Here is a 144,179-nt window from a genome sequence, read left to right on the forward strand (position 1 = left end):
AGAGCTTGGTCAGACATGGAAGACGCCAAGGTCATCTACTGCACCCTAGGTCATCACCAGTCATCCTAACTTTTGTCCTGCCACTGGACTTCAATGACTGGAAGAGAGAGCTGATGATTTGTACAACTTTGCCTCACTTGAAATCCAATTCACCCACAAATCAAGACATGATGTCCTCTTCAAAAATGAAGGACAAACAACAACTCTGTAAAGTAAGTAGCTTCGAGATTTTGGATATGAAATGTTCCTCTTCTTTTTTGCAAAGTTGTGTTCTTTCCCAATTAGGTATGCACAAATTTAGATGCTCATCTGATTCAAAGTATTATAGGCTTGGTGAGTCAAGCATGATTATATTTTATGAAGCATCTTGCCTGCCTCTATCGCCTGTAATGTTCAACCATTAGTCAATGAAATTTCATCTCTGCAGAAGAAGGCATATATTATTTATCCTCAACAGTATACAAACTCTTGTTTCAACTTAGTACCCTTGAAAAGTGATGGATTAATGGTCCTAAAACCACTGTTTATTATCTGGAGCAAATTTTAATCTTAGTCTATGAATGAAGCTTCTTCTTGAGAAAGTACTTGGAATTGTATAGACCCCAATTCATTAAGTCTTTCACTAGCAAAATTTTTAAACTAGGATGTTAGATGTGGGCCCATTGTGAGTCATTTGTATGTCTCTTCCCATAGGACTGGCCAATCTAAATGCCTTGACTTAGTAACTTTCTAGTCAATAGCTTTCAAAAAAGAATGTCTTTGAAACTTTAAATCACATTTTAGAGATGAAAACATTTTCTTGTTATTGATCTAGAGTTACTGAGTCTCCTGTGTTGATTAATAAGCACTTACATGGCATTTAATGTTCTTTTCAAGGAACTACTTAGTAATTTTTCTTACAGTTCATCCATACAGCAGCAGTCCACAACTCTAAGTCTAAAAGAAAATGGGGTCAATAATGCAAAAGAAATCTGAATAATAAGCAGGTAATTTTACTTAGTGAAAATATACGTATCTTGTAGCTTTAGTTGTAAGGTTCCAGCTATTGGTGATTACCTGCCCCATGCCTGGTGACCTGTACCCACCCTCCAGTTATGTTGTGTATAGCCCCAAATGTGTATGTAGAATCACAGATTATAAAATTGAAAGGGAACTCAGAGGTCACCTAAAGACCTCATTTTGCAGATGAAAAACTGAAGCCCATGGAGGTTGAGACTTCCCCAAGGTCACGTAAGTAGTAAACATCAGAGGAAGGATTTGAACCTGGATCCTGTGACTCCGAAGCTAGTGCTTGTCCCATGGTGCTATGATGTAATTCTACACACACCCTCTTCTTTTCTTACTATCACCCTATCCCCAAGAACATAAACTCTTTAAAAATTTTGATTGCAACACTGGTTTGTTTGCCAGTTCTTTGAACATGACTCTTCTTTTCCATTCTCCGTGCCTTTATGCTACCTGTCCTCCATACCTAGATTGTTCTGACCTCTTGCCTCTGCTTCTTCATTTCCTTTCTTCAAAAATTCAGCTCAAGTTCTACCTATTCCAGAAGTGCTTTCCTGGTTCCTCTCCTCACTTCTAGCTGCTTCACTCAGAGTGATTCCCAATTATTGTGTGTGCTATCTTCAGGAGGACTAGTACCTCTGGTGTGAGGACTTGCTGAGCCCTTTTCAGTGCTGCTCGTCCACCTTTGGTGTCCACCTTCACCCATCGCCCACCTGTGGTTCCAAGAAGCGGTAGCATGTGCAGCAGCCATACACCAATAAAACCATCTTGGCAGATGGGCTAAACCAGTAGAGGGTAGCCAACCAGCCTCAAACTCATCGGTGAGTTGGGGGTGGGAGTTGTCTACCCCAAGCACAGGATGACATTCCTTGGGTATAATGAGTAGATGAGAACAATTTATTCCAACGGCCTCTAAGACAGCTGAAGCAGGTGCTGTGGAGCACTTAGAGCTTAGTCAGACATTGAACATGCCAATGCCAAGGTCATCCACTGCATTCCAGGCTATCACCAGTCATCTTGACTTTTGTCTTGCTACTGGACTTCAATGACTCTGGAAGAGAGAGTGAAGCTGATGACTTCGTACAACTCTGCCTCATTTTAAATCCAATTCACCCACCAGTCATGACATCTCCTCATAACATCATTGATCCTCTATAAAAATGAAGGATGAAAAATAACATGCATCTAATTGTTTACAGATTGTCTCCCCAGTTGGAAGGTAAGCTTTTTGATGGCAGGAATCATCTTTTCTTTTTTTTAACTTTGTATCCTCAGTGCCTAACACAGAGTAAGTGCTTAATAAATGCTTTTTGGCCTTGACTAATTATTAGCACATCTGAAAATTGAAATTTAATCTTAGTAAGTACCTGCTACATGCAAGACATTTTGCTAGATGCTGAGGAGACAAAAATTTAAAGTGGTTATGCAATAGAGTCTTTAAAAGTTTTGTAGGTTGACCTTTTTTCATTTTGAACAATTTGCAAGGCTACAGAACCTGAAAGTCAAGGCTATATTTATTCCCATTTTTCAGATGAACATTAAGGCATAAATTCTCCAGGTTACAGGGTTGGTACTTCCAGCAGACTTGTGAATTAGGAGCCCTTGGGAATCTTTTCTCTTGGCTGTCTCATATACTAGCATCCGTGTCCTGATTCTACTGTCTATCAAAGTCCATGTTTCAAGGGTCATTTAAAAGGGCAGCTAGGTGGTGCAATAGAGAAAGGACCAGGCCTAGAGTCAGGAAGACTCATCTTTATGAGTTCAAATCGGGCCTCAGACACTTACTAGCTGTGTGACCCTGGGCAAGTCACTTAACCCTGTTTGCCTCAGTTTTCTCATCTGTAAAATGATCTGGAGAAGGAAATGGCAAGTCACTCCAGTATCTTTGCCAAGAAAACCCCAAATGAGGTCACAAAGCGTTGGACACAAGTGAAAAATAGCTGAACAACAACAAAAAGTAATGTTTGTTGTTGGTGAGTCATTTTAGGCATATCAACTCTTTGTGGGCCTTTTCTGGCACGTTTCACCTGACACCAAACATAGAGTACTTTCCACCACACTGCGCTAGTAAATGTGTCCCAAGACACTCCTAATTTTATGTAGTTTTAGACATAGCATTAGTAATCACCCCTTTGTTGGATTTGATGGTCTGGCTTACAACTTTAACATAGATGTGCAGAACTTAATAAACCCAAATATGGAAGGGTGCCCACTTTTAGGGTACACGCCACTTACATTCACAAAGTCTTGTTACTTGTCTTCGTAAGAAAACAGAACCAATCTGTCCCATTTAAATGCAACACTAATCAATCAATGAACAAGTGGTTATTAAGCACTTACTATGTGGTAGGCGGGGGGGGGGGTCATTAAAAGCAAAAAATAGCCCCAGTCTCAAAGAGGTCATATTCTAATCGTGGGAGACAACATACATATAAATAGGTACATATGATATACAGAGCAGATGGAAAGTAAGGGGAAGGCTCCAGCAGCTGTGGGTGGGGGTGGGGAGGGAGAGGTGAAAAACCAAGAAAACCCTCCAGAAGAAGACGGCATTTGAGCTGTCTCAAAGGAAGCCAGGAATTCTAAAAGGCAGAAATAATAATAATAACAATAGCATCAATATAGTGATTTAAGGTTTACAAATCACTTTACATAAGTTATTTCATTTATTCTTCACTACAACCCTGTAAGATACAGTAAGGTAGGTGCTAGTAATTTCCCCATTTTACAGATGAAGAAACTGAGGCTGAGACATTAAGTGACTTGCCCCTGGTCTCACAACTATGTCTGTGATAAGATTCAAGCTCAGGTCTTTCTGACTCCAAATCACCTACTATCCACTATGCTGTCTCCAGCAAGGTGAAATGGAAGAGCAATTGAAGCATGGTATTTGCTAGTGGAAATGGAGATAGGAGGTGGGGTATTGTATGTAAGAAACAGCAAACCAGTATGTCTTAACTGTAGAGACAATTACAGAGGTGAGTAACATGTAAGAATATTTGAAAAGTAGAAAGGAACCAGGTTGTGAAGAGCTTTAAATGCCCAACAAAACAGTTTATATTTGATTCTGCAAGTGGTAGGGAGCCACAGCAGTTTATTGAGAGGAGTGTGTGTGACACTGATCAGTCCTTAGCTTTAGGAAAATAATTTCACATCCATATGACAGACAGATTGCAGTGGGGAGAGATTTGAGGCAGGGACTACTTAAAGAGTGATTACAATAGTCCAGGTAAGAAGTGATGAGGTTTTGGAGAACAATTTGGAACTATGCCCAAAGGGCTACAAAAATGTGCATACCCTTTGACCTAGCAATAGCACTTCTAGGGCTATATCCCAAAGAGATCATACAAATTGGGAAAAGGACCCACATGTATAAAAATATTCATAGCAACTCTTTCTGTGGTGGCAAAGAATTGGAAATTGAGAGGATGCCCATCAATTGGGGAATGGCTGAGCAAGTTGTGGTATATGAATGTAATGGAATACTATTGTGCTATAAGAAATGATGAGCAGGCTGACTTCAGAAAAACCTGGAAAGACTTGTACGGTCTGATGCTGAGTGAAGTGAGCAGAACCAGGAGAATGTTGTATACAATAACAGCCACTCTGTGCGATGACTAATAATGATAAACAACCCTTCTCAGCAATATGAGGATCTAAGACATCTCCAGAGGCCTCATGATGGAAAATGCTATCCATATCCAAATAAAGAACTATGGAAGTTGAATAACTATCATTTTTTTTTCTCTTCTTTTGAGTTTTGTTTCCTCTTTCTAATGGTTCCTCCTATTGGTTTTAAGTTTTACTTACAACTTCACTAATGTGAAAATATGTTTAATAGGAATGTAAATGTATAGCCTATATCAGATTGTGCGCCGTCTTGGAGAGGGTGGTGGGGAGGAAGGGGAAGAAAAATTTTAAACTCAAAAGCGTATGGAAGTGATTGTTGATAAATCAAAATAAATTAATAAAAAATTTTTAAAAAGAAATGATGAGGGTCTGAACTAGAGTAGGAACTGTGAGTGGAAAGAAAAGAAAATAGTTGAGATGTAGAAATTGATGTGACAAGATGTGGCAATTGATTAGGTATATAGATGGAGACTGTGGAGTCAAGGATTACACCAAGGATGTGACCTCGACAGTCATAGGGGTGTTCAAGAGAAGGGTGGGTTTAAGGGAAAGATAATGATGACATTTTGGAACATGTTGAATTTAAGCTGCCTAGAGGATATCCAGGTTGAAATTTCCAATAGGCAGCTAGTGATGTGGGACTGGAGCTCAGGTGAGAGATCAGGGTTAGCTCTATGCCTGTGTTTCTTCTGCTTTTTCCCCCCCTTATAAGTACTACCAGAAATCTGTGCTTACCTCATATCACCTCTCAAACAGGATGTTTCTTCGTTCTAAAGATGAGAGATTTTGTCACTTGCCCTGGGCACATAGATGATTTTATCTAAACCAGGAATAACTACGAGAGAGCCTTTTTAAAAAGTCTATGAGATATATACTATTTTTTTTAACTTTTTTGTGTTTTTTCTTTTGATTTGTGTCTTCTTTCACAACATGACTAATATAGAAATATGTTTTGCATGATTGCACATGTATCAACCTGTATTAAATTGCTTACCATCTCAAGGAGGGGGGAGCAGTTGGATGGAGGGAGAAAATTTGGAACTCGAAATTTTTTTTAAATGAATGTTTTAAAAAATAGTCTTTACATATAATTGGGAAAAATAAAATATTATTTTAAAAATAAAGTCTAGGACTTGGTGAGTTAGATCAGCCTCTTTCCAAACTCATTGCTTATGTTGATCCCTAAAGAAATTCTGATTTAAGATTTCTGTCTAATTTATTTCACTGTTAATGATAATGGCTCACATCTCCATGGCATTTTAAGGTTTTACAAAGCACATTTCTCACAACTCTGAGGGGTAGATAGTATTCTCCCTACTGTATTGATGAAGAAATTGAGACTCAGAAGGTTTGTTGACTTGTCTCTGGTCTAAAGACTAGTAAGTATCAATACCAAAATTTACATCTCTAGGTCCTCAAGTGCGGCCCCTTGACTGAATCCAAACTTCACAGAACAGATCCCCTTTAATAAAAGGATTTGTTCTGTAAAACTTGGACTCAGTCAAAGGCTGCAGGTTCCCCACCCCTGTGTCTAGTCTCACATCTCCAAGTGCAGGCATGTATCCACTAGACCAGATTGCACCCTATTGTGCCCAATGATGTAGTGTATAGAGTGCTGGGCCTGGAGTCAAGAAGACTCATCTTCATGAGTTCAAATCCGGCCTCAGACACTTACTGGCTGTGTGACCCTGGGCAAGTCACTTAACCTGTTTGCCTAAGTCTCCTCATCTATAAAATGGTCTGGAGAAGGAAACAGCAAACCATTCCAGCTTCTTTATCAAGAAAACCCCAAAAGGGGTCACAGAGAGTCAGATGCAACTGAAAAAACTGAATGACAACAACAATAAAGTTGAGTTTCCTAAAAGTCAAGAACGTTTAATCTACTTTGGGGAAATGAGACTATGGCAATAACTAAGCTACTCAGTGTTGTTCTTATCGCTGCTGCTGTTGTTTTTAATGGAACTAATTGATTTGTACCAAGATGCTTCTGTCAGCTACAAGCCTGAAAATTAAAGGTGGGGTAGGGATGAATCCAGATGAATTCAGGAATTTGGTTCAACCTTAAACAGCATGAAAAAAACCCCAATGACCCTTTAGCATCTGGGTGGTGTGTGAGCCCCTAAGGAAATGTCACCTGGGATTCACAAGTACATCTCCAACATCATCAGGGTTAAAGAGAATGAAATGAAGCTGCATTGGTAATACAACATCTAAGCATTTTAGAAGGCAAACACAAAGTAAACTGTCACTTACAACTCCCATATCCCCATCAAATTAATCAAAATGGCACTTTGCACCAAAGTACTATCCTTACCCAATTGAAATGGAAAATCTAGCCCATAGAAGGATTTGGAATTCATAGTAAAATTTGCATTGATTTGCTAAATAACTTTTTGATGTTGATAGCAGTACTCTCGTTTTAAATCATGAACATTCAGAATGAAGAATGAGTTCCTTCTTGTAGCTGTGTGTCTAAAGAATAACTCACCCTTTCCCTTCTCATATCCTAGATGTCTGGTGAATGGATCACTTTTCAAATTTGAGTCTGCATGTTGTCATTTTGCTGGCAATGCCCATACCGACATATGCTCGTGTGTGTGCTAACTTTAAACATGATTCTGTCATTCATCCAATAAACATTCATTAAGCACCTACTGTGTGGCTAGAAGGTAGACACATTGCCACATGTCTCCAGTTAATGGCAAAACAAAAAAAAACCCTACTTTTTTCAATGCAGAAACCATGCAGTTGGTGTTACCTGTAAACTATTCCCTCTTACCAGAGCTGATGGCTCAGAAAAAAGGTAAGAAATCAAACCTAGAAAACTTTGAGAAAGAACCATATTGATTTCTTTAACTACTTTACATATACCTACGAAAAATAGCACAGTCTATATGTGGCAATAGTTCAGGGAAATAGAAAAAAAGGCTCAAAAATAAACTTCTTTTAAATTTGGGGGGCAGAAACTAAGTTTTGTGTTTTCCTCCCATGCTCATTGATGCTAATTCTGTAACTCTATCTAGTTGGCTTTTTTTGGGTACAAAGGTCTAGGGGCTGGGGAGGGAGGGGGTCTTTTGTGTTTTCCAGTGCAAAGTGATTCTGATCAAAAAAGGCCAAGGTTTCAGCTCCAAGTACCTGACATTTCCATCTGAATCTACTTAAAAAAAAAAAGGTTTAGTGTTCAGGAAAAGAACCCCTTTACGCAATCCTGAAACTGATCTTTAGATTTACTTTTCCTTAATCAATAGAAAAAAACGTGATTGCAATTCAACACTTATCTGCCTCTAGCACAAGACAAACTGAATTTTTGGTTTCGTGAGCAAGTCAGAGATTCAGACATCATTTCAGTAATCAGAAATAATTGGCATCAAATAGGGGAGAGCTGACATGAATTCCTGTTTTGCTTAATTTTTTCCTGGTTTACCAAGATTTGGTTTAATATTTCTGACTCAATTCCTCCAGCCTCTACAGAACAGGTTAGTGCCACTTTTTCTGTCTTCTACTCAGAAATGTGACTATGAACATGAATCATGATCGGTATTCTCTAAGCCTGTGCCTCATCTCCCTTTGTTTTGGGTTTGTGTGTGCTCTCTGCTCAAGTCCTAGTACCAGTTCCAGCCAAAGTGACTGTTTAAGATACGCTTGCATTAGGAGCATATGTGTACTTGGTAGCTTTGGGAAACAGACCATAGAACCCTTTCTCATCGATGGGACCCACTGGTTGCCCATGAATATTGGGCTAGACTAGCACTATGAACTGTATGCTATGAAGCATCAAAATCATAGTTTTCCTGCAAGATTGTTTTCAACAGATTCCACTACATATGCATGTACTTAAATTCTTATAGATGTGTATGCATACAACTAAGGCTGGGCATCTGTGCTGGCACCACAATGTAGTACAAACTCCCATAAGCTCAGTATATCCTCACTATAATGTAGAGGAAATTTCTTGGCATTAAATGAATGGGAACAAAAGTGAACACAAACGAGTTTGCTTTCCATTGATTGTCCTTGGATTCATTTAGTGGTATTAGTTCTATTACAATAAAATGTACATTTAGACCAGACTCCACTTTTTATATATCATAAGGCAAGGTCCTGTTTTTCTCTCCATATTCACCTTCCTGCCCCCATTATGCACACACACACACACACACACACACACACACACACACACACTATCTTAATAGAAAAGAAATAGACATAAGTGTGTACTGCCTTTGTACATGAGCAAAAAATTCTAAATTGATTCCATGCTGCAGAGGAATTGAATGATAAACATACAACCTTTCTGACTAGAGAATCCCGTCTCATTTTAATTGTCTTTTAGTCTATCACAATGGAAAACTATTCATTCTAAAACAGTGTTGCTCACAGGGGATCAGCAGAGAGTTTTTATTCTTGGGATTAAAGAAGGATGTGGGTCTCTCTCATCAGGTGCTATTTATTAATAATATATTTGCATTGAAGATTCCTTTTCTGCCTTTCTTGGAGCATTCGTTGATTCTGTAACCTACTTGACAATTTACTCTTAAGACTAGAATGATCTTATTACACTTTCAAATTAGTTTCTTGTCATGGGGGGAAGGGGGAGTTCTAATTCATTAGTAAAGTGTTGAACTTACAGGGACCTACCACCTTTCCTGAAATTTTAACCTGATTCATAATGGTAGATGTGGTTATGTACAGCTTTTACATGGTGGTTTTGATGTGCCTAGGGATTTGCCAGTAAGCGCATCTGGTACTCTATTTACTAGGGCCCGATGGGTATTTTTTTCTTTTTCTTTTTAAAATTCCAGGATGAATTATTCATCATTACTTAGAATTTGGGTCTCTTTCATCTTCACACTTGTACGGCACCAAGGTGAGTACTTCTGACTCTCTTAGCACTCTTGATTTACATACTCTTAGACTCATAATAATGAAGCTCTTGAAGGAGCCATATGTTTAAAAGCAGGTGTATGATCATGTATCCACAGATAAAACATTGGTGTTAATTCTGAAAAGTGTATCATGGTATAACTTCTTGGTATACCCAGCACCCAGCACAGTGCCTGACACATAGTAGGTACTTAATAAATGCTTGTTGATTGGTTGGTTGAAAAATGAGTTAATAATATCTTATTAACTTTTCCACTTTTTTAAAAAAAGTTCCAACATAATATACATTACCAGGCCCGGTTTTCCTAACAGCATGTCATAGAGCACACACTTAAAATAATTCAAATGAAGGTAGTAGGTCCCCCTTCATTGCATGTCTTTGAGCTGTGACTAGATAACAATCCATTGGAGTTGCTATAGAGAGGATTCTGGTTTAGAAAGATATTAGACTAGATGAATGCTTTGGTTTTTTTTTATCTCTGAGATTCAAAACTTTATTTTTCTAAGTATGTACAGAGTAACTGTGTATGTTGTTACAAAGTAATACATAATATTATAGCTATTCAACCTCTCTCATTGGATTTCGAGCATAAGGAACTTGAAGGTTTTCCTTGTAATGACCCAAAGATAATTTTAAAGTACTCTGAGAGTTTCATAAATTCCTGTGTTACAGACCACCAATAGGAAATTCCAGGTAGAAGAGAAAAATCTTGCATCTTAATGATCCTCAGCTCTTCTGTTATAAAAGTGTCCATTAGATGGAAAGTCATATCTGTTTCTCCCTTTTGCTATGTACTCTGTGACATTTCTTTAAATTTTAAGCTGAAATTAGAAAAAAAACTCTACAGAAATTTTAAAATCAATCTTATATCTTTTTTTCTTATTGCTTGTCTATAAAATATGATTATAATAGGTCTGAGTGTTTAAGAAGCCAGGACATCTATGTAACCCTATCAATTTTCCTGTATTGTTTTTGAAACTTCAAACAGCATTGATGTGGTGATAAAAAAAAAAGTTAAATTATATTCAAGTGCAGGGCTTCTCACCACCTTTCTGTACCTTTTTCTTTGAAAACAGAGGCCCTTGGGAAATACAATTTTTACAGTGAAATATTCAGTCTTAATTTCAGGGACCTGATGGTAGCCCAGAGAATTCTCAGGCTGGCTCTTCCATTAACTTCAGTGTCACTGATTTACAATGCTGCAAATTCTGATTTTTTTTTCTTTTCATAACCTGAAGAGAAGACAGAGTTAATTTCACATCTCTGAGGTAGCAATGATTATATTTTAAGCCTGACCCACTTTGAAGCACTAGCCATTCAGCAAGTGCCCAGACCAGGGCTAACTTTTCCTGATGTTCTTGTTGGTATTGTTAATAGATTTGACATTGACTGATTGTCCATATTACATGGAATATTTCCTTGTCCTCATGGCAGAAAGTCCAATTATAAATCATTAGGACCAAAAACTCTCTCCACTTGTGAGGGAAGAATATCAGCAACCTTAAGAGATAAGTATAACTATTGAAAGCAGAGATATAGAAAAGCTCCATGGTCACAGTCTACTATTTTTTTTTCAAGCAGAGGTTAGGGACAGGATTGGGGATAACATCCATCCCCACCCCCACCTCCACCCTCATATAATGCCTGAGCACTTTGTACTGTCTGAGGCACTGATCTCCTACCTGACTATCAAAGTGCTCAGTTTCCATGTTAACTGAGCATGGGAATTTACTTTGGACTTGGTTCCCAAGGAGTTCACCTGAAAGGATAAATATGTGAAATGGTTCTAAAGATTTATTTTGAAGAGTTCCTTTATCATTAGCAGGATTTTCTCATCTATAAAATAGGGGCAACAATGCTGATTGTGCCTACCTCACAGAGTTGTTATGAGGAAAGTGCTTTGTAAGCTGTAAAATATGAAATAAATATCATTTATTATTTATTACACTTTTGGTGGGTGTGCTGGGCACTATTGAGCCCTGTTCTCCAGAAGACTTAGGGAATTACTTCACCTTATCATTTAGCTTCTTAAACACATTTAAAAGAAAATCAGAGAGGGACTCAGTTCTTTTCCAAATGGTAGAAGTTGGGAAATCTTCCCATATTAAAGTGTATTAGTTTCATACCCCTATATTTGAACATTAGACTGAGTCTCCCAAAGTTTATAATGCTGGTTAACTTCCCAGAAATGCCTAGGGTCAGAGAAATGGTGAATATAGCCTATTGCTCTTGCTAGCTCTCCCCGGCTATCACTGAAAGAGATTAGCCAAGTGTCTAGTCAGTTCTAGAATAGGGAAAGCTGGGAGTTTTCCAAGCTGCAGACCATTTGCTTTCTGGCTTTTCTACTAGGCTCTTTTATATGAACTGTTGTTCTTCTCAGCTAGAAGGTTCCCAGAGGAGCCAAGATAGTTCTGGCCAAATGTGACTGAATCTATCAGCTCCATCAGTGTGGAGCCAGGGACCTTTCCCAAGAAGAGGGAAACAGCATAAGAACAGGTTGTCAGCTTCAACAGCATAGCCAGGAAGTGTCTCAAGAATGGTGGCTAGAAGCCCGAAATAGATTTGGGCCCTAAAATGAAAAAGAGTGGGAGAAGATAATTTTTTTTTGTCGGAACTTAAGGGAAACAAGGAGAAAGGCTAAAGCTGGCAGAAGCTAAGGAGGTGACTTCAAAGGAACATATTGTTCAGGTTTGGTGCTGGTAATCCATTAGTATTCCTCCAGGGGAAACAATCTCATTTCCCCTGGTAAACAAGGCCACACCTGGCCAGGATTTAGATGAGAGGCTTCCAAGAGAGATGCCAGATTGTCATAAAAGGTGCCATTATGGTTTCAGTAGGGGTGACTTTTTTGTAATGACTCTCACCTCTTGGCCAGAGAGATGAGCAGAGGCTTGGCCTCCTTTCCAGTGAGCTCTAAAATGAGTGACCAAAACCCTTGACCTCTGCAGGATTCTGTGTCTGCCTGTTGAAAGAGATGGGCAGAAAGCCCTCTTTTCAGATTCATTTTCAATCAGGGTCATTCACATTCCAGGTACTACTATAAACCGTCCACTCCCTTATCACTTCTGCTAGGTTCCAACTGACATTTATTTCTTACTGTGAACTGTTGCCTGATCCTTTTATGAAGGAAGTGGAAGTCCTCTCTCTAAAACACATATGTAATCAAACTTATTCTTAGCTTAGAAGTGTCTCCAGACCTGGAGGTCATTATATCCAGCCCCTAGCTTCCAGTCTACTGGCTCCTAAACTATCCTAGACAGACAATTCAATGCAATTCCGCAAGCATTTGTGCCAGGCACTGTCCTAGGTTCTGGAGAAACAACACCTATCCTTAAAGACATACTCATTACTGGAGGAAAACAACATATATACAGATAAATATGTAGAAAACATATCCAGGGTAAATCCAAAGTAATATTGAGGCTGGAGAAAAGAGAAATGGTTTTCTTATCCTCAAAGATCTCTACAAATATATAATTTCACAATGATCTATCAGTTAACACCTGTATTCCTAAGTCAAGTTGACATCCCAACGTGAAAAGATCCCTTTCATTCTCCATTTCTCAAGACCAGAAGTCAGAGAGAGGTGGGTTACTTTGGCTGGGATGGTTAGGAAAAGCAGCCTGATTTCTGTGGAGTAAATAAGACTTCCTGGAAGAGCCTGACTTTGGCAGATGGGAGAGGGTGTAGTCTGCCAGATGTGCAAAGGGAGCAATCATCTATCTAACTACTTCCTCTTTTGACAGTACAACCTAGGGAGCTAATGTACCCATTTTGGCAGAATGATACCAAGACCCCCAAAGTAGATGACGGAAGCTCATCAGAGATTAAGTTGGCCATCCCAGTTTTCTTCTTTGGAGTTCCTTATCGGACTGTCTATGTAAGTGAAGAAGCATCCCAGCTGTTATACCACTCCTCTTCTTCTCCATCACTGTGACATTAAAAAAAAGTAGTTTAAACATACTCTTCTGATGCTCCAGGACCAGAGGATTTATTAGCAGCCAGATGACAAGTTCTGAGATTTCATGAGCTGATAGGTTTTATGATTAAGAAAGTCAAAGGTATATTTAATGGCTAATGTTCATAGTGGAGGAGTATACAGGGCAATAAATTGCTTTTGTGGGTGATTAAACTCAGAAGGGAAGCAGCAGCCCCAATGCTGTGAGCATTATTTCTGCTACATGACAAGGGGGGAGAGGGGGCGGGGGAAGAGATACACTGAACCACAACAGAAGTAATATCATTTTTCCTATTCTTCTGGGTATAGGAAAATTCTGGGCAGCTGCTGTTCTTGGACTTTCTTCTACTTTGGGGAGACACTGCTGTTGTGGGGTTTGTAACTGTAGAAAAGCAAATCATAGTCAGGGCTACCCTGGTTATGCTTACAGAGAAGCCTAGGGAGCATACCCTCCAAACCTAGATGTTTGCACACTCAAATGGTGCCATTTATTGTCAAGGGACTACTGGACACTTGTTTTCCCAGGTTATTTGCTTGATGTGAATGCTTTTGAGTTAACAGGGTTGCTGCTTGCAGACAAAATGGTGTGATATATGGTGAGGTGAGTACAGGTCAAAGAAATCCTATTTCTGTACTATCTCAGCCCAGTGGTTTTAGCCTTCTTGGCTTTAGGATGAGGGCTATGCAAATCATATTGTACTTTTGCCCGCCTCTTTCCTTACCACCCCTCAGGGAGAGTGGAGTATCTGAAGGAAGGAGAGAAACAACTTAGAATCAAAATATGGTCTCAGCTATCTACCTAGATGTGTGGCTGTGAATAAGTCACTTAAGCTCTGTCTGTCTCCATTTCCTCAACTGTACAATGGGGATAGTAACAGCACCTACCTCCCAGTGTTGTTAGGAGAAATGATATTTGTAAAATGCTTAGCATATTTCCCGGCACTTGGCAGTCACTTAATAAATGCTTGTTTCTTTCCTTCTTAAAAATTATCAAGGATCCCAAAGAGTTTTTGTTTATATGAGTTATTCTACTGATATTTACCCTATTAGAAATTAAAACTGGTAAAATATAGAACACTTATTACTTCATTTAAAAATAACAATAATATACCTAATATATGTTAAATCAATTTTAATGAAAAATAACTATGTTTTCCAAAACAAAAATACCAGAGAGAAGAGTGACAATGTTTTAAATATTTTTGCAAATCTCTTCAATATCTGGCTTAGTAGAAGACAGCTAGATTCTCATATCTACTTCTGTATTCGATCTGTTGCTATTTGTTCTTTTGATTGATGTCTATGAAGAAAAGCCAGCCTCCGAAAGATGTGAAAAAGAGAAGAGTATTTTAGTAGGTAAATAATATCTTAGAAGTATTATGCAAATAGTGTTGACCCCTCAAATCCCCTAAAAGGATCTCAGGCGCTCATAAGTGGTCAAAGGACCACAACTGGAGAACTGCTAGATTAGATGATCTCTAAAGTCTAAATCTGGGATCCTGTGATTTCTGGGCCTCGTTTTCATTGTCTACCAAATAAAGACACTTAACTAGATGACTTCTAGGGTCCATTCCAGCTTCAAATTTATAAATCTTGATATTTCCAAGTACTCAGTGACTTTTTCTCTAAAGAAGTTATGCACATACTTGGCCTTAGTAATCGCTGTTAGAATCTTTCCCATTGCTCATGCCAATATGGTAATGGATAAGAATCATTCAGTCAATCAACATGAACTTATTAAGTGCCTACTATGTGCTAAGCACTGTGTTAGGCACAGAGGTTACAAGGGCAAAGAATTAGCAACAGTCCCTAGTTGCAAGGAGCTCATATAATATTGATTGATTGATAATAAGGGAGTAGGAAGGAAGACAATTCTTTGTATTCTCCCATATGAGGAATCTCCACAAGTTCCTAGAACAGGAAATTTCTCTAAGTAAAATTATACAAGCCACATGGTAACCATAAGGTTTTCCCCCTATAAACATTTATATTAACAAATGCATGTGAAGATTGAGTTGTTTATGGGTGCTATGTAAACTGAATTTACTTATTGTCTTGTGCATTTGCAACAAAGTTTGGTAATATAATAAATTGCCCATTTGCAAATCATGAAGAAATCACTGTAGATAGTCGTTTACATACTGTTCATGGCTCAATGTTGATGTTGTGACTGTAGAAAGGAGTCATCAGATCTCAAGAGCGATTCCAGAATCAGGCACCTGTAGGTTTTACCTTTGCCCTCAGTATGAGTACAGAATTTATTTATTTTTTCATCAATAGGAGATGCCTAAATGGCTCATTTGCAGTGGGTGGTGGCTTATTCTGGGGATGAGGATTTGATGAGGGGGCATATCTGATTTATCTTTGATAGTCCTCTCGTGGCAAAATAAGAATCCAGTCTTACAGAGGGTTTTTTACCTTTTCCTCTCTCATTTTTTCCTTTCTCTTTGCTTCTCTGTTTTTGTCTCTGTTTGTCTCTCTCTTATGCACATACACACAAGCTCAGTGATGTATGACGGGCTTAAACAAAGATGGGAAAGGGAACATAAAAATGAAACTGATTATTAATGAGAAATGAAATTGACTATAAATTGAAAGTGAAATGGAGCCATTGGAATTGCCTGAAAGTAAACAGACGGCCTGACGTGAATGGTGGGAATCAGTGTTTTAGGGTGCCAAGTCTGTGATTTGAAAGCTACCTTGCATTCAATGACTAAGGAGATGTCTATCATAATGAGTGACTGCAATTGTCGGTTTTAGTTCTCTCATAGGAAACTCTTCTTCTGTTTTGTAGGTCAATAATAACGGGGTTGTTTCCTTCAATGTGCTGGTGAGCCAGTTTACTCCAGAGTCCTTTCCTCTGACAGATGGTCGGGCCTTCATCGCCCCATTTTGGGCAGATGTTCACAATGGGATTCGAGGAGAGATCTATTACAGAGAGACCATGGACCCTGTGATTCTGAGAAGAGCTACCAAAGATATAAGGAAATACTTCAAAGACATGGCCACCCTTCTCTGCCATTTGGGTGTTCATTGTGACATGGGAAGAGGTCACATTTTATGGTGGGAGCAGTACCACACCAGTAATAATCCAAATTTTTCTTTTTGTTTTTTCATTCATGTTCTGATAGCCAATTCATGCCTATTTAAACAGCAGTCAAGGAGAGTTTTATTGCTAGAGCACAGAAATTCAGTAAGGAGCTCAGATTACTTGTGTAATAATCATAGTCTTGCTACTCACCCACTTTCTGGAGCAGAGAGGGAAATACCATGCTTAGTCAGTCCAGCTTGCTGCAATATTTAAAAAGATGTGTCATCCCAGACCCAAAATATTATGGAAGTATAAATGAAGTCTTTCAATTGTCTTCTTCTCTTAGAAGATGGTATGCCATTTTGCAGAAGAATAGACTGAGACCCAGAGAACTATCCCAGGTGACGTATTGATTAGTGACCAATCTAGGAACCTCAGTCTCTTCCTTTTATAGCTAAGGTACAAGTGCCTCTTTCTAATTTTAAAACTAACCTTTTTAATTTCTATCTTTCACAAAATCTAATAGGAGGCCGAGAAGAGACTACAGGATATAGAACACAAATAACCTAATTCATTTTCTGTCATGCCTTTTTACTTTTTATTGTGACCAAGGCAGAAATTACTCCTATTTGATGTTAATTTGAGTGGGCAGGTAGAGGGTTTCAAGAATAAGGGCTGAACATCTGCTCCAAAATCCCAAATGAGCAGTTAGATAAAAATTTAAATAAAATAGATTATTTCCAGCATCATCTCAGAGATAATCAACTTTACCTATAAAGAAATGATGAAGCATAGTTTGTCAGGAGGGCCTAATACTTATTTGGTTGTGTTGGAAATGGGCATGTTTGAAGGATTGGAAGAATTGTTAACTTTGCAATAAATCATCTGGCGGGCAAAGGCACTTGAGAACCTGGCCCTTGCTTTCCTAGGAATATTTCCAATTCCTTCCATGTTCCAATTCCCTTAGCACTGCATTCTGTTGGTTGGGGGTGAGGAATGGTAAGCAGTGAGTTCAATACAGGGGTGACAAACTGCCAGGCTTCTAAGTCACACCCACAATACAGTAAGCACACTGCATTTTAGCCCTTTCCATACTGAGAATCAAGAAACACTTTATTGCTAAGAGCAAAAGACACAAGTTTAAGAGTGGGATGCATTGGCTGGAAACAACCTCTAAAGAAGTATACATTTCCCTCTGTCAGGTTATGGATTGCTAATGATTCTGTGGGTGATGTTTTATGCCTTTTATGTCTCATACCTTACAGCGTTAGGCTCCAAGATGCCAGCAATAGATAAATTTTAGTGTCAGTGGCAGAAAAAAAAAAGAAAAAATGCCCATCAAATGCTGACCAGTGTTCTTTAAAAAAAAAAACAACTTCCTTCAGCAATAAAAAAATGGCAATGTAATTTAGATTCTTTCTGTTTTGTGCTTTGGAGTAAATTTCTAGATTGGGAAAGAATTCTTTCTAAAAGGATGAATGAGGTAATATTCTAAGTGCTTTAAGCTCCTTGGAGAAAAAGGCTAGCTAAACCTTCAGTTCTGCAAAAAAAAAGGTTCATCAGGACCAAAAACCTTTAAGCCAATCCCACCCAAATTAACTGATGATCCCTTTCCTTTTCCCACTGAGAGGGTTTTCCTCCTATAGTACTTCTCTGTTTCTTTAAGGAAACAGAACAAAGGCCTTTGCCCAAGACATAAAAGCTCAGAGCTCTGCAGAGAGAGAATCTCATGGAGAAACAATGGTGAAGAGAAGAATTGTCTGAGTTTTCTGAACCTTCTTCTAGGCTTTGGACAAGTGTACGGACTTGTTTCCCCCAGAGTGTAACTGGAATTCTTCTGAAAAATAAAGAGGTTTACACACAACACTCACTAGCTATGTGACTCTGGGCAAGTCACTTAACCCCAATTGCCTCACCTCCCCCCAAAAAATAAAAAAAAAGAAAAGAAAAATAAAGAGAATCATATGAACTTAATCCCCTTCTCTTCCCCAGAGACTGAGGTGGTGTAAGGGGAGAGGAGGATTATGCCTCCTCTGTGTTTGGAAGAGTAAGTTTGTGCATTCTTGTTGAGTTGTTTCAGTCACATCCAACTCATTGTGACCCCATTTGGGGTTCTTTTGTCAAAGATACTGCAGTGGTTTGCCATTTCCTTCTCCAACTCATTTTATAAATGAGGAAACTGAGACAAACGAGGTTAAGTGACTTGCTCAGGGTCACACAGCTAGTAAGTGTCTGAGGTAGGATTTGAACTCAGGTCTTCCTGCCTCTAGGTGCAGTACTCTGTCCACTGCACCACCTAGCTGCCCTAAGTTTGTATATTTCTGATTATCTTTTGAAGCGAACATTCCTTTTGTAAAAGGTCGAGGGTTACAAAAATGAAATTGAATTAAAAAAATAGAGGGACGTAGAGGAGCTAAAACCATAATTTTAAGGAGCAAACTGATAAGAATGCCCCCCCTCCTTCTACTACTCCTCTAGTCAGTGTGGACCTGGCTGTATCTGTTCTTTACCAAGTTTAGAAAAATAAAATTAAATTAAAAGGTTTGTCGATCACCCTCAGGAGCATTGCTGGTAAATTAGCCCAAGCAGGTTGGTTTTGAGCTGTCTCCTGTGATCAGCAATGAATCATTCTTGCAATCTACTTTGGCAAAATATGTTTTAGATTTGGCTTTAAAGAAAGAAATTTGTTTCTTGGTAGGGAATCCCAGCACAAAAGGTGAGAGTGAAGTTTATCTGGTCTTTGTGTGGCCTTGATTGGGAGATACATCTCTTGAGTCTGATACTTACTTTGCCCCACTACTGGACCCTGGTGAAATCTGGAGCCCCTCCTCTGTGTTCTACTTTTCCCATTGTTGAACACGGGCAATGAAGGAAGGCAGAGAGATATCTGGATATCTGTGTGACATTATCAGGAATGCCATCTACTGTAGCAAGAACAGGTGAATAGGTCATTTTGGTGAATAGGTCATCCTCAACAAAGTGAGCTCTTCTTCACTCCACTCACATGGCAATTTCTTCACTCCAAGCCTTTCTGAGTGGCCAAAAATGAAACCGATGGCTTCCATATCTTCTATCTCAATTTGATTCCATGGGAGATGGTTTGGGGTTTCTCAGCCATTATAGCAGAATGCCGAACTGGAAGATATGAATGTTGCTGTGAAAATAACCCCTAGCTTATGAGTAAGGAAAGGGCTAAAAAGATGTAGATGCTCCATCTCCTGTTTTTAGTTAATTATCCTGAAAATCTGGGTCTGGAAAGTAGAGGCGTGAGGAGGGGCTCATTCCTAAGTGTGGACAGAGCTGCAGATTGTGCAGGTCAACCAATTATGAAAATTGTTTGAAAAGAGCAGTGGCATTCCTGCAGCATCCCTTTTCTCAGGAGTTTAAAGCTGAGACAAAGGGTCTACAAAGATGGCCTGTGAGATAAGCTGAAGTCGAGTCCTATGCCCTGCCATCTGGCCACTAGGGAAGAACTTCCAGGAAGTTTCTGCCCCTCCCTCTGCCCCTCTTTCTTCTAATTTAAATGGTTGTTCTGAGGACCAAAGGAGATAAAAGTATGTAAAGTGCTTTCCAAATTTCAAAGGTGTCCGAAAAGTCTTAGTGCCATTTTAAGCTACTAATTTAAGTCATTAAAGCTTAAAAACTCTTAGCTACTGTTGTTGATGTTGTTATTATCTAGGAGATGGGCATGGTCAGGTTAGCTCCCCTTTCGGGGCTGGTCTGAGAAACGTGAGCATAAAGAATTTTGCAAATCTAAAGGGATGCTCAATAATAATAGCAATTTTCCCTTACAAAGTGCTTTTTAAACATCGCTTTCAAAATTCCACTTTAAGGAGGCAAGAAATCTAAAGATTAGCTATGTATTCCTGAAAGGGAAAAGGTAAACCCTGCATTATTACCACTTCAGTCGTGATGAATTTATTTTTAAGAATAATTTTTTTTTCGGTCAAATTGCAGCTTTGGGGAAACAAGGTTCTGTTCATTTAGGCTCCCTGTTGGGCAATTGTTTCTCATACTTTATTCTCATGGTGCCATCTATAGGTAGTCCAACATATCACAAGCTCAGTCCCTGCTTTGGCCTTTCCTGTCTTGCAGAAGTCAGAAATGTAAGAGGGGTACTGAGTCAGCCCCTGGGTAATCCTCAGGCAAATTGCCTTTTAGATAAATAGGGGCTGATCTCTCCTAGTCCCTTTTGGAGAGAGCCAATTCAGAGAAAAGGCAGAGAGAGCCTCCCAAAAAAGAACTATTCAAACAGCTGAGTAGTTAGTGGGATGGAGGACAGAATATAAAAGAGACAGTTCATCAGATCATATATTTAGAGCTGGAAGGGACCCCTTCATTTTGCAGATCAAGAAATGGGCCTAGAAAACTGACGTGACTTGTCCAGAGTCACACAGCTAGTTAGGTCAGAAACAGGATTTGAAACTGGGTCTTCCTGATACCAGGTGAGCACAGTAACCATTTATACTCTATTGTCTCCTGAGTCATGAGTGTACATTCCCTCCTCTAGGTAAATACCTTCCAGGCTGTCCTGATCTCTGATGGCTCATCCACATTTACCCTCTTCAACTATCATGAAATTAACTGGACCACTGGAACAGCAAGTGGAGGTGACCCCCTGACAGGTCTTGGTGGAGTCATGGCCCAGGTGGGTTCCCTTCCTCCATTTGTACCCTCTTAAATCAACATGCATTATCGGGGTTCGCATTGTTCAGATCCTTTTCAGGAATCCTGCAGTCCTCCAGCTGCTAAGTAAAGGAGCCCCTCTTTGCTGATCTCATCTCAGCATGGGAAAAGCAGGTAGCATTGTCCCCCTGCTTTGTGTTTCTTTGACTCTGTTCTTGGGACGGACTGGATAAAGGACCGTTCGGGTCCTGATCCTTCCTGCCTAGAGTGCTGATGATCTGTAAAGGGGCATATCTTAATTACAGATACAGCTTGTCCTGAATGTAGGTATCTGGTATGTTGGCTAAAGTTGTGTGGTCTGCATGCTCATAAAGCATCTCTTGCTTCTATATTCTAGGCAGGATTTAATGGGGGAAACCTCACCAATTTCTTCAGCCTCCCAGGGTCAAGAACTCCTGATATCGTCAACATCCAAGAGACCACAAATGTGAATGTCCCAGGTCGCTGGGCCTTTAAAGTTGATGGGAAGGAAATTGACCCAGCAAATGGTTGCACCTCCAGAGGTAAAAAGACCTTTCCCTTCTCTGGAAAAGTGAGTTTGTTTAGTCTAGAATGACAGCCAGGCTTTTAGGCTGTGGGGGTGGGCTTGTTCCACATGGCTTTGCTCTTCTGACATATCTCAGCTGGGTAAAAGAGATCAAAGTAATTTTAGCATGCACAAGTCATCATGCAGGGAGCTGAAATCCTGTGCTTGCTGCTCTAGGTTGCTAAGTCTTAGCCTGGGCCTCAGCTCTCTACCTTCCCTGCATGGTTCCCCAAGAAGACCAGCGTCCTGAGGGATTTCTTGAACAGACAGATGGAAAGGAGCCCTCCTCGTCCACATCATTTCTATATTTTTGACCATTTATCCTTATTTTTATTTGTTCTTTAAACCTTAATTACTCCTCCTGCTCTGCCCTCTGCTTATTGTGGCTTTGCATCACTAGACAAGTTTGGAATGTTGCCAGGACCTAGTGAAGGTAAATTAGGGCTCCCCAGCACAACTAGAAAGAATCAGTATCACAGTCTTTGGGATTGCTTTCCTCCTAAATCCTCCCAGCAGCATCTTGAACATCCAAGAATTTGGAAAAAATCAAAGCCAGCTTCAGACCTTGCTGAATGAGCCAGAGAACAAACCTCAGTAGGTTTCCTTTAGGCCAGCGTCAAAAGTTTGGAGCCTTCTCTGAACTATGAGGAAACTCTTTGGATGTGCAAAAAAGCCTAAGACTTTCACAGGAGCATTCGTGTTTGTGAGGACCCTGCTCACGCTCGGGAAACAGAAGTTCTCTGTGTCCTGCTTACAGCTAAAAGAGCATTGCTGAAGACATTGGGAGCAACAGGAAACAAGTGGGCCCAGCATCTCCAAGTTGTCTAGTTTTGGGGAAGAACGAAGGCTTCAGGTCCTTTTCCTAGACCAGGCCAATCTCTGGTCTCCCCATAGTCCATGTAGCCCTGGGTGGGGGGCAGTCCTAATTTCTTCTCTCTATCTCTCAGTCATGCCTTCTGTCTCATACACAGAAAAGCCAAACTCAGATGGTCTAAGACAGAGGGGTCAAACATGCAGCCCACAGGCCACAACGCTCCTGAGTGCTGCTTGAACCAAATTAAAATACAATTCCTTTCTAATTTTAATGTGTTGATATATTAATAAAAAACAAAAAAGAAATATATAAAAGTGTGCTTTCCTAAGTCAATGCATGGCCCACAGGAATTTTTCCATAGTTTTACATGGGTTAATGGGCCCATTATTTAATTTGACATAACTGGTCTAAAAGAGGCCCAGGCTATGGTGCCTTGCTTTCCCACCTGCCTCCCTCTAATATCTTACCCTGACTTTTATGTTTCCAGATGGGTTTCTAATAGTTCAGAGAAGGCTCCAAACTTCTGATGTTGGCCTAAAGGAAACCTATTGAGGTTTGTTCTCCTGCATGTTCAGCAAGGTTTAAAGCTAGCTTTGATTCTCTCCAAATTCCTGGTTGATCACGCTGCTGCTGGAAGGATTCCGGCTGAGACCATCTCCTGGCCCTGAGAGAGAAGGGCTCTCTGGTGGCATCCTTTATGGACTCTGTAAACAGCAAGATGTTAAGAATAGCAAATATGTATTTTGGAGGCAGGCCAGAATTAAGCTAGATGGAAAAGAATTTAGTCCCAAAGCTCCCCAGGATTTCAAAGACTCTTGGCTCCATCCAGTGTAGATATCGAATCACTTACCATCCATGGATGGAAGGCACCAATCAATGCCAAGTCATTCTTCCTTTTGTTGACTAAGTGGTGTCAAACTCAGGTAGAAACAGAGGCTGCCAAACTGCACATAAGCATCCCAGGAGGCCACATATTGACCTAGAAAATCACATGTTAACATTATCTATGTTCTACTGTATATTTTTATTTAGCTAGTTAAATATTTCCCAATGACATTTTAATCTGGTTCAGGCAGTACTCCTGAGTGTTTGAAACCTGGAGACTAGGCTAAGTACCTTCTAAGTTGCAGAACCTTACCCAATCATCCTTCCCCACTTTCTCCAAGAGTCACAGAAGCAATGGACAGAAAGTACAAATGCCCTCTGATCTCTAGGCATTAAGACTGAAATGCTATAATGATGGAAACTAGGAGCCTGCAGAGCAATAGAGTTGGATGGACCCCATTAGTGTGCAGAGCCCCACCTCTGACTTCATTCCCCGACTCCTGAATTATGGATTTGAGTTTTATATACAGGACAAATTCAATGTCCCCATACAAATAGCTACACATTCTTTTATGTCACCGGGTGTATATCAGACTAATGGGATTGGGATTGGGTTTGGGCAATAGCAGGGGGAATGCTGCTGCATTGAATCAGCTTATTATGTTATCATTTTACAAATCAAAATATCTGGAAAGCCTACCTTAGGGTCCAGAACTCTGGCCAAACAACGGCAGTTTTCTCTCCTTTATTGGAAACTTGAAAAATCATAGACTTGAAATCATCCCAAGTTGAACCCTTGATAATATATTCAGCATTGGACCAGGGCCAAAAATCGACAGGGAACAGAGAGGCCAGTTTTGAGGTCGATCTTTTATGAGCCACTGGGGATTAGATTAAATCTCTTATCCCATTGTGAGGTCTCTGTACTTAAAAGGTAGGGAACATAATTGCTAATTTGCATTTTTTTCCCTACAGGACAGGTATAGAAAGGAGCTACAGAGGAGTTACAGAGTGCCTGCTGAGGGTATATCTACTCAGCCTATTCCCTTTTCACTATTTCAAAAAAAAATTTAAAGGCTTTTAGAACCTCGACAAACCTTACCTTGAAACTTGAAATTACTCTCCATGGAAAACACTGTTACTTTGTAATGCTGACATTAATAAATTACATTTACCTGTAAGGCTGTAAGCCTTGTAAGCAGGGATTCTCTCATGTCAGTCAGAAGGACCCAGGTCTACCCGGGAATATCTCTTCACTATCTTGGGTCATAGACTCCATGCAAGAAACTTGGGAAGATGAATTTCCAGTCCACTCCCACCCCCACCCCCTACCAATACAATTGACTGATTCCCTACCTGCAGCCACACTAACTTGAAATTATAGAATAAAATTGTATTAAGAGAGGGAACCATAATAAAAATCCTTGATTAAGCTATACTTGGATCCAAAAGTCCACATAAATCCCAAAAGGTCACTTACAATCCTTGGTATGGCGGGTGTCTTAGCAGAAATAGAAGAAATCTTTTCTGAGACTGTGACTTCTCACTAGGATCACAGAATTTGGGAATTTGAAGGGACCTCAGTGACCAGCTAATACAACCTATATACAAGAAGAATTCTCATTATAAGATAATTGACTCTGCTTAAAGACCTCCAACAAGGAGGAACTCACCACTTCTCTAGGGAGCCCTTTCTACCCCAGATGCTCTCATTGTTAAGGAGTTATGGACATGAAGCCTAAATTTTGTCATTTTCACCCATTGGCTCCTCTTGGGCTAAACTAAGTCAATCCAATCCCTCCCACATATGCAGCCCTTCACATACTTGAAGCTAGCTATCCCCTCCCTACCCCCCACCTCCCTAGTCTTCTCTTTTCCAGGCTAAACAAACCCAATTCCTTCAACCAAACATCATATGCTAAGGACTCAAAATGGTTGCATTTGTCTTTTTGCTCCTGACTCCGTTTCTCCCTCTCCTTCACTCTCCTCTCTCCTTTATCCTCCTTCTGTCCTTCACTCCCTTCTCTCTTTCACTCTACTCTCTCTTTCACTCTCCCTCTCCTTCACTCCTCCCTCCTCTGTACCCATCCTCTCCTTCACTTCTCCTTTCCTCTCTCTCTTTTTCTTCATGACTCCATAGCACACAGCTCGATCATTTTGAGGACATACCCTGTGGAATCCTTCTATCCTTCAATGCCTTCTTTCTAATGCAAGATGAGGGCAACAAAACAAGCCCCCCAGTTCTTTTTTCCTTTTTCCCTGATTATTTCTGATCCTAACTCTCTAACCCCTGTGTCCTTTCTCACCTCCCTTCTATTCTGTCTCTCCCTTGTTTCTGGTCTCACCCTTCACTGTGGAGATATATAGAGGTAGACACTCTATTTTTCCAAGATAGAAAAGCAAGAGCATAGGGGACTAGGACTGGCTCAATACCTATTACCTTTATCTTTAAAATGCTTTCATCTCTACTGCAGTAATCCAGGTTATAGTCAATGAAAGTGTACATTAGGGTGGATAAGAAGGTGGCTAGGAAGAGAAGGAGAAATAGGAAAGCACCACTGAGAAAGAGGCAGCATGTTGTTGTGGAAAGAACACTCAATTTGGATCCAGAGGCCCTGGGTTCAAAACTCCACTCTGGCCCTTACTACCTGCATGACTTTAGGCAAGTCATTTCCCTTTTCTCCACTATAAAATGAATAGCTGGTATTGGACATTCCCTAAAAGCTCTTCTAGCTGTAAACCTAATGATGCTCTGATCTTACTTTATCCTCTCAATATTACTTATTCCCTGAGAGATAGGAAAGGGCAAGTCTAGCATTATTAACTTTTCTATAGATAAGGGAAAGTGAGGCCTGGGGCATTCTCAGGCCTTCCTTAGGACAATGCAAATCCATGTCAGAGGTGGGAGCTTACCTCAGGATTCTTGACTTCTAGCCCAACATTCTAAGGACTAGGTCATAGTCCTCAGGTCACATAGTCTCTCATCCATTGAATGAGATCACTTACAGCTATTGGCCATGGTATTTCAAAGGCTTTGGAAGTTGTTTAGGAAGGAAATTCTGTTTATAAACTGAACTTGTACCAAAAATAAGAATGTCAGATATTGGAAAGAAATAGCACATCCCTCATGATAACTGCATTACTGTTTTGCAGAAACCCCCGTGTTCTCCTGCATTTCTTTAGGTTTTATACCAGTGGGTAAAGAGAGAATGAGTACTAGCCTTGGGGGCTGACTAACTCTTGGCCTATGTAAAACTATTGCATAAGAAACTAATGCAGTCCTTGGGGGTTCTATAAAGGGAGGGGGCTCCTAGGCTACAAGAAGAAAACAGTATTTAGAGCATTAATCTAGTGACAAATAGGGAAGTTTTACAACATTTTGACTTCGGCCTAAGGGGTTCTTAATTTTTTTCTGAGTCTTGGAGCACTTGGGCAGATTAATGAAGCCAATGGGCCCTTTTTCAAAAGAATGGGTTTTTTTCTCAGTTTCTCCTTTATTTTTTAATAGCATTTTATTTTTTCCGATTACATGTAAAGAAAGATTTCAATATTCACTTTTACGAGATTTTGAGTTCCAAACTTTCTTCTCCCTCTTTCCCTCCCCTCACCCTTCCCTAAGACGGCAAACAATCTGATATAGGCTATACATGTACAGTCATATTAAACATATTTCTACATCTGTCATGTTGTGAAAGAAGAATCAGAACAAAAGGGAAAAAAACCAAAAGAAAGAAAAAACAACAACAAAAGGTGAAAATAGGATGCTTCAGTCTGTATTCAGACTCCATAGTTCTTTATCTGGATATGGAAAGCATTTTCCATCATGAATCTTTTGGAATTGTCTTAGAACATTGTATTGAGAAGAGCCAAGTCTATTAAATTTGATCATCACGCAATGTTGCTGTTACTGTGTGCGGTGTTCTCTTGGTCCTGCTCATTTCACTCAGCATCAGTTCATGCAAGTTTTTCTAGGTTTTTCAGGAGAATGTTTTTATATATCTAAAATAAACTACATAAGATTACAAAGGAGACCAGTTATTGAAATAAAGATTTCATGTTTCTCATCCAAATCTATAGACCCCTTGAAATCTATCCATGGATACCGTGGGTCCCTGGTGCCACAGGTTAAGAACCCCTGACCTAGAGAATAAACTCAGACCACTAACTCTTAAATCTCATCCTGACTTGCTGTGTTACCTTAAGTAGGTCACTTTATCTGTCTATGTTTCATCTTTCCCCTGCTGATTAGATGGAGACAATGACCCCTCCAGTGACTGCCTCTTGACATATGAAGACAAGACAGGTTTCAGATCATGGATTTTTTTTTTCAGGGCAGTTTCTTCGACGAGGAGAGGTGTTCTGGGATGACATGAACTGTACCATCAAGTGCCGCTGCCTGGACTTTAACAATGAGATTTTCTGCCAGGATGCCTCCTGTAGCCCTTATGAAGTGTGTGAGCCCAAGGGCAAATTCTTCCACTGTAACCCGCTGGAGAGTAGCACTTGTGTGGTGTTTGGGGAGCCTCACTATCATACCTTCGATGGCTTCCTCTTCCACTTCCAAGGATCCTGTGCTTATCTGCTGGCTCGACAATGCTTGCATGTGCCCAGCCTCCCCTTCTTTAGTGTGGAAGCCAAGAATGAACACCGAGGAGGCTCAGCTGTCTCGTGGGTGAAGGAGCTATCCGTGGAGGTTTATGGCCACAAAATTCTCATCCCCAAAGGAAGCTATGGAAGAGTCAAGGTGAGATTCTGCTTTCCTCTGTGGAGTTAAGGAATCTTAGGAGTAGAAGTTATCTCCATAAAGCCATCTCGTCTAGTCTCTGGCCTTTAAGGAAGAGAGAATCTAAACCAGGCCAGAGGATTACATCTAGTCCAGTCATGCATATAGATGTATGTGTGTTTGTAACCTCTTGGGTTTTTTTTAATTTAAAAAAAATTAATTAAGCATTTACTTTCCCCCAATCCACTCAAATTTAAAGGGGAAAAAACACTTTGTAGCAAACTATATATAGCCTAGTAAAATAAATTCCTGCATTGTTCATGTCCAAATGTCCATGTCCATGTCCACAAATCTCATTCCATATCTTGAATCCATCACCTCCCTGTCATGAGGTAGATAGCATGCTTCATTATCAATCCTCTGGAAACATGGCGGCTCATTACATTGATTAGTTCGTAAGTATTTCAAGGTATGTTGTTGTTACTGTATAAATTGTTCTGTTGACTTCATTCTACATGATTTCATATAAGTCTCCCCAGGTTTCCCTTTAGTTATTTCTTACAGCACAATAGTGTTCTATTACATCCATAGAATTTGTTTGGCCATTCCCCAATTGATGGGCACCTCTTCAGTTTACAATTCTTTGCCACTATAAAAAGAATTGCTAAAATATTTTGGTACATATGGGTCCTTTTTCCTCTTAGATACCTTTGGGATATGGGCCTAGTAGAAGTATTGCTGTGTTGAAGAATGTATACAGTTTAGTGACTTTGGGGGCACACATGCAGACTGTGAAAATTATTAGGCTATGAATAGTATATTGGCCCATAAAGTTTGTTTTGGCCCTCTCTGTCCACCGCCCCTTCTACCTCCTCACCACCCCCCATTTCCTTGGTATCAACAACTAACTCCTCTTTTCATTGCACTAAGAGGACACTTATTTCCCCGTATCATACACAGAGCCCCATGATAGACATAGATTCCTGCAAAAACAAAATGAAATGAAAGAAAGAAAGAAGAGAGAGAAAGGAGAGAGGAGCAGAGACAGAAACCAGGACGGGGAAGGAGAAGGAGAGAATTGAAAGGAAAGGGAAAAGAAGTTAAATTTTTCTTACACCTGTTTGATAGTTTCTGGGCTTACGGGTGTATAAAATAGTCAGGAAAATCACAAAGTGCAAATTGTAAATTGGATCCTATCTCCTTTTTCCTGTATAATATAGCTTCAAAGCAGCCTCCTTGAACTGAATGCCTCCTGCTCTTCTACTGAAAACTACTGCCTCATTCTAAGAAAAATCTTCAAAATGATTCATAATTCATGGTTCTCAAGATGCAGCTTTGCAAGCGTGGAGGGGCATGGTAGCGTCTTTACTGAGGCTGGCAATAGCCTTTTGAAACTCGTGCCTAACATCCCTGAATTGGAGTTGCCTACAAGGTTCTACAAAGAATGAGAAAATCTGAATTCTGGAGGGCCTGCTTAGCATATGCAAATTATCCCAGTCGCTATCCAACCTGGTTTTGAGTCAGGGCACCAGCAAAGGAAAGAAGGCTAAGAGCCATTCATAATTAGTGAATTCACAGGGGTACCAATTTTCATAATGTTAATGCAGACCTTGTCACAGCCAGGTATTTATTCCGGCAATAATAACAGAGGCCATGAAAGGTTGATTGCCTGAACTCGGCTCAGACATTAATCCCCAAGCACAGAGGTCATTATGGTGATTACAAACCCAAAATGAAGCCAAAGGAAGGGTTTCCCTCTGTTGTTGGTGATTGGGTTTTTTCTTTCTTTCATGCACTTAACATACATTGTAGTTTTAATTGATATAAAATGTCCAACAACAGGGAGGGCTTGGGAGTGAAGAATTCCCAGTTTCTTCAGCTCCTTGACTCGTTGGGCCCAGGTAGTTTCTCAGTTTCAAAATCAGGGGTTCTAATCAACACACTGATGCAACCGTCACTCTTACTCCTGCCGCTTGGTACATCTGCCCAATCAAAGTCAAGAATTAAGGTACGGAAGTTCTGAGCTCTTCTTCCTTTTGGAGTTTACAGAACTCTTTTTTAGTACTGCACTTTTCTCATCTTTGCAGATAGATACAAAACTTTCAAGCCAGAAAAAGATTCACCCGCCTTTCCAATACTTACCAGTGTGTTGAGAGGGTGATGCATTTCATAGCTGCAGTCTGGAGAAGGAAGCAGAGTTCTTCTAGTTCTATTTTTGATTTTTATGAACATTCTTTTTCTCATAGTCTGTTGTTTTTTTTCTTGGCAGTCCCAGGATTGGGGGTGGGGGTGGACAGGGGACAGGGAAGGGAGAATGTTGCAACCTCATTTCTTTCAGGCCCAGTGTCTGTGCTAATTTTACATGGTTCTGATCCATTATAGGCCATAAGGGGCAAATTCACAATTTTCCACAGAGACCATGATATGTGGATGTGAATGTAAATGTTATGGAAAGAGAAGGTTATAGAAATCCATCCACAGCCTAACAATGGTCCACTTTTTCCTTTGGGCAAGTGTTTCCCATGTATCTAAGTGCACCTGCTCTCTCCGCTGGGGAGAATGACAGGATAGTGGTGCATGGACTCCCCACCTAGGGTGAAACAGGGCCACTACAATGGTGCAGGTGATTGAACTGGGAAGCAGGAAAGGGATGGATATTCTTTCCAGGCAAGTGACTACCAGAGACACTTTCTGCTGCTAGACTTGGAACAGCTGTGGTGATTTGCTTTCTGAAAGCTAGTTCAGTTTTAGCTGCCCTGTCTCCAGTCAAGGGGTTGGGGATAGACTGAGGCTTAGGAAGTCTGGGTTCTGTCTTTGTATATATATATATATTTTTTTTTTTCTCCACTGCACCTGTTCTTAGATACTAAAATAAATACTTCTGGATCAGCTGTGCTAAAAGTAGGGGAGGGAGCAGAGAAAGCCCAACTAACTGAAATCGATAGATGCTCCAAACCTCATTTTAACCCCATGATTTAATCCTTCCCTACAAGACCCTTTGCCAGAGCTGTAGGAAACAGAAAGTCACAGGCAGAAATACAGACTGATCTTTGTTTCACCTCCTCTTTACCCCTGCATAACCCCTGGTGCTAATGAATAAGGCAGTAACTAGAGGGTGTGGAAGAGGAAAAATAGAGGCCACAAAGTGGATTTTCAACTCTTGAGTAAACAGGATCCAGTTGTATTAATAAAGTTGAATTAATTAATTAATTAATTAATTAAGAGAAAAGATGTTGCAGGAAGGATATGATGAGTTGGGAGTTCTTTTGGGGGGCTCCTTATTATCTATTTAAATATCTGTCTATATGTAGAGCAACTAATATTTTTCAGTATATCCACTTATCCATGTTTCATACACAACCCCAGCCCAACTCACTGTGCCTTTAGCTCTATAAGTAAAGGTACTACTGCTTAAGGAAAATGGTAGAGCTTATTATATTTGGCATTTGGGGGAAGAGTTGTTTCTTTTCTTTTTTGTTAAACTTTAAAAGGTTGATGTTCACCATAATATATGTTTACTTCCTAGGACTTAGGCTTTTGTTTGAGATAAGCTGCTCCACACACCACCACTCCCAGCCAACTCCTGCCCCCTTCTCTGTTTGACGGTAGTGATGAGGGCAAATGAATCAACTCCTTGCCTTTTTTTTCTTTCTCCTTCTTTCTGTCATACACCCCTTCTTTCTGCTATGTCTTCCCTGCACACCTCTGTAAAGGCACACATCTAAAGCCATGGTCTGCCCAGAGGTCATTATTAGGAAAACACTTGGATTCAAGCAATGGGAGGGTAGCTCAGGTGGGGCGGGGGGCGGGGATTAGACCTGTGCTTTAGGAAAATTACTTTAATGTCTGGGGGTGGAGGATGGATCACAGTGAGGAGAAACTCGAGACACAGAAACCAGTTAAAAAAAACTATTGCTATAGTCTAGGCAAGAGAGCCTGAACTGGGGTAGCAGATGGGTGAATGGAGAAAAAGGGATCTATGTGATAGATACTGTAAAGGCAGACAAAAATGCAGCAGATACCTTCCCAATCCACTATGAATACATGCTTCCTACCATGTTAGTGATATTTCATGCAGAACACTGCCACTGCTTTTAAGAAACTTGCTGCCTATTTGGGGAGATTAGATTGAGAACCAAGAAAAAAATAAAGACCAATATAAAACAAAATGCAATTAAGTGTTCAATTGTGTGGTGTGAACTGGAAGTGATGTAAGAGGCTGGAAGGTGTTACAAGAGATTGGAAGAGAGAGAAAGAGCAGAGAGAGAGAAGAAGAGAGAGAAGAGAAAGAGGAGAAAGAAGAAAAGAGAGAAAGAGAAGAAAGGGGAGAGAGGGAAGAGGGAGAAAGGTGGAGAGAGAGAGAGAAGAGAGAGAGAAAATGAAGGAGGGGGAAGAAGAAAGAGAAGAGGGAGAGAGAGGGGAGGGAGAAAGAGAGAGTGATAGAGAAATCAGTAAGGACTAAAGTAGTCAGGGAGGATGGTTTGCTAAAGGGTGAAACTCAGACAATTCACTTCACTTCTCTGGCCTCAGCTTCTTCAGCTATGAAATGAGAAGTTTACACTAGATGATCTCTAAGATCCATTCTAAGAATCTGTTCTAAGCTGGCTTGCAAAAGGTATATAGAATTTCATTAGGTGAAGGGGAAAGAACAAAATCTAGGTGAAAAGAAAAATGTGAGAGAAGATTTTTGAATATAGCCCCAAGGTTTGACACAGGTACTCCAAAGCAAACCAGGGGTGTCCTCTAGACTGGGATGAATCCTCAGGCCTACTCCAGTTTAATCATGCAATGCCAAGGATATGCCAGAACAAAAGTAAAGCACCAGAGTTTGAACCTTAGAATATTTTTGGTGGATATCAATCACAAATTAGGTTTCCTTTGCCTCTGTAGTGCATAGGACATTGGACTTGGAGTCAGAAGGACCTGGATTCACATGCTGCCTCAGATACTTACTAGCTATGTAATACAAGTCACTTAATGTCTCTGTGCCCGGTTTCCATAGACTTGATGGCTCAAAGGTTCCTTCCAGCTCTTATGCCCTTTGCTTGCAAACACTTTCACTGACTTCTGTTGACCTGCCTCTAATTGTTTCTGTCCTTCGGCAGGTTAATGACTTGGTGGCTTCTTTGCCTGTCAGCATAGACTTGGGAGCTGTGAAAATCTACCAGAGTGGCATGTCAACTGCTGTTGAAACTGATTTTGGGCTCTTAGTGACGTTTGATGGCCAGCACTATGCATCCATTTCCGTCCCAGGCTCCTACATAAACTCTACCTGTGGGCTCTGTGGGAACTACAACAAAAATCCACTGGATGACTTCCTCCGGCCAGACGGGAAGCCGGCCACATCAGTTCTGGATCTAGGAGAAAGCTGGCGTGTCTATCACCCTGACTGGAAATGTACCTCTGGCTGTGTAGACAACTGTACCCAGTGTGATGCACTCACAGAAGCCCTCTACTTTGGTACTGACTACTGCGGCTTCATCAATAAGTCAGACGGGCCCCTCTGGGAGTGTGGGGCTATTGTGGACCCCACAGTCTTCATCCACAGCTGTGTATATGACCTGTGCAGTGTCCAGGATAATGGCACACTCCTCTGCCAAGCTATCCAGGCCTACGCCCTCGTGTGCCAAGCCCTTGGCATTCCAATCGGGGACTGGCGAATCCAGACCGGCTGCGGTAAGCTGGCATCCCCATCCAAGTGAAAGAATCCCCTTGTATAGGTGGGGAGGTGCAAGGATAGAGTTTCAGAGCCCTTCAAGAACATTTTTGTTGAGGACAAATTGCTCAGGAATGAGGCTGGGATTGAAGTATTCCACATAACAAAGGCCAGATTGTAAGCAGATCCTTCAATCTTTCCCCTTCCCTGGCCTCATAGCCTGAGAACAAGGGAAAGCTTGATGAAATTAAGGAACCTGAAACCTAGAGTAAAGGGAAGGAGCTGCACAGGCTACAGAAAACATTGAGTTTGGGGACCATAGCAATCATGGAGCTTGAATGATAAGGTGGAGTTTTCAGAGAGGAGATAGCTAGCTCCCCTGACTGATTGGTGTGTGACTCTAGAAGAGGCCTAATATGAACAAACATTTGGGAATGGAAGCTAATTCCCCGGTGTAAATCTGAAGTATCTATTCCATCACCTCATATCCCCCCCTACTCATCCAACATTTAGAAAGTTTTTATTTCTTACCTCTATGTTAAAGAGCATTACACCCTGGCCACTATTATAGAGGGCAGAAGATTAGATGAGCCAGTTGGGGAGGGTAAATAAGGCATAGATCTGTACTTTGGTCTCTTAATATTTGAGGATCTGACTCCCCACTTATTTAGCTTAAATAGTGCTTAGTCAACAAAACCGTCAAATAATGTGAGAAAACCCAGATTCTTTCCATAGATATCCTTTAGGAATAGATAGATAGATAAAACATTTATTAAGTGCTTACTATGTGTGAAGGCAAAAGATCACCCAAGACCATGATTCTAAGGATGGAGACCAAGGTTCTGATTCAGTGTTTTGACTTCTCTACATGTTAGATCACAAGAAATGTTAGTTCTTCTCCTTCTCTGCCCAGTAATTACCTAGTCTTTCCTAGAGCTATGCACAATGTCAACAAAAGGTTCTGTCAAAACATTTCCCTTCTCCAGGCTTTGGTTTTCTCCACTAAGCAATAATTACTATTAACCAGGCGTGTTATAATATTAAAAGTCATTTTGAGCTCTCTTAACAGGAGTATCCAGATGAATGTCAAGCTCTGAGATTTTTCTACCTTGTATTATTTTGGGTTCTGGTTTCTAAAAGTGTCTCATTCATTGAGGCTCAGATTTGTGTTAGCTCCTAGAATATCAGTCAAACCAACAAGGGACAATTTGTTTTCCTAGCTCTGTTGCTGGATAGTTTCAGTTCTATCTGGCCCATCTTATGCCTTTCCCAAGACATCAAAGAGCTTAGAGGGGAAGGCTTGCTGGTTTGCCCTAAGCTGGAATCAAACTTAGCTTCTTTTGTCTCCCCTCACCCCGAAATGAGTAAAGTCATGATCAAGTCTCTAATGAAAATTTCCATCCAGTATTTCTCCAATTTGACGAGTTCACCAATTTATTTTGTGAAACATCTATTATGGTTAAGGAAGTGTGCTGGTCTCTTTGGATACAAAGGCAAAAACAAAAAGAGTTCCTGACCTCAAGGAGTTTATGTTCTCCTGGGAGATACTACATGGACACAGAGAAATAAGCAAATGCAAAGAATGTGCAAAATTATACAAAGTAATTTCAAGAGGGACATTGTATTATTGATGAGGAGAGCCTGTGTGTGGGAGGTGGTATCTGACCGCTGCTTCAAAGGGAATTAGAGGTTCAGTTTCAGCAGGGGTAAGGGAAATAATTCACCTCAAATATGGGGGACCACTTGTCCATGGAAGCAAAAGATGGAATAGCATTTACAGGCAACAGTGCACTGACTAGTTTGACTGAAAGAGAGAATGTTTACTTCTCACCATCTACTTTTCCAGATCTTCATTCTTCTCAGTGTAGGGATCTTTAGAGTTTATCTCTAAGATCTAGGCCTTCAAAGGATTCTGTCTATGAGGTCCAACCAAGAATAACCGAAATGTACATTTAGAGGTACCCAAAAATTAAAATCACAGATTCCTAAGTCTACAAAGGCCTTAGAGATACTATCTCACCCTCAGGTAGGATAAGCCCCCAAAAGTACCCCAGATAGAAGGGAATCTTTACTGCTTTTAACATCTCCAACAAAGTAGATTCTTGTCTTCCTTGGCCACCTATCCCAGTGAAGTCCTGCTTCTGTAGTTTAAATCTTCTTCCATCCTGGATAATGGGTCCAGTTCAATTCAATTTTATTAAATGCCTTTTTGCCAGGTACTGTTCTAGCCACTGAGGATAGAGTGGGGGAGGAAATGAAATGGTCCTTGTCTTCAAGGAGATTGCAGTCTACTGGGTAAATTAATTTCCATCCAGAGTTTGATTCAAGTCTTGGTCATTGTGGATAATCTCACTGACTCTTGTCAGAGTTAATTTTAGACCTGGGCTCACCATAACAGTTGTTCACCAAATAGTAAATTGACTTATACAGTTAGTTCTGGTCAAGTTCAGGTAAATGAGCCTATTTTCTGAAGGTGATCGGATCAAACCAAGTTGTTCACAATCTAATCATTTGTTCAGCATTTGGTCTGTAAACAATTGAACTAGTACTTATGAATATGACCTCTGGTTTGTTTTCCCTAGACAAGTAGCATTTGCGTTCTCTTCTCCTCATCGGACCTAAATACTATGTAATAGACATGACTTTTCCTCAGGTCTAACTCTCTCTTCAAATCCTGGCTTTGGAACTGGGTTGTATTCATTTATTAACCTGGTGTCCTTCTCTCCCCCATCAGTGTCGACCGTCCAGTGCCCCAGCTTCAGTCATTACTCTGTGTGTACTAGTAGTTGTCCAGATACATGCTCTGACCTGACTGCCTCGCTTTCCTGCCTCACACCTTGCACAGAGGGCTGTGAGTGTAATGAAGGCTTTGTCCTCAGTACAAGCCAGTGTGTCCCACTGCACAAGTGCGGCTGTGACTTCGATGGCCACTACTATACTATGGGGGAGTTCTTCTGGGCCACCGCCAACTGCACAGTACAGTGTTTGTGCGAGGAAGGCGGGGACGTCTATTGCTTTAATAAGACCTGCCGTGAGGGGGAGGTCTGCTCTGTGGAGGATGGCTATCAAGGCTGCTTCCCCAAGAGGGAGACTGTGTGCCTTGTGAGTCAAAACCAGGTGCTACACACCTTTGATGGGGTTGCATATTCCTTCCCCATGGAGTTCTCCTATACCCTCCTGAAGACATGTCCTGAGAGACCTGATTACTTGGAAATTGACATCAATAAGAAGAAGCCAGATGCAGGTCCAACCTGGTTAAGAGGCATTCGGATCCAGGTAGCTGATCAGGAGATCAAGATTGGAGGGATTGGTGCAACTGAAATCAGGGTAAGACTCTTACCTTGGAGAAAGAGCTTAAATAGGCTTACTATGGTGCCACCCAAAATAGAAGGGCTTGCCAGTCTGTGAAGGTGCAGAGTGGGAAATGGAAAGTGTGCTGGGTTTAGAGTGAGAGAATCTGGGTTTGAATCCTGACTCTTCTATTTACTAGTGGTGTGACTTTAGGCAAATCATAGAACTTGTCTGACCATCAGTTTCCCCATCTGAAAAAAGGAGACAGTGATATTTGCCCTATGCTCTTCACAAGGTTGTGAGAATCATTCAAATGAGATACGTTGCTAGTGCTTTGTAAACTGCAAAGCACTATGCAAATGAAATATATTATGTTATATTATGTTATATTCTGTGATATGATATGATATGATGTTGAGATATGATATGATATGATATGATATGATATATGATATGATATTAATTAGTGACTTCCCACCTCTAAACATGACTGCCTATATAAGTGAGGGGGCTCTGGGGAAAAAATGCCTTTCCCACCTTGCAGCCCCTAGTAGAATGCCATAAGGCTGAGCTTTCTCAAGTGAGGCAGATGAAGGCTGGGCCAACAGTGGACATTGATGGAGAAGGCAGCTACCTATGCCAAGTGATGTGACGGCCACTGAAAGACTCTGTCTGCCTAAAAATATCTTTTCCATCAACCTCTCTTTGTACTACCAGCTCTTTCCTCTCCTCCTACTTGGTCTGAATTCTCACCATTAAAGACAAGCTTTTGGGTGAGCTAAAAGGACCAGGTGAATAACTCTAGAAGAAAACCAATCAATGTGTGGCTTTGGACAAATCACAGAGCCTCCCTGAGCCTCCGTTTCTTTATCCACAAAATGAGAGACTTAGATTCATTGGTCTCCAGGGTTTCTTCTAGTACTAATATTCATAGAATATATAATATTAACAGATGGTTAAATGCCCATATTACCTGGAAGGAAAGGGAGGACCAGGTCACATCCCTTATGTTACCTAATTAGATTATAGATAGTTATTATATTGTAAGAAAGAGAGGGCCTTGAGGGAAGGTAAGTTTTGCTGAACAGTGTCAAAGCCAAGAACTTGGTGAAGGAGAATGAGGTTCCACCCAAGGAAAGTGACACCCTGGAGGGTAGGAGACACCTGAAGTGGTGGGCCAAAGGCATATGTCTGATTTGTAGCTTTTCTTAGGCAGGTCCTTGGTCTAGGGAGATGGATGATTCAATGTCCTGGCAAAATTCCCCTCACACTAGATGAAGTTAGGGAAAGCAGATGAGGGAGGTAAAAAAAAAAAGGCACAGAAAGAAATGTGGGCTTATATATCTGGTCTCCTGAAAATGTCATCTTCTAGGAAAAATGATAGTGTGAAGACTCCTTCACAGAAGACTGGGGTTTCTGTATTAGCTCTACCACTTAATAGTCATGTGACCCATAAGTAAATCATTTAAGCCTCTGAGCCTCTACTTCCTCATCTGTGAAATGGAGATAATTGCACTCCACACCTCCTGAGGTTGTGAGGAGAATGCTTTGTAAAGACTACATAGATGTGAGCTCTTGCTGCTCTCAAATGGAGCATGTCAGAGGAGAAGAAGACCGTGACTTTATTACATAGGCAGCTGGTACATTACTCGGTAAATGTCATCACATCGACAGTGATGCTTTGATTTTTTTTTTCAGTTGAATGGTCAGGAAGTGGAATTACCTTTTTTCCATTCTTCGGGGAAGCTGGAAATTTTTCGGAACAAGAACAGCACCACTGTCGAGTCCAAGGGCATCGTCACCATTCAGTACTCAGATGTGGGCATGCTGCACATTCGGCTGTCCACTATCTACTTCAACTGCACTGGTGGACTGTGTGGTTTCTACAATGGGAATGCCACTGAAGAGCTCTGCTTTCCCAATGGCAAGTGCACAGACAACGTAGCAGTGTTCCTGGAAAGCTGGACGACCTTCGAAGAGATCTGCAATGGGGAGTGTGGGGACCTGCTGAAGGCCTGCAACAATGACTCAGAGCTGCTCAAATTCTACCGGAGCCGCTCCCGGTGTGGCATCATCAATGACCCTTCCAACAGCTCCTTCCTGGAGTGCCATGGGGTTGTGAATGTCACTGCCTACTACCGGACCTGCCTCTTTCGCCTGTGCCAGAGTGGGGGCAACGAATCTGAGCTCTGTGACTCGGTAGCCCGCTACTCAAGTGCTTGTAAGAATGCTGATGTGGAGGTGGGCCCCTGGCGGACATACGACTTCTGCCGTAAGTCTGGGGTGTGGGTGGGAGAAGGTAAGGGGGCCCAGGAGGAAGATGAGGATGACAGAAACCTTGCTGCTCAGTGCTTCCCTGCATAGCTCAGTCGATCTTCAAGGGTAGGTCAACTGCTATGGAGAACAATAATATTAGCTCACATCTAGACAGTATTTCTCAATTTACAAAAGGCCTTTGCTCACATCCTTCTGAGTCATAGATAAAGCAAGCATGGCTATCCCTATTTTGCAAATGAGAAAACTGAGTTCAGAAAAAAATTAAGAATCTTACTGGTCACTTAGCTACTGGGTATCAGAATCAAGACCTAGATAGATAGATGGATAGATAGATAAATCTGTAGCTATACATATACACATATCTATGTCCATATAGTTGTTGTTGATGTCCAGTTGTTTCAATTGCATCTGACTCTATGAGCCCATTTGGAGTTTTCCTGGCAAAGATCCTGGAGTGGTTTGCCATTTCTCTCTCCAGCTCATTTTACAGATGAGGAAACTGAGGCAAACAGGGCTAAGTGACTTGCCCAGGGTCACACAGCTAGGAAGTGTCTGAAGAGAGATTTGAACTCAGGAAGACTCATCTTCCTGGCTCCAGGCTCAGCACTCTACCACTGTACCACTTAGCTGCCATATATGTGTGTAAATACACACACACACACACACACACACACACACACACACACACACACTCAAAAACTTCCCTGCTGTAGTCTCCCTAAGCCACAGTCTCTCATCCCAACCCTTCATTTGATCATCTCACCTGCCAGGGAACAAGACAGAGGAGAGATCCTATTGAGCTGAGAGTGGCAGAGAATGTTTCACCACAGCTGTGGTGTAACAAAGCCCACTGAGGACACGGATAAGAATCTTCATTTTAGCTCAGAAGGTGCCTCCACTCCTGACAAACAAAAACCAAAAAAGAGTCCTAGTTGTCTTACTAGGTGGGGGCCAGCTCAGGGTGCTTCCTACTCTGGAAAGGCTGCACTAGTCCCCAGGGCAAAGAGGACAGTCATTATTAAGAGAGCTGGGATTTTTGGCGGGGTTTTTGGTCCCCTGGCTCCTCTTCTCAGGGACATGGTTGTACCAGTAGTAATCAGAGTAAGTGTTTAGAAGACAAAACCCCAGGTTATCTGCAAGGCTGCAGCGAGGAGCCAGGCCCAGAGGGAATCAAACAGTGGCTGAAGTGCTAATGTCCCTGGGCAGGGCCAAGAGGGCAGCAAGAGAGCACAGCTATCAGGGCTTGGACAGCTCAGAACAGCCACAATTTGGAGCTGTTTTTCTTCTCCAAAGAGGATCTCTAAAAAGAAGAGAGACAAAGACACAGACACAGAGGAAAAGGAGAGAAGTACTTCATCTCTAAAATGTCCACCCAATGTAAATAACACTTTAACCATTTCCCTGTCCCTTATTCTCACTCTGACTGTGGCCCTATGAAGCCAGGAAGGAAACATGGAAGTTGGCTGGAGATGTTTAGAGACTTACAGTAGAAAATAAGAGGTTATAGAATTAGAAGGGAGAATGACCTAAAGTTCTAGGTATGGGAGGGGCCTGGAAGGACAAGTCATTCACCTGCTTCCATACAAATCTACATTCAACCCAAATTTCAAAGATGACGGTACCATTTGGGAAGTGGCATGATATGTATCAGAGATCAGAGGGGCCATTGGACCTGAAGTCAAGAGGCCTGGATTTACATCCCAGTTCTGGTGTCTACTGGCTATACAGCCTTGGGTAAGACACCTAACCTCTGTGAGCTAAATGCCTACTCCATGCAAAGCACTGAGAATTTTTGTTTTTCAGTCATTTTTCAATCATGTCTGACTCTGCATGACCCCATTGGGGTTTTCTTGGCAAAGATACTGGAGTGGTTTGCCATTTCCTTCTCTAGCTCATTTTACAGATGAGGAAAATGAGGTAAACAAGGTTAAGTGACTTGCCCAGGGTCACACAGCTAGTAAGTGTCTGAGGTCAAATTTGAAGTCAGGAGTCTTCTTGACTCCAGGTGCAGCACTCTACTGACGCCACCTAGCTGTCCTCACTAAGAATACAAAGATCTATACAGTTAAGATACAGACTACATTCTCAAGTAATTCATAATCTAAGAGTATCCTATTTATTAGAAAAAATAAATCTCATGCAAAAGAGAGTGTTATAACTACAAGGAAGAGATGAAGACAAATTGCAATGAGATATGTAGGAAGAAAGAGAGGTTGGAGGTGAGAAGAATATCAAGAAAGGTTTTTACAGAGGAAGCAACAGTCAAGTTGGGTCTTGAAAGAAGTCGGGGGCTTCAATAGATGAAGAATGAGTTAAAAGCACATGTGAAGACAGGACAAAGCAGAATAAGAATGGGAACATAGAAGAACATTCTATTTGGCTGGGGCACAAATGCATGAGGTAGAGCAATAGGAATTGAGGCCAGAAAGGTAGGGTAGAGCCAAAATGCAGATGGCCTTGAATTCCACAATCGAGAGTTATGTTTTGTTAGACAACAGGGAGCTACTGAGATTTTGAATAGAGAAGAGACATCATCTGAGCACATGTTATAAAGCGGTGGTATCACTGGATTGGGGAGGACAGAGATTGGACACAAGAAGACTGGTTAGGAGTCTATTACATTAACTTAATCGAGAAAAGGTGAGAGCCTGGACAAGGAGAGGGGAGAGAATGCTGTAGAAGTCCAGAGGAGGTAAAGGGCAGCTAGGTGGCCCAGTGGATAGAGTGCTGGGCCAGGAGTCAGGAAGACCTGAGTTCAAATCTGGCCTGAGACTGTGTGACCCAGGGCAAGTTACTTAACCCTGTTTGCCTCAGTTTCCTCATCTGTAAAATGAGCTGGAGAAGGAAACGGCAAACCACTCTAGTATCTCTGCCAAGAAAACCCCAAATGGAATCATGAAGAGTCAGACATGACTAATCAAACAAAACAATGACAGATGCAGAAGAAAAATTGCTAAGACTTGGCAATTGATTGAATGTAGGGAGTTGAGAGAAAGGGAAAAGTCAAAAACAACTCAATGGTTTTGAGCTTCTGAGATATTTTCTTAGCAATTTCCATAAGAAAGACTCCCTAACCTCCCTTGACCAGAGTTTCCCTTGTCTCACGCCACTGTCCCAAGTTCCCCTCTACTCACCCTCTGGCATTCTCTTTTGTACCATAGCCCCCTTGAATTTAGCTCTCGTATATTCTGTCCACCCCTAGATTTCCAACTTTACTTCATTTTCTGAATCCAGTTGCCTAATCTCCATGTCAGATTGAGTCATTGCATTGTGTTATTTGTCCTTTGCTTGTTAGATTGCTAACTCCTAGTGAATAGGGAATGTTTGTGACCTTGCTTGGTGCTAAGCAGAGGACTACATATTTTTGCATGTTCTGTAAATACTGAACAGTACTTAAAATTCTCCTCTTTCCCTGTGTGTTGTAAGTGCCAAAAATAGCTTATCACCATCTTGCATCAAGGCCTGAAAATTTGTCTGAATATGGACAAAAACAATCACATTGACCGTGGTTTCCTTGGAAGGAAGCTTCAAGCTGAGGCTACCTTGTGAGGTGTCTAATCTAGACCATGTATATGTAGGCAGCCTGGAAAGTACACTAGGATCCAAAGGGTTAATCTCAATCCAGTCCTGGAGAGCATGGATTGAGAATTGGAATGGGCAGCAGCTGCGTATCAGCAACCTAATCGTGTTTGATGATAGACACAACCATTGCCTTTGTGTTTAGATATTTTTAACCAGCGCCGTTGCTGGCAGAGACAGGCTGCCCAATTAAGTAATTTCAAAGAGGCATTTTGGGAGCCAGGGGAAGTTTTATTACCCCACGTCTGTGTGTTCCAGACTTGCAGACGGATTCAGACAACACAATAAGTCATAAACCGAGAGTCATTTAAATAAGTCATGTTATTTGCTATCACCATAAACCTGCAGTTGATGTTATAACATTCATAATTCAGACAAATGTGAACATCCCTCTGTACAGACGTACTTAATCAGCACTGAACTAGCCTTCAACTCAAAAGCCACATGCTATTGGAAGTCGATGGAGGAAAAGCAATGAAGTGGAGATAGTCTGCCAGCCCATAGCAAGGGAGCTGCTTCCAGCTCACGGTACAGAGCTATGGCATTGGGACTTGTGGACAAAACTATTATTGCCATAAAATTTATACCTCTGTAGTGTCCTTCATGTCCTTGAGTTGTAAAACATGTTTAAAAAGAGGCAATAAGTGTAAGAGCTAGGGAAGGCTTCTGAAAGACAGGATCTCATCATCTCTGGAGTAGCAGGGCCAAGTGGAGAGTCTTAGAACGCAGAGGTGCCATGACTTTAAACTCCAGATGTGCTCTTGGGGCAACAAGCACTAAACACACTGAATCAAGCAACTAAAAATCCTGCCCTAAATCCACCAGAGAGGCAAAGGGAATTCATTATTATAGTGACTTAGGGTTGTTGTAGGAAGGCAGCTTGGTAGAATGGTGAACAGAGTGCCAGACTTGGAATCAGGAAGAATTGAGTCTGAAGCTTACCTGAGACACTTCCTAGAAATATGACCCCAGGCAAGTCATTTAACCACTGCCTGCCTCAGCTTCCTGAATGGGGACAATAATAGCATCTCTCTTCTAGGATTGTTGTGAGGCTCAATTGAGGTCATGTTTGGTTTTTTTTGTTTACTTTACAAACCTTGAAGAGTTACATAAATGTTACTATTATTATTATTATTATTATTTATTATTATTATTATGCTGAATTTTTGCACCTTCTAAAATTTGGTGCCCTAGTGAAAAAGTCAGTTTATTCGATCTAAGATGTAACCCTTAGTGACAGAAAGACAGAGAGTGCAACAGATGATAGATGATTGTTTGATTTATATTTTCTATGTCATCTATTGACTGATAGGTGTATAATTGATAGATGATAGATGCATAATAGATAGCTGGATAGATGATAGACAGATAGATAGATAGACAGATAGATAGATAGATAGATAGATAGATAGATAGATAGATAGATAGACAGACAAATGGATGATAGAAAGATCCTATCAGGGTTACTAGGTTACCCTGGGGTGAGTCCCTTAGATTACCAGGACTAGAAAAGTAAAAACCTATTTTTATGAGACGCTGTCCTAGTCTTTGTGCAGTCACTTAGACAAACGGGATTCCTGGCTTGTAGGAGCTTACAGATCAAGACAAAAAACAGAGTTATGGATAAAGAATGTAAAGGGCAAAAGTTAATGACCAGTCATTAAGTATACAGTGAATGCTTGCTTTTTTCTCAGCACTATGCTAGGTACTCTGAGAGAACACCAAAGTATCATAAAAAAGGGACTTTGTACCCACACTGAGATCTTAAAGTTAGAATCTGATTTGGGGAAAAGACAAATACTCACACACACACACACACACACAAATAGAACAAATGATACCAGGAAGTACACAATTAAATACAATAATATAGTTATCATAGGACCATAGATTTAGTGCTGGAAGGGACCTTAAAGTCCATCTAGCCCAACCATCTCATTTTGCAGATGAGCAAACAGAAGCTCAGATGACTCAAATAACTTGCCCAGGGTCACTTAACGACTAAATATCACAGATGGGATATGAACCCTGGGCTTGCTAGCTCTAAGTTGCTTGCCTTCTGTCACTACATCATGCTGCAGCTCAAGGATTCAAAGGCTTTAAGGAAGCAAAGGGATATCTCTGTTGGGGCTGGAATACATAGGAAGTCTTCATGGAAGAGGTCAGTTGAGAAGTGGGCTTTGAAAGGGCAGGGCATCTGGGAGAGCAACTTGACTGAAGGAATGGAAAGAATGAATATGGGAGGTGCAGAGGATGTGAGCATGAATTCAGTAGATCCGAGGATCCGTGTTGGGGAGTAGCGGGAGATTAAAATTGAACCGTAGGGTGGGGCCACAGTCTGGGGGTGGGGAGGAGAGGAATTATAGGAGTTTTAACTTGATGTAATGGGCAATAGGGAGTTACTATAGATTCTTGAGCATGGGAATGATATGATGAAAGAGATGTACAAGATGACAGATGAAAAGATGTTGAAACAAATGTGTGAATGGATCCTAAAAGCACTGGCTGCATATAGAGAGGACTTTAAAAAAGAAAAGAAAACGCACCTAGGAGCATTTCACTCTAAGTCCTTTCCCTGATGATAACCACGTAGGGCTGCTCATTTTGCTATCTAAATCAGGCCTTAAAAAACACATTTCTGATCCCCGTTCTTTTCTTGAGTCTCCCTTCTCGTTGGTTGCTTTCAGCTCTTGACTGTCCCGAGAACAGCCACTTTGAGGAGTGCATGACCTGTACTGAGACCTGCGAGACCCTGGCTATTGGCCCCATCTGTGTGGACAGCTGTGCTGAGGGGTGTCAGTGTGACGAGGGCTATGCCCTGAGGGGCACCCAGTGTGTTCCCCGGAGTGAGTGTGGCTGTAACTTTGAGGGGCACCAGCTCTCCACGAATGAGACCTTCTGGGTAGACCTGGATTGTCAACTCTTCTGCTATTGTAATGGGACGGACAACAGCGTCCACTGCGAGAGCATCCCCTGCAAAGATGACGAATACTGCATGGAGGAGAGTGGCCTCTACTACTGCCAGGCTCGCACAGATGCCTCCTGCATTGTTTCAGGCTATGGCCACTACCTGACCTTTGATGGCTACCCCTTTGACTTCCAGAGCAGCTGCCCACTCATCTTGTGCACCACCATAAGTAGACAGAGCACAGACCTGTTTCCCAAATTCACAGTCACTGCCAAGAATGAAGATCGGGATCCATCGCTGGCCTTGTGGGTCAAACAGGTGGATGTGGCTGTTTTTGGCTATAGTATTGTGATTCACCGGGCCTACAAGCATACGGTGCTGGTAAGTTGGTGGTAAGCTAGACCCCAAAGGAGGAGGCCTGGAAATAGGGGGAGACTCAACAAGCCTGGGAATCATCTTGTCCAATCAACTCATTTTACAAATGACCAAATTGAGGCTTGGGCCTCAGTAGATCAGGAAAAATAAAAGGTGTATATTGGGCACTGATGAGGAAATGAAGTTGTTCATGAATGATGGGCTGTATTATAGGGGTTCTCTAAAACCTGGCAGAAGAATTTAGATTTTATATAGTAAGCAATAGGAGGCCAGTGATGGCCTCATTTTGCTGAATTGAATTGAGAAAAGTTGAGTGACCTGCTCAACATTGTACACTTAGCTGGGGACAAATCTGGAACCCAAGCTTTCTGACTCACTCTATTGCAACATACTATCTATCATTGGTGCTGAGCTCTACTCAGACTTGTATATGTTAAGAATCATTGAATCTCAGAGCTAGAAGGTACCTCAGAGCTCAGCTAGTACAACATGTACTGAACAGAAATATCCCTCCTACAATATCTCTGACAAATGATCAAGTCTAAAAACTTTAAAGAACTCCTATGAAGGGTAATCCATGACTTCCCAAGGCAGCTAACCAACTTGGAAATAGCTCTGGATGTTAGGATATTTTTTCCTTATATTTACATCTGAACACATATCTTTTGCTTCTACCCTCCGGGACCAGAAAGAAATCTAATCCCTTTTCTGCACAGCAGCTTAGCAGATATTTGAAAGCACAGTTGGCCTCCCTGGAAGCCTTCTCATCTCCTGGTTAAATGTCTCATAGCATCACGTTAGCTCAGTTCTAGCCCCACAATCCACGTTCCATTTTATTGTTCCAATCCCCTTGTGCATTCTTCTCCTCATTTCCCCAACCCCCACCCCAGACTGGTAGTCTTTGCCTCCTCAGCCCCCACAGCACCTTGTTCCTTAATTCACTCATTTCACTCCAATTCATGTGGGTTCATTTGATGGGCAAAACTAGTTGTTATTAGTGGCTTAATTCTACAGTATCTCAGGATGTGAAATGCTCATTAATAATAAGTAACATGGTATTAATTATGAAAGTAAAGCTGATCTCTGATGGGAACAGTTTGCTTCTTTTATAGTAGCTTTAGTAACTCTGTGATCTATGAAGGTTATATAAGGAAATCACTCAATATCTCTTTTAAAACCTTATTATTTTTATTTAAATATGTTTTTGGAAAGGTAAAGGAATAAAGGCATAGCCTCTTTAAGATCTAATTTGTAAGCCACAAGGAGGTCTGAAGATAGTAGTAGTGGTAGTAGTGATAGTAACAATGGAGGTGGTGATAGTGGTAGTGGTAGTAGTATGGTTTCGTCCACACCTGTGGTTTCATTGGTGTTGGGAGCAACTTGTGAGTAGATTCCCTCTATCAGTGCAAGTCAGCAACAGTCTATAATTTATAGACTTGGGGAATCTCATAGACCCCAGGGACCCCAGACAATTTGGGTCAGAGGCAGGACTCAGGCCTTCCTGGCTCTCAGGTCAGTGCTCCATCTACCATGCCACACCACTTGTTGAAGCTGATGCTGGCAGCGGCTGACATTTGTATAACAATGTCTCCAAAGTATGCTACATTCATGACGTCAACTGAGAATATTATACTTCTGAGAAGTACACTTGAGAGGTTCTGTGGTATTGTGGCCAGAGAGCTGACTTCAGGGTCAGAAAGACCTCGATTCTCAGCCAGCCTGAGATACCAGCTAGCCCTGAACAAGTCTAGGAAACTTTCTCTGGAAATTTCCTACATCAATAAAATCATAGTTTTAGGGTAAACAAGTACAGATCATGAATTGCATGTTACAGATGAGAAAACTGAGGCAAACAGGCAGCTAGTAACTGCCTGAGACCAGATTTGAACTCAGGAAGATCTGACTCCAGGTCCAGCACTCTATCCACTGTACTACCTAGCTGTACCCCTGAAAAGGCTTTTCTCTCTAAACTGCCCTGAAAATTCCAAATACAAAAGCCAAAGTGTGTGTGTGTGTGTGTGTGTGTGTAACCCATCCCTCTTCTTTCTTAGAAATATTACATATAATTCTTGTTGAATGTATGTTTTGTTTTGTTTTAGGCAATTGGGGTTAAGTGACTTGCCTAGGGTCACACAGCTAGTAAGTATCAAGTGTTAGGTGTGAGGCCACATTTGAACTCAGGTCCTCCTGACTTCAGGGCCAGTGCTCTATCCACTGCTCCATCTAGCTGCCCCTCTTGTTGAATGTATGGAAAGAAGGGAGGAAGGAAGGAAGAAAGAAAAGAAAGAGGGAGGGAGGAAGGGAGGAAGAAGAGGAGGGAGGAAGGAAGAAGGGAGAAAAAAAGAAAGGAAGAAGGAAGGAGAGAGAAAGTAGGAAAGAAAGAGAAGAGAGAGGGCACTCTGATGTGTTTGAGACACCAGAAGGGTTTTTGATGCTAAGAAAATGTTTAGAGAGATTGCATTGGAGATTGCTTTCTGATTTGGCCTCGCAGAAAGTTTGATCTCCAGAGATGCCTCTCTCCCCACGCACATACTTACGATAAATCAAAAATATTTATTAAGGGCCTATTATGCACAAGGCCTTGTGCTAAGCATTGAAGATATAAAGAAAAAAAACTAAAACAAAATAGTCCCCTGCCGTCAGGGAGATTACCTTCTAATGAGGGATAGTCAACATATACATAAATCATGCAAGACACAGAGTAGATTAGAAATAGAGAAGTTTATAAGAAGTATGGATTTGGTAGGGGTGGGGGTGGGGGAAGAATAATGAGTTTTGTTTGTGATACGGTGAGCTTGTTTGTTGTTTGAGATGCCTATAGGACATCCAGTTTAAATAGTCAGTTGGTGATTTAGGACAGGAGATCAGAAGAGTGATTAGAAATGTGCTAGGTATTGTGCTGAGCACTTTATAAATATCATTCATTTGATCCTCACAACCGCCCTGGGAATTAGGTGCTATTATTGTTCCCATTTTACACTCGAGGAAACTGAAGCAAATAGAGATTAAGTGACATGCCCAGGGTCACACAGCTAATAAATGTCTGAGGCCAAATTTGAATTCAGGTCTTCCTGACTCCGGGCCCAGTAGTCTATCCAAGATGCTGTCTAGTTGCCAAGAGAGGTCAAGAGGGATGAAATCTAAGAAAAGACCATTGGACTTGGCAGTTGAGAGATCTGATTACTTTGGAGGAGGAGGATCTGTTGAGTGATGAGGTTAAAAGCCAGATTGTAAGGGACTGAGAAGTGCACAAAACGAAAGAAAATGATTGTAGACAGGTTTTTTTTTAAATTTTATCTTTTTCTGATTAACAATAATTTATTCTTTCTCCCTTCCACTCCTCTTTAATTAAACAACAAAAAAGAAAACCCTCAAAACAATGAGCCTTCAGTGGCCATGTGCAAAAATGTGTATCTCATTCTGCATTTTGAGCCCATCCTGTGACTGGGAGGAAGTGGGTCACCTGCTTTATCTTTGGATCCCTAGAATCATGACTGATCACTGAATGGATCAGAGGTCTAAATTCGTTCAAATATCATAAACAAATTAAGGGAACATGAAAAAATTACCTATCAGATACATGGATAAGGGAAGAGTTCACAACCAAGCAAAAGACAGAGAGAATCATAGGAGATAAATTGGATATTTTTGACCGCATAAAATTAAAGTTTTTGCACAAACAAAACAAAAGTGGCCAGAATTAGGGGGGAAGGATTTTTACAGCAGTTTTCTCTGATAAAAGCCTCACTTCCCAAATGTGTAGGGGACTGAGCCAGATTTTAAAAAAATTAAAGATCCATTCCATAATTGGTAAATGGTCAAAGGATATGAACAGGCAGTTTTCAGAAGAAATCCAAGCTATCAGTAGTCACATAAAAATGCTCTAAGTCACTAATAGTTAGAGAATTGCAAATTAAAACAGCTCTAAGGTACTGCCTCGCAATCATCAGATTGGCTAACATGACAGAAAAGGAAATGACAGTGCTAGAGAGGACATGGAAAAACGGACACTAATGCACTGTTGGTGGAACTGTGAACTGGTCCAAACATTCTCTAGAACAATTTGGAACTATGCCCCAAGAGCTATAAAATTTAACACGGCAATATCACTACTAGGTCTGTAACCCAAAGAGATATAAGAAAAAGGAAAAGGACCCAAGTGTATGAACATATTTGTAGTAGCTCTTTTTCTGGTAGCAAAGATTTGGAAGCTGAGGGGATACCCATCAATTAGGGAATGGCTGAACAAGTTCTTCTAAAGGGGTGGGGCACCTGCAGCCTTGAGGCTATATGTGGCCCTCTAGGTCCTCAAGTGCAGCCCTTTGACTGAATCCAGACTTCACAGAACAAATCCCCTTAATGAAAGCATTTCTTCTATAAAACTTGGACTCAGTCAAAAGGCAGCACCCAAGGACCTAGAAGGTGACATGTAGCCTCAAGGCCACAGGTTCCCCACCCTTGTTCTAGTATATTGTGAAGGGATACTCTACTATTGTGGTATAAGAAATAATGATGGATATGGTTTCAGAAGAACCTGGGGAGACCTAGATAAGCTGATGCAAAGTGAAGTGAACAGAACCAGGAGAACACTGTACACAGTAACAGCAATATGGTTAACGATAATCAAATATGAAAGACCATTTTGATCAATGCAATGATTCATGACAATTCCAAAGGACGCATGATGAGTCCTTCACCTCCAGAGAGAGAACTGATGAACTCTTTAGTGTAGACTGAAGCATATTTTTTTTTTCACTTTCTTTTATTTTCCTTGCTTTTTTGTTTTTGCAACATGGCTAATGTAAAAATATTTTGTACATATCCATATTCCAAATATTCGCATATTTTTCATATGGCTATTTTCTTGCCTTCTCAGTGGGATGAGGATAAGGTTAGAGGGAGGGAGAGAATTTGGAACTGAAAATAAAAAAAAATTTAATTAAAAAAATAAAAAGCTTGGGCACCTCCCCTCAAAAAATAAAGTCATTTAAGGCTGCTGTTCTTTACAAAGTTGTCATTGTGGAAATGGTTTTCCTGGTTTTGCTCACTTCAGCCATCCTCAGTACATAGAGATCTTCCCAGTTTCCTTTGAAACTTGGCTTTTTTCCATAAGAGTTTGGCTGTGAAAAGGAAGAGAGAGACATGAAAGGATTGTAGGGTCAAGTCATGTTTTTTTGGTGTTGGGTTTTGGGGTATTTTTAAGGATAGGGGAGATCTGGTTAAATTTGTAGGCAGCCAGGAAAGAATCAATAGAGAAGGAAAGATTAAATATTAAAGAGGTGGTGGGGAATGATTAGGGGGGGCAGTAAAGGAAGGAGAATTCTACTGGAGGAGAAAAAAGGGATGGAATCAAGGGTACAAATAGGTAAATTGATTTTGGCAAAAAAGGGCCACCTCTTCATCATAGACTGGAGTAAAGGAGAAGAGAATGGAGGGATGATGTCCAAAGTCTTAAGATGTAGAGGGTCCAAATAGCCTGTCCATTAATCGAGTGTTTATTAAACACCCATGACAGCAACAACGCCAGTACAAAGTTGGAAGTAATCCTTACCAGCAAGGAATTGACATTCATGGTCAATGACCTCTGTTTTCTTCATAAAACATGAAGCAAAAGTTGTGGGTAGAGAGGAAGGTGAGAGAGTTACTTTGTAGTGTTTAAGGAGAGAAAGTTTAGGAGATTTGCTGAGAGGATGAAATGGAGCCCCAGGGAGATCAAATCAAATGAATTTGTAGTGGACCCCATCGGTGCTGGGCAGCCTCCTCCTGTGTTCAGCCGTAAGGTTGTTAAGAGTGTGGAAGGGAGCTGGTGCGGATTCTTTCTGTCTGTTTCTCATCCTACCTCGTCCTCCTAGCTCCTATTCTTTTCCCCTTTCGGACTCCTCTATTCCCCACCCCCATAGCCCTCCCTACCTTCCCCTCTATTTTTTACTGAAATGAAGTATGTAGTCAAGGTAGAAGCAGAGATTCATGGGATTTGGGAATGAGTCAAATCAAACAGAATCTGAGTTTCCCAGCGTCAAAGTAGGATCCTGCTCCAAGGCTCCCCATAGAAACAACAAGAAAGATAAAAGCAAACCCCCAAATTGACAAGCTCATTAGCTGCCTGGTTTAATTCAACCCTATTCGGTCCCCAAAGTGTTCCTCTCTTCCTTCCCTGTTTCTCCAGGCTCAACAGCCAACAGAGACTGTAGATTTGGGGAAGATAACAAGGCTGAAAAACTCCCGTGCTATTGGAGAAACTGGCTTTGGGTTTCCATAATAATGTAAGGGGGAACAGGGCCACAAGTTACATACCATTCTCTTGAGACTTCAAGTGTTAAAAGTTTCCTCTCCAGCCTGTTCCCTTACTAAATAACTCTTTTTCTATGCTTAGTAAAGGGTCCGCCTCACCTGGTGTTCATTGTTTTGATTTTTTAGAAAAAACTGTCCTTTGACTTAATTTCCTAATCTGATTCATGGTCAAATAGGAAAATAATTTTATTTATTTGATCATTTTGTTCTGTTTTCTGGATAATTAGATATCTCCTCTGTCCTGGGTTCTCTACTTTTTCAAATAATTTTGTCCAAATTCTTCTAGACTTAGCCTATATTCACTTTCTCTATTGTGCACCTCTTGAAGGTGGTATACTTGTGTGACATCAGGAATGGAGGCAGGGAGAAAGCCTTTACCCTCTTCCATGGTTGCTTGGATTCTGCCGTCTTTTTTTGTGGATGGGGAGGAGGGTGTCTGGCCATACCTTTGTACCCTCTCTGGATTTCCCTTAAAATCTATACTCTCTGACATAATGCTATACCAGGGCTGCTCTGGGAAGGTGTCCCTTATTGTTTCGTACTCTACCCAAAATTTTTTAAAAGTTTTTTTAAACTTATCTGTCCTATATCTCACTGCACCCCCAAGAGCTAAGCTTTCTGTGTCTTCTAAAATAATGAATTAATCTGACCAACAAACTAATCTGTATTACTGTTAGAAGGCTAGAAGAGAGAGGCCCCCTCTGGGGCTTTCCCTCCCTTGGCCTCCCACATGCATTTAAACAGTGATCTTCTTGAAACAGTCTTTATCTTTGTCATCTGACCTAGAAAAGTGACTGCAACGAGTATTTGGTGCCTAGGGGAAGAGAGGGAGGTACCATAGTAGGCTAGTAAAGGAGATATTTTATATCAAGTGGCATCCAGTCATCTACTTCATCTAGATTAGAAGGCTATCTCTGTTCCCAAGCTCTGTGCCTTTGAAAGCTGGGGCCATGTAGCCTAGAAGGCATATGGTGCTTTATAAACTTTGAGGTCCCTAACATTATGCCCACTTTCAAAGATTAGCAGATTGTTCTTCAGAAAATATTTCTTTTTTTTAGTGGGCTGAGTATAATCTTATTCTGAGAAAAATTTAACCTGTTCATTGGGTTCACCTATATGGGGGACACTGGAATGAAGGGTCCAGAGGTATGAAAAATGGACGCAGACAACTAGGATGACCAAAACCCTAATGTGATGTATCAGTAAGAAGCAGCTGAGTTTTGTGATAAAATAACCAGAAAAGCCAGGCAAATACAGACCTGCTGGCAACCCTAGTCCCAACTCCTTATGAGTGTAAATGTTGTCCATTCAGACCAATTGGCAGGATATCTATCATCTGTCCTCCAGCCACGACCCATGTAGCAAGCCTCGGCAGATAGCAAACAGGCATCAGAGTCACAAAATCTGGATTCAGATCCCACTTCTGACACATACTGGCTATGTGGCCCTAGGCAAATTACTTACTCTGTCAGTAGCACGGGGAAATTCTCCAGACTGTAAAGTGCAGAGCAGTTAATGGTCTGCATCGGTATATGGAATTTCTTCAGGGAAGTTCCCAACATCAATGAAATCAAATGTTCAGACCAAACCAAACAAACAAACAACAAAAACAAAACACTAAAAAAAAGACAGAAAGAAAGAAACCAAAACCTAACTTAGTCATTTGGCAAAAGAGTCTTGCAATGAAGTTGCTGTCTTGGATGGAGTCTTGGGCTGAACTATAAATGTTCTCTTTTCCAAAAGGATCTCCAAAGCATTTATCCAATGAACTTCATTACACAGGTGAGGAATTCATGAGTTTCTACTTACCAAAAATAAAACGAAATTAAGGATGGCATTAGACAGCTTCACTTCTTGGGTCTGACTCTAAGCATTCAGGAATCTTTAAATTATATCCCCTCCCACAGTCACCAAGAAACAATTTAAATGTTCAGGGAATGGGTTCTATATAAATCTAAAGAGTCATCATCAATGTATTAACAGTTAATTATCTAAATCTATGCTAAATCATAATAGAGGAGATTAGGACACATCTGAAAATCAGATAGGTTGGAAAATCCAAAAAGAAATACAGGGAATAAAATGAATGAAGGAAAAGGCATTTACAATGGGCAAATCATTATACTGCGTGCTGGGAATGAAAACAGGAAGGTAGAAACAGCCCCTTCTCTGAAGGAGCTCACATTCTGATGGGGGACACAACAGAGGTGGAAGATTTCAGCAGCACATTGGTTGGAAAGACCCCATTGTCCTTAGGGTGCAGTGGCAAAGCAGATGATAACATTTCTTCTTTAATGTCATTTCCACTGATAAAAACGTTATCTGATATTGAGCTCTGTTGGCCACTTTGAGCCAAAGTGACGGAGATTTTGGTGTTAAAAATGTTCTTTTCTGGGACCTCAGTGGCTGTGTCTGCAGCACCTACAGAAGCACCCAGGTTGCTGCCTTAGGATGATGTCTATGGGGACTAGGCTAGAAGCAGGACTGGTGGTCTAAGAGTTGCTATGACTCCTGGGGCCCTTGGGTTTACCTGCCAGTCATTGGCAGTTAGTTAGCAGTTGGTGGTGGTGATGGTGGCAAGGAAGGTGGGCCCCTTCTCCACAATGATTGTTCCCCTCAATGATGGCTACAGAACCAGGGCTGGAAGCAGGGACAGCGATCTGGGGGACCTAGCTATTCCCAAGGCTCTTGGATTCAGGGTTCAGAGTCCTGGGCTCTTTCCACTGGGGTCTGAGGAGAGGTGAGATGGTAGCAAGGTTTTGATTCACCTGGAATATGCCATCTCCTGTTATCTCCCTTAGGATTTAAACTTTTCATTGAAAATTTGCATAAGGCCCTTTAGTAAGTGACCACTAGGATAGAATCTGGGATGTCTTAGGGGAAATTGACTCTCTCTACCTCAACACTCTTCCTTCTTGCAGGTCAATAATGAGCGTCTGTATCTACCCCTGAAGCTGGGTCAAGGGAAAATTAATATCTTTTCCTTTGGCTTCCATGTGGTCATAGAAACTGACTTTGGGCTCAAGGTTGTGTATGACTGGAAAACCTTTCTGTCAGTCACTGTGCCTCGGAGCATGCAGAATGGTACATTTGGCCTGTGTGGCCGCTACAACGGAAATCCTGATGATGACCTGGAGATGCCCATGGGCCTGATGGCCTCAAGTATCAATGAATTTGGGCAGAGCTGGGTAAAGAGGGACACTTTTTGCCAGGTGGGCTGTGGGGACCGCTGCCCCTCTTGTGCCAAGGTAGAAGGCTTCTCCAAAGTCCAGCAGCTCTGCAGCCTGATCCCCAACCAGAATGCAGGCTTTGCCAAGTGCCACAGTAAAGTCAACCCCAGTTTCTTCTACAAGAACTGCCTGTTTGATTCCTGTATTGACGGGGGAGCTGTGCAGACAGCATGCAGCTGGTTGCAGAACTATGCCAGCACCTGCCAAACCCAAGGGATTGCAGTGACCGGCTGGAGGAACTACACTTCCTGCTGTGAGCCCACCCTCTTTCCATTTCCCTCCATTCTTCTCTCTTGTTGGGGCAACATTTTGTGGGGGCAAAAGCTGTCTCTTTAGGACATGAGAGTAAATACCCTGGAGTGAAAGTCTTGGTGCTAACATGGCAGGGGCAGAGGAGAACCATAGGAACACAGGTTCATAATTCTGGGACCTCCTGGGCCTGCTGATACACAAATAATTTGAGGATAAGTTGTGTAACTTGCTTCAGTTTACATGGGCTGACATTATTGTTAAACAGAGTGGTAAGTGCGTAGGCCTGGGAATTAGAAGACTCAGATCAGCTCACATTCACTATGTGGCATCAACAATTCACCCAGCCTTCTTAAGCCTTGGTGTTCTCATATGTAAAATGGGGATAATAACACTTGATTTACCTTCTTCCATCTCAAAGAATCACAGTCATCAGGGGAGTCACTATAGACTCGCAGCTAAGAAAATGTCCTGATTTTCAAAAAAAAAAGAAGGCAGACAATTATAACTATGGACTAGTGATCTTGCCAATTCCTGATAAGATTCCAGAAGGGACGACTGAAAAAGGGACAAAAAGAGAAAAATGTGATCACTACAACTTAATAGAGATTCATCAACAACAAATCATTAGGGTAGTATTTAAGGTGAATATGGTGCCATGTTCATATCTAGATCTAGCTCTATAGAAAAAGACAGCTGTATCTACAGGTAACTATAGCTATAGAGATTTAGATACCCATATCTACACAGATAGATAGATAGCTACATGTAGATCTATCTATCTACAGATATCCGTATATGTGTGCATGTGCGTGTGTGTGTGTGTGTGTGTGTGTGTGTGTGTTTCAGGAAGGTATTTGACAAAGCTTTGATTCACAACTGGCTGATTGATTGGACCCAACAAGTATTGATTAATGCAGAGAAGTTCCTAGTGGAGGAACATAGGCCTTGGATTCTATTTTTCAGTGACTTGGAAAAAACCCATTTGTATATCATTTGTAATTTGCATTTCATAAACCTTGTTAGGAGACTTGGGCAGGCCTGACTCTATTTATGTGATCATGGACAAGCCACTTAAACCTTTATAAATCCCAATTTCTTCATCAATAAATGGGAATGGCATTTATACAACTCACCCACAGGGTTTCTGTGAAGAAAAGTGTTTTGTAAACTTTAAAGCACTATGTAGGATATTATGAAAGTTTTGGTGCTGTTGCAAGCTATTAAAACTTTAAACACTAAAGCTTAACACTACTTAAAAGCTTAAAACTACACTAAAACTTTTGAGACACCCTGTATGAATGAATTATTATTATTGGTGCAGTGGATCAGGGGACCCAACTTGGAATCAGGAAGACTCAGGTAGAAGTCCTGCTTTTGAATCTTTGGCTAAGCCACTTAGCGTCTCAATGCCCCAGCAACCTGTCTAAGATTATGATTTATAGAAAAGTTGCCTATATGTATCAGAAAAGAGTGTTTCCACACCATGAGTTCCATACACTGATGAAATAACAGGTCAGTTCCATCCTCCCTCTCCCCTCCCACACCAAATTATAATTGTTATGAAGGTGTGAGAAGTCATGCTTATTAAATTTGGGATTGTCTTGAAGCTAAAAGGATAGCTAATTACCTTGGAAGACAGAATTAGCTGCCAGAACACTCTTAGCCAGCAGTGATAGTTGGCTAAATCCAGTAAGATGACACTTAAAAGGGATGAATGTAAATTCCTACACTAGCATTCAAAAAACCAACTAAAAAGTATAGGATGTGGGAGATGTAATTAAAAAGCAGTTCATTTAAATAAAAAATCCAAGTGGTTTTAGTAGTTCAGTAAGCTCACAAGCTCTGTATGATAGAAACAGCTTCCAGGGTGAGAGAGAGACTATCCTGCTGGACTCTGCCTTGGGCAAACCACATATAAGTGTTATGTCCTCTTCTGGCTGTCATATTTTAGGAGAGCCGTTGGCAAACTGGAACTTGTTCAGAGAAGTCCCCATGGTGAGGGGATGCAAAACCATGCCACAGGAGGACCCATCAAAGGAATTAGGGATGTTTAGCCAGAAAAAGAGAAGACATGGGTGGGGCAAGACATCTGCCTACAAATACTGGAAAAGCTGTCATGTTAACTTGTTTGCTTGACTCCAGAGGAAGGAAGAAAAGTGGATTGTAAACTTCAAAGTGCTATTGAAAAGCAAGCTGTTAATATAAGGGCTGTCACAAAATGGCCTGGTCTGCTTCAGGAAGCGGCCAGTTCTATGGAATTAGAGGTCTTCAAGCAGAAGAAGCTGGATGATCGATTGGTGAATATATTGTAGTAAGGATTTCTATTCATGTATAAATTGGACTACATGACATGAAATCCTTTAATATTTGGCAATTTTATCATTTTTTAACTCTCAGAGTTAAGGCCTGGGTTCAATGTTAGCCTCTGGCACATCTTATTCTATCTTCCCCTCACCCCTCAAAAGAACACTTTGCAGGATTGTTGGAAATTAAATAATTTACATGAAAGTACTCCGGGAAAAAAAAAACCCTAAACAGTGTAGTATTATTTACCAAAGTAATTTAATTATATCTAATGAGGCAGAATGTAAAGAAAGAAATAGATCCATTGATCTTGTAACTCCCTCAGCACCTAGCATGATGCAAGCATGAGAAATGAACAAATTTATTCTGCTCAATGCATCTCATTGGGCTAGTCCCCATCACCCTATCGCCAACTTCTAGCACCTCACACCAATCAAGACAACGTGGCACCCTCCTTATGACCTCACTGTAGTAGACACCAGACCCTAATATTACAGGTTTTATATCTTATGAAAGTTAGGTAATTGACTTATTTGACAGGAGAAAACTCAGGAAATATGGTGTGTCAGCTTTACGACCCCAACTCTTCTGGTATCATTTTAATAAATAAGTTTTTTTTCCCCCCAATTGGATACTACTTTATTGACTACCAAGTGGGACAACCTCCTAACATATTAAAGGTCATCTACTAATACTCAATGCATACAGGTGAAAGCAAATGATTTAAAAGGATCCCCAAAGGAATGACGGATAGATAGAGAGGGCCTGAAGAAAGAGAGAGAGAGAGAGAGAGAGGTAGAGACACTAATAAAGCATTTTCCTGTCATTAATGAGCTTGGCTACTTATTGAGGTCCTGGTGGCAGATCATCTAAAATTTAGCTAGTGTTAGTGCCTGTCTGGAGTAATTGGGTTTTTCTGATATAATTTTAATTAATTAATTGAACCAACACTTTTGAAGCACCTACTGGGTAGAGGAAAGATTTGGAAGATTAGAAGATTAGATTAGAAGACCCTAGTTCAAATCCCATCTCTCCCATTTGCCCACTGTATGGCCTAGGGAAATTACTTATCTTCTCTGGCCTCAGTTTACTCATTGTAAAAATGAAGGAGTTAGAGTAGATGAGCTCTAAGGTCCCCTCCAGTTCTAACTCTGATCCTGTGTAAAAACTGGTAAAATACTAAAGCAGGGGTTCTTCATCTGTTTTTGTGAAATGGGCCCCTTTCACAGTCTGGGCCCATAGACCCTTTCTCAGAATAATGTTTTATAATGTGTAAAATAAAATCCATAGGATTACAAAAGAAACCAATTATTTATTGAATGTAATTATCAATTTTTAAATAAATTAAATTTACAGACCCTAGGTTAAGAACCAGCAGAAGTGCTAGGTGAAATAGAAGTATGGAAAAGACAGAGGTCCCACCCTTATGGTGTTTATAGTCTATCGGGGGATAAAACATAAGCAAAGAAAATTGTAATACACCATATGACATGGGAGGTGCCAACAGAGAGATGCAAAACACATGTTCTGTAAGGTCCAAAAGGGAAAGTTGTTTCCACCTGGGAGAATGGAGGAAGCCTTTATGAATGAGGTGCCATTTGAGATGGCTTTAAAGAATGGTGAAGAGGGGGGATAGAAAGAATATGCATTCTAAACAGAGTGAACAGTATCAGCAAGGGCATGGAGGGAGGAAAGTACAGGGTTTATGATAGTGACAGTGTAGTCCAATTTAACTGGCTAAGATTTTAAAAGGTAAAGCGCTACCAGATTGCGGAAGAGCTTGAATGCCAGGTGAAGGCTTTTAAATTTTATTTAATCAGCGTCAGAGAACCACTGAAGCTCTGGGGGCAGAGATGTGGGGTGGCTAGGTCTATGCATACATAATGAAGGAGTTTCTATCAATGGTATGAAGGATGGCTTGGTATGCCAAAGAGATCCCAGTAGGTAGCAAAGGAGAAATCAGCTAGGGCAAGTCTGTTTACTTTTCTGAGACTCCATTTCTTCATTTATAAAATGAGAGGTTGAACTAGATGATGTCTGTCCTTGGGTGTTGACAAGGTGGGGGCTGCCTTGGGAGGAAACAGATGGTAGAGATTATGGAGGTGTGATCAATACAACTTAGTAACTGACTCTCCCCTCTCCCAGACTTCTCAACCAAAAGTTTCACATATGAGAGATGAGGTGAATGGTGGCATCAGTGATAGAAATACCAAGACCAAGAGGATGAACGTGTTTCTGGAAAAAGTAAATGGTCCCTGTCTATGGAAATATCCAGTGCATCTACAGACCAATGAGGCTGGCAAAGTGGGCTGGGGAACATAGATATCATCTCCTCTCATTTTATGGATGAGGAAACAGAAGTTTTGAAAACTTAAGGGACTTGCCCTAGCTGGTTTCCCCTATTTTGGGCTCCCCAGATCCAGGAGTGAGGTTCCTCCCCTCTATTTGCACCTTTGTGCAATAAATGAATAGGAGGGAGGTGGAACTCTGTCCATGGGCTAGAACCCCCTGGTGTAAGTCTATGTCCTAGACTCCATGCTTATTCCTACCAAGTCTACGATGCCAATCTTAGACCCTCCCCTTTTCCAGCCCTTTGGTTGCCCTGTTACTGGTCCCCTGCCCCTTCTTCCCTTCTCTATCACCTGGCTGACATCCATAGGTTTTCATAAGTCCTAGAGGTAGAAGGGACTGTAAAGGTCATCTTATTTTACAGATGAGGAAACTGAAGCCCGGGATGATGAAAGAATGTGCCCAAGGTGATACAGATAGTTAAGTGTCAATGGTGCAATTTGAACCCAGGTCTCTACTGACTCCAAAGGAATACGCTTTCCACTATAGTACATTGACTAATCAGAGGCCCTTCAGCCAGCAGCATCTGTTCTAGCTTTGGCTTCTCTCCAAATGTTTAAAGAAAGAGGGAAGTGGAGGAGGTGTGAGGCAAAGGCTCTTACTTGTCCTTTCTATGACCCATGAAAGATTCTGGCCTGATGTGCTCTGTTCCCTCCTTGAACCTCCGTACTAGTGATGTGACCTTGGACCAAAATGTCCTTTCACTTCTCTGAGCCCATTTCCTCATCTGTTAAGTGAGGAAATTGAAGCCACTAGATGATTGCTTAGCTCCCCAAATTGTTCAGGCTCCTTTAGCCCCATCCATTGACCTTTTCCTACTGGGGAGTTATCAAGGTATATATCTGAGCCTTCGTTCTAGCATCCAGGATGCTTCTTGTCACTTCCAGGTTCTTGTCAAATGCAAACCTTATAAAACTCAGGCACCATGTATTGGGTATATCTCAAAGGCACAAACACAAGCTTACTCTGCTTTGGCTAGGATCAACAATGATAGGATAACCCTAGGGCTATCCCTGTGAGGACCTCCAGAGGATTCTTCCCTACCCCTTCCGTTTCTTTTCTTTTCTTTTTTTTTGGCTAGGCAGTGGGGTTAAGTGACTTGCCCAGGGTCACACAGCTAGTAAGTATTATGTGTCTAAGCCGGATTTGAACTCAGGTCCTCCTGAATCCAGGGCCAGTGCTCTATCTACTGTGCCCCCTAGCCCCCTCTTCCCTACCCTTCTGGAGAGCTTTAGTAAACTCAGTTTGGGTATAGACCTGAAGTTAGTAACCAGTACATGTTAGTAATACTAACAATTTGTATTACATTTCGTGTCTTTTCAAAGCACTTTCTCCTATCTAATTTTATTTGATCATCCCAATTACCTTTAGAGATAGGTGGGGCAAGTATTGTTTCCATTTTGCAGCTGAGAAAGCGGAGGCCAAGACAGGCTAACTGAATTGTCCAGGGTCACAAAACTAGTTAGTCAAAGAGTTGGCCCAAGAACCCAGGTCTCCTGTTTCCTAGTTCACTCTTCTTTCCACTATACAGGACTGTTCTTGCTTTAAGAAGAGAGTTAAAATACTAACAGGGCATTCAATATTGTGGGCTCGGGTTACACCAATTACTTAACCAATAAGCATTTATTATGAACCATCATTGTGCCAGGCGCTCTTGGGAAATAGGGAAGGGATGGATAGAGAAGATGAATAGAGTGTGATCCCTGTCTTGAAGGAGCTTGGACCCTACTTGAGGCTCTGAAAAACTTTTAGTTTTGAGTCCAAAAATGGGAACAAAAAGGGCTCTTATTTCCATAGCCCTGGCTTGTGTACAGGTGATCTTCTCCCAGGTAAGAAGGTCTTTCTGTACATAGCTGAGGCTCTGACAAAGCTAGGCTTCAAGGCCCAGCCTAGAGTTAGAGCAGCCAAGTGTGTCATGGATGATTTGAACTCAGTATCAAGATTATAGAGTTAAGTAAATCCTGAATGATTCATCAGTACTGATGGCTGACTCAAAGCTATCATTTAAAGGCAGGATACAGAAAAGAAACTGAGGGAACAGGAAAGAATGCCAAAAAGGAAAGAACTGGCCCAAAGGAAATTGTGAGGTATGGTCAGAGCCAGCCCTATCTCAACACTTATTTCAGGAACAAGAGAAAACCGAGAAAGAATATGTTCTTGTTACTACTACTTCACTAGAACTGACGAAAGCAGATCGTAAGATGGCATACCGTGGCCTTGACTTCCAAAAAACAAGAACAGAAATATTTCCTGAACTTCTTTCTGCTAAGAAGCATTCAACAATCCCTTCTTGACAAATGGTGGGATACAGAGAGAGGTTAAGTAAGAATCCTCCATTACACTTGAGCCTTATTGGTAGCAAGGGAGAAATGCTAGTGTTTTCCAATTATTTCAGCTCTTCTTGTCAATAAGAAAACAATTTATTATCCAATTATCTTTCTCCTCTCTAAAAACCTCTTCAGGTCAGGGGAGAGCAAGCAGAGTCTGCCAATCTAAAGAGGGAGAATTCTCAGAATCACTGACCACCTTTAAGATTGTCATCAGCTTAGGGCAATCAATCCATCAACAAACAGAAATTAAGAGCCTATTGTGTGCTAGGGACTGTACCGAGCATAGCTAGGCTGCTAGGTGGCTCAGTGAATAGAGCTCTGGGCCTAGAATCAGGATAGACCTGAGTTCAAATCTGGCCTCAGATACTCACTAGCTGAGTGACCCTGGGTAAGTCACTTAAATTCTATTTTGCCTTAATCCACTGGAGAAAGAAACGACAAGCCATTCTAGTATTTTTGCCAAGAAAACAAAGTCAGACACAACTGAACAACAATTGTGCTGATACAAAAGTCCATGCTATCAAAAAGCTGAGAGTCTAATGGGATCTATCCAGGAGTGTACTGGTAAATATTTAACAGCTGGATGTAAAAAGAAAAAAAAAGTATGCCCAATACACTTTTAAGTTAATCAGCATTATTTACATTTTCTCTATCACTTTCTTACATATAGACAATAAACAAAATGATAAATCATTACTGCTTTGTAGGATTTGCTGATTCCCAAGGCATAAATTCTCACACAGAAAATAAGCTATATAAGCTGGCTCCAGTACACCCTGGCATAACTTATTTGGTCATAGATTAGGGTGTTTTAGATGTTCAAAGTACAAAGAAAGGTCTACAGTAGTCAAAGGCAGCTTCCTGGAGGAGATGGGGCTTGAGATGTGTCTTAAAAGCAGGAAGCACTTGGATAGAGGAAAAAACTCGAGTAGGAAAATAACAGCTACGTAAATGCTAGATGGGCAGGGGGTAGGACAAGGATTCATTCATGGCAGCGGAGGAGGGTCTGCAGTATAAAGCAGTACAAAACAGAAATGAGTCTCTTCTTCTTAGCTTGTCCATCTTTCAAGGGGGAGGTTAGGAAGGGTGAGGACAGAGGGAAGGAAGGTGAATGAGAAGGAGTACCAGTTACATATTACATGGGAATTGTGTTAGAAAATTTTAACTTTACTCTCTGGAGCCAATCAATAAGTATTCATCAAACATGAATCTTGTGCTCAGAATTGTGCTAGGAGCCACAGTGAATACAGAAGAAGAGTAAGATGGACTTCCTGCCCTTGAGAAGCTTACAGCATAATTGAAGAGACAAGATAAACAGGAAACAACAATGAACACCACAAGCCAGTTTATGATTGAGCACTAAATTATGTGGCAGTAATACTAGCCGATATTTACATAGAGCTTTATTAAAATTTGCTGAGCACTTTACATACATTATCTCATTTGGTAGTAGACAAGGGTGCTTTGGAATTTCAAAGGACAGAGAGAGGTCTGGAGTAGTCATGGAAGGCTTTCTGGAGGAGTTGGGAATTGAGATGTGCCTTAAAACTGGGAAGTATTTGGATAGGGCTCTAACAAGGAGAAAAACCTGAGTGAAGACATGGAAGTGAAAATAAGCCTGGTTATATAGCAAAGAGTGAAGAGACCTTCCTGAATGGAAGAGAGTGTGATTGTTGGTGAGTAATGGGATATAATATGGGATCATCTGGATGAGGGCAGATTACAGAGCACTTTGAAAGCCAGCTCGAGATGGGAATTACATGCATGAAGATGTATCACCAACCCACTTTTCCTTATTTATCCTTTGACTTAAATCCTTGTAGGTCCATGAAGCCTTCTTCTTGGCAGAGAGGGACCCAATTACTTGAAAGACAGGGCAATACTGGCCCCACTTATCCCTGTATGTCTCCCTCAGATAATCCCCAAACAAGTGAGTGATGACATGACTTTCTTTCCTGGTCCACCCTCCCTTGAGCAAGACCACTTTTCTTAAAAATTCTTTCAGCTGTCACCTGCCCTCCAAACAGCCATTACGAGAGTTGTGTGAGTGTCTGTCAGCCCCGATGTGCTGCTATCCGCCTGAAAAGTGACTGTAATCATTACTGCGTGGAGGGCTGTCAATGCGACGCTGGCTACGTCCTGAACGGAAAGAGCTGCATCCTGCCTCACAGCTGTGGTTGTTACTCAGATGGCAAATACTATGAGGTACGGGGGCTGGGCCCTTTGTTTTCCCCTTTCCTTATTCACATTTCATTCCATCTGTAAAGAAGTTGGTCACTATTTGCTAATCTCCTGTACCATATTAGTTTTGCATGGAGGGGGATTTGAAACAGAAAGAGTCAGGACTTCTTGAGGACCAGATTTAGAAGAGATATTTCAGTCTCCATTTTCCTACGGCTCCAGGTGACCCTGCTACCCCATCCTCCTCCACAATCATAGTCTCTGCCTGCCTGGCTTTTCTCTGAATCCTGATTTCCTTTCAACCATGAATCTTCATTCAAAAGCTCCTGACATGGGTATGGATTGCAAATATGGTGGCCATGAATCTGTCGTTTACAGCTCTTTTATCTGTGTATATTTCTAACCTGAAAATATAGAGCCTTAAGGTTGCATAGAGGGATGGGGAGGAGGGTTGTCCTTCCTTTAAATCAGCATAGAGTTCATGTGAACATGAATGGAGACTGGGAATTCTCCTTCTGCCTTGTGTTCTTCCAGTTTGAGTTTCCTTTTTCCTGTGTGGAGAACCCTGGACTTTTGGGTACCATGAAGTTATTGATCCTCTCTTCAAGAATGGAGGGTGAACTACACCAACAGCAATCACACACACACACACACACACACACACATACCTCCAAGCTTCTGATAGCTGTAAATCACCAACAAATACTAGAGATTGTACCAAGAACAAAGTAGTTATTAAACATTTACCAGTATATTAGTGAGGAAAGGGATAATTTTAAAGCATGGTTTCTTCCCCCCCCCCCGCCCCCAGCACTTATAGTCCATTTATGGGAAAGAAAAAATATAATTAAAGTGATAAAATAGCTACCAAACAGCCTTTTACCAAATGCAAAGTGATACATTGGAAGAGGGAGACTTTTTATCTATCTCCTAAAAAGGCTGATGCATGTACATTGTCAGAAGGGTGGGAAAAATAATGTGTTTAATTTTCAAACAACCCTGATGAATAGATCACTGGGCTAGGAATGGAGACGAAAGCCTCCTAAAATCTGCCTAGATGCTACAAGAGCTTTGCTACATAAGATCTCTTATCTTCTCTGTGCTTTGATTTTGTTGTTGTTCAGTCACGTTCAACTCTTTGTGACCCTGTTAGGGGTTTTTTTGGCAAAGATGCAGGAGTGGTTTGCCATTTCCTTCTCCAGTTTATTTTACAGAAGAGAAACTGAGGCAAACAGGGTTAAGTGACTTGCCCGGGGTCACACAACTAGTATGTGTCTAAGGGTGGATTTGAACTCAGGTCTTCCTGATTCTAGGCCCAGCACTCTATCCACTGCACCACCTAGCTGCCCTGTGCTTCAATTTATCCAGCTATAAGGTGTAGATACTTGCCTCTTTCTATCTCACAGAGATATTCTTAATTTCCCCTGTGAGATCCTAAAAATATAATTAGATAATACAGATGAACGTCAATCAGTTAATAAACATTTATTAAGCCTTCCTATGTGCCAGGCACTGTGCTAAATGCCGGGGCCACCAAGAAAGGCAAAGCATGCTCTCTGACATTCTAACGACATGCAAACAACTGTGCACATACATGATTTGTAAATGTAGTATAAGCGGAAGGTAATCTCAGAGGGAAGGCGCCAGCATTAAGGGGGTTTGGGAAAGTGCCTCGAGGTATTAGTAGAAGCATTATATAATTACCATTAAATATTAGATAAGCTGTAAGAAACATGTTAATATAATAGCCAATTTATTTCATTTCATGCTCATTACAACCCAATGAGGTAAGGAGTGACAGTATTATTCTTATTTTGCACATGAGTAAACTAAGGCTCATAAAAGTTAAATGACTTTCCCAAGGTCACAGAATTAGTCATTGGGTATTTCAAACCCAAGTCTAGGACTCCAAATCCTGTGCTTTTCTGCTGTATTTCAGATGCCTCTGTGATGGTATACTGATATTAATATCATCATTGTTTTATCAATCACCACTACAGAAAGTTCATGATTTTCCAGAGCTGCTGACTCTGGAGGGTGGCCAATTCACAGAAACTTTAATAACATAAATAATCCACGTCTACTTTCATAATCCAAACATGTGTGGGAAGTTGCTTACAACCTCATATGTGCTTGTAGGCGCACACACACACACACGCGTGCACACACATACGCACGCAGGCTAAAAACATTTCAGGCCATTAGCTCTTAGTGTAATCTCCTGGCTGTCCTTGTCATGTCTAATTAGGGCAAATAGAGCTATATCAGGGCCAGTCACTTTACTGAGAGGCTAGTTTTATGATCAAGCTCCCCTGCAGGATGAGTTATTTACCCTTGATCCTATCCACCCAAGTGAGGTAATTTTTCTCCTTCCACCAATGTAATGTCTAACTTCTTATCAGAGAGAAGCCAGACCATCCACTCAATTATTCCATAAATCTGATAAGAGAAATGAAGTCGATTTGTGAGGTTGCCAGCGCCCAGAATATTTTATGGCACTGGAGAGAGAGGAGAGGTGGTTCCGGGAACCACTCCCTCTTGGTGGATAAAAAGATCAACATGGAAGGTCTTAAGTTGTGAACAAATTCCCTAAAAGATCTTTTCAGTCAGCTATCTATCTCTGTATTTAAGGAGTTTCAGTGGCCTAGTATCCAGGGCTTTGAGAAGGACACTGGTTTAAGCAGGAACTGTGAAATGGCCAAAGAAGGATATCTTCTTAGCCTTCAGGCATCTCTCCTTGGTGGAACTGCTTTGGGGTCAATTTGATTTAATATTTATTGAGCACCTGCTGAGTTGCACAGAATCACATGAGATGAGATTTTCTACTTACCTATTCTAGGCTAGGCAGAGATAACCACTTTTCAGCAGCCCTCATGAACTCTTAGATCCCATATAAAAGTGCATGTATTGGTTCATTATTGAATTATCAATTTAAATTTCCATATGGGGGTGATTTTGGAAAGGATGGGTGGATTGCTTTGAATTATTCTCCTTAAAGGAGGCGAAAGGTTATTCTTTGGATGAGTGAAGCCCCAAGTTCTCTTTAAGTCCCTAGAGGATAAAAGAGGACGAATCAGTCTTCTTTGAAGGTAGAGGCATTTCGGTTGGACCCAATAATGACATTGCTTTCTTTGGCATCTTTAATAGTAGAGCAGACACCCATCTGTCTGGGACCAATTTAGGTTTAGTCCTGGGGGAAAGACCAGATGTTATCAGAAGCTGTTCTTTGCAAAAGGTCTCAATACAAATGTTTGTCCTGTTCAGTCAGTCGGTTCTTGTGACAATTCTGGATTCAGGTTGGTTGTAATGCTGGATCCATTCCATCTCCCAACTCTCTGCCTTTTTGCTGGCTGTCCCCCATGCTTGGAATGCTCCCTCTCACCAACTCTACTTCCTGGCTTCCCTGAATTCTCTCAGACTCAGCTCAAATCCCACCTTCTGCAGGAGGACTTTCCCAGTCTCTTCCCACCTCCAACAGCCTTCTCCTCACTGCCAATATGCTCCCCTGAGATCACTTCCTGCTTATACTGTGCATATCTTGTATGTACATTACTGTTGTCTCCCCCATTAGAATGTGAGCTCCTTGGAGGCAAGGACTTCATGTTTTTGTTTTTTATTATTAGTATTACTATTATTATTAATGTTAATATTATTAGGTATTCCCAGTGCTTGGCATGGTGCCAGGCACGTGGTGAGCACTTTTTGAAAAAATGCATATTGATTGACTGACAAACAGGGCTACAAAGAAGGCCTGAACCCTTTGCTCAAAAACAAACAAAAAAAAAAGGCAGCTCAACTTCATAGACTTTGCCTCCAATCTGTTTGTAACTCATAATAAATGGCTTCCAAGAAGTCACCTTTTCCTTCCTCGCCCCAGCTCCTCCTCTTCCCCTAATGTTCCAAGTCTCAGCTTTGTTAAAATGGGCTGGCTCAGACTGGCAAAATGAGCAGTGGGGCAGGATTTTGGCTCTCCCAATGCCAGCCAGCTGAAGCCCTGGTTTATCCTTCTCTTCTTCTCCCTTTCAGCCCAAGCAGCTGTTCTGGAATAGCGACTGCACCCGCCGATGCCGCTGTTTCCGGCGCAATCTCATCCAGTGTGATCCTCGGCAGTGCAAGTCAGATGAAGAATGTGCCCTCCGGAACGGAGTCCGGGGCTGCTTTAGTACCAAGACGTCCTACTGCATTGCAGCAGGTGGTGGTGTCTTTCGAACCTTTGATGGCGCCTTCCTCCGCTTTCCTGCCAACTGTGCCTTTGTCCTCTCGACCATCTGCCAGAAATTACCTGATATCTCATTTCAGCTCATCATTAACTTCGACAAGTGGTCCTCCCCCAACCTCACCATCATTTCTCCTGTCTACTTCTACATTAACGAAGAACAGATCCTCATCAGTGACCGAAATACTGTCAAGGTACCATACTCACTGCTAGAGCTTTCATTTGTAAGATCTGCTTTCCCAACGATCATATCTCATAAGAAGACACTTTTTTTTACAGTATACATTATCCGGCATGACTAAGGAATGAAGTATGCTGATTAATCAGATATTTAAATTAACAGGGCATTGCTACATAGAGGGGTGGGTATCAAATCTCTATTTCATTGATGCTGAGAAATGCAGATACGAAGATGCACATTAGCAACTCCTCAGTGACATGTAAGTCTAAGAGAACGGCAAGATCACTAAGAAGATTCACCCATGGTCAAACATACATATATGTATCAAAGGCAGGGCTTGGACTAAATCCTGACCACAAGACCAGCCCTTCTGAGCACCAGTCTCAAATTACTAACTGCTTTGTAGAAATTTTGAACTGTATGTCCCATAGGTATGTCCGACTCAGCATGTACAAAACAGCACTCATGATCTTTCTCCCTAAACTATCCCTCTCTCAAGATTCTCTGTTACTGTCAAAGCCATGGCCGCTTTCCCAATAACACAGGCTCACAACCTTGGTGTCATCCTTGCCTCCACTCTTCCGCTTAGGCCGCCTATCCGATCTGCTGCAGTTGTATTATTTTTTTTATCTTCGCAACATCTCTCATACGTGTTTCCTCTCCACTCATGCAGCCGCTGTCCTCCACTGTGCAGGCCTTCATCTCCTCACTTCTGGTTGGTTTCCCTTCCTCAAGCCTCACTGGCCCACCCCATTCCATCCTCTACTCAGCTGCCAGAATGACTTTCCTGAAGCTTACCTGACCAGGTCACTCCCTCACTCAGTAAACTCTGGTGGCTCCCTATTATCTCTAGGATCAAACATAAAATCTGATTGTCATTCAGAACCCTTCCAGCCTTTTCCTAATCTTACTAGTCTTCTTTGTTCCATCTTCTTAAATTATAATGGACATAGCTGAGTTTATCTCTGGTGTCTCCAAAGCACTTAAGGAACTTCCAGTTAATCCTTATAGCCATCAGTTATCATTGGACTGTGTGTGTATGGAAAGTTCTAGCTTATAGAAGAGTGGATAAATCAATTGGTACAATAGATGTGTTTCTAGCCTGTGAACATTTTTATGAGTCTTCAGAATTAGTATTAGTCTGGCCCATGTGTCTGATTGCCTCCCATTCCTTTTTCTTGTGTCCACCCTGATTGTTCCCCTAAGCAAGAGGGTCCACTCAGAAAAACCATATGTCAAAAACAAAAGCCAAAGCAAAAAAATTAATTAATTTATGTATATATATATATATATATATATATATATATATATGCATGTATATACACTACCAGAGATCTCCATAAAAACCAAATCAAACCAAATGAAATAAGGAACAAACCAGTGTAGATTTCTTAGACCTATTGTTTGAATTCGTTGAAGCCTTAGTTAGGTCTTTAGGCATGTAAACAAATTTCCATCCTCTAGAACAAACTGCTTTGGGACTTTGGACTCCCACCAGGTCTAATTCTCAATTAGCTTCAATTGGATGATCCATTTTGCTGAATTATGCCCAGAAACCTAGAGCTTCCCTCAGTCAAATCTTGATAGTCAAGCTGAGCTGGTGGAGGGAGAAAGCTGAGCACAGAGAAGATGAGAGTGTGTTTGTATGTTCCCGGGTCTACGTTTCAAAGCCAAACATAAATGATTTGGGAATTATAGGTTATTATGCATGGCTGCTTTCCTCTATTGGCACAGATAGTCAGGCGTTGAATGTATCTTGATTTTAAGAATCATCAAATAGCTCACAATCAAACATGAGGCTTTTACACTGTCAGTGTTTTGCAAAAGCTTGATAGGAATAGTCAGAATTTCAGTGTTCATTTTTAATTTTATTGCAAGTTACAGAGCCTTCTGACAGTCCCCTTCCCTCTATTCTCTGATCACTGTCAACATAAACACATTGGTCCGGTGTGCAAGAGCTAGAGAGGGAAACTGATTATCTAAGAGAGCAAAACTGACAATGGTGATTAAATCACACACTGTGTTGAATGGAACACCCCAAGCCAACCAAAAATGAAAAAAAAAATCATAGTTTTTAAAAAATGCTTTTGCTGTTAAGGCTGTAAAGTGTTACTAACAACCCAGGAAAACAATTTATTTTATAAGTACAGTAAAATCTGGTTATGCTGTTTCCCAAGGGCTAAGGAAAGAGAATATTATAAGCAGAAGAATGACGAATGTAGGAAACACTCTGTGGCTCTCTGATCTCTGGGGGGAATTTCAGTTTGAACATTATACACAAGAAAACAATAAACATAGCAATGATACCCAGTTTCGTTTTAGTTGTGTTTGGCTCTCCCTTAATGTAGAGCGGGGATTTCATTTTTAGTAATTGGCTTTTGCTGGTGAAACTAACACAAAATCAAGTTATTCATTGTGTTTTTCCACGCACTTTTCCTCCCTCTGTCTCCGCTACTATTTACCACCCCATTTCCTGCCACCATTAGGTAACCAGAAACAACAGGAACCAAAGGGGTGATCCCCTTCCCCAACCCCTACCCCCAGTTCTCCGTGAGTTTCTTTCTTTCTTTTTCCTCCCCATCTAGGTGAATGGGACCCAGGTGAATGTGCCGTTTATAACAGGATTGGCCACCAAAATTTACAGCAGTGAGGGCTTCCTGGTGATTGACACTAGCCCAGACATCCAGATTTATTATAATGGTTTCAATGTCATCAAGATCAGCATCAGTGAAAGGCTACAGAACAAAGTATGTGGCCTCTGCGGCAACTTCAATGGGGATCTGACTGACGACTATGTGACCCTGCGGGGAAAGCCAGTGGTGAGCAGTGTGGTGTTGGCCCAAAGCTGGAAAACCAATGGTATGCAGAAGAGGTGAGGGCAACCTGGAAGGATCCCACATGCAGACCATGACAGCTTTGTGGAATCCATGGACTTAATCCTGTCATGTGAATAAGGGATGCTTTAACCGAGGCCGTTCAGTGCACTGGGAAGCTCAAAAATAAGGTCTAGAAGTAGGAATATCCCATTCAATCCAACATTCATAAAGGCACCTATGACGTTCCTGACACTGTGCAGTTGGTGCTTCAGTGGATAGAAGCACCACACCTGGAGTCAGCAAGACTTGAGTTCAAAGCCAGCCTCAGATACTTACTAGCTATATGACCCTAGGCAAGTCACTTAACTTCTGTTTGCCTCAGTTTCCTCATCTATTAAATGGGGATAATAATAGCATCTATCTCCCACAGTTGTTTCGAGGGTGAAGTGAGATAATAATTGTAAAGCACTTAGCACAGTCCCTGGTACATAACAAGACTATATAAATGTTACCTATTATAATTATTAGCTAGGCCCTGAAGACACAAAGAAAAAAAATGAAATATACCCTGGCCTCAAGGCACTGATATTACATTGTACTATAACTTCCAAAGCGTATTATTCTCCTACCAAGAGCTGGCCCAGATTGCTCTAGTTTTCTTTGTTTGTTCATTTTAATGAGGCAATAGAGAGCAATAGATAGAACACTGGGTTTTGAGTCAGAAAGACCTGGATTCAGATCCTGCCTCTGACATTTACTAACTATGACCTTCTGCATGGCTCATAGCCTCTCTAAGCTTCAGCTTCCACATCTGCACATAGAAGAAAATATTGCTTGTGACACTTTCCTTAGAGTTGTGAGATCCGACGAGATAATGTGTATAAAATGCCCGGAAAACCTAAAAGTGCTGCATAAATGTCAGTTGTAACGACTGTTGTTTTTGGTGTCCTGGATGTGCAAGGCAGAGGCTCCTGGAATTGCCTGCAGGAGAGAGGAGCTGGCAGGCACCCCAGAAAGGTTTGTTGGATTGAGTTGGTATGTTTGTGCTCTGTAGCACCAGGCCAGAAAAGAAGGCACTTTCAGGAAGGGGGCAATTCTGGCTCTGGCTGCATGAAAAATGAGCAAAAAGTCTCAGTGCAAAAAAGCTTTTCAGTCCTCTGGACAGCCAAAATCACCATCTCCTTTTGTATTTCAATAGCTAAGCTTTCCATTTATTTAGCCTTACAGCTGTATCTTGAACCCCTCACGCATTCTACCTTATCCTCTAATATGCAGATAATCAGTCTTGTATCCAAGAGTAGAAAGGACGCTATGAATCTCCTCTGGGCCTTCCACATCCCTAGACTGAACCAGATAAGTAGAATAGACTTTCTCATCAATCACAGATGCATAGAATTCATGAGTTAAAGAAAGACTTTGGAGATCATCTACTATGATTACCTCAGTTTACCAATGAGGAATCTGAGGGTCAAAGAAATAAAATGACTTGCCCAGAGCCTGCTAGCCTAGCTGTTGGAGAGACAGCAAGCTGTAGTGAAAAGAGCCCTGGGCTAGAATCTGAAGAATTGGGTTCTAGTTCCCTCTTTACTACTTATTCCCATGTGATACTAGTTAAGTGACTTAACCTCCCTGTGCCCATTTCCCCATCTGTAAAGTGAAGCAAATAATACCTTCCCTGCTTACCTTTCAGGGTTACAGTGAGTATCAAATGGGATGATGTGTGTAAGACCACTTTGTGAACAGAAAAACACTACAGAAATGTAAGTGGTGGGGAGATGTTGAAGAGAGATGGATCTGAAGGCTCCTGGGGCTTGTTTCAAATCCACCTCTGCCACTTACTACCTGCTAAGCTTGTTCAAGTTACCTGGTGACTGGGCATCACTTCCTTCAATTGTAGTGTTTTCTGTGGTCCCTTCCAGCTCAAAAGCTATGATAATTAGCATCTCACAATGATAATAATACCTTTCTTTGGTATGAGAGAGGAAGGAATAGAAAGTATCTCATCTTACTGATGGAGAAAACCGAAGTTAAAGCAGTTGTGACTTGACCAAAGATACCCAGCTAGTTGGTGGGAGAATGCCCTGTCTGCACTAGTTACCTTATAGAGACAGATCCGAAATATGTAGCCTTTGTCTTTCATTGAAGGGACTGAATTTAAACCAATGGTTTCCCAGTGTCCCTAGCCATTTCCTTTTGTATCAATTAAACTGACAAAATCTCTTTCCCTCCCAGCTGTAATGAGCTTCAGTACTCCCAGTACGCATCCATGTGTGACAATGTGCACATCCAGATGATGCAAGGTGATGGCTACTGCCTAAAACTCACGGACATGAAGGGTTTTTTCCAGCCCTGCTATGGGCTGCTGGACCCCCTTCCCTTCTATGAGTCCTGCTTCTTAGATGGCTGTTACAACCACAAGAAGTTCCAGCTGTGTGGCTCCCTGGCTGCCTACGGAGAGGCCTGCCGCTCTTTCGGCATCCTCAGCACTGAGTGGATCGAGAAGGAGAATTGCTGTAAGAGTCCTTTTTACCTCTGTCTATTGAGGCTTCCTGAGTTAAATGGATGGGCTTTAGGAGATGGGGCATTGCCTAGGAATGGACAGCGCCTTCCAACCAGGGTAACAAACCTTGCTCATGGGGTCACTTGGCCATGGACGGCCGCCAAGACTTGAGGGGAAAGGCCTTAGTGAAATTTCACTCACTCATAGCTTGAGTCCAGAGAAAGCAATTGGAAATCAACCTTTGGAAGGTGAGGTTCTCCAGCTGAGAGCAGGCAATTTGGAAGCCGATAAAACTGAAAAGCCCAGGTAATGATGCTGATGGATGTCAGCTTCAGACTTGAGCAGTGGATGTCCTCTAAACTGGGAAGAGCTTCTGGGCAGAGATCAGAAAGGAAAGCGTATATGGAGAGTGACAGGCAGATCACTCAAAGACATAGCTAGACATGTCCTGCCTGAAGAGCCAACAGGAGACGTGAGTTTATAAGAGTGTGTTAGGTTACAGTTGGATTCATGAGAGTGAGTTAGGAGAGAGATAGACACACAGACACAGACACAGAGAAACACAAGACAGAGAGAGAGAGAGAGAGAGAGAGATCTATCAATATATAGATATGTAGAGAGAGTACTGTGTTCTTTTATGTATAGTAGTATAGTAAAAATTACATGAGTATGTTGATTCTATGAGGGCATTTGGTCATATTTTCACTTAGTATAAGTCAAATACCATATAAAGATGAGTATGTGTATGAACGTATGTGTGTGCTTACATGTACGTGTGTGTAGAATAGGCCTGGCCTTATACATGCATGTATCCAAGTGTGAAGAACAAGTTGGCTCAGAACACCACATAGACCATGTTTACAGTCTGGCCCAGTTGGAGAATGACAAATCTAAAAATTAGCAATCAGGTCACATGCAGGAAGAACTATGACTTGGGGCTTAGAAAACAATGAAGTTAATGAAGAATGTGCCTTCAATGAGTTCAAAAACAGTCTATAAACAAGTTAATAAGCACAGTTCTCTCTGTTGTTGGAATTTAGTGAGGGCATTTAGTTTCTTAGCTTCAATTTTTGTGACTCACTATGTTGTCAGTGGAAGTGGCTTTTAAAAATTTGCTTAATTGTTTTATGCTCAATGGACTTGTGTTGTATGTTTGCTTTGTTTTTAATGAATCTTGCTGCTTTTTACCTCCCAGTCAAGCTTTCATCTGCACATGGGCAGGTAATGTTTGCCAACTGGCAGATGAGCCAGCTCATTTCTAAATAGGCTGTTTTTTGTATGTGTGCTGCTGAGGATATACTTTATATCTATTATGCCATTTGATTGGTCATTCCCACACTGTATAAATCAGTCAACATATATTTACTAAATGCCTATTCTGCCCCCAGCATTTGCCTAAGTGGTGCCCACGTTGGGCATATACATAAAAGATGCACACATCCATAAAAAGGATCAATGGAGAAGATTAACTGAGCTGTCTGGGTCTAGACAGAGTGAGGTGTATCATCACAGGTTTGGGGCCCTCTTTTCTCCCTGGTCTTATACACCAAGGCTCTCTATTCCATCTTCTAAAAGAGACACATGGTCCCTCTCCTGGAAAGATACTTTTCCAGTTTCCAGGAAGGTACTCTCTGTGATGAGACAATGACTTATATTAACTGGATGCTTATTTGGACAGGCACATAGAGAGGGAGAGAGAAGCCACAACTTTCAGTGTTTGTTGCCTGTAAATCCAGCGCTCACAGGCAAACTCCTGGGCAGTATCTGCAATTACTCTTTGGATATCTCCCTACTAGTGTATGTGTAGAAATTTAACCTATAGCCCCTTAAATCTGGTTCTAATGAAAAGCTACATCTTGGCCCTCCTGGGACCATCATCCAGTACACAGTAGAAACAGTCTTCCCGGCCCCTTTCCCGCCCAAACCCTTTATCTTCTCTTCCCAAGAAAAGGGAGGAAAATGAGTTTGAGGAATAGGGTAAGGTTAAGGAGCCCACAAAAAAGGTGCAGGGAATGGTCAGAATAGTAAGAGAACTATCAATGTCATAGATGCCAACAGAGGTGAAGTTGACCAAAAAAATAAGGAGGGAGTGATCTGTGGTGTCAGATGCCACAGAAAGGTCATGAACTACAGGGGTCAAATGCAGGACTTTTATTTTTGCTGAACTGTATATGTTTCTGACAAGTTTTGTTTTTTGCTTTCTCATGGTTGTGGGGAGGAGGAAATGGGGGAGGGAGAGAAATTGGACCAGAAAATAAAATAAAATTGAATTAAAAACAAAACAAAAAACAGCTACAGGGCCAGGGAGGAAAGCTGTTGGATTCGGCACTAAGGAGATCTTTAGTGATCTTGGAGAAAGCTGTTTTAGGAGAGCAGTTGAGATAGAAATTAGTCTCTAAGGAGTTGAGGAGAATGTGTCAATAGCATGTGTAGACTACTCTTTCTAGAAGTTTGGTAGTGGAAGAGAATAAAGAGAGGATGACAATTTGAGGGACTAGCAATATGATGGGAAAGTTATTTTTATTATAAGGGAGAATCAGATATTTTTACTTAGTCCTCCCTGTGACCAGGAGCTTATAATTGGCATGTGACCGACTGGGAGCAGAGGTAGAATCTGCGATCGTGACCAAGGAAAGGTTTCTGCTCTGCAATTGGTTCATAGTGGGATCGAATCATATATTGTAGCCACTTTAATTAACAGCACGCTCTAATCGTCATATACCAACTTATATTTGGAGATCACAGAATCACAGAGTATCAGTGCTATACATCAGTGCCGGCTGCTATATGTTGGGAAGGGGTATACCACAAACAAGCCTTTGTGGAGAGCCCTCGTTGGAGGTCTTTGAAAACAGGAGACAACATTCTTCTCAGCTAGATGTAGCACCATTTGGAGATAGAGAGCTAATTTAATTCAGGAGGTGCTCCAAATGGCTTGTGGGATGGTCCCTTGAAACAATAATGCTTATAGCCTGACCACGTCTATGGTTTGGATTCTTGCATTTGATTTACTGACAGCCAGTGTCAGCCAGTAGGGATTTATTAAGCACCACTGTGCTAAGCGCTGGCAATACAAAGAAAAGCAAAAGATGATGCCTGCCCTTGAGGGGCTCACGATCTAATAGTCTTTCTCATTAATGAAATAGTTAGTCTAATGAATCTGAGCAAGCATTATGGCTTCATTTTTTAAAAATGGAAATAGAGGAGGAGGGCTCCAAACCTTAATGACTGAGGTCAAAGTGTCCCTATTGTCCCTGTGGTTCTATCTAACTGTCCCTAGAGAGTCTAATGGTCATCTCGGCCTTGAGAGAAATCCCACCTTTGGACCATGATGGGAGTGACCAGGCAGCTGATTTCCTCGACTGCTACCAGAGTTCAGTTGATTTACTGTTATTGTCTTAGAATCTTTACCTTCCCAAGAAGCCCGGGAGCACTAGATGCCAAGTCCAGTTAGGAGCCAAAAATAACGGTTATTTGGTGTGAAAATAAAGTTCTGCGTTCTTGTTTTGTTTTCCCTTTTAGCAGGAGTGGTTGAAGATCCTTGTGTGGGGGCTGACTGTCCCAACCGTACCTGTGAGCTAGATAATGGTGGAGAACTATGTGGTTGCATTGAACCCCCGCCCTATGGAAACAGTGAGTGACAAATTCAATCAATCATCCCACCCAGAAAAGTACAACATGAAAAAATAATAATAATAACAATGTAAGAAAAGAAACCTTCAAGCAGCAGGATACCTTAGTGGTCAGAGTGCTGGACTTGAAGCTGGGAAGTCCTAGGTTCAAATACCACCTTGGGCACGTCATAGCTTTGTGATCAGAGAGGTCACTCTTTCTGAGCCTTTCCTTACGTGCAACATGTGGATTAAAAAGAATAATAATAATAACACCCACAGTACCTACCTCACAGAGTCATCATGAGGGTCAAATGAGATTCTCAAACTTTAAAGTACTATACACATGCCAGTTACTATAGATAAGATTCTATAGTCAAAAGCCAACTTACTGAGCCATTACTGCCATTTAGGTAGAGAACAGAGGATAACAAACCACTTTAGAAGAGGTTCACATTCATCTCCACACATCTAAATCCTTCTCTTGGGTAAATTATAACAGGTTAGATAAATCTGTGCATGCAGAGAATCAACTAATTCCATCTAGGCCTATCTTTGACAGGAGAGAAATCAGAATCGATCTAAGATTTTGCTTCACAGAGAAGTAAAGATGTTTCCAAACTAACAGACAAAAAGAAGCTAGTAGGCAGGAGTTTCCAGTGCATTCATTAGACTTATTTGAGCTTAGAGATTTTTCTCCCATTCCGAGCTTTGCAACCCTGAAGACCCAACAGAAATTTCTGAAACCAACAACAAATGTCTGAGAATATATAGGTATGTTCACACTTGTATTTCCCTTAAGGGACAAAAGAAATGATTGGCTGTCTGCACTCTCCCAGGCAATCTTAGACTTGTGGTGGACCCTCTTTGCCTCTATTTTCCATTGCTTCCCAGCACCACAAGTTTTTATGCAGGGAAAATATGGTGTGAAATCGGATCCAGCGATCTGCAGGCTGACCTTTGCTTTCTGACTGGACTTTAAAAATGTGCTAAGTTTAACAACATTAGAGGATGGAAACCTAATTGATTCAAAGATGCAACGAGAGGGAATGATAGAGGCAGTTCAGCAGCTAGGACTTTGCTGACCGAAATTCTCTGTCTTTTTCTATGATGCCCATTAATACAGGTTTGTGTACTTGGATAAAATGCCAATTGGTACAACAATATGCATGTATTGGGGCAGCTAGGTGGCACAGTGGATAGAGCACCAGCCCTGAAGTCAGGAGGACTTGAGTTCAAATCCAGCGTCAGATCAAACACTTGACACAATCTGTGTGACCCTGGGCAAGTAACTTAACCCCAATTGCCTAAAAAACAAACAAAAAACAATATGCATGTATTACCAAATCACAAAACAATTGAAATTTCTCACATACATGCACATGCCAGATGATCCAGGGTTTAGGTTGTTTTTTGTTTATTTGTTTTTATTGGGGGGGGGCGGTTTCCTGCCATTCAGGCTGTTCTCAGACTGGAAGTTTGAATGAGCGCCTGTTACCACTGCCAAGAAAGCAACCAGTTGGTGTTGGGGAGAGTCACAGTAAGCAGGGTGTGATACACAGTACCCATGAGGGCAGACTGTCAGGGATGTTTATCAGAAAGAGAAAAATACGAAGGTTGCCAGTTTTTCACTTCTTAAAGGCATTGCCATTTGTTCCCTCAAAGCATAGGTGTCTGTGCAATTTAACATTGCTTTCAAATAAGTTATAGAGGCATTCAGACCAAAGAGCGGCTGGAGATGCGCTAGGCTTTGAATGAAAGCCATTAGCCTCTGGAGGATCCAAGTCCCCGGCCGTCTTCTTTACCTCTGTCTCTTCATCACCTTCTATCCCCACCCAGCGGAGCTCATTCCCAGGGACTTGTCTTTCAAAAACCATTGTTTCCCATAGACTCACATGACATCATCGACGCCGAGGTAACTTGCAAGGCTGCTCAAATGGAGGTCTCCGTATCCAAGTGCAAACTCTTTCAGCTTGGCTTTGAGAGAGAGGGAGTGAGAATCAATGATCGGCGTTGCTCTGGCATCGAGGGGGAAGATTTCATCTCCTTTCAGATCAACAATACAAAAGGGAACTGTGGGAACATCGTGCAGGTGAGAAAATGGGACAGGGAGAACACTCGGTGTGGACAGGGAAGGCTGCTGGGACGCCAGGGTCCTCCCAAAGCTAACTTAAGGTTGGGATCTACTGCAAAATGTCCTCCTTAGAAAACAGCAGGAAAATAAGTAGATAGACGGATAGATAGACAGATAGATAGATGAGTGGATGGATGAATAAATAAATACGAAAAAGAAAAAGAAAACAGCAAGGCAGGAAATAAAGATGCAAAAGGAAGAAAAACAGGAAAGGACAGTCATTTCAGTGTTATGGACTTTGTAGTCACTGCAATGGCACAGAACTTGACTCATGTTTCTTTCCTTGGTTTGTTCTGTCTGCTTTGCATTCTCCGTGGACGAATTCTTCTGTCTCTCAGTTTCAGCCTCTTTTCCAATTTTGCCTAAAGGCAGCTTTAAACTTCGGCTTTGGGGGCCAGAGCATTTCTCAAATGTCCTGGCCTAGTTCCAGCTCAGCTCTGTTACAGCTCCTGAATTCCCACTGCTCCTTCGAACAGACACAGAATTCATCTTCGTTCTTTGTCCCAAACTGGGTTTGCCATTGAAAAGGGCTCTGCTGCAGAAGGGTAGCCAACTGGTAGCTACTGAGGCTTTAATGGCCCACTTTATGGATTGGTACAACTCTTATTGTCCACCTTTGGGTCACTTTGGCTCCTTAGCAGAGGGTGACAGAAGAGAGGAAGAGAAACTCCAACAAGTTACTGCTGGTGTTTAATACCAGCTCTGGTGGAAAATTTGGTAGAAGTTGAACATTTTGTCCGAGATTCTCTCTTGATTTTGATTACCCGTGGTCTCTTTCCTTGCCATAGACAATTGAGAGTTAGTCACAGTTACAATTCAGTGGTAGATGAAAGGACCTCCCCACTTGTACAAGGTTAGGAGAATGAAGGGTGCTCTCAAAAATCTATTGTGATATTTTTTTCCAGTAAATGCTTGACATCATTCTGAGACTTGCTCCAGACTGATTTATAATGGCCTCTGAGTTACAGATGGAATGAAGCTATTCTGCCACTTTCAGGGCTGCCAGCTTGAAGGACTCACTCCAGGGATTAATGATTTTTGACCTTCCTCTGTTCCCCAGTCAAATGGTACCCATATCATGTACAAAAACACAGTCTGGATCGAGAGTGCCAACAACACTGGTAACATCATCACGAGGGATCGCACGATCAGCGTGGAGTTCTCCTGTGCTTATGAACTAGACATCAAGATCTCCTTGGATTCTGTCATCAGACCAATGCTAAGGTAAAGTCTCTTGGGCCTCATGCCCTTTCCATCGGGAGTCTGAGGGATGCCATAATTTCAGTGGCCTCCTTAAGACTATGAGATCAAGAATGTCCTCATTACAAGTTCCCTAAGCATTCGCCATTCCATTGTCTTCTTTCTGTTTTCTCCTTGAAAAATGGTTAAGAGCTGGGAATAAATATAGCATTTTTGTGGCTTCCCTTCTCATGAATTGCTTACCTTATAGTGTGATTAACCTGACCGTCCCAACCCAAGAAGGCAGTTTCACCACCAAGATGGCTCTGTACAAGAATGCCTCCTACAAGCATCCTTACCGGCAGGGTGAGGTAGTGTTGACCACTCGAGATGTGCTGTACGTAGGAGTCTTCGTTGTCGGGGCGGACTCCACACACCTGATCCTGACGTTGAACAAATGTTATGCAACCCCTTCCCGGGACAGCAATGATAAGCTCAGATACTTCATCATTGAAGGAGGGTGCGTAGCCTTCTTGGGATTCAGGGGTGCTCTTTGAGTCCTTACTGTGTTATTTACCAAGGTCATTTCCTAGGTGAGCAAAATAGAGATCCTATGCTGCCTAATATAACAATAATAGTAGTAACAGTAATAGTAGCAGTAGTAGTGGTGGTGGTGGTAGTGGTGGTGGTGGTAGTAGTAGTAGTAGAAGTAGCAGTAGATGACAACTAGAATTTATATAGCACTTCAAGGTTTGTACAAATATTACTGCATTTTATCCTACAACAACCCTAGGAAATAGAGGTGATTGTAATTCCATTTTACGGATGAGGAAACTGAGGTTAAGAGACTTGGTTTCCACCACTAGCAAGGGATGCAGACCATCTCTAGATAATCTGGAAAATAACTAAGACTGGAAAGTGGGACTTACACTTTTAGTGGAAGCGATTTAATATTATCCATCTTGCCAAGGACTGATCTGGACAAGGAGAAATGAATCACATCAGGTGGGATGAAGGTTAGATAACAGGAAAATCTTCCCAACAGACAGTGACACCCACTGGTATGGGTGGCTGACCAAGATACAGGAACTTTGTTCTATAGATCTTTCAGAACGGTAGAGAGACATTATTTTTTTCCTGGAATGGTTTGCCTACCATCTTTACTGGATGCAGGGAAGTGACTTCTGACCCATTTCTCTTTTATAGCCCGAGGCTTTTGTGACTCGTGGCAAGACTTTGAAGGTAGTTGTTCTGCTTTCCCCCCCCATGTCAGCTAAAATGCATTTCTCAGTCCTTTCTTTCTTTCCTTTCCCAAAACATAAGGGCCATAACCTCAGCTCCTGTTCCTGCATGAATCCAGATGACATTACTTCTGTGTCTTTTTTGGAAGGAAATTGTAATATTTTGCATTTTGTATTAAATACCAAAAAAAAATAAGCTTTTTCCCATCTCAGCTTACCTCAGGGCTTGAATAAAGTCCTCCAGGTTAGATTTCTTTATGGGATTTATTGCAGAAAGTAATGGGACTAATTCACATACCTATTTCAGAAAAAATCATGATTTCTTCAGCATGGGTATTCCTTCCACCAATCGTCAGCATTTATAGACAAACTTCACAATAACAGAAATGATCACTGTGAGTTTTTGTCTCCATACTCTCCAAATGTAGCTGGGGCAGTCTTCCAATGACAGATAGTGCCACTGAGCTCATACTCAAAATCTTTCCGGCCAGGTAGAGACCTATGAAACCTTGTACTCTGAAGGCATAGCCTTTGAGAACTCAGAGAGCCACACAAGCCACAGTGAAGCTTCGGAGGAGGATTTTCATATGAGTTTCTATGCTAACATCAGTTCACTGGCCCTCAGGCACGAGTTAGCTATGGTCAGGTCACATGTGGCCAGCAGTGAGGGAAATGGTAGCAGCATGGGACCCACCCCATCAATTCAAGTCTGCCACTCTCTAATACCCCAGTTAGGCGTCACAATCTGCAATACGATATAACTTCCCCAGAGGCACTTCCGTGAAGGCTCAGAAGCCCGTTGACAAGTGGGTCCTCTTCTTTCGTGTCTCGAGCTAACTAGTGCCAAGGTAAATAATTATGGCTGGAATGTGTGGGTGTCTCTGTGCCAGATCAGGAAACAATGTCTCTGGGCTGCTCTCTTTGCTTACTGTAAGGCAGGCATAAAGAGAGCCCCTGTGCGCAGAAAGTGAGTTGATGGGGAAATCTCCTCATGTCCACAATCAGATCACCCCCTCTGAATAGAGTGCTTACTCCTGTTCCTGCTGGGAGCCACCATCACCTCCTCCTTCTCTAAGGCCCAGACAACATTGCCTCCACCCTCCATGGTTCCCTCCTCTATTCATTCTATTCCCTAGCTGCTATTCCAGTCATCTTTCTGCTATTCAGGGTGCTGAGTTAATTAAAAGCAAATTCTTTCATTCAGTTTGGCAAGTAATTATTAAGTACTGAGGTCTGAGGGTCAGAAAGATCTTAATTTAAAACCTTCCTCAGACACTTTCCAGACCCTCTTAATTCCAGTGCCTTCCCTCTGTTAATTATCTCCCATTTATCCTGCATGTAGCTTTTTTTTTGTATATATTTGTTGGCATACTGTCTACCTCATTAGATTAGACTGTGAGATCCTTGAGGGAAGGGACTGTCTTTTACTTCTTTTTGTATCTCCAGCATTTAGCACATAGTAGGTACTTAATAAATTGTTATTGTGTGTTTGTCCTTCATTCTCAAAGAGAAACATGACATCAGGGAGGTGATGACATGACTGCAATTGACTTTGATTTGAATGAGGGAGGGCTGTGCAAGGTCCCTAGCCTCACTTTCTCCTCCAGAGCCATCTGGGTCCAGCGGCCAGATATTCATCAGGATGACTAGAGATGGCCCAGATCAATTGTGTGACCCTGGCTAAGTCATTTAACCTCCCTGTGCCTCAGTTTCTTAATTTGTAACATGGGGATAATAGCACCTACTTAGGGTTGTTGTGAGGATTAAATGAGATACTATATATACAGCTCTGCAAACCTTAAAGTACTATATAAATACTAGGTATCATCACTTTTTTATCATCATATGCAAGGTATTCTACTAAGCACTTGAAATAGAAGACAAAGTAAAAAAAGCAGTGCATTCCCTCAAGGAGTTCATATTCTGCCGAGGGATACAGCATGAACATATGAGAAGAGAAAAAGCACTGAACAATGGGAGAATGGGGATTAGGTGGGGAGCTCATAGAGAGTTGATGGACTGGTAGAATTTAATGTTGCCTGGGCCATCTTTAAAAAGTACAAATGAATGTCAGGAAAAGAAAAAGTAGGGCTTCCAATGTTTGGTTTCCATATGTTGTCTGGGTTTTCTTTTACCTTTTCTTTCTTTGTGATGAATTTAATAATCATCAACAAAATGAACTTTTCAACACACAAAGAACAAGAAAGAGAATTCCATACAAAACAATGAGCTTTTATTATATACATTTTATGTATACATTAAATATAACATGGTAGTAGCAAAATTGTCCTATTTGTATCCCCTTCTGGACTTTTTGTTTTCTTCCATACCTTAAAAAAAAAGTAATTGATGATTCTCCCTTCCTTCCTTTCTTTTCAATCTTTAGCACCAACTCACCCTCCCCTCTCCCACATGAATAATACCCCTCCAGGGAATAAGTCAATACAGCAAATGTATTTTCACATGGCCATTTTCCTGAAAGGCAACTTTGGTTTTGCCTAATATGGTTAGACTACTGAGCTGGGAATCAGAGGACCTATTCTAGTGTTTGCTCTGTTGCATGAACCTGGGCAAGTGACAATCTCTATGGATGTCAGTTTCCCCATTTGTCAAATATAAGGATCAGACTAAGTAATTTCTCCCAATTCTATCACTTCTTGCTTCTAATTATAAAAACAAGTAAATACAAGGGGTTCTGGAGATAACTTCAGTTCTAATTATCTCTGAACCATAGGTTGGCGGCAGGGGAAGCCATAGAAAAAAGAAAATAACTATCTTCTGTTGATCGAGCATCAGTCCTTCACCATTTGGAAGAAATTCCCTGATGCCATTGCCCTCTGCTCAGAGAGCGTGATGATCGTCTTAAGGGATGCAAATGCCAAGCTTAAGGAATGCTCACTGAAGCAATGCCAGGATGTAGTTGTTAGAACCCAGGTCACATCATTTCTAAGATCGCCCTTTACTGTTCCCACTCCACTCCACCCCCACCCTGATCCAGAAGGGCTGGGCTTGGTGACCTCTAAGTTCCCTTCCAGTTCTCCATCATCCCATGATCCCTGAATCCCTGCACCAGTGGCCCTATAACATATGTGGTAAGCCTTTGTTTTTCCATGGCATGATGTTCTGATTTAGATGGATCTAGGATCTCATCCATATGGACTCTCCTTTCTCAGAAACAAATCACAACCTATCTGGTCTTACTTGTGCTGTGTATGCATGACATTGTCCTTCCATAGAGGATGCACTCAACGTTCTGGGAGTGCAACGCTTAAGCTGTTGAGCTGTTCACCTTCATTCTTGCTTCATGTCTGATCCAATTCCTTTTTCAGTCATATAGAGAGTCACTGAATCATAGATTTGGAGTTGGAAGGGATTGCAGAAGACATCTTGTCCAACCCTCTCATTTCAGAGATGAGGAAACTGAGTCCCAGAGAATGAGTTAAGTAACTTGCCCAAGGCCAAACACATAGTACATATCAGAGGCAGGAAGGAATTGAATCCAGGTCCTCTAACTTGCCCCAGCATTGCTTTGTCCTGCCTCTTTATCATGTCCTCAGTGACACCATTTGTCTCATCCCCACTGTCCACACATCTTTGACAATATGCTGCAAACTACCAGTACCCACCAAGTGTATCTTCCATTGATATTTAGGCGACTTCCAATGGAGATTCATCAGAGATCGTGGACTTCTGTGATTGGAAGTCTCATGGTAACTCAAGAAACCTGATATTATAGAAGGGTAATTAAGCTCCAGGAGTGGATGGAGAGCTATCCTCAGAATAAGGAAGAACTGGGTTCAAAATTTTATGTTGGACACTTATTGGCTGTATAACTCTGGGTAAATCTCACAGTTTCTCAGGGTCCCGGGCTACTCTAAGTGGATGAGTTGCAGATCTAGGTCTGCCTGCCACCATTTGCTCACTGGAAGGTGAGCCTATACCAACGAAATGACAGGTACTGACCCCCAAAAAATCTAACTGAAGAAATGTATTAAGTAGAGAATCATCTTCTGTTTATTAAAAATCAATCATGGGAAACTGAGGTAGAAGGGAATTCATTCTCTTTAAATCTTTATTTGCAGTTATGGTACTAATTAATAATGTGTCCTTGGTGCTTTAAAAACATATCTATGATAATATGTAACACAGAGGATGATTCCCAAACCGTAACAGTCTAGAAAGGATTGGTACAGTTACGAAGGCATTTTTTTACAAGGTCATTCCTGGTAGTTTATTGGAAGGGATGCAATTTTAAAGTGAATGTGGAAGGAATAAAGTATCAGAGGAGAAAACATGTGCCAGAAGCAAAGATAGCACTTTTCTGTCTGAGCAGGTGTCAGAATATGAAAGATAACACCATTGGCATTGAGGAAAATGGTGTGTCTCTCACCTGTCGCTTCCACGTCACGGTCTTCAAGTTCATCGGGGACTACGATGAAGTTCACCTTCACTGTGCAGTGTCACTCTGTGATTCAGAAAAATATTCCTGCAAAATTGTAAGTGAGCGACAGAGAAATGAAATTCTTCATCTTCTCTCTCCCTGCCAAGCTTTTCCCAGATGGTGGGATGTGAGGGCCAAGAACATGTGGTCTACAGAGCTCTCTGTGGCACTTGGCAAAGGCTGCATTGAGAATCCTCTCCACACCTTTGGGAAGTGAGGAGTCAGCATCAATGGGAAAGGCTTGTTTTTACTGTCTCAACACCAAAGTTATATGAGGACATACTATTACAAGCTGAGCTGCCATTCTTGATCTAAGCCAGGAGTTATGTTCCAAGCACTACCCTGGCCTAAGCCTGAACTCTTGATACTGTCTACCAGATTTTGGACAATTCAGTTCAATTCGAAAGCATTTCTCACTTTTCTTACTTACATTGCTTATTACATTACTTAATTTCTACTGTGTGCAAGGCCCTGGGCAATAACAGCTGACATCTATACCACAGCTTACCCTCCCAACAGCCTTGTGAAGCAGATGCTAATAAGTATCCCATTATCCCATTTTACAGATGAGGAAAATGAAACTCAGGAAAATTAAGTGGCTTGACCTTGGTTACATAGCTGATATCAGAGGCAAAATATGAAACCAGGTTTCCACTGATTCCAAGTCCAGCTCTCTCTCTCTCTCCAAGTCACTGAACCTCCCTGGGACTCAGTTTCCTCATCTATAAAATGAGGGAATTAGAATATCTCAATTAAGCAGCTAGGTGACACACTAGATAAGGTGCTGGGCTTAATGATCTGAATTCAAATCTTGCCTCCGATATTTGTGTGATCTGGGCAAGTCACTTATTATCTCTTAGACTCAATTTCCTCATCTATAAAATAATAGCACCTTCCTCCCAGGGTTATCGTGATAAAATATCATAATGAGATAAAATACATAAAACACCTCCCAAACCTTAAAGCACAATGTAAATGCTAGCTATGATGATAATTATGACAATCTCTCACATCTCTCTGAATTCTAACAAGCTATGGAACCATCAGGCTAAAGTCTCTTCGGCATCCTTTAGCACACCACATACTCATCTTGTACCTTGGGGTAGTACACTTGGAGGCATTTTTCTCTCCTATGCCAGGTAGTTACCTCACCACCATGCTTGTTAGGTTGGACAGAATTTTCACCTGGTACCTCACCTTCTATGCTTCATCATCATGCTCATCACGCATCTGAACTCTAAGAAGGGACTGATGATGGGAACTACACTTCCCTCCAGTCCTGCATACGTTAGCGTCTAATGAGACAAACCATCCCTCATCACTGGACAGGCAGTCCTTTATAATCTGACTCTGGTGCAGAAAATATCTCTAATTCTGTTCAACACAGAGCATTCATGCCCCCAGTGGGCTCGATGATCAAGAATGCATTGGTTTTAATTAATCTAAGCAGCAGTCACACTTGAGGCTGAAGCCATCGACTCTTTTGAGGGTAGGGATGTGGGAAAGAATAAATGATCAGCTTGAAATGATGAGATGGGCCCCCTGGCATTTTGTCTTTCAGAACTGCCCACAGAATTCCAGGATTGCCACAGATTACACAAAAGAACCCAAAGAACAGATCATTTCAGTGGGACCTATTAGGAGAAAAAGTATGTACGTTCCCCAACTACCATTAATTATTAAAGCAACATACTTCGAAGACCTAAGTTAACCTTGGGGTGTGTGCTATTGATATGTTATGAATCTGGCCAATGAATGTTTTCCTAATATTGCATGTGCGTGTGTGTGTGTGTGTGTGTGTGTGTGTGTGTGTGTGTGTGTGTGTTGGGGGCATCATTCTCAGAAGAGTTGATAACTTCCCCTCAAATAACTACTTTTGTTGTATTGTTTTCAATCACAAAAGGACTTGCTATTTCTTTTCCATCTCCTCCTTTTAAATCATTAAGTTTAAGTCCCAAATGTAATTCTTTGTGTGCAGTTTGCCTTATTGGCTGTTGATATGCATTCCTTTTAGGGCTAGACTGGTGTGAAGACAATGGCGGCTGTGAGCAGATTTGCACAAGCAGAGTGGATGGACCTCTATGCAGCTGTGTAACGGGGACCCTGCAGGAAGATGGCAAGAGCTGCAGAGGTGCCTCCTAACCCTAACTCACAGGATCCTTTGCAGGCTGCCTTTTACCCAAAAGGAGTCAACCCATTGATCTTTCTGGCAATAGCTTTAGGGAGAGGAGTAAAAAGTTAAATAAGTGATTTTATCCTTGCTAAAAGTAACTATTTAAAGTCCAACCAAATCAGTAACATAACTATGCACTTAACTGTCCCAAAGGTGATAGGGGGAATATGGAGACTGTTGAGTTTTTCTCAGGCCCATTTCTGACTCTGGATCCCCATTTATTTTCTATAAGATGGAGGTGATTCAGTTCAATTTTTTTCTGAAGTTCCTAGTATGTGCCGAGTACTGAGCTAGGCACTGAGAATAGAAAGACAACAGGGAAATGTCCAGTGCCTTCAATGAGCTTATATTCTACAGGATCAAGGAGTAGAAAGCAACAGGTACCCACAGATGTAAATACAAATACAGACACACACACACACACACACACACACACACACACACACACACATATACACACAACTTAAATACAAGAGAATGGGAGTAGGGTAGTAAGCTCTAACACTTGGGGGTGAGGCTTTATAATAAGTGTTACAATCTCTTTGGGGAAACTTACATGCCAGATGCTGAGAGGCAAAGCCCGATGACCAAAACCTTCATGCCTATGCCAATAAACTGGACCAGGTGCCCCAGGAGTGAGAATAGGATGGGGACAACTTGCTCTAACAAACTGCTACCCTGGTCAAACTCCAGAAAGCCACAGAGACTCCCTAGGCATCACACGACCTGATCAGGACTGCCAGGGAGATGGTCCTTAACATCAGGGTGGCTCCGAGTCTTCCCTGCCTTGCTTAGGACCAACTGGATGAGAAGGGTGGCTCCTGCTATGAAGTTTTCCAACATTTGGCAGATAGCAGCTCCTGCACCATAGGGTCCCCTCCAGACAGTTTTCTCCATCCTGATACTGTGTTTTATGCTAATGATTCTCTCTCTCTTCACAGCCTCTAATTCTTCCATTGAACTCCAAGTTTGGATGGCCCTCCTCATCCTGACCCAGATTTCACTATGGCATTTGGTGTATAAATCAGGCACAACCTCATAATAAACTCAAGGTTTCTATTTAAAGTACTGTAATTTACTTACTTCAACTCTTTGTAGGATTAAAAGTGTGTGCCCCTAAGTCAAAACCCATCCAGAAGTATTCAGCCCTTCAAGGCTGAAAACGGAGCAAAATGGACTGTCTGAAGCCAGGGAAATTCCAGGCTATTTGGATGACCGTGCACACCTTGGTGCTACTAAAAGCTAAGCGTGGAACTCATCCATCTTGCCTGAAATTTTAACTTGGCCATCTCCAAAAACTTTGGCTCCCCCCCAACAAGAAGCATTGGGAGTTGGGGAGAGGGGAAATGAAAGAAGTGAATGAAAATAGTGCTATTATTTCGAGAAGGGCAGAAACCCATGTAATCATCCAGATCAGTTATATGATGAGAGTGATTAAGACAAAGTCAGGAGGAAATAGCTGGAGAGTTTGTGTGGCTCTAAAAAATCTGTAAGGTGTTTGGAAGTGGTCCATCTGTGCACCATCAAGGGAAGGTCACGTTCACCTTCTCTCAAGCTCCTCTCTTCCCCTTGCCAGGGCAGCTTTGACCACTGGGTTTATCTTTTGCAGACCTGGGGATTCCTCCTCCACCACCCCAAACCCACTCTGTCCTCTTTTACAAAGCAACCAAATAATTTAATGTGTTTTATGCTTCAATAAACTTTTGTGTTCAAGTATTCTCACTTCTTGGTGGCTGGACTTTTTGTTACTCGCTGATTTGCATTCATTCCCTTCAGTAGCATTAAGTACTTCCCATGTGCCAGGGCAGTAAAAACCACAGCAAATGCAGGACAAACCCTGCCCTCAAGGAACTATAGCAGGAAAACAGCCTAGACACAGTTAAGAAGATACTACACACACACACACACACACACACACACACACACAGAGAAATGTTAAGGAATTTGGAGTGGTCGAGGGCATTAACATCCAGGGGCATCAGGGCAGGCCTCATGTAGGCGGCAGCATTTGAGCTGAGCCTTGAAAGGAGCTAGGAGACAGAGAAAAGGATAGAGAACATTCCAGGCTTTGGGGACAGACTGTGCATGACCCCAGGATGGGAGATGGGAGATAGACTGCCACATTCAGCAGCAGAGAATGTGGAGAGATAAGTATAATGAGCCCAGAAAGGTAGGCTGGAGCCAAATTGTGAAGGGCTTATATTGCCAAACAGAGACTTTTATATTTTATTGTAGAGAGGCAATAAGGAGTCTCTGAAGCTTCTTGAGCTGGGGAGTGACAAACCAGCACTTAGCACCATGCCTGGCACATAGTAGGTGCTTAATAAATATTTATCACTGACTGATTTTATAAGTCACTTTGACAGGGTATGATAGATTGGAAAGGAGAGTGACTACAGGCAACAAAGCCAACCAGGCCATTTTAATAGTCTAGGCAAGAGAGCCTGGGCAAGGGTGGGGAACACATGTGTGCAGAGGAGGGAAGAGGAATGGCATAAGGGTCATCATCAATAGGCTAGAGTTGACAAGACTTGGAGACTGATTGGAAATGGAGTAAGGGAAGAGTCAAGGATACTCAAAGACGGATGGTGGCGCCCTCAGCAAAAAGAGAGAAGCCAGGCCTACTCTAGTATTTCATTTATTTCTGCATTTCCTAAGCATTTGCTAAGTACCTACTATGTACAAAGGCACTCTTCAATCCAAAGAAGAAACATTCCCTGACCTTAAGGAACTTCCATTCTAGTAAGGATGGAGACAGGACAATAAGCATATACACAAATAAGTCAGCAAAATACATTTCATGAGAAAAGGAAAGTATCAGCAGAAAAGACAGGTGATGGCTGATCAGAGTGTTCACATACTTTTTAATGTAGGCCAGGAAATGATTCAGCTTTGCAGTTACTCCCCAGCTCAAGATACTCCTAGAACTCCCTCTTGCCTTTCCTCTGGTTGACATCTGAAGCCTTTGTATTTTGCTTAGCCCTAAAGGGCAGAACTCAGAACAATGATGGAAGTTGTAAAGAGGTCAATTTAGTACAGACATCAGGAAAAACTTCCTTATACTCAGAGCTACCCCAGAGTGGGATGGAGGGCCTCAGAGAGCACTGGACTCTCCTCCACCCCTACACCCACTGTCACCTGAGCTCTTTCAGTGAAAGATGAGTAAGAACCCGTCAGGTAATGATGCAACGGGGATTCTAAGTCATGTAGAGGTTGGACTCAGCAGCCTCTAGGTCCCCTCCAACTCTGAGATGCTGCAATTCTAAATTTGGCTACATCACTATTTGCAGATCCTCATGCAGCATTAATCTTCCATTGATGGGCTATATTATGAGGTACAATTGACCAGTCTTTTCCCTCGATAAATAGCATTTGTACACATTTGCTGTGGCTGGCAGCTACATGTGGACTCTCTTCACTGCATCCATGCAGGGCCTCTCCTTTCAAGGTTAAAGACAAGTCAAACTAGCCCCAAGGAAAGCTTTGAAGTTATATCTTCTGCCTTTAAGCTTCTTGGTGCTTTTATGTGTAGCTAGGAGTGCTGAGAAGTTAAGCACTGCTAAGTTGGGGGTAGGTGTGACCAATAGGGCCTCTCCCACATGTGAAAATCACCAGTCTCACAGCTCAAAGAACATGTTGAGCTGAAAATCTATGTTGTGGGACTGTAGTGAGCAGCTATCTCTCTCCCTGGGTTCTAACCCATTTAATGTTTTGGGGTTTTTTTTAACTGTCTTGTTTAGGCAGAGGGCTTTGCCAATGCCACTACAAAGGTAGTGAACCAGAAAATGAGAGAAAAAAGACTCCTACTTTTTACTTGGACATTGAAAATCTCATAGGTATATGCTGGGAGTTGCAGAAACAATCTTATATCAGATGAGGAATATATTTTTAGGTGGGAGACAGCACACACTCCTTCCTGATCTTGAAGGAAAAAGCTCCTGTGTGGTTAGGTACTGTGGAAAAATGACAGATTTAGAGACAAAGGACCTCTGCCACTTACTATTTATGTGACATTGGGTAAGTTACTTAAACTCACTGGCACTGTTCTCTAATCTGTAAAATGATGAGGGTTGGTATGAGATGACCCCTGAGGTCTCTTCCAACTCTAGATCTATGACCCTACGACCTGTTTTTTTGGGGGGAGGGTGGGTATAGGTGTATGTGAACTACAGCCACTCTGTATCTCACACTAAATGGATGGTAAAAAAAACCTAATGTTTCATTTCTGTTAATGCAGGTTTCAGAAACTAAAGAATTATCACACAAGCACGTCAATGAACCAGCTCCAAAGGTGCCTTCCTTCAATGACTGTTAATTTTCTAACACCGTTCTAGTTTGCAGCTTGGCAAACTAGAGAGAAGGCAGAAAGTGGATTCCAAGTGTCCCCTCCAGGACATGATTACTTTGAGACCTCGGGCAGATCACTCACCCTTTTAGTGCCCCAGGAGAGAGAGCCAAGAGGCTTTCTCAGAGTCACTTATATAAGGGTTGGAGATCTGCTTTGGTAGGAGTTCCTCATTCACAAAATATAAGTCCAGATCCAGTGCTGGAGCCAGGCAGCATCTTAACCTATTTAATACTTATGTTACCTCAGGCCAGTCACTTAACTTCTCTGGGCCTCAGTTTCTTCATCAGTAAAAGAAGGGGATTAGACTAGATGGTCTATAGGGTCCCTTCTAGTTCAAGATCTGCAATGCTGTGATCTTACTAGTCTTCTTATTTAAAATGATTATTAGACTGCCAGGATCCACTCCACCCCATCCCCATCCCTAACCCCAGTCTTTTCACCTCAGCTTATTATCCTTAGTAGCTTGAAATGTTCTCATCACATTTTCTTCACTTTATATTTAACTTGGATGGGTCAGATCCTTGAATAATTTTAGTTAATTACTCCAACCTACAATAAGGATAGTTCTGTAGGCTTCTTCCACTCTCAAGACGAATAGAAGTCAAGAGACCTGTGGAGCTATTCCTAGTTCTTCTACAGACTCATTATTCAGACCATAAATCATTTGCTATATCTACACCTCTATTTCCTCTTCTAATATATGGGAATAATAAGCTATCTTTTCCAGTCATCTTGTGGAAATGCCTTTGAAAAAGACACCAAACCATGTTAGAGCATGATCTGTAAGCAAGAAAAGAAGTGATATCAGTGTCACAGATATTAAAAGAGGAATCTAATGGGAAGCCTCATCAACTCTTGATCTGTGTCTCAGCAAAGGAAGCAGTCAGTCCCTCCAGGCCAAGTCTTTCTTCCAAGAAGGAATTCTATCTATCCTTGTTTCTTAGCTCAGTGATGGGGAGAGCTGCAGTCATAGTGTTGGAAAATGCTAATAGGAAAACTCAAGAGCACTAATTGTTTTACATTGCTTAATTTCCCAGCTACTTTAAGAATCATTTGACATTTTGGGAAAGCTTGGAATCCAATAAATTTTCTTCCAGTCAAAGGAATTTAAAAATTATTACAAGATGACAATCATGAAAGCCCATAGTAATAGAAAACGACTTCTTTAATAATTCAGAATTTTTTAAACACCTACCCCATTCTGAACCTGGAGTGGGGGCGGGGAGGGGGAATAGTAAGGTCCTCACACCCTATTTTTATTCCCATTTGGTTGAGGTTAAAAGAACCCACTGATATTTGCAATAGTCGGATGCATTACCAAGTTAAAAAGCAAATCAGACAGCACCCTCTAGTGCCCTATTTCTGTTTCCCAGGGAAATCAAAGTATGCATTGAAACAAACAAATGAGACCAGGATCTTTTTTTTTTTTTCTTTCTCCGAAATCTTAGATGCGGGATGCTGCTTAGAGCGTACACCAAATGCCAAGGACATTTTCTGGAGAGCAATGCGAGATTTATTTTTATGCAAGTAGTGAGCAGCCTTCCAGGAAAATACCAGCTCTTGGCGTACCCCATGCAAATTTTGCCCTTAAAAATCTCTTTCCTCAGTGTATTGACAAAAATAGCTGCTGAGAAAAATTAAGTATCTTTTTAAAATGCTGAGAAATAAACAATCTGATGGAGAAAACTACATGCAATATTTAGTGGCCCTTTTTCAAAACAATGTAAAATGCTTTCTGTGCTCCTAAGGCACTGCTAGAATTACTCTGTTCTGACTATTAGAAATCTCTGCTTGAGAGAGTGTAATTCAGCTCCTGAAATATGGCCATCATTTAGGATCCTCTCGTCATCATACAGGAACACAGGCAGGAAGAAAACCCCCAAAGACTCTCTGTTGCTTGATGAATTTCAGTTCAAAAATATTTGAGAGTTTGGGCTCTATGTTTTCCTATAGGACCACATCATCTAATGCACTCCATGTTAGTGAGGGTTTTAGCCTCTAAGCACAAAACAAAGATTGCAAAATGGTTTGGGAGCTATGACTTTTTTTTTCTCCTATTAGATGAAATAATAATACCTTATGCTAATAGCACACCTTTCATATCAAATGCTTTACAACCTGCATTTAACAATGTTCAACCCTGAATCATGCTGCTTTTTGACAGAGAAATTAAAAGAGAAGTATTCAAATTTTTATCATGTATGGTACAAATTATTCCCTACCAAAATCTACAAACCCACCCCTAGGGATATCTTTTTTTTTTCAGCTCTTTTTTTAAGTGATCATTATTAAGAATTCCCTTGAAACAATACATAGGTATGGCTGTGGTCTGCTATTTGGAGCAAAAAAAAAAAATTGTGACCCTGAGATTGCTTTGCTAAACAAAAAGACAGGCTCACCTATTTACCCTAGTTTACCAAGCTGTAATGAAAAGGCAATACGGCATAGCTTGTTGAGGGCTGCGTCGGGAGGCCAGGAAGACCTGGGTTCAGATCCTGCCTCTGAACCATCATATAGGCTGCGGGACCATGAGTGAGTCAAATGACTCACAAATAACATCTCAACGTCCATTGCAATTTTTAAACACTAAGTTACTGAGTTTTTGCCTACTTGCCTGGGTAGCCAGAATTCCCCCACACTGATGAAATCACAAGTTTGGGTCAGAAATAAATAAGTAAAAGGAGTCTAAAATATCTTTTACAAATATAGACAAGATATCTTATTTACTTTAAATAGTCTATAATTCTTGCCTTGAAACAAGAAATTATTAGGATAGGGCTTATTTCTTGATGTAAAGCCTTCAGTGACAGAGAATTGCTACTGAATTAAATCAGGACTTCTAACACTAGCAATCAGACAATGGATACCTCTTGAAGTCTCATTTTCCTCATCTGTGGGGGAGGGGGTGTAAAAATATCCATAGTGCCTACTTTCCCAGGTTAGTATGAGAATCAGAAGAGGCAGTATGTCTAAAGCTGTTGGCAAACCATAAAGCACTCTAAAAATATTGCCTATTATTAAAACCAAAAGGCAGCATCATCCTTGTTGTTCCCAGTTATTCCCCTTCCCGAATTTCTCTAAATTTAGTTGCTAAACACATCCCTAACGCCACGGTCCTGCCTGTTCCTTCGATGTCATTTACATTACCTGGAACATTCAAATCAGAGGGTTACTGACTGTATATTCAATCACACTTTCCTTATGTCATATTTCCTGACAGCAAAATGCTACTGGGAATATCTGCATCCATGCAGAAGAGGAGGGGTTCCACGCTATTGAGGAGAAACATGCAGAAAGCAATTTAGCAAACTAATTTGACACGGAGAAAGCGATTTAATATGTAATATAAAAGCTTCTCCGTGTCATATCAGAACATTCAAGGCATTGAGTGGGAAGAGCAGTGGAGAGCTCTGAATAATTTCTACCCTAAAAGAACCCCAAACTCAAAGCGCTGATTTTGAAGACCCAAGTTAGAAGAAGAGTAGGCGTATTCTGCATATTCATTCAAGATGAACGGAAATTGGGGTGGGGGGGGACAGTCTTTGGGAGTTCTGCTGCCATAACATAGACTGTATCCAACAGCAAGTCTCCTCTCCCTTAACATTTTCTGTTTGTAAAAAATGATTTCTTATAAATGATACTGAACAGAAATATAATAAATTAATATTACTTTGCAACTGTTTACAATCAAATACAATTCATCCCATCAAATGTCATAACAGTATTATTTTACCCCTTCTCCATTACCAGCAGGATCTCTGTCTATTCATTCTCATCCATTTTTTTCCCTTTAAATAATCACAGTGTGTATTCTGTTCTGGCTCTACTGTTTTTCACTCTGCATTATTTAATAGTTTTCCCTTTCATATTTCCTTATATTCCTCATACTCACCCACCTTAATTACATTATAATATTCTATTACATTAATGTGCCACAATTTGTTTATCCATTCTACTGTTGGACATTTAGGTAACTAGTTTTTTGCAATAACAAATTGCCATTATAAATATTTTTGAAGAAATAACATATACACATATATACACAACACTTTCAGGCTATAATATTCCTCGGCTTTTTTCCTGGAGGAACTTTTGGACCAGGTTAATTTTCATAAGAAAATAACTACCATTAAATAATCTTAAATGGCTACCTATAACTAAGCCTGGGGAGAAAGGGAGGGAAAGCATTGCCTGCTAAGTCACGAGCTTCCACTCCTACTGCCCAGACCAAGGAAGGGAAAACCCACTGAATATATTGCAAAACCCTGGGACTAGTTTAAGCACTCACACGGTGTAGGCAAATTGCCCTGAATCACAGGTAGTTAGAATATACTTAACCAACTCTGCATTACTGTGAACAGTCTAGAAATCATTGTTTGTACCTGATATGACACAAGATGACTTTCTTGACTGAGGAGTCACCACGCACACATGTCATAGAAATTGTTTTTTCTGACATGTCACAGAATAACTTCTCCCTCATCCAAAATAGGACACTGGGGAGCGTAGGATTTAAAATTGTAAGGGAATGTAGAGATCATCTGCTCTAATCCCCTCGTATGTGGCAGAGCTGAGATTTGAACGCAATACCGCTGGCTCCAAATCCAGGGCTCATCCCATTACCCCACACTCAGCACTCACTCATCCTTATTTTCCTCACCCTACTTTTAAGCGGAATTTTCCAATGTTTTGTTCAGGTGATGAATCCGCAACTTTGCAAAAATTACAAGTATGTCTTTGAACACAACTAACAAAAGCTTTAAAAAGGCATCTCCTTGGATGCTCCTGTCTTTTTATGAAAACCATGATTCTTTTTTACATAACCTTGTAAATGCGACTGTAAAAGTCACCGATCAAAACCAGAACTGGAACTCCATCACCTCTAGGTCCTCTTGCTCCTTGTAGGGGCTGCTCCTAGGTCTGTCTTCGTTTCCAATGTAGCAGGGACCCACAAGGGACCCCTGATCTGGCAGCCTGGGTTTGTGGGAGCCACCCTCCTGAAGGACTTAGATTTTAGGATGACATAGTAATGCTTCATTGGTTCCCCTGTCACCATAAAGGGGGTGCGAAGGCTGGGGAGGCCGTGTTGAAGAGGATTGGCCACTGAGCCAGGAGGGGATGCCCAAAGAGTGACTCTTGGTATCCCTCCTCCCTGTTAGGATCCTCCCTTAAATTTCTACTCCTGGGGAGAGGGTATCTCTCTCCTCTCTGCCACCCCAACAATAGTAACTGTTAGCACATGGCAACAAGAATGGGTTTTTCTTGCCTTAGGTGAGACTGAAACTAGATTTTAGCCTCCTAGTTGCCTCTTCTGCTTTGTCTTTCCTTCCATGAGGACAAATGAGCAAACAGTGGTACTGAAATATTGAGGTCAGGAGTTCCTGGGCATGGGGGCTGGTTGCCCGGCAGGAGGTGATCTTAGCAACAACTTTTTAAAATTAATTTATTTTAAACTTTATACTAAAACTTAAATATACAATAAGATAATAAGAACAAACATATAAACTTAAATACATAATAAGAAAAGGGAAAAAAAAAGCATTGCCATGTGCACAGCATAATGTAAGAGATTCAAAACCCACAGCAATAAATTTCCATTTCAAGAAAGCCTACATAACGAATACTACACATTGTATTCAAAGCTGTCCATCTATTCTTTGCCCCCTTGTAAGTTTTCTTTTGTTCTCTGCTGCACACTTTTTACTTTGTTCTTTTTTTTTTCCCCCTTTCTCCTCCAAGAAGGCTACAACTAAACATGGATATACACACACACACACACACACACACACACACACACATACATATACATTCCTATACATATATATACTCTCATACATATCTATATACATATATACATACATACACACACACATATATATACACACATACATACATATATACCCATACATATACACACATATATACATATACACCTGTATACATACACTTACATATACATACACATATTTAAATATCTATAATCATACTCATATATAAACCATATATTCATATGCATCTATGTAACACCATACTGTACTTGTTTATCCTCTGTTTCTCTGAGGGTCTGCAACAACTTTTTGAAGAAAAAGATAACTCCCAGGAGGATACTACACATGAAAAGACTGAAAAAGCTTAAACGCGGGTATATCTCAACAAGAGATTTGGAATTGTGAGCTATGCAAACAGAACAGGGAAGTGCAGGTAGTAAAATATCTCTTCATCAAGACTATAAGCTTCTGGAAAAGTATAATATGAATGATGGGATTACTGCTTCATGTTCTGAGTATTTTGTCAACATACACTTTATGTATTTTATATTTTAAGTATTTCTTTTGTGGTGGAAGAAAAAAATAGCTGTCCTATACCTGATGTCTACTACTTTGTATACTGAGTAACTTTCCAGAAGAGACTCTATTGATTCCTTTTAGAAGAGAACCTAGAAACGAAACATCCCTAAACTATGTTTAGACATTTTATCCAGCGTCCTGCTCTGCAGTGTGTGTGTGTGTGTGTGTGTGTGTGTGTGTGTGTGTGTGTGAGATGAATAATGAGCTAGAAGAATGAAAAAAGCCTGGTTCCAACTCTTTTAGAGGTCAGGCTTTCCCAGTCACATTCACTTGGGCTCAGGGCTCCTCTCCAGCCCCCACCTGCAGCCAGCCTACGAGGCTGGCACAAAGATCATTAAAGACAGAAGCTTACCAAAGCAATCCTCACATTAACCACTCTCCCAGCCCATTCCTATTGTTTCTGTGTCTTGCCCCTACCACTAGATAGACAGAAGAGGGAAGAACGAAGGAGTTAGGAAAGGGGAGAAAGCTGGAAGGCTGTTGAGTCAAGAGTCTTTTCCTGGCAACCTCTATAGATGAGGTAAGAGAAGGAGTAAGGAAGATGTTTATTGAAAGTAAAAAGGAAATACACTTCTTTTGAAGTTCCCAAGGAGTCTGTTAAAACGACAAAGCTGCAGATCAAACATTTATTAAGGGATGTTGGAAAGAGCAGTAAGAACAGGGGTGTGCTGCTAAATGTTTAACAACCAGCTCTCCAAGGAAAAAACTGTTTTCACAACATACTTTTAAGTTTAATCTCCATTGTTATCATTTTCCCCAACGCTTTCTTAAGTCTAGGTAAATGGTATCAAACTCAAATAGAAATGGATACCTGCAAGCTGCATACTGACTTAGAAAATCACAAATTAACATTAACTATATTGTATTATATTTTTATTTATTTTGTTAGATTTTTCCCAACTACAGTTTAATCTTGTTCTGGCCCCACTGGGAAGTTTTGAGGGCTGCTTGGGGCCAGAAGACCACAGATTTGACATCTCTCATCTAGACAATCAACAAAACAATAAATCTAAACCCTAACTTTGTAGCATTCTCTGATTTCCAAAGTGTAAACGCTCACACTGAAAATCCAACGATCCATCTCCCCAACCTGTGTGAGCTGGCTCCAGCACATCACTTGAAGGGTTTTGGGGGGAAAGCTCAAACAAGTCACTGCCTTTACTCCGCCATCTTGGCTCCCCCCCCCCAGCACCCACCACTTGAGAGAGGGAGGTGATGATTCAATCATTCGGGAACTAGTCAGTTTAAGTCACCTGGAATCAGGAACAAAGTGTGACAAGAAGAAGATGCAGAGGGAAAGAGCTTGACGCTCCTGATGGAATTCCTTGTGGAAACCAAACTAAAACAGAGTAGAAATAACAAAGGCTATATCTGACACCATCAGATTTTTTTAAATTTGTTAATTTAGTTGAAGAACTTCCTTTAGTGAGGTTACAGTCTGTAAAGTGCCATCTTCTCTGTTAGGCCTTCCCTGATCCCATCTCCCAGCCCCAACCTCATCCCCAGCTTCTAGTTTAGTGCCACTTCAAAAAAAATTACTTCAGGGACACCTAGTGGATAGAGCACCAGCCCTGGAGTCAGGAGGACCTGAGTTCAAATCCAGCCTCAGACTAAACACTTTGACGCTTACTAGCTGTGTGACCCTGGGTGAGTCACTTAACCCCAATTGCCTTAAAAAAAAGACCAAAAAAACCCCCCAAACCGGTCTGATCATCTTTAACACTCAATAGATTAAATATTAAAGTCCAACCCCAAAGGTAGAAATAATTCCTATGTAGCCTGTCTAGCAACTTCCAGACAGGAACATTTGCCCTTCTGTACTTTCCACAAGTTTTAATCACTGGCAGCTAAGTGTTAATTCTATTTTTTTTGGCCATGGGCATGAACACTGGACAAATAAGAGGCCTCAGTAAGCAGAAACAGAGCAGTCTTTTTCAGGTGAAGCTTGAAACTTACAGCAGACAAGGCTGCTCACTGCTTTCCTTCTCCAAAGTGAGGTTTGTTTGGTGAAGTTCACTTTATTTTCCCCCTAAGAGGCAATGGCATGCCCCAAAATATGCTGCACAAAATTCATCCATCTACAATCATTAGGGCTTCCTGCTCCAAAAGACCCTCCATGTCTTCCTTTGCCGGTTTATCTGCTTCTGTGAAGATAACACCCAAATCCTGAGATTCCAAATTTCATATGAAAGAAATATGGCCCCTACAAACTGACCCAGAAGAAAAACGGGGCCCCTGACTTTCACTAAAGCCCGTGGAATGGAGCACTTGGCAAACGCTGCCGACTAACAAAGCCTTCTGAGGCAAAAAAAAAGAAAAAAAAGATTCATATCCTGAAAATCTGTTTGGTTTTTTTTTTCCTTTTTTGTTCCCGGAGGAATCAATGAAATGAATCAAACTTTTCTTAAAAACTAATTTTAAAAGGAGCACGCACAGGGCTGCGTTCTCCCAGTGCAGAGGCAGGAGATGTGCCTCTTGAGATGCAAACCTGGCAGGCAGATGCAGGTTCCAAAGGCGGCAGCAGCCCACGACCATCACAGGGACATGATATGGAACCAGCCACAAAAGCATTTCTCTGTAGACCCTCATTCACTAGGCCTTAGTGCCTTCCCAAGGATCTTTACGGTCCCAAAGGCCCCATTTGCAAATGCAGCCCTCCTGTTGGTTTTCCTGCCTCTCTCTGTAAGCACTCAACAAACCAGCCCTTCCACCCTGTGCCTCCTGCCAGCGTGGTGGGGATGGTGGAGCAACTCCAGAAGGAAGCAGCTGGTACCAGGCAGGCTTTCAATCAAGTAATCGATAGGGATAGCAATTAAAGAACCTTTGTAAAGGTTCTTTCCTGAAAAATAGCCAACTCAGACAATGGACTCTTATGGCACCCAGTAGGTGAATTGGGGAAACTCTGGCTAATCAAGTATTCCATTCATAGAGAGTTATCCTAGGGATCACTAGTTTTCAAAAAATGGAAGTATTAAAAAAAATACTTAACACAAAAATACCCTACTCAACCTACTTTAATTTTTATGGTTGAAATTCTCTTCTTCCTTCAAAATTTAACTCAGATGCTACTTCCGTGAAAACTTCCTCCAGTGAAGCTCATTTTAATAAAGTGCCCGCTCTGTGGCAAACACTGTGCTAGACGCAGGGAACACAAGCTCAAAATTAAAAGCAGTCCTTGACCCCAGTGAGCCTCCAGTCGATCCTGGGGAATGATATGTACAAATAATATGTGAAGTTAACCTAAAGCAGCGGGACAGGCAGCCTGGGGCAGTGATGGATGGAGAAGCCAGCGCCTGGGAGTCAGGACCACCTGGGAGTCAAGGCCTTCTTTTGCTGAATTCTTACAATGTGACCTGGGAGAGTAGTTTAACCTCCTGGTGCCTCAGGCAACTCTCTAAATTACAGGAAAAGGGATTCTGATTCCCAGTCAGAGAAGATCCTCAGGAGGAGCTTCCTACCTGGATGAAATCAGAGGTCCAACAAAACAGGCAGCTGGTGAGGAAGGGATAACAAGGGGGAAGGTCAGGAGAGAGCTTGAGGAGGAGGTGCTGTCTGACCAGAACCTGGAAGGCAGCTGAGGATGCCGACAGGCAGAGGGGAGAAGGGAGAGCGTCACAAGCACGGGGGAGACCTGTACAAAATCAGGGAAGCACAGGATGGAACGTTACGGATTGGAACCAGAAAGTAGGTCAGTTTGGTTGGAATATAGGGCACTATGGGGGGGGGGGGTAACAGGGAAAACAGTCTAGAAAACTGATTGGAACCAGAACGTGAATGATTTTATCTGCCAGCTGAGGAGTTTAGATCTTTATCCAGACGATAGGGAACTCCTTACTCAAGTTCATTAAGCTGGGAGTGGCATTTCAGATGTATGCTCTAGAGATATTAATTTTGCTGCTGGGAGGAGGATAGATCACAGAGAGACTGAAGGCAGGGTGACTAATAAGGAGCCTATTGCAACAGTATGGGCAGGAGGTAAGAGCCTGAATGTGAGTGGCCACGTGAATGCAAGAGATGTTATGGAAACAGAATAGACATGGCAACCAATTTGTTATGGAAAAGGGAGGAGGGAAAGGAAAGAATTAGGCATGACGAGGGGCAGCGAGGTGGTGTGGTGGATAGAGCTCCAGCCTTGGAGTCAGGAGAACCTGAATTCAAATCTGACCTCAGACACTTAACATTTACTAGCTGTATGACCCTGGGCAAGTCACTTAACCCTGATTGCCTCACCAAAAAGCAAAAAAAAAAAAAAAGAATGTAGAATTAGGCATAAGTGAGTATGGGAACCTGGGTGACTGGAGATATTGGGAAGAAGGAGTGTGTTTAGGGGGAAAGAAAATGAATTCTGTTTTGGACGTGTTGAGTTTGAGTTAATGGGATATCCAGGTGGAAATGTCTGCAGAAAGTTTTCCCAGAGTACTTTGTCTGGATCTCATTTTCCCCTCTATCACACTATACCTTGTTCTTACTCCTGTTTTTATCACACCCCTCCTATTAGAACATAAGTCCCTTGAAGGCAAAGATTGCCATTTCTCATCTTTGCATTCCCTAGGACTAGCATATGGTAAGTGCTTAATAAAAAGGATTATAGACTGAGCCAGAAGGAAACATGGAGGCCATCTAATCCACCTCCTTGTGTTTTAGATGAGGAGACTGAAGCCCAGGATAAACAGATAGGTGACTTGACCTGGGATATCTCTGGCTTAGACTATCACAACAGCCTTCTAACTGGTCTCTCTGCCTCTCTCAACTATCTCTTCATTTCAGTCCATCCTCCACTCAGCTGCCACTGCCAAGCTGATTTTCTAAAATGTATGTCTGACAGATATGGGAGGTACCCTGTTCAAGGGCCTGCAACGACTCCTCAATATCTCCCAGACCAAATATGATGTCTTCCCTTTAACATTTAAAGTTCTCCTTAACTTGGTCCCTTCTTACTTCTCCAGGCTTCTTATACCTTAACTCCCCTCCACACCCTCTCTGATCCAACTTCAGTAGCTTACTCGCTGTTCTAGAACATGTTTCTCCAACTCCCATCTGCACCTTCCTACTGGCTGTCTATACCGTACTGCCCTGGAATGCACAGCCCCCTCAACTCTGACTCAGTTTCCTCACCTCCCTTCAGGATTAAGCTTAAAGCCAACCTTCTATAGGAAGCCTTTCCCAGACCTCCCAACTACCAATGCCTACCCTTCTGAGATTATCTCTCATCTATTCTATTCATCTATCCATCCATCCATCCATCCATCCATCCATCCATCCATCCATCCATCCATCTCTTGTATGTACCTAATTATTTATATGTTGTCTACTCCATTAGAATATGAGCTCCTTAAAGAAAGGAATTGTTTTTGCCTTTATTTGTACTCCCAGTGCTTAGCACAATGCCTGGCACTTAGTAAGCATTTGATAAATGTTTGTTGACTTGACTTACTAGTCCTAAGTGGAAAAGCCAGGATTTGAACCCAGGTGCTCAAGCTCCAAATACAACAGTCTTTCCACTACAGTAGTTACCTCCTGTTGTTTTTTTTAATTGAATTGAATGTTTGCTTAGTTGCAGACAGACACTTCAGGATCTTACAGTACCTATTATCATCCTGACCATCAATTGGCATTGTATTGCAGATTTGCAGAAGACTTGAATAACAGAGAAAGTGTCAAATGAACAAGATTTTTAAAAGCAACCAACTGTATCTTTACTTATTATTATTTCAAATCATTCAAAGGGAATAACTCTGATTTTCTTCGTGTGGAAAAACATAACTTCTCCAGATCAGTGGGAGGGCATGCCATAAATTATCATTGACTAGCACTTTGAGGCCTGTTTTACTCATTTGTCATTCCTTAATACTATTTTCCCTGGCAGGTGAGGTGTACAGCTTTTTCTTTCATCAATCCTTCCCTCTGCTACCTGGGGAGGTACCAAATCAGAAAAATTATTAATGTCTTAAAAATACAAGACCACTTACCAGGTCGGTAAAAGCTTTCCTATGGAAATCTCCAATGGGAACTTTCTCCAAAGAAGCTTGTCTGAGTTTCTGAGTTCTGATGGACTGTTTGAAAAGACTATCAAGCCAGCAGTCTGGGGAAAAAAATAAACAGAAATGAAAAGCTATTTAAGAAACCAGTGAAGTAATGCTGAAAAGAAAATTAGGAGTTTTCACTTACTAAATATTGTGTAAACACACTCATTTAGAATCCATTATTAACATACTTGGTTCTTTTTGCTCAAAGCAATCAGCATGCAGAAGAAGATCCAAAATGATTCTCAGCTGGCATTCAGGAGTGTAGCCCTCTTTAGAAAGGTTAATCTTGACAAACACTTTTGTGGAACACCTGAAGGCTGGCGCAAAGCACTGGCTGAAGAGACAACATTGATTTTACAGATGAGAAAAACCGAAGCAGTCAGGATACTACTGGGCCAATGGCCCCAAGGGGAGCTGAGGCAGACTTCATTCTCAGGAATTCTGAACTTAACTAAGGAGCTCTAACAATTAAGACATAGTTCCCCATCAGCCTCCAGAATGAACGCTTGGGAGTTTCCCTAATTAATTGCAAACTTTTATCTCAAAGTGTCTTTTTTTACTACCATGCTAGTAATTAGTATACAGCAGATAGAATAGAGACCACTTTCCAAAGCAAAAGCCACATCTAATTCTCCATAAAAGACTATTAATCTAGCAGTATTTGTCTGGTGAATATAGACAATCTCAGAAATTCTGTCAAAGACTTATCTACGAAAAACAATTAGAGATTTGAATATCCAGCTGACAATTAGAATCAATCAATAAGCATTTATTAAATGCCTACTAAGAGCCAGAACTGCACTAGGCACTAGGGACATATATATAAAGGATGAAACAATCCTCACTCTCTGCGAATTTATATTCTAAAGGAAGAGACAGCACGTATATGTACAGAATAAATATAAAGAGAATAAATGCAAGGGAGTTACATATAAAGTAATTAGGCAGATTTTGCTTTTCTTGTTTCTCAGTGGGTGAGGGAGGGGGAACTGGGATGGAGAGGATTTGCAAATGAAGATAAAATAAAAGTTAAAAAAAAATAGGGAGGGAAGGATTTGACCTTGTAGATGTCACCAGATTTGGTGGTATGAAATCCATGACTGCACTTTGGTTCTGGGTGGGTTTGTCTGATTCAAAAGAAATAGGATAGATACGGTTGCATTGTAGTAAGAAGTCATGAGGACATCCAGGAGCCAAAGAAAGGGAGAGAAAGTATGACAGAAAGTATTTGGATGAAGGTCAATGGAGGGCGAAAGAGAAGCGATTTTGTCATGGAGTACACTGTGGAGCACCTGGCCAGAAAGAGGAATTAGATAAGGGGTTTGGGGAAAGCACAAGGGGATGATATAATGATGATTGGAAGCAGGGGTTTCAAATTATCCAGACAGCTGCTGTAACTCTCCCTCTCTACCCAAAACAGAGTAGCTAATGACCAGTAAGAGAAAATTCTATCCCGGGTCTCACTAACAGAGAAGATGTTGTGGGGGCAGAAATGTTGGGAACTCCAGCAGAGGGTGACCAGCTCCTTGCCATACCTTGTAATAAAGACGGGAAATCTAGACAGAGGCTGATGTGCACCCTAGACTTTGGAAGAGCAGATCCTCAAGGGTTCAGAGGACAGATAGGTGGGATCCCATAAACTAAAATGCTACAGGGGGTCAGCCTGGGAGAAAGAGGAGAAGTTCTGGAGTCACCAAAGGAAAATCAGGTCAATGAAGAAGAAAAATGGGATCTATCTGAAGAAAGTGATGTTGATCCACAGAAATCCCCTCAGCCAACTCTAATTTTAAAAGGAATTGTTGGGGGCAGAGCCAAGATGGCAGAGTGAAAGCAATGACTTGCTTGAGCTCTCCCCAAACCCCTCCAAATACTCATAAAAAATGGCTCTAAACAAATTCTGAAGCAGCAGAACCCACAAAAAGACAGAGTGAAACAAATTTCCAGCCCAAGACCACCTGGATGATTGATCAGAAAGGTGTATCGTGCTAGGCTGGGAGCAGAGCGTGGGCACGCAGGCCGCAGCAAACCTCAGAGGCCTCAGAGGACTGAATCGCAGGCAGCTGTGGAGGTTTCCAGACTCCTCAATCCACAAATGCCAAAGACAACTTAGAAGGTCAGTGGGAAAAGTCTGTTTCTGTCGGTGGTCAGAGAGGAAGGTGGGGTTTCAGCTCCATTCCCCAAGAGCCTGGCCCTGGGCAGGGCAGCTGCTTCCCAAGCCTCCGGCCCACACACTGAGGGGGAATCCAGTGGCTGATCAGAGAGGGACTGCAGGGATCTCTTTGCCAGTGCTGAGGCAGGAATCTCTTGCTTTGCCCGTGTGTGGATCTGGGTCACAGTTCTGAGCGGCAGTGCTGGGGTGAGGAGGAGCACTGGCGTGGTAGAGCTTATAGTGGCTATGGAGAGAAACCCCTCCTCACAGTTACAGGACAGAAAGGAATACTTGTGGTCACGGGCCAGGAAAGGAGTAAACACCTCGCCCCTTATCATACCACCTTGGAAAAACTGAAAATTTACAGGTCCCTACAAGTATCTCTGAAAACAGCTACACAAACCCCTGAAGCTTGGGAAAGTACACTCTCCACATTGGAAGCAGACTCTTACCTTAACAAAGAGTTTAAAACTCAAGTAATTGGCTGGGATCATGAGCAAGCAGCGCAAAAAGAGTCAGACTATATTATCTTACTTTGGTGAAAAAGAAGATCAAAATATACAACCAGAAGAAAACAACAAAATCAAAGCTCCTACATCCAAAGCCTCCAAGAAAAATATGAATCAGTCCCAGGCCTTGGAAGAGCTCAAAAGGGATTTTGAGAAGCAAGTAAGGGAAGTAGAGGAAAAACTGGGAAGAGAAATGAGAGTGATGCAAGAAAATCATGAAAAACAAGTCAACAGCTTGCTAAAGGAGACCCAAAAAAATACTGAAGAAAATAACACCTTAAAAAACAGCCTAACCCAAATGGCAAAAGAGGTCCAAAAAGCCAATGAGAAGAAAAATGCCCTAAAAAGAAAAATTGGCCAAAGGGAAAAGGAAGTCCAAAAGATTACTGAAGAAAATACTTCCTTAAAAATTAGAATAGAGCAATTGGAAGATAGTGACTTTATGAGAAATCAAGACACTGTAAAACAAATCCAAAAGAATGAAAAATAGAAGACAATGTGAAATATCTCACTGGAAAAACAACTGACCTGGAAAATAGATCCAGGAGAGAGAATTTAAAAATTATTGACTATATGAAAGCCATGATCAAAAAAAAGAGCCTAGACATCATCTTTCAAGAAATGATCAAGGAAAACTGCCTTGATATAATAGAACCAGAGGGCAAAATAGACATTTAAAGGATCCACAGATCTCCTCCTGAAAGAGATCCCCAAAGGAAAACTCCGAGGAATATTATAGCCAAATTCCAGAGTTCCCAGGTCAAGGAGAAAATATTACAAGCTGCCAGAAGGAAACAATTCAAGTACTGTGGAAACACAATCAGGATAACACAAGATTTAGCAGCTTCTACATTAAAGGACCTCAGGGCATGGAATATAATATTCCAGAGGGCAAAGGAGATAGGATTACAACCAAGAATCACCTACCCAGCAAAACTGAGTATAATCCTTCAGGGGAAAAAGTAGTCATTCAGTGAAATAGAGGACTTTCAAGCATTCCTAATGAAAAGACCAGAGCTAAACAGAAAATCTAACTTTCAAAGACAGGACTCCAGTGGAACATGAAGAGGTAAACAGGAAAGAGAAATCATAAGAGACTTATTAAGATTGAACTGTTTACATTCCTGCATGGAAAGATGATATTTGTAACTCATGAGAACTTTGTCAGTATTAGGGTAGTTGAAGGAAAAAAATTGTATGTATATATATAGATAGATAGAGGGCACAGGGTGAGTTGAAGATTAAGGGGTCATATCATTAAGGGATGAGAGAGGATGATACTCGGAGAAGAAAGGGAGAGGTAGAATGGGGTAAATTATCTCACAAAAAAAAACCACAGAAAAGAAAAGTCTCTCACAGTGGAGGGGAAACAGGGGAAGGTGAGAGGGAATGAGGGAATCTTATTCTCATAGGATTTGGCTTAAGGAGAGAATAACATACACATTCAATTGGGTATGGAAATCTGTCTTACCCTACAGGAAAATAGGGGGAGAAGGGGACAAGAGAGCAGGGGGTGATAGAGAGGAGGGCAGATTGGGAAAGAGGGTAATCAGAAGCAAATACTTCTGAGGAGGGACAGGGTCAAAAGAAAGAATAGAATAAATGGGAGGGCAGGATAGGATTAAGGGAAATAGAGTTAGTTTTTCACAACATGTCTACTAAGGAAGTGTTTTGCATAACTGCACATATACAACCTATATTGAGTTGCTTGCCTTTTCAATGAGGGTGGGTGGGGAGGGAGGAAGGGAGAAAATTTGGAACTCAAAGTTTTAAAAACACATGTTTTACAAAAATGTTTTCACATGCAACTGGGAAATAAGAAATACAGGAAATGGGGTACAGAAGTCTATCCTGCTCTACAGGAAAATAGAAGGGGAAGGGGATAAGAGAAGGGAGGGGGGAGAGATAGAAGAGAAGGCAGACCAGGGAAGGGGTATTCAGAATGCATGCCATCTTGGGGTGGGGGGAGGGGTGAGAAATTTGGAACTCAAAAGCTTGTGGAAGTGAATATTGAAAACTAAAAATAAATAAATTTATACGAAAGAGAAAAAATTTTTAAAAAAAGGAATTGTTCAGAAGATGAAACCAAGACCAGGTAACAGAGGTCTGTGAAAACACTATTAGGGCACTAAATCTCAGGGCATCCAGAGGCTGAGGCATGCATTTAGGGTTAGGGTTAGACAGGTTCCCCCCTCCCCCCAATTCCCTCAATCACAGTTCTCAGTAAGCTCAGTCTCAAAGTCTTCCCTCATTCCTCCAATTACCATTATTTTCTCTTTTTCTTTCTTCAAAAGCTGAAGATTTCATCCAGCTCCTAGCTTTCTGGCCTAAATCTCAGATCTAGAGCAAATCTGTGTGGGCCTTTCCCTGCCTTCTCATTCCCAGGTTTAGGAGGGAAACTAATAGTTTAGTTTGGGCCATGTTGAGTTTGAAGAGCCAGTGTGACATCCAGATGGAGATGTCCTATGGGCGACTGGGGATGTGAGACCGCAGCTCAGAAAAGAGATCAGGCCTGTCTAGACAGGTTTAGAAATCATCTGCTTGGATGTGGCGATAGAAGTCAGGTGAGTGAACGAGATTGCCAAGGGGAAGATTGTTGAGAGAGAAGACAACCAAATCAGACCCCTGAAAAACACCTCTGCTATATGAAAAAATGCTCTAAATCATTATCGATTAGAGAAATGCAAATCAAAACAACTCTGAGGTACCACATCACACCTATCAGATTGGCCAACATGACAAAACAGGAAAATGAGATAAATGTTAGAGAAAATGTGGGAAAATTGGAACCCTAATGCACTGCTGGTGGAGTTGTGAAATGATCCAACCATTTTGGAGAACAATTTGGAACTATTCCCAAAGGGCTACAAAAATGTGCATACCCTTTGACCCAGCAATAGCACTTCTAGGGCTATATCCCAAAGAGATCATACAAATGGGAAAAGGACCCACATGTACAGAAATATTTATAGCAGCTCTTTTTGTGGTGGCAAAGAACTGGAAATTGAGAGGATGCCCATCAATTGAGGAATGGCTGAGCAAGCTGTGGTATATGAATGTAATGGAATACTATTATGCTATAAGAAATGACGAACAGGCTGACTTCAGAAAAACCTGGAAAGACTTGTATGGTCTGATGCTGAGTGAAGTGAGCAGAACCAAGAGGACTTTGTACACAGTAACAGCCACGTTATGTGATGACTAATATTGCTAAACTGAACCCTTCTCAGCACTACAAGGATCTAAGACATCTCCAGAGGTATTGTGATGGAAAATGCTGTCCACATCCAAAGAAAGAACTATGGAAGTTTGAATCGCTATCATTTTTTTCCTCTTCAGTTGAGTTTTGTTTCCTCTTTCAGATGGTTCCTCCTATTGGTTTTAATTTGTACTAACAACTTCACTAATGTGAAAATATGTTTAATAGGAATGTAAATGTATAGCCTATATCAGATTGTGTGCCATCTTGGGGAGGGTGGTGGGGAGGAAGGGGGAGAAAAATTTTAAACTCAAAAGCATATGGAAGTGATTATTGATAAATCAAAATAAATTAATAAAATTTTAAAAAAAGGAAAAAAAAAGAAAAACACTTCTGCTAAGGGTTTGGGAGTGATAAGGACACAGAAGAGGAGAAGCAGAGGAAGCCAAGACAGGAGAAAGTATGGGGGTAGGTGGGACAAGAGGGGGATTTCAAATATCAAAAGCTTCAGAAAAGTCAAGGGCTGGAGGAGGCAGTGCATCGTGGAAAGAACACTGGCTCTTGAGTCAGAGGCCTAAATCCTATATCTGAAGCTTACTATCTATGTAACCTTGGGTAAGTTATTTAAACTCCCTAGGCCTCAGCTGCAAAATAAAGAGGTTGAAAAATATAACCTTTGAGGTCTCTTATAATTGTATGATCCTTCTTAAAGGGGTAAAATATACTAAAAGGCCTTTGTTGTTGTCCAGTCATGTCCAATTCTTCATGACCCCATGGACCATGCTGTCTTGGGGGTTTTCTTGACAAAGATACAGGTTTGCCATTTCCTTCTCTGGTGGATTAAGGCAAACAGAGGTTGTGATTTGCCTAGGGTCACATAGCTACTAAGTGTCTCAGAGCAGATTTGAACTCAGATCTTCCTGATTCCAGGCCCAGAGCTCTATCCACTGAGCTATCTAGCTGTCTCCTAAAGGGTCTTTAGATTTGGCAACTGAGGTGGTCAATTGTGAACATAGAGAAGTCAGTTTCAGTAGAGTAATGGGAATAGAAGATTGCATGCAACTGGGTTGAGAAGAGAGTGGATAATTTAAAAAAATTGAATTCAGACAACTTTTTTCAAAAAGTTTAGGTAGGAAGGGGGAGGGAAGACAGAGATGGGATATGAGTTAGATGAAAATGCTGAAACATTTCATTCTAGAAAACACTGGCTCATACATTTTAATTACTACTATCAACTGTTCCAGAAGAAACATAGGAGTTGTTTACTAGGAAATGTTATAACCTGAAAAATAGACTAGTCATTCTTATTATGTTTCAAAAGAAATATAAGTGGAAACCATTCTCTGGACACTTCTCCTATGACTGCTCTTACTACTCAAGCATAAAAACCAAGAACTCTCCTTCCTGGATCTGAACACATCTGCCTATAAAAAGAATCATGCTTCTATAGCTTGCCAAAAATTTATTTCTACAAGCTGGATTGTGGGGTTTTGTTTGGGGTTTTTTTTTTAGAAAATGTAAATATCTGCTTCTTATTTTTGAAGTTAACATATACCTACAGGGTGACTGCATTGACAGAAGATAACTGGTACATTATTTGTATTCATTAGAGCCCCAGACCTTCCTGTTGGTTTCTGAAAAGCCCAGTTATTGGAATAGATGAGAAAGCCTAAAATAAACAACTCATGTTCAGCACTTAAAATGTCCCACTAGCAACTACCATCCAAATAGGAATCAGGCATTAATAATATAGCCGGTACTCCAGAAGCATAAATGCATGGAAATAGAAACAAATTGATTTCTAATAGTCTTTGGGAAGTAAAAATACACATTGTAAATTATGCTATTTCTGCAGAGTATATAGGGGTACAAAGGCTAGGCTCAAGAACAGTCGTGTTACTGGCCTCTAAGATTTCAAAAGGAAGTTATCACAGAGATGCCCTGAAGATTCTTAGTGAAGGCAGATATTAACCAGTTAACCAATAGCATCAGAAATCATGGAGTCATTCATCCCTTCCACAAACAATCAGGGAATACCTGCTGTGTGTCAAGCTTTGTGCCAGGCACAGGGAGTGATGTAAAGTTTAGATAAGACATGGTCCTTGTGTTCTTGTGGAGTCTGCAGCCTAGGGTTGTAACACTGAAAATCATTCATAAAACAGAGTGTAAAATGGAGCAGAGAGCTCTCTAATACACTTATAGGCATTCAGAATACTGGGGATCCTAACATGCATAAAAGGCCACTACAATTATCCCTTCCATATCACGTGGGTGAAGGGCACAGCGCCCCCATGATCTGGAAAATCTGCATAAAATTTTTTGGGCATCTTGTTGTACCAGACAAAAAGTCTGAATTATATGGTATTAAAAGATAAAATATGTTGATATTGACTTCCGCTTCCAGGAGCCAAGATGGTGGAGTGAAAAGGTAGTCACTCTCACTCTCTCCTATCAACCTCTGAAAACCCAGAAAATATCACCGCAGAAAAAAAACCCTGGAACACCTGAACTAGAAGAAAGATGAGGAGCAGCAGTGCAGCAGCCCAGCAAACGGGTCTCCCAGTGCCTCCGCAAAAATAAGGGAGGCAGAACTACAAGGGGCCCCAGGCAGATAAGTACCCTGCAGCATTTCTGAAAGGAGGTGAAGAAAACAACCTAAAGGCTTCCTAAAGCCCCAGCCTTGCTGGTTCCAACCCAACACCAGGTGAACTGTCAGAGCCCTGCAGCCTCCAATTGTGAAGAAATCCTGAAGCCCAGGTGGTAGAACAAGCAAATGCCAACGCCTGGACCTCTGAGTGCCTCAGTGGGGGGGGGGGGGAGAACCGGTAGAAACCAGCTCAGAAAACCACCAGGTGCCTTGGCACTCTACCACAAAGGAATCTCCCAGTGCATTAGCAGAAAGGAGGGAGACAACACTGCAGGGGGCCCCAGGCAGATAAACACCCTGTAGCACCCATCTAAAAGGAGCTGAAGAAAGCTAAAGAAAAGGAAAAGCAGACAACCTAGATTTGCCTGAAAGTTTCAGCCTTGCTGATTCCAGCCCAACATGAGGTAAGCTGCTAAAACCCTACAGCCTCCAACTGTAAGCATAAGCGGCCCCAGCACACAAAGCCAGTGACCAAGACCTAGGCTCCCAACACAAGAAGCTTGGGTCAGTTCCCTCTGTTCCCCAGCAGGAGAGCTCAATCTCTTTAAAAGCCAGGGAATAAAGAAACACCATGAGTAAAAAGAAATGTACCATAGATTCATATTATGAGAAGAGTGAAGATCAAGACAGAAATTCTGAAGAGGTCAACATTGTCAACAAATCCACATCTGCAACAACAAAAGGGAATATGAACTGTCTGAAGCCCAAAAAGCCTTCTTAGAAGAGCTCAAGAAGGATTCTGATAGTCAAATGAGAGAGGTAGTAGAGTCCTTCAAAAATACAATTGGCCAATTGGAAAAAAAATACACTGAAGAAAACAAGTCCCTAAAAAACACAATTGGCCAATTGAAGAAAGAAGGACAAAAACTAACAGAAGAGTACACTGAAGAAAACAAGTCCCTAAAAAACACGATCGGCCAATTGAAGAAGGAAGTACAAAAACTAACAGAAGAAAACAATCTGTTAAAAACTAAAATTGGACAAATGGAAACTAATGACTCTATAAGGGAGCAAGAATCAGTCAAACAGAAACAAAAAAATGAAAAAATAGATGAAAACATAAAATACCTCATTGGTAAAACAACCGACCTGGAAAATCGATTCAGGAGAGACAATTTAAAAATTATTGGACTACCTGAAAATCATGATGAAAAAAAGAGCCTGGACAGTATCTTTCAGGAAATCAGAAAGGAAAATTGCCCAGAAGTCCTAGAACCAGAAGGGAAAATAACCATAGAAAGAATCCACCGGTCACGACCTGAAAGAGATCCCAAATTGACAACACCAAGGAATATAACAGCAAAATTCCAAAATTACCAGATGAAAGAGAAGGTGCTGCAAGCAGCCAGAAAGAAAGAATTTAAATATCATGGAACCACAGTCAGGATTACACAGGACCTTGCAGCTTCTACATTAAAAGACTGCAGGGCATGGAACATGATATTCCGTAAGGCAAAGGAGCTTGGAATGCAGCCAAGGATCAATTACCCAGCAAAAATGAGCATCATTTTTCAAGGGAGGAGGTGGATATTCAATGAAATAGGAGACTTCCAAACTTTCCTGATAAAAAGACCAGAGCTCAACAAAAAATTTGATCTTCAAGTACAGGACTCAAGAAGGACTTAAAAAGGTAAATGGGACAGAAAGATACAATATGTTGTTAATGGGGGGGGCTGTTTAAACCCCTACAAGGGAATATGACACTTGCAACCCTTGAGAACTGTATTGTTATTACACCTTGTTAAAGGAGTATACATAAAGAGGGTGGATATTAGTTGACTTTGATGTAATGATAAAAAAAATCTAATCAAGTGGGTTAAATGGATCCAAATAAGTGGATCAATCTGATCTTAGAAAATGTACTGAGAAAGGAGGAGGCAGACAAGGGTAAATTACATTACAGGAAAAGACACAAAATCCTATTACAGCAGAGGGAAAGAAGGGGGGGAGCATTGTTTGAACCTTACTCTCATCAGATTTGGCTCAATAAGGGCATAATATAATCAGTTAGGTATAGAAATCTAACTTGCCCTATAGGCAGTAGGAGGGAAAAAGGGAAAGAAAAGGGAGGCGGGAAAGAAGGGGGAAGAAGGGAGGGAAGAGCAGTAAGAGTAAAGGGGAAGAAAAGGGAAAGGGATAATAAAAGGGGGAGGGACTGAAGGAGGGTGGTCAAAAGCAAAACACTAGTGAAGGGGAAAGGAAAAAGGAGAAAGAAAAGCATAAATGGGGGGAAAGGATGGAGAAAACAGATAGTAATCATAACTGTGAATGTGAATGGGATGAACTCTCCCATAAAACGGAAGGATTGCAGAATGGATTAAAAACCATAATCCTACAATATGTTGTTTACAGGAAACACATTTGAAAAAGAGTGACACATACAGGGTAAAGGTAAAAGGCTGGAGCAGAATATATTATGCGTCAGCTGAAGTAAAAAAGCAGGGGTAGCAATCCTGATCTCAGACAAAGCAAAAGCAAAAATAGATCTAATCAAAAGAGATAAGGAAGGAAACTACATCCTGCTAAAAGGCACCATAGACAATGAAGTAATATCATTACTAAACATATATGCACCAAATGGTATAGCATCCAAATTCTTACAGGAGAAGTTCAGGGAGTTACAGGAAGAAATAGACAGCAAAAAAACTATGCTAGTGGGGGACCTGAAACTCCCCTCTCTGCACTCGATAAGTCTAACCACAAAATAAACGAGAAAGAAGTTAAGGAGGTGAATAGAACATTAGAAAAGTTAGGTATGATAGACCTCTGGAGAAAACTGAATGGGGATAGAAAGGAATATACTTTTTTCTCGCAGTACATGGCACATACACAAAAATTGACCATGTACTAGGGCATAAAAACCTCACAATCCAATGCAGAAAGGCAGAAATATTAAATGCATCCTTTTCAGATCATGATGCAATAAAAATTATATGTAATAAAGGGCCATGGAAAGATAGACTAAAAAATAATTGGAAACTAAATAATCTAATCCTAAAAAATGATTGGGTCAAACAACAAATCATAGAAACAATCAATAATTTCATTCAAGAGAATGACAATAATGAGACAACATACCAAAACCTATGGGATGCAGCAAAGCAGTTCTTAGGGGAAGTTTTATATCTCTAAATGCTTACATAAATAAAAAAGAAAAAGAGGAGATTAATGAATTGGGCATACAACTAAAAAAACTAGAAAAAGAACAAATTAAAAATCCTCAACTAAACACCAAATTAGAAATATTGAAAACCAAAGGAAAAATTAATAAAATTGAAATTAAGAAAACTATTGAACTAATAAATAAAACTAAGAGCTGGTTTTATGAAAAAACCAATAAAATAGATAACCTTTGGTTAATTTAATTAAAAAAAGAAAGAAGAAAACCAAATTACTAGTATCAAGAATGAAAAGGGCGAAGCTACCACCAAGGAAGAGGAAATTAAAACAATAATTAGGAATTATTTTGCCCAACTATATGCCAACAAATTTGACAATCTTAGTGAAATGGATACATATTTACAAAAATATAAATTGCCCAGATTAACAGAAGAGGAAGTAAAATACTTAAATAACCCCATCTCAGAAAAAGAAATTGAACAAGCCATTGATGAACTCCCTAGGAAAAAATCTCCAGGGCCAGATGGATTTACAAGCAATTCTATCAAACATTTAAAGAACAATTAATTCCAATACTATATAGACTATTTGGGAAAATAGGTGAAGAAGGAGTCTTACCAAATTCTTTTTATGATACAAATATGGTGTTGATACCTAAACCAGGAAGAGTCAAAATAGAGAAAGAAAATTATAGACCAATTTCTCTAATGAATATAGATGCAAAAATTTTAAACAAAATACTAGCAAGTAGATTGCAGCAACTTATCACAAGAATAATACACTATGACCAGGTAGGATTTATACCAGGAATGCAGGGTTGGTTCAATATTAGGAAAACTATCAGCATCATTGAGCATATCAACACCAAAACCAACAGAAACCACATGATCATCTCAATAGATGCAGAAAAAGCTTTTGATAAAATACAACACCCATTCCTATTAAAAACACTAGAAAGCATAGGTATAAATGGAGTCTTCCTTAAAATAATAAATAGCATATATCTAAAACCTTCAGCAAGCATTATATGTAATGGGGACAGGCTAGAAGCATTTCCAATAAGATCGGGGTGAAACAAGGATGTCCATTATCACCACTGTTATTCAATATTGTACTGGAAACCTTAGCTTTAGCAATAAGAGAAGAAAAAGAAATTGAAGGCATTAGAATAGGCAAAGAAGAAACAAAGCTATCACTCTTTGCAGATGACATGATGATATACTTAGAGAATCCTAGAGAATCAAGTAAAAAACTACTTGAAATAATAAACAACTTTAGCAAAGTTGCAGGCTATAAAATAAACCCACATAAATCATCAGCATTTCTATATATTACCAACAAAGCCCAACAGCAAGAGATAGAAAGAGAAATCCCATTTAAACTTACTGTAGACATTATAAAATATTTAGGAGTCTACCTCCGAAACAAACCCAGGAACTCTATGAACACAATTACAAAACACTTTTCACACAAATAAAATCAGATCTAAATAATTGGAAAAACATCAGTTGCTCATGGGTAGGCGAGCTAATATAATAAAAATGACAATCCTACCTAAGCTAATTTACTTATTCAGTGCCATACCAATCAAACTACCAAAAATTATTTTATAGAGTTAGAAAAAATAATAACAAGATTCATTTGGAAAAACAAAAGGTCCAGAATATCAAAGGAACTAATGAAAAGAAATGCAGGGGAAGGTGGCCTAGCAATTCCAGATCTTAAATTGTATTATAAAGCAGCAATCATCAAAACTGCTTGGTACTGGCTAAGAAATAGGGAGGTGGATCAGTGGAATAGGTTAAATATGCAAGACACAGTAGTCAATGACTATAGTAATCTATTATTTGATAAACCCAAAGACCCCAGCTTCTGGGATAAGAACCCACTCTTTGAAAAAAACTGCTGGGAAAACTGGAAAAGAGTATGGCAGAAACTAGGCATAGACCCAAATCTCACACCATATACCAAAATAAAGTCAAAATGGGTTCATGACTTAGATATAAAGGCTGATACCATAAGTAAACTGGGAGAACAAGGAATAGTTTACCTATCAGATCTATGGAGAACAGAAGAATTCATGACCAAACAGGAGATAGAGAACATTATGAAAAGCAAAATGGATAATTTTGATTACATTAAATTGAAAAGTTTTTGCACAAACAAAGCCAATGCAACTAAGATTAGAAGGAAGGTAGAAAATTGGGAAAGAATTTTTACAACCAGTCTCTCTGATAAAGGCCTCATTTCTAAAATATATAGAGAATTAAGACAAATTTATAAGAACACAAGCCATTCCCCAATTGATAAATGGTCAAAGGATATGAACAGACAGTTCTCAGATGAAGAAATTAAAGCCATCTATAGTCATATGAAAAAATGCTCTAAATCATTATTGATTAGAGAAATGCAAATCAAAACAACTCTGAGGTACCACATCACACCTATCAGATTGGCCAACATGACAAAACAGGAAAATGATAAATGTTGGAGAAGATGTGGGAAAATTGGAACACTAATACATTGTTGGTGGAGTTGTGAAATGATCCAACCATTTTGGAGAACAATTTGGAACTATGCCCAAAGGGCTACAAAAATGTGCATACCCTTTGATCCAGCAATAGCACTTCTAGGGCTATATCCCAAAGAGATCAAACAAATGGGAAAAGGACCCACATGTACAAAAATATTCATAGCAGCTCTTTTTGTGGTGGCAAAGAACTGGAAATTGAGAGGATGCCCATCAATTGAGGAATGGCTGAGCAAGCTGTGGTATATGAATGTAATGGAATACTATTGTGCTATAAGAAATGATGAACAGGCTGACTTCAGAAAAACGTGGAAAGACTTGTATGATCTGATGCTGAGTGAAGTGAGCAGAACCAAGAGGACTCTGTACACAATAACAGCCACTTTATGCGATGACTAATATTGTTAAACTGAACCCTTCTCAGCATTACAAGGATCTAAGACATCTCCAGAGGCGTTGGGATGGAAAATGCTGTCCACATCAAAAGAAAGAACTATGGAAGTCGAATCGCTATCACTTATTTCTACCTTCTGTTGAGTTTTGTTTCATCTTTCTGATGGTTCCTCCTATTGGTTTTAATTTTTACTTACAACTTCACTAATGTGAAAATATGTTTAATAGGAATGTAAATGTAAAGCCTATATCAGATTGTGCACTGTCTTGGGGAGGGTGGTGGGGAGGAAGGGGGAGAAAAATTTTAAATTCAAAAGTGATTGTCGATAAATCAAAATAAATTAATAAAATTTAAAAAAAATACATTGACATTATACAATACTATACATACATTTTATGCATTTCTGAGTTTCCAAACTTTTTCTGTGTTGTTTGCTAACTTTTGCATGTCATCTGCAGCTTCCACAAAACTCTCAAAAAATTCCCACTTAATTTCTTATGGGAATCTCTCGAAACCACTATGGGGAAAGTCATGATGTGGAAAGGATAATTATGATTGGATTTGCTGTGAGAATAATCTTCGAAAGATCCTAACTTAGAGCTAGAAGGACCTTAGAGGCTATTTCAACCATTTACTTTTATAGATTGGGAAACTGAGGCTAAAGTGGCTTCTCCAAGGCCACAGCAGTGATAGGATTCGAACTCAGGTCATCTGGGTCTAAATCCAGCTCTCTTTCTATTGCGCCAAATTTTGGGGGAAGTAGTGGTGGAAATAATTCAAGGAGAAAACTTAGTGTGTCTTACAAATTGACATTGCAAGGTTAGTTTTCCAACAAAATTCCCCAACCATCCCGCACACAGACATCTAGGCTACCCTTTTTCATTTGTTATTCATGTCCATACACAAAATAAGATACTTTTCTTTTTTAATCTTGGAGAGAAACAAGGATGTTTCTCCCTACTTATATTGCATAAACAAATCTCTCTATGAGCTGATGTTTACATAAGGCTTCTTGCAATGCAGAGCACTCTCACACACCTAGTACCATTCATACCCATCTTTCAAATCCCCTCATTACCTAGCCTTACAACCATCTATTATTGTGGGCCACAATCAAATATTTATCTATCGGGACTTTCACGTTTATCTGAATAGACAAGCCTAGAATTTTTGGAGCTAGAAGGGATTTTGGAGAACATGTAACCCAACCTCCTCATTTTACAGATGAGGAAACTGAGAATTTAAGCAGCTTTCCAAAGTCACATGGCTAGTTAGCAGCAGAGCCAAGCCTAGATTATGCCTTCTGAGTCCCAGTAGTCAACACCCTATCTATGCAGCCTCCCTTTCTCTCAACACATAGCACAAAGAAAGTAAATCTCAGCATTTTTACTCTAACCTCACATGTTAGGATAATTCACTGCCAAATTATTGGCTAGACTGATTTACCAAGGGATGTCAGACATGTATGATTGACGGTAGATACTGTCATCTTTGTAAAATTCAGAGAAAGTTGGTATCATAACATCAGAGGTTCTGCCATTGGAGACACATACATAAAAAGGTGACCTTACAAAAACAAAAAAAATAAAATAAAAAAGGTGACCTTAGTAAAGCATTTCAAGCCTTGCAAAGCACTGTACATGGACTAACTTGTTTGATCTTCTCAGCAGCTCTATTAGGGAGGTTTTACAGATGAGGAAATTGAGGCTTAGTGATACTCGGTGACAGGGTCACACAACTAGTAAGTGAGGCAGGATTTGAACCTATCTTCCTAATTTCAAGTCTAGCCCTCTATCCACTTTACCACACTGCCTCTAAGACAAAAGACATTGAGCTCATCCACCCACCCATGGGCACCATACTGAAATCTCTTTGTAGGTCTCACAGTCTTACCTGAGCTTCAACACAGTTGCTAACACCACCCCAATCTACAACCCTTCCTCCATGGTTTGCTGGCATCCCTTACCTATTTAAGGAATTTTACTGTCAATCTCGTCCTTTCCTTATCTATGTTGAAGGACTCTACCTGGATCTTTTTTTTTCCCTACTCTACCAATCAATGACCTTCAGAGATACAAAAAGTAGGTTCTTATCATGAAAAAGTTGAGGACCCCCTAGTTAGTTGAGCTGTAATTACTAAACTGCTTTATATGTCAACTTTAAAGGAAGTCTCCAGGGGAGTACCCCAGGTATCTATCCTTGTCTCTATAATATTTAACATTTTTATCACTGCCTTGAATAAAAGCATATAGCACATGCTTATCAACTTTGCAGGTAACACAAAGTTAAGACAGATTATAAACACACTAGATGACAGCCCGGAATCAAAAGAATCATGTTAGGAAAGAAAAACTCAGCTAAATCTAATAAGATGAAATTCGGTAGAGACATATACAAAATCCTGCCCTTGGGTGACATATATGTGTGTATATATGTATGTATGTATACATATATATGTGTGTGTGTATGTGTGTGTGTGTGTGTGTGTGTGTGTGTGTGTGTATCACCTTCACAAGTACAAGAGATTTGGTTAGGCATTAGTCTGTCTGGAAAAAAAGAGTCATGTTTCAGTGAGCTGAATTAAAAAATCAAAGCTTCAAAGATTAATCAAAATCAAATATATTTATTAAGCCCCTTCTATATTAGGCATTGGGAATACTTTCATTGGCTTACATTCTGATTGGGGAAATAAGTATATATAAAGATATTTACAGCATAAATATAAAATTAATCAATATAAATATAGACAAAGTAGTAAAATACAAGGTAGTTTTGGAAGGAGAACACTAAGCTTGGGGTGGATCAGAAAAGTCTTCCTGTAAAAGATAGTGAGTGCTCTAGCTGCATCAAAAAGGAAAAAAAAGGGACCATAAGGTAGATTAAGATGGGAGTGCACTCCAGGCATGGGGGACTACCAGAGCAAAGGCATGGAGATGGGACATTGAGTATCATGGGGAAGGAATGGAGAAAAGACCTGTTTGGCTGGATCACAGAGTGTGAGAGGAGGAGTAATATGCAATGAGACTAGAAAGATAGGTTGGGTTCAGATCATGTAGGTTTTTAAAAGCTAAACAAAGAAATTTATATTTGATCCTAGAGGTAATGGAAAGTGTTAGATTTGATTGAGTAAAAGAGTAACAAGGTCAGATCTACGCAGCAGTGTATATAATGGATTGCAATGGTACGAAACCAATTAAGAGGCTCTTGTAGGCATCTAGGAAGGAGCTGATGAGGGAAAGGCATTGAGGATACAAAGACAAAAATAAAACAATCCTAGCCTTCAAGAAATTTATGTTCTACTGGGGGAAAACTACATGCATGTAGAAAATTTTACATACACACACATATCTATGTGTCTGTGCGTGTATCTCCAAAGTAATTTCAGGAAAGGAAAAGAACACCAGTAACTGGAGGTCTCTAGGAGGTGGCACTGAAATTCAGCCTTAGAACGAGCTTGGGTTTCCAAGAGGAAGAAGTAAGGATGAAGAATATTCCAGGCATGGGGAAGGTGTAGCACAAAGGCAGAGCAGGGAACAGCAAGTAGAACTATAACATAGTTGTTTGAGAGAGAAAAATAGGGAACAAGTCTAGAAAGATAATTTGGAATCAGATTGTGAAGACCTTTAACTGCCAGGAGGAGCTTGCACTTTATTTTAAAGGCAATAGGAAGCCACTGAAAGTTCTTGAGCAGAATAGTGATATGGTAAGAGCTTTCTAACTTTAGGAATATCAGTTTGTGGATATTTGTGGATAGCTGTGTGGAGGATGAATGGGGAGAAGAGAATACTGGAGACGTAGTAGCTCAGGCAAGCAGTGATAAGGGCTTGAACTAGGGTGGTAATTAAATGAGTGGAGAGATGGCAGTACATGTGAGAGATGTTATGGAGATAGAATTGACAAGATTTGGCAACTGAATGGATATGGGACGTGGGAGTTGGGGAATGAGGGAAAATGACAAATCAGGATTGACTTAAAAGTTACAGATCTGAGTAACTGAGGATGATGGTGCCCTTGACAAAAAGATATTGGAGAAGTGGGTGGATTTAGTGAAAAAGATAAGGAGTCCATTTTGAACACGTTGCGTTTCATAGAATGTCATCCAAAAAGATTTGTATTTTATCCTAAAGGCAATAGAGAGCTATTAAAGTTCATTGACTAGAAGAGTGACATGGTCAGTCACCCCTGTGCTTTAGGAATATCAATTTGGCAGCTATGTGGAGGACAGATTAGAAAGCAGAAAGGCTGGGAATGTTTCGCTTGGAGGAGATAAGTCTTAGGAGAAATAGAATTCCCGTTTTTAATTATTTGAGGAGCTGCTTCATTGAAGAGGACTCAGAATTGCTCTTCTTGCACCAAAAGAACAGAACCAGGAGCAGTGGGTAGAAGGTGAAGAGAGGCAAATGAAAGCTCAATGCAGGAAAACACTTTGTAACAATGAATGCTATTTAACGGGCTGGACTAGTCATTTGTGCAAATCCTGGATCCTTTTCTGCATTCCATTCTGAGCACACCATTTTAGGAGGAGCACTGGTGAGTTTGAGAGAATCTAGAAAAGGATTACCACAATGGTGAAGGGCTTCAAGGTCATGCTGTGTGAGAGTCAATTGAAAGAAATGGGGACATCTAGCCTGGAGAAGAGAAGACTTAGCGGGGAAATGTTCAAGTGTTTAAAGGGCTATCCTGTGGAATAATAACAGTGATTAACATTTCCATAGTGGTTGAAAGTTTGCAAAGAGTTTTCTACATGGAGTGGGGCACTCGAACCTCAGAGCAAGTGTAATGTATTACATCTGCTGCCCACCCACATGAAAAAGATGTGATGTGTCTGCCCCAGGTCGGGCTCAGAAGCCAATGAAAAATTTCTCTTTTCCACAGTCAGAAGACAAGATTTTTTATTGGTATCTGAGCCAGACCTGGGGTTCATTCAAAGGGCTCTACCTGGCGAGTATACTTTCTTAATAAACTGCTATGGGCCTCCAGGTGATAGAGCTGCCTTGGGTCTTCTTTTACCTAGAGTCCACATCAAAATGAGAGTTCAGGGCCCTGCTGTTGCCTCTGTTTCTGGCATGTCCATTTTTTCCTGATTGTAGGTAAAGGAGTATTGGAGATAGTTATGACTTCGTGTGCTTCAAAAGGTCAGGACAGCAAGCCACCAGAAGTCCAAAAGCTATGGCAGACACATCACAGAAGCTGGGGAGCTGAAGAATGACCTACTTGACAGAGCCTAATGGTAATAGAAATACAGACTTATCCATCCTTATGCTGAATTTGGAAGTGAATTTTATGAGGGAGGATGGCTCTGTAACAGCTATGTTAGGTTTGAACCCACTCTGCCCAGGGACCAAGGTAGTATAGGGAATGTAGTGCAGATGGTGGGGAAAATGTTTATCCTTCTGTCCTTGCTATATCTTCTTGGCAAATATCCTTTTGGAGAAGCTAATTCATATCAATTCATTAAATGAAACTGGGGCACTAATCATTGACAGCTAACATTTAGGATAACCATCAGACTGGGCACTTGAACCAATAGAGAAAGATACCCCACTTCCTCAGGAGGTCCTACAGACTCATGCAACCTCACTCTGGGAGAGGGCGGCTAGTGTCTTGCTGCATGTACACTATCTCATCTAACATCACCACATCCCTAGAGGTAAGTACTATGCATATTAATATCTTCACTTTGTAGCTAAGGAAATGGTAGTCTGGAGAGGTTAGATTTCATAGGTACTAAGTGTCAGGGGCTGAATAGAAAACTGCCTCTTCCTAACTTTCCACCCAGCACTCTGTCCACTGTACAACACCATGCTGCCTCTCCCATAAGGATTAGAATTTATTCTGGAAGCGGGATCAGATTTATTACATTTGTTCTCAGTGGTCAGAATAAGCAGTAATGGGTAGAAGCTGAAGAGAAGCGGCTTTAGACTTGATATAAGGAAAGCCTTCTACCAACTAAGACTGTCCCAAAGTACAATGTCCCTTTCAGGTGAGAGGCCTCACTGGTAGTTCTGGAGCCAAGACTGAATGTCTACTTGCCTAGGATCTTATAAAGGGGATTCTTACTCAAGTACAGCGTGGATTAGTTGACCTCTGAGGTCCTTGCCAACTCTGATATTCTGTGGTTAATACCTAATTCTCCAACTCTCTCTTTTTTTTAATCACTTAGTTTCTGATTTCCTCCATAACATCTGTAAATACTTGATTGAGGGCACTTCTCCTAGATCCTGCTTCCCTTCTTGAAGCTCTATACATGCATGCACGTACACACGCACAGACACACAGAGGAGTGTCCTGCTAACTTCACCTTTTACACAACGGCACAAGAAAACAGTAACTAAAGTATCATCCAATAGGGATTACAATTTATATCAGTGAACATCTCTCTGGTGGCTCACAAGAGGTGCCCAGCAGATTCCAACACAATCTCCACAATGACCAGGAAATAGTCCTTTCTAGATAGATACAACTGAGGATTACATAGTTAGACCATAGCATATAGATTGCATATGCTTTCCCCAAGCTGTGGCAAATTCAGAGGGCAGAGGGCAGTTGCTCCCATTCTATATCTCAAGGAACAGAATTAATAGAATCTTTGCTTTGGTTCACAGCATTCCATAGTTAATGCCCTTCCCTCATCTCCACTGTTGAAATTCTAACCTTCTTTCAAGGCTCGGTTCAAATGTCATCCATTCCACGAAGTTTTCTCTGGTGCCTCAATTAAAAAAAACCCTCACATTTTTAATAGTAAAAGTTCTAACCTGCATTGGAGAAGGGAATGTCCTCACCAGAGAATCCCCAACATCAATAATATCACAATTTTTGTACCTATCACTATTGAAAGACAGGGGAAAAGGGAGATAGGGAAAGGAAAGAGGAAAAGGCAGAGGTAGATAGACATATGGATATAGATACACACATATACCTATACACACACACACACACACACACACACACACATATATATGAGTGTGTTTATATATATAAAGTGGGGAGGGGATGGGGATAGTCAAACAGTATTTATTAGGCACTTACTATGTGCCAAGCACATAGCAATATAAGTAAACAAAACAAAAAAGAAAAGCAAAGGCAAAAAAGAAAAAGAAAAAGACAAACCAGTGGATGGTTACTAAGGATATGAAGAAGTATAAAGTGTGAATTCAAACCAGGAGCGAAATTTGTATGGCTGAGCCCGTTCTAACATGGTTGTACAGACTATAAACATGTATTTATATGGCACTTCCCTCACAACAATCCAGTAAAGTAGGCAACGTAAACATTTTGATCTCCATATTATAGATGAAGAAATGGAGGCTCTGATGATAAGTGACGGGCTCGTGATCACACACCCAGTAAGTGTCCAAAGCCAGATTCCCACCCCGATCTCTTGCTTCTGAGGCCAATGTTTTATCCACAAGCCATAGAGATCACTCCACTATGAAGTCTCATAACACTTTGTCTTATCATGCTCTACTTTGTATTATATTTGTCCACATGTCTTATCTTCCCTAATAGATTCTCAGCAGGAAATACACCATCAGCTTTTTGGTTTTTTTTAATTCATCCTCAGGGGCTAGCACAATGGCCAGCAAATAGAAGGGGTTCAGCAGATGCTTGTTGAATGAATAAACACATACTACTTAGGTTTCTAACCTCAGCCAATAGCTAATAATGCAAGTTGCTCCCAAAGTTATTTTTTTTCCTCTTCTAGTACCTGTTTCAATGGAATTCCTACCTTCCAACCTCTTTGTACCATGGTGTGGGTGATTGAGCTAATGGACCAAAATGCTTTGATCATTTAAGCTAAGAGTCTGGCTGACTCCAATATGAGCATGGCGACTACTGATACTCCCTCCCCCTAGGGTACTAAGCCAGCTTTTTTATTTTATAGATAAATTTGCTCACAATACAGGCCAAATAGCTAGAGCCAAGGCAGTTAGACAGGCTCATTTGCATCAGGAGTCATGGCAGGATGCAGTGAAAATGCTGCCTTGCAGATTCTGAAACACTGATTGTAGGCTACAGATGGCTACGCACCCCCAAGCCACTGTCAAGGCAAAATGCTATCATAATGTGGCTTTACCAGAGGCACGGGTAAGATGTGCTTCATCTATGTTATAGTCATAATAATAATAACAACAACATTTATATAGCGCTTACTATCTGCCAGGTACTATGCTAAGCACTTTATAAATATTATTTCATTTTATCCTCACAACTACCATGCATGGTAGGTGCTATTATTATCCCCATTTTACAGATGAGGAAACTGAGCCAAAGATGAAGTAATGTGCCCAGGGTTACACAGCTAGGAAGGTCTGAGACCAGATTTGAATTCCTGTCTTCCTGACAGCCCGGTGCTCTATCCACTGTGCCACAAGCTACCTAGCTATATGTGACATGATTTTGGCTTATATACAGAGAGGTCAGTCGTCTCCTATTAACAATATTATCTTGAAATATATTAACTGAGGAGGTACAATGGTAATTTGTTTAAATTTGAAAATTTGTATTTTAATTTGGGTGGTGTGAGAATTGGTGATTTCATTGGTCTTGGGAATTCTAGGTGTGGGGATGCCTTCTACAATGGAAATCAATGCATATTGATGCAGAACAACTCATCTTCAACTTGGTCTCTCAGAGAATTACCTAAGGAACTTGGAAGGTAACTGACTTGCCTATCATTGTTAGAGAGCCAATGCCCCCAAGTTCTGGGCTTACATGGTCAAGGTCCAACCTTAAAAGCAAGCAAAGAAACAGACATTTATTAAGTACCTAGTACGTGCCAGGTGTTTTGTAGATATTATCTTATTTGATCTTCACAACAATTCTGAGAGGTAAATGCTATTATTATCCCCATTTTTCAGTTGAGAAAACTGAGGTAGATGGAGGTTAAGTGACTTCCCAGGGTCACACCCTGCCTGAGGCTAGATTTGAACTCAGGTCTTCCTGACATACACTCTTTGGCTCATCTTCCCACACACTGAGTTTACTCTGAAGAATCACTAAATATAACTCTGAGTCTTCACATATTTGAGTTAAAGGGGTCCCTGGCTTTCTTATGAGTACCCAAATAATAAATGCAAATGTGGGGAACAAGACAGCCTTTATCTCACCTCACAGAAAATTCAGAAGTTACAAAAAATATGGGAATCTATAAACAAAAGAAAATTTATCATGGGACTTATAAGCAATTAGTATGATTCTCCTCCCTCTCTGGTGGGTCTCAACTTTTCATGGGGTCCTATATACTCTTCCCCCAACCCCATTCACAGTGCCACCCTATGATTTAGACTCCTGTAGGAAGGAAACATACTCTGGACCTGTTAGACAGCAATTTCCTTCCCCTCAGATCTGCAGCATCCAAACCACTAGTGGTAATAGCAAAGAGCAAAATCCTGCTCTTTTGGTTCTCCATGTTGGGGCTTTAATCCCTTGCTGTTCTTCCAGCTGGGGAGCTGGGGAGGAGAGGCCTGGGAAATCTCTTCTCTTTCCTCTCCCTTTCTGCTACTCACAAAATTCCCCTTTTTTGAGTAGAAAGTCAAATTTCTGATTCTTAAAATTCTGATTTCTTACAAGGCAACCCCTGAGGCTGGCCATATAGTTCTTTTCTAGATAGAAGGCTAGATTCTAGAATCATGATACCTATGGAATCTGTTTCACTCAAAAGACTATCAGATCCCAAAACTCTTGAAATTGAAGTTCCTTACAAGGCAATCCTAAAGTGAGCATTGTCTAGAAATTACCCACTCAGACCATATTGGCAAGGACATGCTTTTCATGTGTTTCTGCTAAAAGGCAATTAGCAGCTCCTGAAACACCAGCCCCTTAATGATTACCCAAGAGCCACAGCACACTATGGTCTCTCTAGAAAAGAGTAGAAGGAAAAATATTAAAATTTTTAAAAACTATCCCAAGTCTTCAATGAAGAGGGTCCATCCTCCCATGAATCTAAAACAACTAATTCATCTGGGGGAAGCCCTTATCAGTGGCACCCTTCAGGAGTGCCGGGGGGGGGGTGACCTTAAAATGACCAATTCCACCTGGGTACAATTCCAGATCAGGACACATCTTTAATCCTCTCAAAGAAGTGCCAATGGGGATTACAGGGAAAAGCAATCAAAAGTATTTCTCTATTTCTGGTAGGCTCTCCAAGTCCTAAAAAAGGCTCTCTTTGTTGTGAGCCCATCAAGTTCTAGAGGATCTGGAGAAGCACTTCTCTGATCAGCTGCCTTTCCTGATTCTAAGACTGGCCCACAAGACATTATACCATGCTGCCTCTTAGCTATGAAAATGGAACTAAATAAATGTTTCCTCACACAAAACAGCTACCAATTTCAAATTCAAATTAGAATTAGTCTCTTGATCTAGTGCCCCTGCTCTGTTCATGGAACTCTGATCCTGGAGAAGAACAGGTTTAAATTAGTGCAAGTATCTTCAACAAATTAGAAAATCCCAGCTCCTCTTTTTGTCCTCACCCTTAAAATTATCTCTTTTATGCAAGTATCTTCAATTGCTCTTCTACTGACTTCTTCTTTTCTGCTTTCAAACAAATATTCTTAATCTTGATCAAACCCCCCCAAACCCTTTATTTGACCCTGCTACCCCCTTAACCTACTATTTAATTCCTCTCATTTTTTTCTACCAAGATTTCCAAATGAATGGTATATATCTACCATTTCCATTGCTACACCATACATTTTGATCCTCAACTCAAAAAAAAACATATTAAACACTTCCCAACCACCACTTATGAACCATGCCACCTGCACTCTAGCCATCATCCTCATCCCCCACCTATAACTCAGAACTTTGGAGAGCTCCTATGATGCTGGGCCCTGATTCGTGAGCTTTCATCTTACCTTGCCCAGAACCAGGACTCCACGGCACTTCCTAGCCACCATTTCCAAACCATGCAGTCCCACAGTACCCTCCTCCTCTGGCTTCCCTTTGTGCGCTGTCTTCCTCCATTACAGTGTAAGCTTCTTGAAGGCAGGGACTACCTTGCTTGCTTCTATCTCTATCTTCACCTATCTGAAAGATATGTATATCCATATGGATCATCTACAAGCAGCTTGTGGGTGGCTTGGATAAATATCTCTGTAATCTGGCCCACCCCTCTACAAGGGAGTCTATGATTTCTGCCTTGGGGGGGAGGAGAAGAAGAGATGTGACTATCTAGCCTACGTACCTCCAATATCTTTGGTCTAGGAGCACAAATCTGATTCAGAACAAAAGCCTCTTCCTTAATTACTCTTAAGGGAGAGGGTGGCATCAAGCTTTTATCTGCTGGCTTGGCCTATTCTCACCAAACAGTGGTTATACACACACACACACACACACATACACACACACCACATCACATCACATAACATATGAAGAATGGCATGAAATGCTGAGTTGAAGGACCATTCATTCAAAGGCTCATAGGCAGAAGATGGATGGAATACACAGTGAATAGAAATAGCAGGCCAATTTGACTATTCTAGTCAATTCTAAAGAATGTTTAAAAGAGAGCAATATGAAATAAGATTGCAAAGGCACTCCCTGGCTTGTATACTAGGCTGCAAATAGAATACTTTATCCTAGGGGCAATAAGGAATCACTAAAGTTTTTTCAGTGTGATAGTGACTTATTCATTATGGTGTTTTAGGAATATCAATGTAGCATTTCTGTAGAGAGAGGATTTGAAGGGGGAAGATTAGAAGCAAGGATACTAATTAGGAGGGAAGAAAAAATGAGAAAAAGAAAGGAAAGAAGGAAGGAAGAGAGAAAAGAAGGTAGGAAGGAAAGAAGGAAAGAAAAAAGAAAGAGAGAGAGAGAGAGAGAGAGAGAGAGAGAGAGGAGGGAGGGAGGAAGGAAGGAAGGAAGGAAGGAAGGAAGGAAGGAAGGAAGGAAGGAGAGAGAAAAGAAGGTAGGAAGGAAAGGAAAGAAAAAAAGAAAGAAAGAAAGAAGAAGAAAGAAAGAAGAAGAAAGAAAGAAAAAGAAGAAAGGAAGGAAGGAAGGAAGGAAGGAAGGAAGGAAGGAAGGAAGGAAGGAAGGAAGGAAGGAAGGAAGGAAGGAAGGAAGGAAGAAAGAAAGAAAAAACCCTGCCCTCAGGGAACTTGTATTCTATAGTGGGGCAAAAGGTGAAGAAGAAAACATGTGCACAAGATAAAGGTCAGTCTTCTTATTCTGGCAATCAAGGGCATCCAAAATCTTATCTCAAGTTTCCTTTCCAACAACGTCCCTACAATCCCCTAGATTAATTTATTGCTCTAACCTTCTAGTCAGACTAGCCTAATTACTATCCTCTGACAAGAGCAAACACATTCCCCTTTATTAAGATCATTCCTCAACATTTGAAAGCTTGATTATCCCCCTGCTTTCCTATCCAAATTGTTTCTTCCTTCACGGTACCCAGCTCAAGTCCCATATCTTCCATGAAGACTTCTGTGACCATTCCCACCCACAGTGGTCTCTGCCTCCTCTGAGGCACTAGGGATTACTACCTATAGTACCTCGATCTATATTCCAGTTAAACTAGACTACTAGCTGTTCCCCAAACATAACATACCATCTCCCTCATCTATGCTTTTGAGAAAGCCATCCCCCTCACCGGTAACACACTGCCTTCTCAGCCCTACTTTTCACAATTCTTCTTTACCTTCAAAGTTCAGCTTACGTTCCTCTTCCTCTAGGAAGCCTTCCCTGATCTACCATCCCCCTGCCCATCCCTCCTCATATTTCTCTAAACCACACTGCCTAGATTTGTTCTTTGCCCCTATCACACTCTATATTATATCATACTTATCTGTGTACATGTCATGTCACTCCCTGGCAATATATAAACTCTCCTTTCATTTTCACCTATGTATCCACAGTGCCTACTATAGTGCCTCCATTTACATCAATATGTCAAGGACTTGCGATTTCATCCTAGCTCATAAAAGGCACTTAATCAGTGTTTGCTCAATTGAATAGAACACAACTCATTTGATACTTAGTCATATCCTTCCCTGTGACATTTCTCATTTCTCCTACTTCTCTCTCACTTTCCAGACTAGACTGTGAGCCCCCCAAGGCCACAGCTTTCTGTATTTGTATGTTTCTCTGTATACGGTAAAATGCTTAGCAGAATGCTATGTTCATAGTAGACATTCAGTAAGTATTGAATGAATGAATGAGCAAATAAGCCACTAAACCAGAATCATACCTCACTGCCTCACTAGTGGTTTATTCATTCAGCACTTAGTGGAATGCCTTCTATGTGCAAGGCTCTATGCTAGCTATTACAGAGAGTATAAGCATGAGGGAGATATAGTCCTTTGCTTAAGGAGTCTATAGTCTGTTCAGTTTAGGTCGACCATTATCTTTTAGGTGGGGAGATAAAAAAAACCAAAACTATAATTCAAGGCAAAAGGTCAAAAGTTCAATAATAGAGGGACAAGTAGAATGCTATAAAGTCCAGAGAAGGAGAGATACCATTCAGCTGGGAGGAATTATGAGGAATAGTATGGCAGGTCCTCAAAGGAGTATGATTTGAGAGGTGAGAGAGACATTCTAAGAAGGAGCAGTGGGAGCAAAAGCACAGAAGTAGACGGTCGCAAGCTTCGTTGTGCAGTAAGTCCAATTTTGATACCTAAATGAATATGACAAGAGCCTAAAACAGCTGAGGAAAAATAGCCCAGAAGAATCCACTTTACTCTCTTACCTTTTGAAGATCTGAGCCTGTGAAAATAATGTAAGAAAGAAAGAAGCTGGCAAAGTAAATTCAGATGTAAATAGTAGATTTCTAATTCTAATATTTGATCAACATTTCATTTAATCTCCTAAACTAAATTAGAACACAGCAAAGGGTTAAAAAAAAAAACCAATTTATAACCAACATATGGACAGGGAAAGCCACCAACCAAGGCCGACTCAAGCGTTTGTGAAATTTGAGTGACACCTGGTGGTTCAATCAGATATTGTGCTCTGAGGTAATTTAAACTTTCTTGGCTGAATAATAAGCCCAGTAAAAATTATTTCACTGAATGGAAAAGGTAGGTAGCCCTGAGACAAGATGTAACAGGAGTGAGAAACTGAGGCTAGAGATGAAATGATAAAAAAAGGAAAACAAAAGTCATTGGCTTAATTACTATATATGAAAATATTCTGCTAACTTCAATGATTTCCTTTTTCATTAGAAAGTATTCATAAAATCATATAATTTGGAGATGGAAAAGACTTTTGGAAAAAAATTCATCCAACCTTCCACGGAGTATAGGAAGCCCTTCTATGGTATTCCTGACAGCTGTTTACCCACAATTTTTAGGAATGTCTTTATTTTCAAGATAGCTTCACTTAGAGAAAAAGGAGAAAGCTAAATATAAGGATGCTAAACATAATGAATAAAGTTGTATTTAGAGCAATTTACACTGACTAATAGGAAGCACTGTTTTAAATAGGGTCATTGAATTAATTGTATAATCTATTTTGTACTTCTCCAAATACAAGATCACACACACACACAAAAAAAACCTCCCCTTTGGTCAGGAGTGTGCTGATAAATATTTTACAACTAGCTGAGAAAAAAAAATATCCACAACACACTTTTAAGCTTAATTTGCATTATTAATATACAATATTTCAGTATTATATTTGTGTGTGTGTGTATATATATATATACTAGTCAATACTCTTTCCATGATGAGAAGATAAACTGTGGTGGATATAGGAATCCTGGGAGTAACCTGCATAGAATAATAATTGACCCTAGCAGAGATAATAAGGTGACCAAGTGAGAAATTATAGAGAGAAAAGAGAAGAAGAACCAGGATAGTAAATGAAAAGTGAATGAATGATGATACAACAAAGAACACTGAAGAGGAGCAATTACATAGGAGGAAAACCAGGAAAGAGCAGTGTCAGAAAAACTCATTTTGGAGAGCATCCAGGAAGAGGGGGCAGACAACAGCATCAAATGCTACAAAGGTCAAAGAGGGATAAGGATTGACAATATTAAATTTGGCAATTAAGAAATAATTTGGCAACTTTGAAGAGAATATTTTGAATTGAGTGATAATATTATGTGAGATATAAAGAGAATGAGAAAAGAGGAAGCACTGAATGTAAGTAGTTTTTTTTAAGGAATTTGGCTGAGAAAAGGGAATAGAACTATAGGATAATAACTTTTTGTAAGAAAGGCTTCTTGAGGATGGTAGAGATGTTTAGGATCAAATGAGGGGTTTTTTTTGAAGGATATGAGATACTTGGGCATATCTGTAGGTAGCAGGGAAAGAGCCAATAGATGGGGAAAGATTGAAATAATTGCATTGTGAGGGGTGTGGGTAGCTTGGGACAATAGTTGAGGCAATCTTCTGGAGGAGTAATCAAGAGTATATAAAAGGGCTGCCCTTGGCAAGGAAAAGGACCACCTGTTCATCAGAGATTAGAGATAGAAATAGTTGGGGGATGACTTTACAGGGATATGAGAAAAGAAAAACAAAACCGGAAGAAGAGCTTCTGGGGAATGGCCTTGATTTTCTTGGAAAAGTAGAAGATAAAGTCCTCAACTGAAAGAATGGGAGACAGAATGGTATGGGACATTTCAGGAAAGAAGGGAAGTTTTAGAACAGACATTTTTGTAATAGTATAGAGAAGAATTAGGGAAGAATTCACTTCTGAGCTCTTCAGTGAAGACTCAGTAGAGATTAGATAACAAATTTGTAGGACCCAATACACTTTCTTGAGCTCTGTTCAGCAATGTATGAGTACAAGTGGAGGAGGAAGATAGTAGGAGTAAGCCAGGGTTGGGGTTTGGCAAGACTTGAGCTGCCAAGAGGACAAGAAACTAAAGGATTTGAGAACAGAAGATAGTATAGAGTTGAACTGATCTACTATGAGATCAAAATTAGGAAGGAGAGTGTAGACAGCAAGGGTGATGATCTTTAAAAGTAGCAGAAATATTTCAGGTCATGGTGATGATAAAGACTAAGTTGAGGAGGAATAAAAAGGCAGGTAAAATGATAGAAGATTATGATCAGAGAAAGGAATTTCAGTGTTCTTGACCATGAAAGTAGAACACCTGTGAGTAAAGGTAAGCTCAGGGATATGGCCAGCCCTGAGTATAGCTGTTTGAGTGGTGGATCATGGGAGTTGAGTAGATTGAGGAATGAGGAAGTTAGGGTACTAGAAAGATCAAATGTATGTTAAAGTCTCCTAGTAGGAAAGCAAAAGTTGGGATGGACAGACTCTCAGCCAGGAACCGAATTCATTGAGAAAGGAGGGAGAACATCCTGAGGATCAGGAAAGAATGGCCACTTGGGTTTTAATTAGATGATAAAAAGGAGAGGTTGCTGAGAGAGAACAGTAAAGGAATTTGGGAAGTCACAGTGAGGAACATGGATTTTTCTTACTGTACTAAGGAATCAGGTAGATGAGAGAAAGGGTGGAAGGTAGTAGAAAGGACAGTGGTGGACAGTGTCATCTGGGAGGAGTGAGATCTCAATGAGGACTGTAAGATAGAAGGAGCTTGTGCCCATTTTGAGGTCTAAAATGAAGAGAAGATGGTTTATTACAGAGAGGGAGTTCTTGATTATCATCCAGCTAAAGAGATGCTTTAAGTAATGCCCTCAAAAACAACTTCAAGTGATATAGTATAGCTTTAAACTCCTGGGGAGGCTGCTGGGGAAGTAAGATAAGATAGCAAAGATAGTGGGCAGATTGCATGGCAAAGAGCCTGTAAAGGAGTCATATCTGTACAATCAAGAATAGCCCAATGGCAGGTATGGTGACACATATAAATACCAATAAAGGCAAATGCAACATCCTGTTGCATGGTCCTTTGATAAAGTCTTAAAAACACTTTACCCAGAATCTGCTTTTGGCCAAGGGAGGATGGACAAAACAAAGACTGTTCCTATTCCTCAGGTATTCAATATTGTTTCTTTCTGGCAGTTATCTGGTACTGGCTCCAGAAACTATGTTTTCTTCTGTTTCACACAACAGTAATTATCAGAAGGGGAAATGTTTTCAAGTTAAATTCATCCTTGAGCTCTTCAAGAAAAATACTTATTCTGTCCTGTTCCTGCAAGCAATAGAAGCAGAAGCAAGAGCCAGGTGAGCTCAGCAAATGAAACCTGCTGCTAAATACTAATGGCTCTATAAAAGTTGAGAATAAAACTCCTTAGATATGTATGAGCTTTGGGGAAATAGCAACTGTCCAACTGAGTGATCTGCCCATGGCCCTGAATAATTAATAAATGCTTAATTGTACTAGAGATTGATCAAGATAGCTAGGTAGTGCCAATAATAAGGCATAAAAGTTGCAGCTGAGAAGAACTGCGTTAAATCCCACCATAGACATTTATGAGCTGTGTGACAGGCAGGTCACTTGACATCAGCCTCAATTTGCTCATCTGTAAAATAGCAAAATACAAATATAAACATAAAAATGTTAGCTGCCAGGGTAGTAGTGAGTTCAATAATATGTATAAAGCACTTTGCAAACCTCTAAGCACAATGTGTTAGCTATTATTATTTAAGTCCTTATCAGGGAAGAGTTAATAGGCAAAACAAGTATGGTATCTGAATATATCCCACTTCTAGCATGCTCACCGGTGGCAGAATGAGGGAACCCCTCTTTGCCTTTATTAATTCGGTGATAACTGTAGAATAGTGTCACATGTGGCCTAAGCCATGTATAGTCCGCAACACTCCTGAGTGTCGTCTGAAACAAAATAAACAAATTAAAATGTACTTCCCATCTGATTTCAATGCATTGATATATTAATTATATATATGTATGTGTGTGTGTGTATGTGTGTATCTATGTATATAAAATGTGTGGTTTTCTAAGTCAATATGTGGTCTGCAGGGATCTTTTTGTAGGATTAGTGGTCCACATTTCTATTTGGGTTTGATACCACTGTTGAAAAAGATACTTATGTAGATCCAGGCTGAATTAGAGCTCCCTTCCAAGTTGGAGATTCTGTGACAGGAGCTAACATCTGTCTAACGCTTTAAGGTCTGCACAGTACCTTGTGAACAATATCTCATTTTGTGACTCCATGGTTCTTTGAAAATGTAACTCTCATACTTCTCTACATCAATGTGGCAGAGACCTATGATTTGATCCATTTGGGAACTCACAGTGTGGAGACTCTCCCCACTAGTGGCAGATCACAATCCATCTATATAGCATCTTTTTAGAGAAGAGCTTGAGGCTTTCAGCAAATTTTGAACCCAAGTCTTCCTGACTCCAGGTCTGCATCCTATCCACTATGTGCCACTGCTTCCCAACACTTAAAGGATAACAATCTATATTTCAAAGACTAACATAGTGTATAAAAACCCCTCATTTTCTGGACCTAATTTTTCTCCCACAGGCTGCCTCTGCCATAGTCATACCCCTTTCTCCTAACTGCCACCCTTTTCTTCTTCTGAAATCTGCCATGCTGGAAACATGTAATACCCCGCTAATAGATGCCACCACAGGAGCCTGTGATGCCAGAGGTGTGAATCTAATCAAACTTATTTAATTGAGACACTACCCCTCCCTATAAAACACCAGGCCTCTTCAGGTGCCCCAATGCTTGGAGTAAGGATGGATGCAGGAGGCCCAGCCCTCTGAACCTGAAAAGTGCCAAGATCTAAGTGTAATAATACTCTAAGTCCTGGGGCAGCCTCTCTCAAAATCATCATGGGCTCCCTCCTCCAGTTACAGTTCTATCCCTGGTTCTGTTACTTCCTTGCCTTTTGTTTCCTTCCCTTGTTTCCCCTGCCACCCCCTCTATGTACCACCTCTCAGTAACTCAAATAAGTGGCTTCACTTATGTGGGAGAAAATATGCCAAATGAAGGACCCAGTGCTTTAACCATTGACAGGCTCATCTAACTCTTCTGAAAAGTCTATTGAAGCCCAGGGTGGGCGGGGGGGGGGGGGAAGCCAAAACAAACAAAAACCATAAAGACAGAAATCAATGTGATACTAGTAATTGCTGTAAATTTAAATGCTACTCCTCAAACCCAAGGCCACCCCAGATATCATCAGTGAGTCACTGTCACTAAGTGGCCAGTTTATGACTTTGGGTTGAAATTTACTGCCTGTATTTTGCATTTGACCATGAAATGTTATGTGCCAGTGACTGAGTTATGTTCCCAGCTCCACTACAGCCCCAGAGGGAACCCCTTCCAAAAATCATTTGTCCAGTTTCTCCATAAAACAAGATCAGGGAACTTCTATCATCTACCCTGGTGTGGTAGAAGTTAAAATGATATGCTATTTCTGAATTCCAAAACCTATAATTCAGCTTCCAAGTCAGGGTAGACATCCAGAATCATCACTACCATGTGCTTTTATCCCTTTATTTAAGTCAAAACTTTAAAGCTTCTAAAGGATGTCAAGGTATCAACTATATTTATAGGGCCCTCTTTAAATTAATAAGCAAGGAGTCATTGACTACTTTTGCCTCTATATCTCAGATCACCAAATGTTTTATAAAGAACACTGAGAAAGACTAGTAGGTACAGCCCAATTTTGAATATGATCCACAAGGGAAAAAAAGATATAAATTAGGGTATGAGTCATATAAAACAAGGCACCTAGGTGGAAGCACTAGGATAGAGCACTAGGCCTGGAAGCAGGAAGACCTGAGTTCAAATGTGACTTCAGGCATTTACCAGTTGTATGACCCTGGGCAAGTCACTTAACCCTGTTTGCCTCAGTTTCCTTATCTGTAAAATGAGCTGGAGAAGGAAATGGCAAACCACTCCAGTATCTCTGCCAAGAAAACTCCAAATGGGGTCACAAAGAGTCGGCCACAACTGAAATGACCAAACAACAAGATTAAACATCTATATGAAATGACATATAGCTTCCCCATAGAGAAGAGCCTTTCTCTAGGAAAGGCCTAGTAAGTGCCCAGAAAGTATATGTCAGCAGCCATCTCTGCCCTGTCCTTGTGACTTGTCCATGGTCACATAGCTAGAAAGTATTGAGAAGGGAATTATAAATTATAATGAATATATTAATAATTTAGTTTTCTTAAGAGCTACCTTTCTGGCTTGGACATCAGAGCTCACAATACAGCTTAAACTGATTAATCAAAACTCTGACAATGCTCACAATCACAGGACCCTAAGTGAAGTGAATCAAAGATTGTAGAACTTGGGTCCCTCACAGAGCTCTGGTTCTGTACCCTAGCGGAAGGTGGTCACAATCCCCAAAGACTTGACTCCAGAACTGTCGTTTGTGTGATTTGTGCATTTCTCTCAAGAACCCACAAAATGATTGTTTGTAATCCACCTGTCTTCTTCCCCTCTCGTGATTTAAGTATATAACCTGTGCTTTTACTTCAGCTAGGAAAACATTCCTCACTCTGAAACTGATTCCTGGCACTCCCCACCTCTAGGCCTGCTTTGTGCAGCTCTGAGTATTCTCCAGTTAAGAGACCAGCTCAGTAGAAATCCTGTTAACAGTATCAGAGGAAGGATTTGTACCTGAGTATTCTTCAGTCCAAGTTTAACACTGTAACCACTAAAAGGCTCTGCCTCCTATCACTTGACTCAGAATCTGAAAGTCATAAAATATATTTCTTATCAGTGCATGTATAGCAGTTGTCCCCCCCCCCCCGAAAAGAAAGTTAGCCTGAGTTCACATTTAAGTTTTGGTCATTTTAACCCACTGTCATTAAGACACAAGATTCATCAATTAAGATTCTCTTTGCTTAATCTAAGGGCATCTTTAATGAACACATAAGCAGGGAAGAGACAGACTTTCATAGATGGTTTTCTACAGCACACCCTATCTTCACAGTCAAACAAGTGCATGAGATGTGTATAGAACACAAAGTCCTTCTATGTTTATCGTTTATTGATTTCAAGGAAAGTATTTTCCATGGTAGAACAAAATATAGCCTTGAAGGCTTTCCTCAGACAAGATGGCTCCAACATGTAGGTCATTATATAAGACTTTCTAACAGATATGGGAGCCAAGACATCTTTGTTCAACAATATGCTGATCATTGACAGCCAGTAAGGTGTTAAAGACATAATGTATTTGATGATGTCATAGAGAATATCCTGATCATAGTACAATCAAAAGGAGGATTTCTTACCAACATTACTGTTCACAGATGACCTCTTGCTTTCCTTTGTTCTTGAAGAGGCCCAAAATGACATCACTGTGTTAGAGTCTAGTTACAGTGTGTCCCACTGTGACTGATCAGATCAATACAAGCTTGGAATGCTCTGCCACAGGTTGGCCACAAGTCCATGTGAACATTTGGTTGGATTCTGTAGATTTTCACAGAAATGCAACAAAGCCTCTTCAGTTAAAGCCAAGAAAGATTGTTCTAACTACATGCACTAGAAAAACAAAGTGGATAAGAATTGTTCAACATACGTCACAAACTTTAGCAAGCAGCACATTGAGAAGCAAGTAAGGGAAGTAGAGGAAAAACTGGGAAGAGAAATGAGAGTGATGCAAGAAAATCATGAAATACAAGTCAACAGCTTGGCAAAGGAGACCCCAAAAGAAATACTGAAGAAAATAACACTTAAAAAAAAACATATGAGGCCAAAAACAGATGAATTAAAAGAGGTACAAAAAGCCAATGAGGAGAAGAATGCCTTAAAAGGCAGAATTGGCCAAATGGAAAAAAAGGCGCAAAAATTCACTAAAGAAAAAAAACTCCTTAAAAAGTAGAATTAGCCAAATGGGAAAAAAAAAGGTACAAAAGCTCACTAAAGAAAATAATTTCTTAAAAATTAGAATTGAGCAAATGGAAGCTAATAACTTTATGAGAAATCAAGAAACAATAAAACAAAACCAAAAGAATGAAAAAATAGAAGACAATATGAAAATCTCATTTTAAAAAAACTGACCTGGAAAATAGATCCAAGAGAGATAATTTTAAAATTATTGGACAACCTAAAAGCCACGATTTAAAAAAAAAAAGAGCCTAGAGCTCTCAAGAAATTATCAAGGAAAACTACCCTGAGATTCTAGAACCAGAGGGTAAAATAGAAATGGAAAGAATTCACCTATCACCTCCTGAAAGAGATCCCCAAATGAAAACTCCCAGGAATATTATAGTCAAAATCCAGAGCTCCCACATCAAGCAGCCAGAAAGAAACAGTTTCAGGATAGGGAAGCCACATTGTGGAGCCACAGTCAGGACAAAGGATAACACAAGATTTAGCTGCTTCTACATTAAAGGATTGGAGGGTTTGAAACATGATATTCTGGAGAGCAAAGGAGCTAGAATAACAATCAAGAATCAACTACCCAGCAAAACTGAGTATAAACCTTCAGGGGAAAAATGGATATTCAATGAAATAGAGGACTTTCAAGTATTTTTGATTAAAAGACCAGAGCTGAATAGAAAATTTGATCTTCAAATACAGAATTCAAGAGAAGCATAAAAAAGGTAAAGAGGAAAGGGAAATCATGAGGGACTTATTACATCCCCATATTGGAAGAGGATACTTGTAGCTCATAACACCTTTATTATTATTAGAGCAGTTAGAAGGAATATATACAGACAGAGGGCACAGATGTGAGTTGAATATGAAGGGATGATATTTAAAAAAACAAAATTAACAGGTGAGAGAGAATGTACTAGGAGAAAAAGAAAGGGAGAGGTTGAATGGGGTAAATTATCTCACATAAAATAAGGCAAAAATAAAGCTTTTACAGTAGAGGGAAAGAGGGGGGAGGAAAAGGGGAATAAGGGAACCTAACTCTCATCATACACTCAAAGACGGAATAACATACACACAATTGGGTATAGAAATATATCCTTACAGGAAAGCAGGAGGGGAAGGAGATAAGAGAAGGGAGGGAGGGGTGATAGAAGGAAGGGCAGATTAAGGGAGGGGTAGTCAGAAGCACAAAACTTTTGAGGAGGGACAGGGTGAAAGGAAAGAGAGAACAGAATAAATAGGGGGGAATATGATGGAGGGAAATACAGTTAGCAATAGTAAATGTGAAAATAATTTTGAAGCAAGTTTCTCTGATAAAGGCCTCATTTCTCGAACTATAGAGAACTGAATCAAATTTATAAAAGAGTCATTCCCCAACTGATAAATGATCAAAAGATATGAACAGTTTTCAGATGAAGTAATTAAAACTATCTATAACCATATGAAAAAATTGCTCTAACTCACTATGGACTGGAGAAATGCAAATGAGGTACTACCTCATACTGTTAGATTGGCTAATAGGACAGAAAAGGAAAATGACAAATATTGGAGGGGATGTGGGAAAAATGAGACATTAATGGATTGCTGGTGGAGTTGTGAACTGATTCAACCATTCTGTAGAGCAACTGGGAACTATGCCCAAAGGGCTGT

The 144,179-nt window shown here is 40.8% G+C and overlaps 1 protein-coding gene and 1 long non-coding RNA gene across 2 annotated transcripts; one reads left to right on the plus strand and one right to left on the minus strand.

The window, feature by feature from the left end:
- Positions 1-9,347: 9,347 nt before the first annotated feature.
- TECTA (tectorin alpha) lies at positions 9,348-91,320 on the plus strand. The gene is given in 24 exon segments (XM_020984871.2): positions 9,348-9,502; positions 13,267-13,400; positions 16,273-16,488; positions 16,490-16,561; positions 21,020-21,157; positions 21,533-21,698; positions 27,692-28,104; positions 33,189-33,759; positions 36,474-37,066; positions 38,729-39,302; positions 45,574-46,175; positions 55,382-55,943; positions 64,931-65,130; positions 69,133-69,516; positions 72,089-72,376; positions 74,538-74,832; positions 78,342-78,452; positions 80,320-80,522; positions 81,625-81,788; positions 82,015-82,263; positions 87,318-87,480; positions 88,987-89,074; positions 89,440-89,556; positions 90,540-91,320. Coding segments are annotated over 24 exon segments (6,468 nt in total). The 5' UTR covers positions 9,348-9,438; the 3' UTR covers positions 90,641-91,320.
- On the minus strand, positions 87,236-106,649 carry LOC110207245 (uncharacterized). Its single transcript, XR_002324096.2, has 3 exons — positions 106,508-106,649; positions 106,263-106,375; positions 87,236-87,470 (listed from the first exon to the last, which is right to left on the minus strand). It is a non-coding gene; the product is annotated as an uncharacterized LOC110207245 (long non-coding RNA).
- Between the last annotated feature and the right edge of the window lie 37,530 nt (positions 106,650-144,179).

The sequence above is a fragment of the Phascolarctos cinereus genome, unplaced genomic scaffold (genome assembly GCF_003287225.1).
Source record: "Phascolarctos cinereus isolate Bilbo 61053 unplaced genomic scaffold, phaCin_HiC Scaffold_726;HRSCAF=1367, whole genome shotgun sequence".
In the NCBI taxonomy this organism is placed as follows: domain Eukaryota; kingdom Metazoa; phylum Chordata; class Mammalia; order Diprotodontia; family Phascolarctidae; genus Phascolarctos; species Phascolarctos cinereus.